Genomic DNA, 127900 nt, shown 5'->3' with positions numbered 1-127900 from the left:
TACACCGGGATGCTCCTGTCCTTTAAACAAGGTGGGAAAATTCTGGACTGGCTAAGAAAGAGACTATGTCATTGAGGTATGAATTAAATAAAAGAGGTGCTAACATGCATCCCTGATGTACTCCTTTATTTGCAGTAATAGGATCTGAAAGGTTTCCACTCGAAGTGACTCTCACACACAGACTAGAATTTTCATACAACCCCTGTATTCTGAGCAATTTGCTATCCACATTTAATAATGCCAATTTGTGCCAAAGGCAGGGTCTGGATATGGAATCAAAAGCTACTAGAAGCTCTACAAATGCAGCAAAAAAAAAAAAAAAGAGTGATGAGGGGGAGATGTATATTTCCCCACCAAGTGTTGTAATAAAAAATCAGTGGTTGGCTCTAGATCTGCCACACGGGAAGGCTGCTTGTTTCTCAGCTAGGATATTCTCCTCAAACATGCAATTTTCTAACTTATCTAAAAGATGTCTTGCATATAATTTGCTGATAACATCCAGGAGACTTATAGGGTGGTAGTTCTTAGGATCTGACCGATTGCCCCTTCTTATAGATGGGCACTACAATGGCCAATGCCCACTCTGGAGGGAATTTCCCAGTTCTATCAATAGATGTAAATAAGGCAGCTAATATCGGGATCCACCAATGGGGATAATCAATCAGAAAGTCCAGTCACATGCCATTCCTTCCAGGGGCCTTCAACTTTTGTGTCAGCGTTTCTATTTCCTCACAAGAGACTGGTGCCCAACTGGGTAACTCTAGATCATCCTCCTGCAGTGATGGCAAACAGACTGCCTTATCATAAAAGAGGGAATGAAAATATAGTTCCCACTCATGTGAGACAATAACATTATCAATATATGAATCACCAGGACATCTTAAAGCTGAGATAAAGTGCCAAAATCTAGGTCTATCATTACTTTCAAGTGCTAATACCAACTCAGACCATTGCAGCCTGACATACTCTAATTCCTTTTCTTTGATTAACTTTTTATAGGATTTATGCAGTGCCAGATACAAATGTGGAAGAGAGACTATATCCCTCTCCCTTAAAAAATTATGTTGTCTTTTAATTTCCTTTTTAAGTTTCCTGCAATCCTCATCAAACCTCAGATTCCCCTCTTTTGGCCTCTGATTTTTTGGGCAGCCTTCCCAAAATAAAAAAAGTTCCATTGCTGATATGATCTGGGCATAGCAATCTAATACCATTTCCATCTCTTTTGGACAGGGTGTTTCTCAAGGTATATAGGTTCTCAGAATGCCATAAGCATTCCAGAGCACTTCAATTCGTATTTGCCCTCTTGTGACGATATGTTGTCCCACGTAAATTTGAGTTAGATTACTCTTGTTTGAAAAAGTACGGGCAAGTCAAAAAATTCCAACTGGAAAATCAGTGGTTGATGATCACTGCATGGATATGAATCCACTTTAAAGAGCATAATCAACCCTAACATGGCTGAAGAGACTGCAACATAATCAGGCTGGCACTGAGGTGGTTAATAAACATACATTCTCCTGTTAAATCCTTGGACAAGGAGCCATTCAAAATGGAAAGTCCAATATGGAAAATCATTTGGATAAACAGCTTTCCTTGGATGTTTATTATATAGTCTTTAGATTGTCTATCCTCTAACAGTGGAAAGTCATGCAGGGGATCTCTACACCTCAAGTTTATTGCGCATTCATGGTTGCTTACTCACTGAATTGTGCGTGTCCATTACATGACGTTGTTGTTGTCCAGTCATTATTTCACTATTTCCTCCCACCTATCCTGTGTTTTCCCCAAACGGAAAAAATGCGGTATTTTTCCAGATATGCGCAAATGGAGCACCATGTCCTCCCTGTGTATTTCTCCCCTAGTGTGAATGAAGCTCTGAGTGTGGTTGATGGAGGTGTAGTCATGATGTCAAAGGTGGTGACGAAGGTCTGATGGGCATTCAGCCTTCCCGCTCCTACGCCATTTTGGCTACTCGCCATTTTTAGCCTGCCTGTTCAAAACAGAGCAGCAGAGCAGCAGAACAGCAGAGTGGCAGCGGGGGGTGTGTGGCAGAGCGGCAGGGACTGGCCAAAAGCATGGAAGAAGGAGGCGGGGCCTGGGGAGATCAGTGGGCAGGCTGTCAGAGTGTCATTCCCCATCCACCAGTAATGTGCAAGGTGTCAGGGTTGGATCGGAGCCCAGAGAGCCCCAAAGCAGTTCTGATTCTGAGGAAGAGATAGAAACCATGGGAGAGGAACCTGCGTGCTGTTCAGAGGCACAGCTGGAGGGAGAGCCCCTCCTGGTACACATTCCTGAGAGTGATAGTGACTCTGGCAGGGAGAGGGAGGTGCAACAGCAGTTTCTGAACGCTAGGAGCTGGCGCAGCGTCAAGTGGGAGATGGCGGGCGCTGAGATGAGGCACTCAGCCCGCTTGGCACAACAGCAACAGCGGCACCTCGATGCCCCACAGGAAAGGGGTGGGCTCTCTCCTCCTAGCCCATAAGTTCAAAGGTTTCCCGCCTTCCCCTCCAAACGGAGATCAACTGATTCCTAAGGCTAGAACCCCCAGTAGGCAGCTCTCTTAAGTCTCACTCATAGGATCAAGCAATTAGCATCTGTAAGCATCATTAGCTTGAATGGAAATAAAGCCTTGGAAAAGAGCCCTATTGTCTGCGTGTTGATTCTGGCTACCTGAGGATTTCAGAAGGCAGCAGGGGTGACCTCCTGACACAAGGGGAGGGAAAGGGGCAGGAATCCAGGAGCAAGTATTGCTGAACCTGAAGCGTGTGTAATGCCTCATAACATAACGCTATGGGAATGGCCATCTACAGAGAAGGAAGCGCATCTAAAGGGAATCAGTTGTGATCCTGCATTTAAAATGGAAGCGGAAAGCCCTGTTTTAAATGTAGGATTTTAGGCTGGTGTAGAAATTCCCCCAGAGAGAATATAATATATTCTCTCTGGGAATACCATAATATATGATATTAAATTAACTTTTAAAAATACAGCCAAAGCCCAGGATTGTAAATTGCTAATTAAATAACTTTCCCCTTTCAACGAGGTTGATATATAGCAGGCTAAACCACCCCAAGGGCACCCCATACCTCTAGGAGAATTTGCAGGAAACACATAAGTGTTATAGTCACTCAAAAGAACATCCCCAGTACACCACGTTTCCTGGAGAAATATAATAGCGTAAGATTCAAGGTACCTTCTAAATGAGCCATCTGTCTTTTTGTTGGATCAATCTGAGATATTCCAGGAGACACACTTAAGTGAACTCTCTGAGGCCTTGTTTTGTCAAAAGGAACAATGTAACACAATTTGATCTATCAAGGGGTCAGTGTACACAGCACCATTTAGGCATGAGGTGGTTTTCTTGGTCAGGCTATCCACTTGGGGATTGCTAGATCTTCGAACCCATTGTAGTATTAATTTCAGCCACCACTATTTTCTGATTCTTTTGTGATTTGAGCTAGAAATTATCAATATTATAATTAATCATAGTATTGATTAAAGAACTTTCAAGGCCTGAAGAGAGATCTTGTTTGGGTAGAGAGGTAAACAAAGCTGGTACCCTAAGATTTATTCTCTGTGGGACCCAGTCACTAGTCTCCATATCCGTAGTCCTAATATCCATCCACCACCTCAGATGTAAAATCGATAATAATTTCAGCGTTAGACCGTTCTGAAACATTGTGTGACCTGTTCAGTGTTAAAGAATACTGGTCTGTAGATTTCCTTCTGGGTGCCTGGTTAAGTAATGGTGTGAATAGCGATGTTCTAAAAACAGTTCTAAGTCTAACTCCATATTTATTGATACCTAGTGGCAAAAATTTATTTAGCCAAAGCAGATAAATCAGAAGTTATTACACATCTCTTTAAATATAGAGACTCTATATTTAGTCTATGTACAGTTTTAAGTTTCTTGGGCAAATCCTGAAGTTCAACAAGTCATTCAGATTATACACAGTTCTCCCCCCACCAACTTCGCAACACTCTGTACAGTGCTGGGGATATTTCAAAAGCTACCTGGTCTGGGATTAAAATTAAACTCCCCTTATAGTCCAAATCCTTTGGTTCAACTGGTTCTCTGCAACCAGCAGTGCTCAGAGGTTTCAAGAGCTGAGGTGCAATAGGAGGGGCCTGAGCAGTAATAAATCTAAACGCAGAAGTATCTTGTCTTCCTGATTTACTTATTGATTTGCTCCAGCTCACATATCCTTAAGGAGCTGTAAGATCTCATCAAGTTGTTTTATACATCCAACAATAGGAGTTAGTTTATCATTTATGGCACCAAGAGTCTCAAAAATATCGGTTAAAGTTAAAGAAATTAACAAGCACTGGTCTGCCATAGAATCAATCATTGCTGTATTCACATGATCACGCTGCAGTTCAATGGCCTACTATCTCTCTTGGTTCTTTCTCTCCTGGCACTCTTCATTTTCCATCAGGGGAGGTAAAGGTAAAGGTGTCCCCAACCAGTCGTGTCCGACTCTAGGGTGCGGTGGTCATCCCCGTTTCTAAGCCGAAGAGCCAGCGCTGTCCGAAGACGCTTCCGTGGTCATGTGGCCGGCATGACTGAACACCGAGGTGCACGGAACACTGTCACCTTTCCCGCCAAAGCGGTGCCTATTTATCTACTTGCAATTTCTTGCTTTCAAACTGCTAGGTTGGCAGGAGCTGGGACTGAAGACGAGAGCTCACTCCATCACGCAGCACTCGGGTCTCGAACTGCTGTCCTGCCGACCTTCCGGTCTGCAGTTCAGCGTCTTAACCACTAAGCCACATAATGGTTGGAGATAGGGACAGAGATCTCTCCATCTCTTTTTCTTGCTATGCATTCATAGGGTGTGATAAAATGCTAAACAGCACTGCTTTGTGGCCTCTTTCACTTGATAAGAACTGATAAACTCAGAAGAACAGTGAGGAGGAAATTTGCAGAAATTCTACAGCTTATGCCTATAAAGTCATAAGCTGTAATAGATTTGGATTCTGGGACCACGGACTATACTTCCTGGAAGATGGACGGTTGGCGAGGGATGAGTTGCACCTCACAAAGGATGGGAAGAATGTGTTTGGCCACAGCATGAAGAACTTCATCAGGAGGGCTTTAAACTGAATCCTATGGGGAAGGGAGATGTAAAGTTGGGGGTAACAATGGACGTAGGCTCATGCACTACAACGGAGAGAACAGCTCTGATAGTGCCCAATAATAGTCTTCAGACATATGAAGGAAGAAAGCCAGACTATGACGCACATGGTCTTCGATGTCTATATACTAATGCCCAGAGTATGGGAAACAAACAGAACGAACTTGAACTCTTAATACAAGAGGGAAATTATAACTTGATAGGTATAACTGAGACTTGGTGGGATGACTTTCATGACTGGAATACAGCAATTGAAGGATATAACTTGTTCAAAAAGAACAGGAGGAACAGAAAGGGAGGTGGGGTTGCACTGTATGTGAAAAATACATATCTCTGCACAGAAATACAGGAGGAGGAGCTTGGTAGCCCCATCGAGAGCATCTGGATCAAAATAAATAGAGCAAAGAATAAAAGGAACCTGGTGGTCGGAGTCTACTACTAGCCACCCAATCAAGGAGAAGATGAGGATGAAACTTTTGAAAAGCAAATAGCCAATGTTTTAAGGAAGCACAATGTATTAGTAATGGGGGACTTCAATTTCCCCGATATTTGTTGGGAGACAAATTCTGCAAAACATGGCCCCTCCAGGAAATTCCTGACTTGTGTGGCGGATAACTTCCTCCTACAGAAAGTAGAGGAAGGAACTAGAGGATCGGCTATCCTTGACTTGATTCTAACCAACAGAGATGACTTAGTGGATAAAGTAGCAGTTACAGGAACTCTGGGGGAAAGCGACCATGTTGTACTTGAGTTCTTGGTTCAAAGGGAAGCAAAAGCTGACTGTAGTCAAACGTGTACCTTGGATTTTAGGAAAGCTGATTTTCATAAACTCAGAACAATGATCAGTAAGGTCCCATGGAAAGCGACGCTAACAAGAAAAGGAGTCCAAGATGGGTGGGAGCTTTTAAAAAAGGAAATTCTCAAGGCACAATTACAAACAATTCCAACAAGAAGAAAAGGTGGAAGACAACAGAAGAGGCCAATGTGGCTTCACAAAAAGCTTAGAGATGACCTGAAAACAAAAAAGGACACATATAGGAAGTGGAAAGAAGGCCAAGCAACAAAGGAAGAGTACAGGCAGATAGCACAGAATTGCAGGGATGGCGTCAGGAAGGCTGCAGCTGAGAATGAGCTGAGGTTAGCGAGGGATGCTAAAAGCAACAAAAAGGCTTTCTTCAGATACGTGCATAGTAAAAGGCAGAGGAAAGAAATGGTTGTTCAGCTATTAAATAAGGATGGCAAAACGATAACAGATGACAAAGAAAAGGCAGAGGTGCTCAATTCCTACTTTGGCTCCGTCTTCTCCCAAAAGAGGGTCTATGACCCCCCTGGCAAAGGCGAAGTACAGGCTGAAGGGGCAGAATTGCAGCTTGAGACTGATAGGCATATGGTCAAGGAACACCTAATTACTTTGAATGTGTTCATATCTCCAGGGCCAGATGAACTGCATCCTAGAGTAATAAAGGAACTGGCAGAAGAACTCTCAGAACCACTGTCTATTCTCTTTGAGAAATCATGGAAGACGGGTGAAGTGCCAGTTGACTGGAGGAGGGCTAATGTGGTCCCTATCTTCAAAAAGGGTAAAAAGGAGGAACCTGGGAACTGCAGACCAGTCAGTCTGACATCAATCCCTGGGAAAATTCTGGAGCAGATTATAAAACAATCCATCTGTAAGCACCTTGAAATCAATGCAGTGATTACTCGAAGCCAACATGGATTTGTCAAGAACAAGTCCTGCCAGATGAATCTGATCTCATTTTTTTTATCAAGTCACCTCCCTTGTGGACCATGGGAATGCTGTAGACATAATATATCTCGACTTCAGCAAAGCTTTTGACAAAGTGCCCCATGATATCCCAATGAGCAAACTAGCTCAAAGTGGGCTAGATGAAACAACGATCCGGTGGATCCACAGTTGGCTACAGAATCGGACTCAAAGAGTGCTTATCAATGGGATCTTCTCAAACTGGGGAGACGTGACGAGCGGGGTACCGCAGGGCTCAGTCCTGGGCTCAGGCTCTTCAACATTTTTATTAATGACTCGGAGGAGGAAGTGCAGGGAATGCTGATCAAATTTGCAGATGACACAAAATTGGGCGGGATAGCTAATACTTTGGAAGACAGAAACAAAATTCAAAGTGATCTTTATAGACTGGAGCACTGGGCAGAAAACAACATAATGACATTTCATAGGGATAAATGCCAAGTTCTGCACCTAGGAAAAAGAAACCAAATGCACAGTTACAAGATGGGGAATACGTGGCTCAACAACACAACAAGCAAGAACGATCTTGGAATTTTTGTCGATCACAAGCTGAATATGAGACAACAATGTGATGTCGCTACAAAAAAGGCAAATGCTATTTTGGGCTGCATTAATGGAAGCATAGCTTCCAAATCCTGGAAAGTACTAGTTCTCCTCTACTCAGCACTGGTTAGGTCTCATCTGGAGTACTGTGTCCAGTTCTGGTCACCGCACTTTAAGAAGGATGCAGACAAACTGGAGAGGGTTCAGAGGAGGGCAAAAAAGATGATCAGGGGACTGGAAACAAAGCCCTATGAAGAGAGACTGAAAGAACTGGGCATGTTTAGCCTTGAGAAGAGAAGACTGAGGGGAGATATGATAGCGCTCTTCAAGTACTTGCAAGGTTGTCACAGAGAGGAAGGCCAGGATCTCTTCTTGATCATCCCAGAGTGTAGGACACGGAATAATGGGCTCAAGTTATAGGAAGCCAGATTCTGGCTGAACGTCAGGAAGAGCAATACGACAATGGAACCAATCACCTAGGGAGGTAGTGGGCTGTCCCACACTGGAGGCGTTCAAGGCGAGACTGGACAGCCATCTGTCAGGGATGCTCTGACTTGGATTCCTGCATTGCGTAGGGGGTTGGACTCGATGGCCTTTTAGGCCCCTTCCAACCCTACTATTCTATGATTCTATGATTCTAAGTCTGTTGAAAGCCTTCAAAACACAGTGCAAACTCAAGGAGCTCTGGCTGATAGTGACTGAGTAAATTAAACCTTGGAGCAACCAAAACACATGAGGCTCTTCTGGCACAAACTTAAAAAAAAAATAAGAATTATGCTAAACAACTTAAAAACGCCACCCACTTTGTATCCATTTAAAAACAATTAGGAATTTAAAACTAAAACAAACCTCAGAGCCAAAAGAAAGGCTGCTACTCATATCCCAATTAAAAGATGCACCTTAAACCAATGACTGATGGCATTAGAAAGTACATATTCTCATTGTGTATTATGTGACAGCTTAAATTCTGTGAAACTATTAATGACAGTTGTAAAACAGGCTAGGTTGTAGCTAGGATGTCCTTCAGCTAGTAGACTTCCTTCACCGTGTGGTGGTATCATAACCATGCCGAAACCCTGCAGAATGAAGCATCACCCTCTGTGGAAGTTTTGGAGCTTACACCATTCCCATCTAGTAATCTGTGACTGGTGAGTTTGGTTAATTTGGCTCACTTGGAAGTTGCCGTTCCAGCCTATTTTGCGTAATACGGACTATGGCCCAGAACAACTATTGAAACGTGGTTTCTGTGGAAGTTTTGGAGCTTATTACATCTGTCCCATCTAGAAGCGTGTGACTAGTGAGTTTGGTTGATTTGGCTCACTCAGAAGTTGCTCTTCCGGCCTGTTTTGCACAGTACGGACTATGACCCAGAACAGCTATTGAAATGTGGTTTCTGTGGACGTTTTGGAGCTTATTACATCTGTCCCATCTAGCAGTGTGTGACTAGCAAGTTTGGTTGAATTGGCTCATTCGGAAGTGTCCCTTCCAGGCCATTCCGTTCTGTTCTGGATGTGTTTTGGGCATTATGGGGTTAATAATAATACAATATTGCAAGGGTTTAGTCCTAAAATATTGTTCTCAAGTGTTTCTAACACATGCCGCTATTTTTGGCATCCTTTTTTTTTTAATTTAAAGGGGCTGTTCCAGCCCGTTCCATTCCACCTTTTACACCATCCCCAAATGAAAGTGGGGGGCAGGATGCTTCAGGGCATGATGAAAAAGTCCCAGAGCCTGAATTTGTAACTTGGAATGAAAGAAGTGTTATGCTGCAGACTTAATTAGGTTAGCTCCTGCTTGGTGCAGAAAAAGACAGATGTGCTAGTTCTTATATTAGCAAAATAGGAGTTGCACTAGGCAAAGAACCAATAGAAGCTGAAGTGGGTAGTATATCTAGTAGTTGGAGGGCATGTAGTGTGCATCCCCATCCCCCAACCCAATTTCCATCAGATGGTGGATCGTCAACCTGCTCCAATTCTAGGGTCCCCTTCCTGGACACCTAAATCTGGTATTTTCTAAAACAAACAAAATTTGCCTGTTGCCATTTTGATCCATAACATAGCATAGTTGGGTTGGAGCTCCCTCTCCATTTTCAGTTCTTTTAGTAAACCTTTTAAAGCTATTTCTAGTGTTTAAGAGTATAGAACTTCACCCAAGGCAAGTGAGTTTATGGCTAAGTAAGGGGGTTTCTCGACAACAATGGAAGGAGAAGCAAATGGAGGATTACCCGGATTTTTTCAAGGGATCGGCTTTGGTGCGCTTTGGTCTGCGCAGGGCTCTATGAGTGAGTGCACTGCACCAGTATAAGTCACTTCACAGAACATACTTCTGGGTGGGGTGGGGGGTTGGAGTGAACATCATCTGACTGGCAGAGGCTGTTCAACCAATAAGAGAGTGTTCCCCCAATCCAGGCTCTCCCCCCTTTCTCCTTTGATAACATCACTCTCTTTCTCTCCCCACCCTTTCTCCTTTGATAAAGTCATTCTCCCCCCCCCACATTACTTACTCTCTTGAAGCAACAATCATTACAAGAACAAAGTGTTCTCTTTGCCTTGAACCTACCAAAGCTCAAACAATCTCCTTCTCTCCCCTGCCCCTACTTACTTTCTTAAAGCAACAAAGAACACAGTGTTCTCCCTGCCATGTTGCGATCAATTGAAGCTTTGAAGCTTTGACATTAAGGGAGCAATCCTATGGCCACTAGACGCTGTCTAGAGGGCCATAGGATATGTTCATTTCCGGGAACCGACCTTGGAGCCCGCACTCTGAGGTCGGTTCCTGGAAAACCAATCTCCCCCCTCATCCACGCTGCCTCTGAGGCAGCACGGAGAAGCCCTGTCCTCCACGCTCTCAAGAGGAGTGCGGAGTGCCTGAAAAGGGGTGGGGCTGGGGGGCGTTCTGGGGCAGGGCAAGCAGAGCTGCTCATACGACACATCCAATGTGTTGTATGGGAGCTTCCTCTCCCGATCGGCCCCCCTGCTGCTAGACAGCTGAAAAATAGCAAGGCAGGAGAGGTGCGGAGGGAACGATCCCGTCTGTGCCTCTCCTGCCTTGCATAGGATAGATGGTCGCCTCCAAGTTTGGAGGCGGCCACCTATCTTGATAGGATTGTGCCCTAAGGCTCCTAAATGTGTTATTTTGATTAATTGGAACCCCAGGAAATTCAGGAGTACACATTTCGGAAACAAGCTTCATTGACCACAATGGGAGTTACTTCTGAATAGACACACTTATGTTTGTGCCGGGAAAGGCAGGGCTGAGAAACAAAGGGATGGGAAACCAGCCCCCTTTCTAACCCAATGCTGCGCAGGATCAGATGATCGAAGGTGGAAGTAGTTACTTCCGAATGGCAATAAACCAAACAATGGAGAATCACGGGTTTGAGAAAGAGCTTTACAACGTTTAGGAAATTAGTGCTTTAAAATGTGCAATTTCAGTTACGGTGATCTCTGTAAATTCTGAGGTGTGCATTCAAGGGACAAGCCTTGTTGACCACAATGGGAGTTACTTCTGAGTAGACACTAATTGGTTTGTGCTGGGAAACACGGACAGGAAACACCCCTTGTCAGGGTGGACACTGAGCCCATAGAATCCCAGAGTAGTTCTGATTCTGAGGAAGAGGAGTCGCTCCTGGGAGAGGAGCGCGCTCATCTTTCCCAGGGCCAACAGCTGATGGAGTTTCCTCCCACCGGCATTCCTAGCTTAGATAGCAGTCCTGGGAGTGACAGAGCGCGGGAAGCAGACTTGATGGATGCGCGACGCCGACACAGAGAGCGGCACCAAATGGAGGGCGCAGAAAGGAGGCGTAGTGCCCGGTTGGCGCGCAAACAACGGTTGCGCCCAGAGGATCCAAGGGAAAAGGGGAGGAACTCTCCCTAGCCCTTAAGTTCAGGGTCTGCCAGTGATTCCCTTTCAAACGGGGACCAACTGTTCCAACTTAGGGCATAGGTACTCTGCTGCTCATATCTAGTTGCTAACAGTAGAGTTGTTAGGTTGTAAAAGAGGAATAAAGCTTTGAAAAGAATCCCTTTGTCTCTGTCTGGACTTGGCTACTGGATTAGACTGAGAGAGGCCTCCAAGGAGCCCTTGACACCCCATGACTGGGGTCATGGTGAAAAGCACACCCTGGGGCAGGGCTAGCATACTTGAGGTAAATGCCGGGGCTGGGGCACACAACAACTATACCACAGAGAACCTGACTTAAGGAAAAGAATTGGACTTTAAGCAGTCTCAGGAAATCCGGGTTTTCTGTGATAAGCTCCGGGATGGCTGCTAGATAGCCATGACGTCATATATCCCTAAGGCCCTCCAAATGCAGCCAGCTCAGAGTAAATTGCTCATGGAGACACACACACACACACACGATCTCCTGGGTTCAAGGCTGTTGGACCATTCTTTGATTCTCCAAACTACATTTTATTGTAGATATGGAGTAGCATTAATTTCTATAGCATTAATTTCAGTGTACAAACCATTTCATAATTTTTATGCCATTACATTGTGAAAGACTTGTGGATTGAACTTCACTGTAACCCAACATTTGAAATATCTGAATAAAAGAAAGACTGGCATTTACTGGAAGACTATCCCGATCATGTGTTGTATCAAGGTGCTACCTAGTTGTTTAAAGCACTCTAAAGATGTCAAGCAGTCTTGTGATTTAATCCAGAGGTAAGATCAAAAGATACATTTTGTTCCAAAGGTTTTAGATATTGACCTCGTTAATAATCCCCCATTCCACTAAAGTTCAAAAAGAAAGTATGGTGAAGTAGGCTTTCTGGGGATGGGGAAGGACGAGGTTTGTTCTCGACTGAAATTAGCTGTAACCAAAATTATGAATACAGGAACATGCCGACAAAACATAGTTATCATTCTAATTGCCCTGTTGTGACTTCACATGTGGGCCAGGAGATCATTCCTTTAAGACACACATTAGATGCTGGACATGCCCAGAGCAGATTTTATGTAGGACATGTGGGAAGAGGAATGCAGTCTGTTATAGATATTATCCATGGGAAGTGTTGATGTTCCCTTGTTATTCTAGGTCCCACAGATAAACAGTTTATCCTCCAATTATCCCCCTTGCCTCTTTGTGAGAAACGGTGGGATATAAATCAAATAAATAAATAACTGTTTCACCATAAACAAAAACATATTTCAGCTATAAATGTGCTTTTATTAAATGACAAAGTGATTTTTCATATTCTGCACTTCTCTGTAGTCTGGGTTCTTGTCTAGAAAGAAATAGCTTTTTAGATGAGCTATTATATTGTAATATAAGTCTAGGATGAATGAATGCACATGAAAAAATCTCATCACACTTTAAGCTACTGATAAGAAGCAACAGTAAGAACCGGACATGAAACAACAGATTGGTTCAAAATTGGGAAAGGAGTACGACAAGGCTGTATATTGTCGCCCTGCTTATTTAATTTATATGCAGAGTACATCATTGCTGTGGCAAATTTTTAAAGAGATGGGAGTACCAGACCACCTTACTTGTCTCCTGAGAAACCTGTATGAGGGCCAAGAAGCAACAGTAATAACCAATTGGCTCAAAATTGGGAAAGGAGTACGACAAGGCTGCATATCGTTGCCGTGCTTATTTAATTTATATGCAGAGTACATCATGAGAAACGCCGGGTTGGATGAGTCACAGGTCGGAATTAAGATTGCTGGGAGAATTATCAACAACCTCAGATACGCAGACGATACCACCCTAATGGCAGAAAGCGAAGAAGATCTAAAGAGCCTCTTGTTGAGGGTGAAAGTGGAGAGTGCAAAAGTTGATTTGAAACTCAACATTAAAAAAACTAAGATCATGGCATCTGGCCCCATCACTTCCTGGCATATAGAAGGGGAAGAAATGGAAGCAGTGACAGATTTTATTTTCTTGGGCTCCAAGATCACCGCAGATGGTGACTGTAGCCATGAAATTAAAAGACGCTTGCTCCTTGGGAGGAAAGCTATGGCAAACCTAGACAGCATAGTAAGAAACAGAGACATCACCTTGCCGACAAAGGTCTGTCTAATCAAAGCAATGGTTTTCCCAGTAGCAACGTATGGCTGTGAGAGCTGGACTATAAGGAAGGCTGAGCTCTGAAGAATTGACGCTTTCGAACTGTGGTGCTGGAGAAGACTCTTACGAGTCCCCTGGACTGCAAAGAGGTCAAATCAGTCCATCCTAAAGGAAATCAACCGTGAGTGCTCATTGGAAGGACAGATACTGAAGCTGAAGCTGAAATATTTTGGCCACCTAATGCGAAGAGAAAACTCCCTGGAAAAGACCCTGATGCTGGGAAAGATTGAAGGCAAAAGGAGAAGGGGACGGCAGAGGATGAGGTGGCTAGATAGCATCACCGATGCAATGACTATGAACTTGAGCACACTCTGGGAGAGAGGGGAGGACAGGAAGGCCTGGCGTGCTATGGTCCATGGGGTCACGAAGAGTTGGACACGACTTAACGACTGAACAACAACAACAACAGAATGGAGCTAAGGGATGTCTTCAGTTTAACTGCTTTTTGCTCTCACTTATTTGTTCCATGGCCCTTCTTGCTAGTGTTATATAGGATTATTGAAAGACACTGAAAATGTAATTCAATATATGCTTACACAGAAGTAAGTACCATTGAATAAGGCTTAGGCTGCAATCCTATACCCACTTTCCTGGAAATATGCCCCACTGAACTCAGGGCCCTGGTTCATATGTCACGGCAGCAATTCCTAGGTTGTTTAACTATGGGCAAGAGCTCCTGGGTTGTTAATTAAAAGTTGAAATGACGAGGGTGCAGCTCACATGCTCTGCTCACAATTCCTGGGTTAAACAACCCAGGAATTGTGGGAATGAAAAGAGCATGTGAGCCATACCCTCATCATTTCTACAACCCAGGAATTCTTGCCCATGATTTGTTGTTGGGTAAATTCTGGTTTGTTTAACCCATAAACAACCCTGTATTTCCAGGTTCACACATCACAAAACAATCCAGGAATGTGGGATTTCTGGGTTATTAATTAAAAGCCAAAACAACAAGAGCACAGCTCACATGCTCTGCGCATCCCCACAATTCCTGGGTTAAACAGCCCAGGGGCCTATCTACATGGAGTATTTATACCAGTCCTGTTGAGCCTGAAGACAATTGTGGTACATGATATATGCCCATCTTCATAGCAAGCGTGCTGTTTCTTGCTGTAAAACCAGGTTTGAGGAAACTGGTTTTCTGACAGATTTTCCCATCGTGGCGGCTTCAGTGCAGTTTGGGAGTCTGCATGACCTGAATCGCCCTTGGTGCAGGCTGCTGGGAGCAGCACTGATTGGCAGAAGGGAAAGTTGCATGGGGGGCGGGGTGGAGCAGAGGGCTAAACATGTCTACCTGGAAGCAACTTCAATTTCACTTTGCCAAGTACAGGAGCAGAGGGGTCAGGATAATTCCTTTGCCTGTTGTTTTAAATATTCACTGAGTGCAGGAGTGGGGAGGGGGCAGGCAGCCAGCCCTGTTGCTTTGAAACTGCGCTGTTGGCCTGTTGCAAATGTGCGCTGGATAAACATGCTTATTCGGAAGTAATTCTCTCCAATTGCATTTCACTGACCGGGGGAGTGGGGAGGGGGAGTGGCAGAGAGCAATCCTCAAGCCTGTTGTTTTAAAACTACGCTGTTATGGAAGTGTGAAGGTACACTCTTATGGAGATGCGCAGGTACACAGAGCCTTACTGATTTTAAAAGCTGATGGCCCCCAAATAACCCCTAATCCCATAGAGAAGGGCTGAACATGGAGAAGTGGTGTCTGCTAAACATGCCTGCTTGGAAGTAACTCATCCTCCATTGCACCTCACTGAGCGGATAGCATGTCTCCATTCATTCGCTGCCCTGCACCTAGGCAGTTGATGACTTTCAGTTCTATTCGCAGGACTCCGCCCACCCAACCCCACCCAAGCAGTTTTAGGTGCTGTTTGCCCCATGTAAGCAGGGTGGGGTTTTTTTAGGTATACACCATGTTACTGGCTACAGTTTGCCCCGGGAGGAGCTAACCTGATTTCATGAAAATCTGGATTTAAATGGAACCGTCTCAAAAAACATCTCTGTGTAGATCCAGCCCAGGAATTGCTGCCATGATATGTGAACCAGGTCAATGGGACTTGCTTCTGAGTAGATAGGATTGCACCGTCTAAAAAGCTATTTTCTGGTCTTAGCATGTTTACACACAGAAGATTCAAATGGGTTGTGATTTAAATTGGTCTGTAATGTGACTTGTAAAACTGTAAACTGACTAAAATGTATATGTGATTTTAAAATGGCTTTCTTCCATGTTAACAAAAATGATACAGGGCACAAATTGGGAAAGGATCAAATGTTCTTTTGAAGATATGAAAATAATTTTAGTTTTTATATATTTTGTTTTAGCTATATAATGGTGTTTTAAGATACTCTGTTTGGGTGTATGGAATCTATGGCCAAGGTAATTTTCAAGTGGGTGGTAATCACGGTAGTGGGGTCACGAAAATGGGGAAGCTAAATGGAAACTATATTTGTTATTTCTTTCCATTTCATAATGGATTGGGAAGTGAGAAACCAAGCAAGTTCCTAATATTCCTCATTTTATTTTATTTTTAAAAAAGAACTACATTTCAAATGCAGTAGGTAAATGAGCACATAAGCTTTTTTCAATGGCTTGCCAATATGTTACTTAGGTCTTTTATGAAAATATAAATGCTATATGTGAATGATATTTTTTGGAAATGAATTGTACATTGTCAGCTTGCATTGAATCCTTCACCACTTGAAATATTTAAATCAAGAGTGGATGTCTTTTCAAAAAGATATATTCTACTTGAATTACAGATGTTACTGAATTCAAGGGTCTCTTGTTCTTACAACACTTAAATATGTCTTGCCAAGTAGCACAAATTACTGGGTTTAAAGCAGAAATTATTCTGATAGTGATAGTCCATGTCAAGAGTGTACATCCATGATACAAGGAAACAGTAGGACCCAATTCCAAGTATTGTTTAAAATTAGGCTGTAAATATTCTAATTATCCATAATTATAGTTATGGATTTAAAATATATGAATCTACAGTTATACAAATGGGCAGGAAATGTAGATATATGACATATCGAGGTATGAGGGTTCATTAACAATTACAGTACTTGGAATCTTCAGGATGGTTGTGTTGCCCTTTTCAAAATTGTTATTAAAAGTTAATACTACAAACTTGGAAAGACATGTCCTTTCCAAAACTTGAACATTGAACTAAGATGTCTACACTGGCTATTTGTAGTCATGTAAATTACAGAATGAAATCAGATATACCTTTACATCTGGATTAAATTTGAAGTTACATAATCAAGATCTTCCAGACGTGAATAATTGTTTACAACATATAAAGAAAATATTTAAGTATAAAGTTCCAGTATTTTTGGGAAAACAATCCAAAAATTGTGGATATTTTGTGGAATATCCACAAAATATTCAGTGGATTCATTATTCTAATTTCATGGCCCTCCCTCTTGTCTTTCCCCCCTTCTTTGTCTCTCCTCACTTCCCCCTTTTTTTCAAACTACTTTTTTACCCTATTTTTTCAAGAGCTATTTTTTCCATTTCCCCAGTTGTAGAGCAGGTTGTTCTGTAACTTAAGCCAAAAGATGTAGTGAAATATTTTTAAGAGGAGCATGGCAGGAACTGCAATATTTTAACAAGAGCAGAATGCACCATACTACATCCTTACTAAGATGGGTCACTGCAAGAATATTATGCCAGTGTTCTAGTGCATATCCTGTCTTTTAATAGCATCTGGGGATAAATGGCAGCACCCAGTGGAGGTTACTGCCATTTTGTTTTCTCAGAATGCCCCAGAACAATGCAGCTTCCTTGGCATTCTGGGGAAATAAAACAGCAGCCACCTGGAGGCAGCTGATGAGAGGACCTCCACTGTCAGCGCCACTGAGGAATAAAAATGAATGTGATCATAACAAATTAACAAAATTAATGTGGCTTTAACAACTGAATAATGAAATGAATTAAGTTTTTAATAATTAAAATGAATGGAATGAAACATTTAAAAATTCTTGCACATTCCTATTAATGGTCTTCCTCATATATCTGGTTTCCCCTTCAAATATGGCATAGTGCCATTGGCTTCCGGTCAAGCCAATATCGCCCTGCGGCGTTCTGTGGAGCCTCCATGGGACGCTATCTCAAACAGCTTTTAAAAGGTTGAAAAACCTTTTAATCTTCCCCTGGAATGAAAAGGGGAGGCAATAGCAGCATCTGGATGAAGTCTTGGAAGAGTAGCCCTTTCTGTGAAGCAGCAGAAGGGCTGGGCTCCGAGGCTAGTCTGCCAGAGCTTAGACACCGCTCAAAGTTGTTTTGAAACTCCTGTCTAATTAGGAGAACTCAGGGCTGATGTGCTCCAATGTAGTTTTTAGTGTTTATGGACTAAGGAATACCAGCAATATTTGAGGACCTACAAGATTTGTTTAAAGAGAAGGATGGCAACACCAAGGAGGAGAAAAGGAGTAGGAGTACCGCTGACCCCCCCCCCCCTTGGCAAAGGCTTCAAGAAGTGATGAAAATACAGAGGAGTTACTTGCTTTGATAAAAACTTTGTCTTCGCAATTTGCTGAACAGGCTAAGAGACTGGATACAATTCAAAATTCCATCACAGCAAGGGGCTGTGGACTTAATTAACAACTCTTGGCAAAAAATGGAGGCGAAGGTTAACGAGCTGCAAGATCAAGTGGCAGCACAGGAGATTGCCTCGCAAGCTTTTTACAACAAATTTTCTGCAAGAATCTCCCTACTGGAGGCTTTCACACGCAGAGCAAATGTGCGTATTATTGGTATCAAAGATCTAACTACTGAAGTACATTTGTTTACTTTTGTAGATAAGCTCCTGCATGAGATACTTCCTTTGTCATCTGATTATTTACTTGACATTGAGCATACATTCCATGTGCCAAATGCTAAAGGGACTGACTATACGATTATAGTTCAATTTGCAAGAATCTCCCAAGAAAAAATCATATCCTGCATTTGGCAAGACAGGGGGGAAATCTTTTGGGGGGATCAAAACAAGATAAAAAAGGTAAAGGTGTCCCCAACCAGTCGTGTGTCCGACTCTAGGGTGTGGTGCTCATCTCCATTTCTAAGCCGAAGAGCCAGCACTGTCCGAAGATGCTTCCGTGTCATGTGGCCGGCATGACTGAACACCGAGGTGCACAGAATGCTGTTACCTTTCCCACTGAAGCAATACCTATTTATCTACTTGCAATTTCTTGCTTTCGAACTGCTAGGTTGGCAGAAGCTGGAACTGAAGACGGGAGCTCACTCCATTACGCAGCACTCAGGTCTCGAATTGCTGTCCTGTCGACCTTCCGGTCTGCAGTTCAGCGTCTTAAACAAGATAGAGTTATGTTATTTCCGGATTACACCAAAGAAGTTGCTGATAAAAGAAGGCAATTTACCAAGGTGAGAAACTTGGCAAAACAAATTAATTTACAATATCATCTAAAATATTCTGCTATGTTTTGCATTTTTTCTGAAGGTCAGATGAAGACGTTTCTAAATCACAAAATGGCGGAGGTGTGGCTAATCAGAAAAACATGCGAGACTTCTGCTCCAGCCCCATGAACTGGAATTTATAAACATGTTTTGGCAATTGGCTATGTTTAGTCTGTAAGATCCAGGCTAGGCCAGAGATAGCTGATATATATATATATATATATATATATTCTTTTTCTTTCATCCTTTTCTTTCTTCTTCTTCTTCTCCTCCTCCTCCTCCTCCTCTTAAAATGGATATGATAGACTGTATTTAAATCTCCTGTGTGAGGGTATACAGAAATGTGCACACTCATTTATATATTTAGAAATGATACTATCTAAAATATAGATAGTATAAAATATATTTCAAACAAAATTCAAAGTGATCTGGATAGACTGGAGCGCTGGGCAGAAAACAACAGAATGACATTTAATAGGGATAAATGCCAAGTTCTGCACCTAGGAAAAAGAAACCAAATGCACAGTTACAAGATGGGGGATATGTGGCTCAACAACACTACAAGCGAGAAAGATCTTGGAATTGTTGTCCATCACAAGCTGAATATGAGCCAACAATGTGATGTGGCTGCAAAAAAGGCAAATGCTCTTTTGGGCTGCGTTAATAGAAGCATAGCTTCCAAATCCCGGGAAGTACTAGTTCCCCTCTACTCAGCACTGGTTAGGCCTCATCTGGAGTACTGTGTCCAGTTCTGGGCACCACACCTTAAGAAGGATGCAGACAAACTGGAGAGAGTTCAGAGGAGGGCAACAAAGATGATCAGCGGACTGGAAACAAAGCCCTATGAAGACAGACCAAAAGAACTGGGCATGTTTAGCCTTGAGAAGAGAAGACTTAGGGGAGATATGATAGCACTCTTCAAGTACTTGAAAGGTTGTCACGGAGAAGAAGGCCAGGATCTCTTCTCGATCATCCCAGAGTGCAGGACACGGAATAATGGGCTCAAGTAACAGGAAGCCAGATTCCGGGTGAACATCAGGAAAAACTTCCTGACTGTTAGAGCAATACGACAATGGAACCAATCACCTAGGGAGGTGGTGGGCTCTCCCACACTGGAGGCGTTCAAGACGAGGCTGGACAGCCATCTGTCAGGGATGCTCTGACTTGGATTCCTGCATTGAGCAGGGGGTTGGACTCGATGGCCTTGTAGGCCCTTTCCAACCCTACTATTCTATGATTCTATGATTCTATTAGTGATTGTTCTATTTTTTATCCTTTATAATCTCTTTTCTTTTTAATTATTATTATCAATATTACCAATATTATGATACTAGGAATTATCTAAATTTACTAAATACTAGTAAATTTACTAAATACTAGTAAATATTTCTGACTGGTTGATCTTAAGCTTTATCATTATATAGTAGCTAAAAGGCATTATATGGCCAATGGTAATTAATTGTAAGCTTGCTTCTTTGTTATAAACCTGAAGATACAATCTTGAAATTGTTTACTTATGCTGTATTGATCTGTAAGATTGGTATAATTTCTAAGTAGAGTGATATTTGAAATTTATGTGTAATGTAGTTTAAATTTAAGTTTGTTATGTAAACGTCTGTTTATATTTTGCTTTGTTTTCCTCTGTTTTTGTGTTTTTTCTCCTTTTTTGCTGTTTCTTTCCCGTTGCCTTTCTCTCTCCTTTTTATATTATCTCCTTTCCTTCTCTCTTTTTTTTCTATTTCATTATTGATGAGTCCTCTTAAGGATACTATAATGTTAGAAACTGTAGAAGATGATTATGTTGTTGGTGTTCTTTGGTTCATTTATAAAGATAAAAGTAGAATAAAAAGTATTAGGGAAAAAAACCAATATGGCATAGTGCAGTTTTCCTCCATTGTTTACAATGGGGGGAATGTTTTGGGTTTTTTTTTAAATCCCTGCTTCACTGAGGGGACAAGTAGAAAAAACACTCACTCCACCTTCTGCCCTTGCTGGTACAAGCCAGCAGATCTGTGGATGAGGCAGTAGGCCCACCTTGCTGCTTCTCCCTCACCCCCTAAACCCCACTTAGGTATGCTCTGCCTGTTAGCAAATTTTTTAAATTCTCTGGAGAAAAAGAAAGCATGCTGGATTTTGTAACAAGAAGTAAGACTGCTGCCTCAGTCAAACATTACTGCAGTAGTCAGTAGTCATTACTGCATTTCTACACCAGCTTAAAATCCTGCATTTAAAACGGGGCTTTCTGCTTCCGTTTTAAATGCAGGATCACCACTGACTCCCACCACTGGCTCCCCCCCCCCCATTATCTTTCATTGATCTTGCTCCTCTTCTTGCTGCTTTAACTCTTTTCATGGAGGGAACTCAAGTGGAAGACAACAGGGTCATTTGATAGCTCATTATCTGCAATCTATTTAAAAACGGAACAAAGCGCATTTAGTGCAGGAGACGCCCTGGAGGGTCACGGCGTCATGTAAAGAGCCTGCAAACTTCCATGAAGGAGCAATCTCAATTGCAGGATAAATGCTCTGTGTGATGAAGCCCTTACTCTGTGTAGCAGAAGCAACATATCACTTGAAACTTTAGACTCTCTAGAGCCCTTCTAATCCAGTGTGAAAATGATCTGGTTTTGTATTTCAAGTAAATAAATACAAAAAGCAATTTGAAAAAACTATTTTGAAGGCTATTTACTGACCACGTACACTGTTTAAGGGCACAATCCTATATTAAAATTATACTCGATGGAGAGCTTTTGGATCTGGTATATTCCTATGTGCAGGCATACCATTGCTGAGGACTCTACACTTGTGTGTAATGTCAAGGATACTCCAGAGTAATATTATGACTTTGTCTCTCGACTACTAGCATAATACTGCCAGTGGAGGGGCCAAAATGGGCAGCATAGGGGGCATGTTGGAAGGGCAACAGGCTTCATCTGTATCCTAAACTCCCCCAGACCACACTCCTGCTCCCTATATCAGCATAGCATTATGGCAAGAACAGATGTGATGTAAGTTAAAACTCTCCCATTGAACCCAATGGAGAGACAAAACACACTGCCCTCCTCCCTCTCTGTCCAAACTGTGGCAAGGGAGCATAGAATTCAGACTCACCCTGCAGCCAATCACAGTACACCCACAGTATTTAAAATCTTGAGAAAGAGAGCTTATTATTACTCAGATTTTAGGGTGTGTGGTATGTGGCTATATCTCTCTTTGTGTTGTGCACTTGGAGCACACAAGGAAGAACTTTGGTGATGGGAAATACGGAAACTATGCACAAATAGTCTGGCTGCAGGACAATTACATGAAGAAGAGACCACTAACACTTTTGTTCTCAGAACTCTCTGGGGACTCTGCTTCAAATCTCCACACACAGACACCTTACAGTTTCAGTCCTCCAACTGGAGATGCAAGAACATAACACCTGACACAGCTAAACAAAGTAAGGGGGGATTCATGCTTCAAGGTATGACTGCTGCAAACATCTCTCATGTCTCTCTGCCCCTTCACCACCACTTGCAATATATGAAAACTGTTTTGGCTACAAAGGCTGGGCGAAGTGTGGCCCTCCAGATGTTTGGGCCTACAATTCCCATCAGTCCTAACCAGCATAGCCAATGGTGAGGGATCATGGGAATTGTAGGCCAAAATATCTGGAGGGCCACAAATTGCCCGGCCCTGGGCTAAACTGTTCTGGCTAAGTAAACAGTCCTTCCTTTAATAGCTGGTAGTTAGGTCAGTGTGTCCACAGGAGATACATGAGAAACTATGCACTGTACAAAAAAGGGGGGCTAAATGCCAATCCCTTCCTCATCGAGCATTGCTACTGCTAGTCAAGCACTCATAATCCGTTTTGCCTTGCAGGTACACAACATGGCCACACGAAGCAGAAAAAACACCTGCTATACAAAAAAATCCACTTCAGCTACACACGGGAGCAGGATGAGGTACTGTTTTAGTCACTGACTACAGACTGACTCTATTTGGGTGACATGACAGCCCACCGTGAGTTAATTAACCCTCAGGGTGCCACAGCGCATGCCATCCACCATTATGTGTATGCAAGCCCTGTTGCTGTGCCTTGTCATATTGTCTGAACCTGGGCTGCAGGGGTTATTTGAGGGTTATACAACCCTCGCATAACCCACGGTCTGTTTTAGGGCCCATTGTCTCCCCCCTACAAGGGGAATGTGGGAGAGGTCACTGGAAGAGCACCAGGTGGCAGTATTCTCTCTCAGTCACTAACTCATGGGGTAGTATCCAATGTTAGTCCTACGTAGAGTAGATTGATTGAAATGAATGAGACGTAGTCACAACTAATTCAAGTCCCATTCATTTCAACAGTTCTACTCTAAGAAAGACTCTAACATTGGATACTACCCATGATCACCTACTGTGCTTCTAGGTCCAGAGACTGTGGTGTTTCCAGAGGGACAGCTGCTACCACTACCAGTGAGGAAACACTGCATCTATCCTGTCTTTCCTTCTTTTTAAGCTGTAAATAGAAAGACGCAGCAACAGTTAGGTCTACACCAATAGCTTTAATGAAAATGAAAGCTGTGTCCAGAATGAAGTTGGGAGCTGTTTGCTTGGTAACAATTTCCCACCAGGGAGGCTGCTGTCCTTAATTTCAGTTGCATTGATCGTGTTAACATATATTTTTGTGGAAAGAAAAAATATGGAAGAAGCTGTAGGAAAACACAGAAGGGTTACGAATGGAAGATGATAATTTCTGGAATGCCTGTAAAATTCCATGAATGAGACAGAGCAATTGCACAATAAAAGCTTCATCTGGAAGCAAGCAACCCTCTTGGCCTAGGAGGGCTCCTGTGTCTTTGCAAGCTCCATGGCAGACAGTTATGTAACAGATGAAGCCGTGGGGATGGAGCAGTGGGGTGAATAAGACCTGTCTGTTGTGCTGCTTTTGAAGGCACAGTAGCCATGCTGGCAAACAAATGTTGGCAACACTGTTAATCTGTCTTGCTTCCACAACCTACTCCATCTCTGCCATTCTTCAACAAAAACTTTCACTCAATTGTAGCTGTTTGTTCTTAGTTGATGGAGATCAGCAGTTAGGAATCCCTTCCTCTAGCCCTGGTTCTTACTCTGCATGGGCCCAAGGGCCTACATGCTATCAGAGTTCAGGACCTGCCACTTCACCTGAGCTCAGGATACCTGAGCCCCAGGAGGGCTAAGGGGTCTGGCCCCTGATGACTACTGCTGTGATGAATCATGCAGTCAGGTGTCAGAGAGGGCTATTAAGGGCAAAGTCTGCTGGGGCAATAACCAGTAGGCCTAGGCAAGCAAGTAAATGATGGTTGTTTGTGTGTAGATGGGATGGCAGGGACTGGGTAATGCAGAAGGCAACCTGGGTCATGTGAAGAGCAGATGTTTGGTCCATGCACAGGTAACTCTGATTGGCTCTGATACTGCAGATACCTCCAGGTGTGACTCTGTGTGGGGACTGCATCCAGCCTTTTCTGGAGTGGGATCAACATCCAGGGTTTGAATCTGTGGCCTCATGCATAAGAAACTTGTGCTGTTCGATGGAGCTAGTGCTCCTCATGCAAACGGGCATGTATAGTTGGGTCTGTGGGGCAGAGACATGCCTTCTCTCTGTTTCTGTGCTGGCATGGGTAGGGAGTGTGGCCACATGGGTTCTAGTTCTCCCTGCTTCCCTCTTGCCACTGGCATGATTGTTGCTGGCCAGGGATGAAAACATAAGTTTGGCCCTAATTCTGCTATTCCCTTGGCTGGGTGCGAACCTGCCTTACCAGTTTTCCATCCCAGCACTCTGATGAACTACCTGCATTTGTTCCTGTAAGCATACTGTTATGTGTTTGGGGTCAGGCTATATTACCTCTAGAGGTCCCTTACCATTCAGTGCTGCTGAGTACAAAGAGACTAAAGATTTTCCCCAATGCAAGTTACCCAAAGGTTTGTTCTGCAAGGCCTGAGGGGGTAGGAGGAAATGGATCTCGGGGAAGGGTGAATCTAAGGCAAAAGGAGAGCAGTTTCTGTCTTGCAGAAGAAGATCACTGGGCAGTGGAGAGGAAGCAGGGGATTGCTTGGAGTGGTGATATTTTAGGCCTTCATCCTGAGCACAGTATAAATAAACCTTTTTAAAAGAATCACCACAAGTCTCCAGTGTCCTCCTTCCAGGAAACTAAGTCTGCGTAAGCGCTGAAGCTCCTGCAAGTTCTCCCCTCTCAGGACTGGGGTGCAGGAACGTAATACTATAGTTGTGGTTTTCCTTGGTGCTTGTTCTAGTTTTTTCTCCTCCCTTCTTTGGCAAAGGGTCCCTCAAGTGGATATTGCTTTTGTCCTAGGACAGCATGTGTGGTTGTTGTACATGCCTCCTTCCAAGGGAGTTTCCTAGAAGTTGTACCGCTTGTCTTTTCTTCCTCCGTTGTGTGTTGGTCATTCAAAGGAGTGGTTGTCTGGGGTCTTTGTGTGTAGGTGGTATAAAATCTCTGTATGGTTGCTGTCATGGTGTCCATCCTTATGTCTGGTGGGCTATGCTTTGTGTGTTTGGTAGGGGAGGGTGATGTCATGGGGATGTCCATCCATCATCATGTGTGGATTGGCTTGATCTGTGTATGACTTGGTGGGCTGCGGTGGCTTAGTGGTTAAGACACTGAACTGCAGACCGGAAGGTCGGCAGGACAGCAGTTCAAGACCCGAGTGCCGCGTGACGGAGTGAGCTCCCGTCTTCAGTCCCAGCTCCTGCCAACCTAGCAGTTTGAAAGCAAGAAATTGCAAGTAGATAAATAGGCACCGCTTCGGCGGGAAAGGTGACAGCGTTCCGTGCACCTCGGTGTTCAGTCATGCCGGCCACATGACCACAGAAGCGTCTTCGGACAGCGCTGGCTCTTCGGCTTAGAAACGGGGATGAGCACCACACCCTAGAGTCGGACACGACTGGTTGGGGACACCTTTACCTTACCTTTTACCTTATGTATGACTCACATGGCAGCATCGTCTGCATCCTGCTCTATGATGGGTGTGTGTCAGGACTGTTGCCATGGTCACTTACAGAGGTGGGGGTCTGGCAGAGTTGCTTTGTTCTCTGTGTTTTGGAGTGCTGTTGTTTTCTTCTCAGGTTTGCCGCTGGAGTACATAGGATCCTGACTACTGTATACTGTCATTGACCAGTGTAACCTGGCTGCTACCTTGCCAGAACTTTATGATTGCCCAGCCCTACATGATTTAATGGGAGAATATCAGTATAAATAACTGGTGTAATATTTTCCTTTTACAAAGTGGACAAAGAGAATTTATTGTCACAAATAAGTAGCCAGCTCATATAAAAATTAAGTAGTGTTCATTTGCTAAATGTTATACAGAGGTGATATGCAACTTTGAAGATTAATTTAAGAATGATTTTCCCCAGCCATCCTATTATTTTATTTATTTGCAGCATTTCTATGCCACTTTTCTTCCACTTAAGTGGCCCTCAAACCATAATTAATAAAATTATACAATAAAAATAAATATGTCATCCATCAATTAAAAAAAAGTATTACTCTACACCTATAATAAGGTGGCAACCACAACCTATAATCCAAATATGGAAACATTAAACATTAAAACAAGTTTTTAAAGGGTGAGAAAGAGGAAACCAAATGGACCTCCCAGGGAAGGGACCAAACCTTCTGCAAAGATCTGACTGGCAGTCTCATCTTGGAGCAGACAGTCCTTTAATTACCCTGGACCCAAACCATTAGGGCTTTAAAGGCCATAACGAGCACTTGAATTAGACCCAGAAACAAATCAGAAGCCAGTGATGAATGATTGAACATTTCCAAATAAGCACATCAAATAAACTGTGACACATCAAGATCTTAGGTGATGAAAATGAGTACCAGACCAACACATTTTAAGTAACAGACAAAATATTTTAGACTGTTTCTGTAATAAGAGATGGGTACTTACATTAAAAAAAACCCCACCTAAACATGACAGAAAGGCTTAGGTTAAAAATACATCTGTCTTTAGTCTCTAAAGAAGCAAACAACAACAGTTTCAAGCAGCACATTCAATGTTTGCTTGCTTTCCTGCTTATTTATTCACATCCTATATGTTCAGAATGGCTTATAACAGATGTGTGGGAAGAGTGTCTGCTTTGCTCTCTTCCTACACTCCTATATTAGTCCACAAGCACCAAGCTGGATGTGAAGGGAGCTGCCAGATGGACACCCTCTTTCTTTGTCCTCTCCCTATTCCAGCAAGCAGTGCATCGGTGAAGCCTCCAAGAAGCATCATCTTGCATTGAATTATTTTTGTTTTGCTAATGCGGCAAAGGGAATGCTCTTTCCACAGATTATTAACTACACATTACACTCAAAGAAAGGATCAAGTCTCTCTCCGCAACCAACCTGTGTTCTGCTGTACTGCAAATATGTGGAGCGTGTGTGTAAAATCTATTTTATATTCAGTTCTAACATCCTGGGATTTTTGAATCATGCTCTTTATCCAGTTTACAGGTAAGTGCTGGGGCTTTCTGTAGTAGCCAATTGCAGATATTCCAGAGTGCCTTTGCGGTAACTAGCCACGCGTGAAATCCCTCGCACCTGGAATTCTTCTATTGGTCTTTTCTGCAGAGAGTCTGTTATCATCTCAGCAAAATCAGCCTGCAAACGCTGTTGATTCTCCCTAGAAACAGCAGGAGAGAAAAAATTTCAGTGACTCAGAAGAGTTTCAACAATTCTTTCCTCCTACTATGATTCTTAATCATAAGCCCTTTTAAATTTATTCCATTTAATTTACCATGCTTTTTAAATCCATAATCTAATACTAAGGCACAGCTATACATTACACTGGAGTACCATGCTTGGAGCTTCCTGTGGAAAATGTGCAGATCAGGAGCATTGCTGCATTTCCTTCAGCACTGCAAGATGAATCCATCCTATCCTCCCTTGTGTTATGTTTATGCATAAAAGAGCAGTCTTAGCACATGGGAGGGAGTTTCTCCTGAGCTTATTTTGAAAGATTGATTTGGGATCAGATAGGAGCAAAAACTGGGGGGTGGGGAGAGCAGACAAACAGCATCACATTAAAAAGATAGTTTCTAACTAACAGGTACGGCAATCCTATCATTGGGTCAGAGTGCTCCCAGATTTCCAAAGCCCTGCTGGGCAACTATGACCAGGCAGAAGTAAGGGAGGAATGGTGTTTGCCACTCTTCCTGTGGGTTTTGTTTTGCTATTTCCCTTCCTCCCATTGCTCACTATGGGAGGGAAATCATTTAGACCAGTGCCAGGTCTGGCCTAAATGTTCCCCTATGTTGCTGTCATGGTTGGATGCTGGGAGAGCTTTGGATCCAGAGCCTCCCCTGCTCCGCCCACACTCTGCCCCCAATCCTCTTTTCCCCCTTAGATATTGGAGCTCCAGCGTTGGATAGATGAGGGGTGCAGATCTTTCTGCAGGGGCAGGGGAGTGATCGGAGACTGCATCTCCTCCTCTGAGGTCAGAACTCTGTCTGACCTTGGAGGGGGATTTCCAATCTATCTGATGGTCTCTAGGATGTTTCCCAGGAACCACAGGATAGACAAGTTGCTACCTGTAACTGTAGTTCTTTGAATGGTCATCTATGCATTCAGACATATGGGCTCTGCACCTGCATGGAGCTTCAATTCGAGAAATCTCTATAGCTGAGGATCATTTTGGCGGGAACCCTCCCCCATCATCCCAGTCTACATGTCCCTGGTGAGTTTCTGCCTATTCCTTCAGTTGTAGCCTCGGAACCAAGAGGGAAAGCAATACTTTCAGTACCCAACATCAAACTCAAGCATGATGCTGAAAAGGGGACAGTGGGTGGGTTTTGTGAATGTATAGATGACCACTCGAAGAACTACAGTTACAGGTAGCAGTTACCTGTCTTTCTTCTTCGTGGTCTCTATGTGTCACACATATGGGTGAGTAGCAAGCTAACTTACATGGAGGTGTGTTGGTGTTCAGCTACAACATAGACAAGAGGACAGCATGACCAAAAGTACAGTCAGCTCTAACCTAGACATCCAGTCTACAGTGCTTCACAAAGGTAGACAGTGTCGACGAGGTTGCAGCATGGCACAGTTCAGGGATGGTGATCCCTCTGTTGAATGTGACCAATGTCACTACCACACAAGTTGAATGACCTTGGACTGGGGCAGACAGTTCAAGTGCAGCCAGCTCACACGATAGTTCAATCATCTTTACAACCCAGGATGTGAAGCACTGCGACAAGAGACACTGATTTTTGTGCTTCCCACCATGGTAGGCATACAGTTGGGGAGAGAGTCTAAATGGCTTAGTCCTGGACCTGTAGAAGGCCAGTGCTCGACAGACATCCAACGTGTGAGGAGTCGATTCTAACGGCGAAGCTGGGGACATAAAGTAGGCCTGATTCAAATGGAAATCTGACACAACTTTTGGTGGAAAGGAAGGTTCAGGCCTAAGAACTACTTTCTCTTTGTGGAAGGTTAATAAGTCAGGTCCAGCCTGAGTGCACAGAGTTCACCAGCCCGTCATGCAGCTGTAACTGTAACCAAGAATGCCACCTTCCACAAAAGAAGGCATAAGTCGGTCATCGCCAGTGGCTGAAAGGGCTTAGATGAAAGTGCTTTAAGCACAATCGAGAGACTCCAGCTCGGTACCATAGGGTGAACTGGTGGTGCCAGATTCCTGATCCCTTTAAGGAACCTCTTTGTTATCAGGTGCGAGAAAACAGAACAGCCCTTAACGGGAGAGTGGTATGCACAAATAGCAGACAAATAAACTCATAATGATGACAACTTTAACCCTTTGTCAAACAGTGACAGAAAAAACTGCATTATCTGTGACAAAGAGCATCAGTGAGAATGGAATTCTTGGGTATGAGCAAAGGTGACAAAAACTGTCCATTTCCTCATGTACAAATGCTGTGTTGATGGCTTACGACCAGCATCAAGGATTCTCTGTACAGATGTGGGAACAACTTCGACTCCTGTCACCCGATCCTCTGTGGTGTCAATTGGAGGGTTGTCAAATCCATGTGATGGATCTGGCCCTTCTCCCTAGTGAAATGGGATGGGTGAGATGGATGGCGATAGTCCCAGCAGAACAAACCATGGCTGGTGAGGCCACTAACATGTTATTAAGATGCATTTGGTGCCCTCCTTTCCACAGTTGCCAGGATCCTGATGATAACAGGTAATGGTGGAAAAATGTAGAATAATGTTCCCATCCAGTCAAGGAGAAAACCATCCCCCAGCAAGTCTCAACCTCAGCCTGCTCTGTTGCAAAATTTGCCGCAGACCGATCATGGAACAGTGTTCTCAGAACTGACCTGACTAATTGTCTGTTTTAAACTGGGCCCTGGCTCTTTGCTAGCCATTGCAGGGCTATAGACAAGAGAGTGGCCAATTAAGCAGGCAAAGGGTCAAAACACAGACAGTCAGTGCTAAGCATATAGCGTCAGGCAAAGCAGAAGTGGTCAAACAGGCAGCGGTCAATCACAGTTAGGTGATCAGATATGTTACTCAGTCAAGAAGGAGTCCAAGGGTCAGTAACACAGAGCATCAGTCACAGGGCAAAGTACAGGAAGCAAGGTACAAGGCAGTAGAGTGGCTGGAACAGTATTGTTTCCATACATTGAAAGCTTTTAATAGCAGAGCCTGTTGCCCCACCCAGGGCTCAGCTGCAGCACATTACAGCTCTCTGGTCAAAGCCCTGCTCATGAGAAGCCCCTTTCCTCTCAAGTAGACCTCCATTGCAGCCTGGCACTTCATTGAGGTTCCCTGAGGTAGGCCTGCCTGCTCTGGTACCATCACTCCCTGGGACTTGGGGGCTACTCAGCTGCCCCTTCTGAGGCAAAGCCCCCCTATTCCTGAGTGGCTGGGACCTCAGCAGGTTCCTCCATGGACTCAGGCCCTTGTTGCAGTGTGGGCCCTGGCAAGAACTGAGCATCTTCCTCTGTTGGGGCCTCTAACTCTTCCTCGGAGGAGGAGTTCAATGGGGACATGACTTGTAGGAGGTTGATGCAGTCCAACTGAGTTGATCTGCTAAAACATTGTCCACGCCTGCCAAGTGCATCACCACTAATCCAATCCAATGAGGTAGGCACCAATGGAAAATCTCCAACGTTAGAGCCAAAAGAGGGAGCAATCTCGTGCCCCCTTCCTTGTTCAAGTATGCAACGATGGTTGTGTTGTCCAATATGACCTGGACTAGTCTGCCCACTCCAGCTTGAATGCCTGGAGGGCTTTCTGTACTGCTCTGAGCTCTAACAGATTGAGGTGGTGCTTCACCTCTGTGTCTGACTACTATCCATAGAACATAAGATCCAAGCAGTGAGCTCCCCATCCCAAGGGTTAGGTGTCCATAGTCACTACTCATGATGATGAGGGCTGCAGGAATGGCATCCCTCTGACAGATTGCTTGGAAGTGTCCACCACTGTAGAGCATCTTTTATGTTGCTTGGGAGATGGAACTTGGTCCAGCGAACGTCTTGCTCGGTACTGAAGTTGCATATGAACCAGTTTTTAAGAGGTCTCATATGCAACCAGACATACTGCACCACCGATGTCATTGTGCCCATTAGGCCTAGCAGGCACTGCACCTCTGATGCCGAGATGTGTGACTGCTTCTCTCCAACACCATTGAAGTCAGTACCTCCAATTGGTCATGAGGGAGGAATGCTCTGCCTCACCACAAGTCTAGCTTTGCCCCAATAAGCTGCAAATTCTGAGTTGGCTGTAGATGGGACTTTTCGATGCTGATACAAGTCCCAGATTTTTTAGAAGATTACAGGTCACCTCTATCAACCACAAAGGACGGGTTTGTGTTGATGCCACCAGCAACTAATCATCGATTTAAGGGTATACCTCAACTCCTTGTAGTCTGAGATGAGAGCAGACCACTGCCATGCATTTCGTGAATAACCTTGGCGCAGTAGAGAGGCCAAATGAGAGTACCCGAAACTGGTAAGTGTCTGGACTGATGGTAAAATCAATGAAGATAACACTGGTGTGGTACCGCTATAGTGAAATGAGTGTCTTCTCTCCTTGGGTGAGAAGGGGCAGAATTGAAGCCATGTGGAACTTCCTGGGCAAGATGTACAGATTGAGTTCTGGAAGGCCCAGGATCGATCAAAGCCCTCCATCCTTTTTCGGTACCATGAAGTATCTGGAATAGAAACCATCCTGTAGATGCATCCTCAGTACCAGCACGATGGCTCCCTTCCCGAGCAGTGTTTTGGCATCTTGGTGGAGAATGGGAGCCAGGGCTGTAAATTGCATAGTACTGAGAAGAGGAAGGGTATCAAACTCTATCCTGTAGCCCTCCTATATGATGGAGAGCCCTCAAGAGTCTGTTGTGATTTGGAGCCAGGTTGGAAAGAATAAGGCCGGATTAATACCAAAAGTGGGGAGATGACTGGAGGGCTGAGGAAGAAGGACGTTCAAGTAAAAAATGCTGTTTGCTTTTCGAGTCTGGTTTGCGACTATAGTTGCCCAGCTTTGATGGCTGGAATAATCTTCTGGAGCCCAATTGTTGCAAAAAGTGCTGTTAAGATGAGGCTGGCTGCTGTTGCTGATACCTGGTGTAGGAGCTCTGGTACCAATGCTTCTGTTTAGGATGATGTTGAGGCAAGAAACCCATATGTCGCGCCATGGTCTGGGCCTTCTGTACCGAATCCAGCATGTTGTTGGTTTTAGCATTAAATAAGCCTAGTCCATCAAAGGCCAAGTCTTCGATACGGGCCCTCATTTCTTGTGGGAGTCTGGTTGATCTTAGCCCGGCTTGAAGATGTAGGGCGATGGATCTGACTAATGCTTTGTGTCACAACCGTCCTGGTGACGTGATGTATTAATGTGTTGCCTCGACAGTTTCAAAGCCTCCACTTGGAACAGATGCCCCAGTTCTTTTTTCTCCTCAGGGAGATGCTCCAGGAGATGACCAATTTTGTCCCAATGTAGCAGCTGATATCCAGACATCACTGCTTGATAATTGGATATTTTGAGACCCATTGCTGCAGATGAGTACACCCTTCTTCCTAGTAGGTCTAGTTGTCTACCCTCTTTGTCAGTAGGTGATGAATGAGCCCTGCAGGCCTTGCCTTGAGCTGTCTCCACGACTATCAAATTCAGCTTCAGGTGCTTGAAAAGATATTCAGCAGATGATTCTTGGAGGAGATATCCCTTCCAAGCATTTAGATATTGGAGGCATTGTAGATGGACACTTCCAGGACTGTTTTATTATCTCTTCCAGCATGGAGAACAGAGGGATGGCCCCAGGATGGAAAGAATCGGTATTTACTAAATTAAACACTGGGGCTCTCTTCACACCTTGGTTTTTTAGCAGGATTGTTCTTCTTTAATCACTGGTTTTCACGGGAGATTTAAATGATGCTGCTGCACTCCTGATGCTGTCTTACAACTTCCCCGCCCTCTTCCTGTGTTATCTGAGAATGGGGAAAACCTGGCATTTTCTGTGCTTGCGATTGAAATCGCCATTTCCCCTCTGTGTATTTCCCTTTTAGTACTTTGTCCCACTTTGTGTGGGACTGTGCTAGGGGGTATTACTAGACAGTGTTGAATAACGTTGTCATGACAACAAATTGGTGGAAGGGTGGGGACAGGTCACTGACCATGTTTCTAGTGACTGTTTCTGCCTCTCTCTCATTCCACTACAGTGCTTGAATTGTAAAGTGATTAACCGTCCCAAATGGTTAATCTTACAATTCTTACATTCCAGGTTCCTAAACAATATTGTTCTTTACAACATCGGACTTTCTTTTCACCACCAGACACATCCACAGCTGAGTGGCCTTTCGGCTTTGGCCCAGCCGCTTCACTCTTTCTGGTGCTACTTGGAAATTCCCTCTGCTCTTCCCCAGTAGTATATTGGACACCTTCTGACCTGAGGGGCTCATCTTCCGGCGTCATATCTTTTAGCCTTGTGATACGTTCCATGGGGTTTTCTTGGCAAGAATACTGGAGTGGGTTGCCATTTCCTTCTCCAGTGGACCACATTTTGTCAGAACTCTCTGCCATGACCTGTCCGTCTTGGGTGGCCCTGCACGGCATAGCTTATGGCTTCACTGTGTTACACAAGCCCCTTTGCCACAACAAGGCAGTGATCCATGAAGGGGTTTATATCTCTAGCCTTTCTATAAAAGCATTATTATTACATAGTTTTTAGAAATCATTTTGCAGGGAGTAAAGGCTTGGTAACAATGTATAAATACTTTGTCTTAAATTCTAAAAGAAAATATTTCATAATCAAAGCTGTTCAACTTTTCCAATTTTTCGGAAAAAAACAAAAATGTTCTTCAGAAAAAAAAGGGGGGGGATTTAAAAAAACAATCCATTCTTTCCCGGCCTTCACATCTCTAGGCCTTCCCCAAGGCAGAACAGGCAGAGAAAATCCCTGTCCAAGGGTGGCAACTTTGCCCCAGAGCAGGAGCACTTTCTGAATGGGGCCTAAAGGGGCCATAAGTCCGTGAGGGCGATCGCAGGATCACGAAAAATAAAAGGAAAATAATATAAATGCAGATATAAAGACAGAATGATGATAGAGAGAGAAAGAGGAAAGAATGAAACCTCTGCTTTTTAATAAAAAAACACTATCAGAACAGAGTCTGACCGCAGAAGTTCCCAAACAAGATCACCACAATGGCAGTCGAAAGAAAACTGAGGGAATAGGCGGCAACCCACTGGGGACATGCACACTGGGATGGTGTGGGAGGGTGAATGATCCTCACCAAAATGATTCTCAGTTATAGAAGTTTCCTGAACTGAAGCTCCAAACAGGCACAGAGTACATATGTGTGATGCATAGAGACAATGAAGAAGAATGCACCTTTAGACATGCAGTAAACTAAGCTGCATCTAGATTCCAATCATATTCACATCAGGCATGTGTGAGTCAACTGGAATGTTTAAAGGATGGCAAGTTTCATAGAACACTATTAAATGTAAGAATTCTGTGGACCAGGACAGGAAAGGGAGTATTGGGGGAGTTGGATCCTCTAATTAGGCATGACCATGTTGGCCTGGACATATCTCTGGGGCACAGCCTGGTTACTAAGGTTGTTTTGACACCTCCACAAGGTGTAGGAGACAAGACTGTAGGTGAGAAGTGAATGAGCATCACCCATCTCTGCTGCTAGATAGAACAATTACAGGCAATTGCCTGGCAGGGATAAATGTGGGATGCCCTGTATATGAGATGGGAGCAAGGGGGAAATGGCATAATTGAATCATTTTGAGAGCTACAGTTCAATAGGGCTTACTCCCAGGTAAGTGGATATAGAATTGCAGCCTTAAACATGGTAGATTGTGAATGAGATTTGTAAGAGTGCCACTGTAATTAATTTTCCTAGTTGGCATCTTGAACAAACAAAGATGTAGTGATGTTAATACTGACATGATGGTAATACTGACTTAAATGTGCTCTTATTCCCAGTTTTTCAGGAAATTTTTCTTGTTCTCTTACTCTCATGAGTAATGTACAACCTGTACAACCACTACCAACTCCCGCTGCCACTGTTACTTCCAGGCAATATTGTTGTACCCTCTTTACTTAAACTCTACAAAGATCAAGGTCCCCCTGACATTTCTATCTTGGCGAGCAAAGGCAGTACGCTTCTGCTAGCCAGCAGACCTAATTCAAAGCCATTCATGGCTAACAATGGTGAGTTGTCCCAGCCTTTTGTCATTTCAGCTGTCTAGCTGTGGGACCTTGGAGCATGGGAAGCAGCAGCTGGACAACACAGAGGATGTGTCGTACCAGCATTTCCGACTTCCCCGCCCTGATGCACACTCAGGAACACTCCGTTTTTGCCTCTCTGCACTCTTCTTCTGAACGCAGAGCATGGGGCTGTTCCGCGCTGCCTTGTAGGCAGCGCGGGAAGGGGTAGAGATCGGTTCTCAGGGAACCAACCTATCCTATGGCCATTTAGCTGCTGACTAGCGGCCATAGGATTGTGCCCTTAATGTTTTTAAATGGTGAGCTCACTTGTGCTCTGATGATCTTCTAGATGCTATCATTTCAGAATTAGAATAAAGGGTCTAGCAACATTTTTCCAAATTCTTATTAAATAGTATGTAGTGAACTTGTTTCTGATAGATATTTAAATATTCACTAACATGATTTTAGCTTTACTCCTACAAAATCTAACCTTGTACTGAACAGTTTTTGTACTGTAAGTGGCTGGTCCTGTTGCATATGGAGAGTTGAGGCCAGAAATCAGCAAACAGCTGTTACTTAATATTAGTTTCAAAGAGAAGGATGGCTTTATTTGTTGTTTGCAATCATTAAATACTCAGCTTTGTCCATATGTTCCTGTACAATGAAGGCAGGATGGGCTCCTGTCTCCTGTCTGCCTTTGCTAGGGAAGTGAATCATAGTCTATTTTCTATTTTATGAGCATGAAACCTGACAGCTACTCCTCACAAGATCTGGCGAATACATTTTGGTTGGGCTTGGTTTGATATGGAAAGATGGACTGACCAAAGCAAGTCCAGTTGAGCCTCTGACATAGCTTGTGAGAAGAAGTGGGAAGTTCATTCCACAAGATGAAGGCAACATGGAGAAGTGTCAGTCATAACTTTTTTCTCTGAACACCACCCTATAGCCACTATAGGATGGTGTTAGGAGAAAACGTTCTCCAAGATGACCACACTGTCTACAAGCCCAGTAGCTGTCTGTTTTTCCAGGCCTGGGGCCCAACTTTAACTCTAATGTAACAGGACCTACTTTAATCCATTTTTAAAAAATTAGATACCTGTCTTTCTCCTCTCTTTCTCTCTCTTATTCTCCTCCTCTCTTTTATGCTTTTCCTTCACTTAAAAAAACAAAACAAACCTTAAAAACAAAATGGTGGTGATGCTACTGGTGTCAATTCACCTTAGGTCAAGGTGTTTCCCACCTGTAGGTCCCAACGCGCACCAATGCTCAAGCCTGTGAGGAGGAGCAGGATGTTCACACCAGAAGTTTAAAGTGACTAAGCAATGGAAGTGCCAAGCTGTCTATATATGTAAACAAGTGACTGACAAAACAGAGGTAGGCTTAAAATTATTTAGTTAAACATTTCATCTTCCGCTTTCATCAGTAACACAGCTGGATTTCAAACTAGGGAAGCTGCCACCTTCAAAAGCAGAATGACTGGCAAGACGTATTATATTAAACAGAATATTACCTGCAAGTCCAGGTATGTAATCTATGTTATAGAATGCAAACACCCTGGATGCCACATAGAGTATGTTGGGAAAACAACTATAGCCCTTCATACCCATTTCAGAAATCACAAGTCAGCATTCACAACAAAAAAGCTTGATCAACCTGTTAGATGACTACAGCCTTTCAGACTTTGGAATATTTCCAATAGAAAAACTGTCCAATCCTGGGACACTTGAAGCAAGATTGAACACCCTAACCACTCCATGGCCTTACCTTGGAGGATAATCCTTAACTGTTTACCTATATTTGTATTGATTGATTGATTGATTGAAATGTTTATAGGTCTTTCAGATACCCTGGCCACAAGCTGTTTAGGGATTTATAAGTAAGAACCAACACCTTGAATTGGGCCCAGAAACAAATTGGAAGCCAATGCTACTGATGTAGGACCAATGTAATATATAGCCTAAAGTGTAGACTAGAAAGCAATCTGGTTGCAGCATTTTGCACTAGCTGCATTTTCCAAACACTCTTCAGTGGCTGCCCCACACAGAGCGCATTGCAGTAGTCTGAACAGGAAATGACTAAGGCATGCATCACTGTGGCCAGATCTGTCTTCTCCAAGAAGGAACACAACTGGCACACCAGTCAAAGCTGAGCAAAAGCACTCCTGGCCATAGCTACCACCTCAGCATCCAAGAGCGAAGCTAGATCCAGGAACACTCCCAAGTTGAGTACCTGACCCTTCAGAGGAAGTCCAACCCCATACAGCACAGGTTGTATTTCCAACCCCAGGTCAGACCTACTGCCTATCAAGACTTCTGTCTTCTTAGGACAGTGCCTCAGCTTTTTAGCCCACATCCAATCCATTACTACATCCAGGCAACTGGTCAAGATTTCCACAGCTGCCTTGGCATTAGTTAAAAAAGAGAGATAGAGCTGGGCATCATCAGCACAGTGATTAGACTTAATCCCACACCCTTGAATGACCCCTCTCTCTGCAGCTTTATGTAGATACTAATGAGCAAAGGGGATGAAATAGAACCCTGAGGAACCCCACAGGCCAAGCAATAATCCTCTAGCACCACCTTCTGGGAATGTTCACCCACATAGGACAAGATCCACCGCAAAGCAATTCCTCCAAATCCCTTACTAGCTAAACATCCCAGAAGGATATCATGGTCGATGGTATCAAATGCCTCTGAGAGCTTCAAATAGGGATGTTGGAGAAATCCTCCACCAACCCCAATGAGGCCAGATTCAATAGAACCCTGAAGTCCGTGGAGGATCAGATCTCCTACCTGCACCTCCAGGAGGAATCCTCACCAGCCGGATCCTCCCTGCTGGCCAGCTCTGGAGCGCCAGCGATACAGCTGCCATTGCCATATCGCTGGCTGGGCGGATTGACTGAGGACACAAATGGCGTCTGGAATGCCATTTGCGGCCGTAAAGGTCTTAGTTTAAGGTAAATGCAGCTATAAATGGCTGCATTTACCTTAAACTAAGGCCTTTACAGCCGCAAATGGCATCCTGGATGCCATTTGTGTCTGCAGGCAGTAGTCCCCTTCAGCTAGCGATATGGCATGGCAACCATATCGCTGGCACTTCGGAGCCAGCCGGCGGCTCCGCGGAAACATCACGGAGCGGAGCCAGCCAAAGAGGATTCCAGGGGGAGGAACAGATCGCCTCCCCACCCATGGACCCCGCTCTGGAATGGCAGGTAAGTGTTCCGCCCATCCCTAGCTCCAAAAGAACCAACAGGGATGCATTACAAAAGACGTAAATAATTAGTTTCATCCAAGAAAACTTGGAGCTGTGTTGCCACCACCTGCTCTACGACCTTACTCAAAAGATGAAGATTGGAGACTGGCTGATAATTATTCAGGATAGTGGGATCTAAGTATAGCTTCTTCAATAATGTTCTCGCAACCGCCTCTTTCAGAAATGGAAACAAAGCCCTCCCTCAAACAAAGCATGTACAACTTCCACGTCCAAGCTGGCCAGTTTCCTTCTGGCAGCTTTTATAAATAAGCAGGTACTAGGGTTCACCACTCTAAGTAATGTGTCTGCACCCTCAATAAACAAGATGAAACTCATTTGTTAAAATGGACAAACAATGTCTCAGTCACTACCACAAAGCCTGCTCTCAATGTGGAATCCAGTTCAGAGCAGATGCGAGCGATTTTATCAGTGAAGTATTTTGCAAATTTGTCACAGCAAATCACCAAAGGTTCCCCCTTACTTCTTTGGAGTTTGGAATGTAACTGCCCCTTCACCACCTGCAACAACTCTGCTGGACAACACTGTGCTGACATAATGGTGTCAGAGAACTACAATCTCTTTGCTGCCATCACCAACACAGAGTAGGCCCTAACTTGCCTACTCATGCTCGACTGGATTCATCCAGAGTCTTCCTCCACCATCACTCCAGCCATCTACTCAAATGTTTCATTGCTCTGAGCTCCTCAGAAAACCAAGGAACACAGGCTCTATGCGATGAGAAAGGGCGCTAAGGAGTGATCATGTCAATTGGCTGGGTCATCTCATTCCAGAGATCAACCAGAGCTTCAAAGGGATCACCAGCTCTAGCAACAAGGAAATCCCCTAGAGCATTCAGGAGTCTTTCTGGATCTGGGAGTGGGGGGCATTTTAATAGGCACCCATCACTGCAGAGGTTATGAGTCTGAGCGAATCTAAATGCTATCATTTCTAAACCTCTCTGTAGCAGCTGGCACCTGATAATTCTCTCTATCCTCGGTGTGTTTAAAACTGTCATCAGGCTTGAAATCCAACTATGCAAATTAGTAATGAAGGCAGAAGCTGAAATATTTAACTAGATAATTGTGTTATTATTTCTGTTTCCTCAGTCACTTAGGGCGCAATCCTATTCAGATAGGCGGCCACCTCCGAACTCGGAGGCGACCGCCTATCCAAAGCAGGGCAGGAGAAGCACAAAGGGGATAGTTCCCTCCGCGCTCCTCCTACCCTGCATTTTTGGCTAGACAGCCAATAGTGGCTGTCTAGCCACGGGAGGGTGGAGCGGGGGAAGAGGCTGCTGTATGACACATTGGGTGTGTTGTACAGGCATTTCCACCCTCCCTGCCCCAGAACGCCTCCAGCCACACCCCTTTTTGGGTGCTCCATGCTCCTCTTGCGAGCATGGAGCATGGGGCTGTTCTGCGCTGCCTCGGAGGTCGGTTCTCCAGGAACCAACCTCAGACTGCGAGCTCCGAGGTCAGTTCCCGGATAACACGATATCCTATGGCCATCTAGTCTCTGTTCAGGCGGCCATAGGATTGCTTCCTTATTTACATATACATTTTTTATGATAACCACAAAATTCTTCTAGAATTCAGCGCCTATTTGGATGCAAGACTATTTAGTTCTAGCACAGAGAACTCTGCCCCTACCCAGCTACCCAATCAGTGGGCAGTCTTTCTCCAGCTCCCCACTACTACCACCACCCATCTCTGATATAAGCTGTGGTCCATCTCTTTCTTTCCCCCCACCTCCTCTCCCATCTCTCTTGCTGTCACCTGTGTCTTTCTTTATCCCTCTTCTGCTTCTCTCCCATCTCTTTCTATGTGTATATATGTGGGGATGACTAAGAGCATCTCTATACCAGCCTAAAATCCCACATTTGAAGTGGGGCTTTCTGCTTCCGTTTCAAATGCAGGTTCCCCATGGACTCCCTTTACACACACTTCCTCCCCCCTCTTTTCTGCTCCTTTCCCTCCTCATCTGAGTCTTCCATATGTTTCATTATACAGCTGTTAGATGGCGCTGTGGTCTAGCTCCTCTTATTGTGACTTTTCCTCTTTTCATGGAGTGAACTCGAGTGGAATTCAAGCACTGTAATTTGATAGCTCATTATCTCCGATCTATTTAAAAATGGAATAAAGGTCAGGGGATATCCTGGAGGTTGACAACGTCAACTACAGGACCCGCAAACTTCCATGAGTACCCAATCTCAATAGCAGGATAAAAGCTCCATGTGAAAAATCCCACAGATCTCCATCTGAGCAGGAGGGAGTAGCAGGCTAGGCTGTCCAATTGGTGGCTGTATGGGCAAGCCAAGAGGACCTGCCACAGGACAATGAGATGAGGAGCATTGGTTTAGTTGCTACAGTGACTGGGACACACTCCTATGTCACAGCTAGTGCCAGCTGGGTGGGGATTGTCTCCTCAGTTGCCCTGGCCACCAGGACATGCTTGCCTGTTCCTGCAGGGCTCAAGAGCCTCTCTTCACTCCCACTCACCTTCCTCCCTGAAATTTGTGCTGTTCATGGCAAGGCTTCCCTGACAGAAGCAAAATATAGCAGAAAATATATTTTACAGCTGCATTCCCTTTTGTAGAGAATATATGTGCTTTTTTTTTACCTTGCTTCCAAAGGCAAAGGTAAATGTAAAAAAAGATTACTTAAGCTGGGATTCAAGAGACCCAAGATACATGCATGTGTGCCCATGTGTGTATGCATGGATGCAGTGTTCATCTCTGCCAGGAGCATGCCCAGTAATATAATTACAGAAAAATACTCTAAAGGTTGAATGCTGGCATGAATATTCTGTGTATACCCCAGCCCTCAGTTAAAAAACCTCTTACACAGAAGGTGGCGTTGGAAGATTATATTTCTGGTCCTTCACGCCTGTCAGCCAGTAAGTAATTTCAGTTCCTTTGCCCTAATATGAAACAACAAAATAATAAATCTAAGATAAGAACAGTGACTATATTGATATTTTATATATATATATATATATATATGATTTATCTTCTTCATATATTGCAGCATTGTATTGTCTTTATATGATTTTATGTAATCAGTATATAGAGCATAAGGTGTATGCCTAGCAGCTTTTCTAAACAGCTATTAATATATACATAAATATATCAGAAACCAGGATTAGCAAACTGAGACTAGAGTCCTGTCCAGTGAAATTGACAAGACTTTCCATTCATCACTATTATTTATTTATTTAGCTCCATCAATGCACACGGCACTGTACAGAAAAAAAAAATCCCTGCCTCAGAGGCTTATATTCTAATAAAACCACAAAATAAAAAATACAAATACATTTAGATTAGATTTAAAAAGCCGGCGCGGTGGTTAGAATGCTGTAGTTAGATGTAAAAATTAGAAAACCCAAGTTCAAGTCCTTGCCCGGCCATGAAATTCACTGGCTCACCTTGGCAAGTTCTTTTGTCCTCAACTAGTAATTTAAAATGTATTAACTTCCTAGACTGTAATAGCTCTAGAGAGATTTTCTTACATTTTGAATATCTGAATGCATGGTGTGGGTGTCTGTTACCTTCAGATATGTCTCTCCTCGTTCTTCATACTGGAATTGGCAGTCTGTCCTCTTGAGAATAGCAATAGTGGAACCACTTACATGAATTCGTAGAGCTAAAAGCATGATAACAACAAACAGACATAAAGTTTTAATTTAGAATTGTTTGATTTTTGGTTTTGTCTTGTGCCAGTCTGTACTATAGTTGATGTTTAGCTGATATTATTGAGTGTCCTGTAGTGAAAATGCTAGGACTCAAATGTGTCAAATATATTTATCTTATAAATAATATTTCAAAATAGAACATAACTACTGACATAATTCTTAAGTCACTCAAGTTATCTTGGAGTGGTCTTAGTGACTTCAGTGAGAGTCCTGAAGTAATTCTTGAGGTGACTTTAATCTGAAAATGTATAGCCAGAAGGAAGGTTAGATGTATAACCAAGGGGGGGGGGGATGATGGGGGGCGACTAAGCAAACCATGCACAAAACAGCAAATAACACTTTAAAAAAGTATAATGTAGCTGTCCTTTAAGAAAATATCACAAGGGTGCAATTATTTATTAATTACATTTTTATCCTACCCTTCCTTCTAAGGAACTCAGGGCACCTCCTCCCTATTTATGTTCACAATAACTACATGGTGTTGTTGTTGTTCAGTCGTTAAGTCGTGTCCAACTCTTCGTGACCCCATGGACCATAGCACGCCAGGCCTTCCTGTCCTCCGCTCTCTCCCAGAGTGTGCTCAAGTCCATATTCATTGCATCAGTGATGCTATATAGCCATCTCATCCTCTGCCATCCCCTTCTCCTTTTGCCTTCAGTCTTTCCCAGCATCAGGGTCTTTTCCAGTGACTTTTCTCTTCACATTAGGTGGCCAAAATATTTCAGCTTCAGCTTCAGTATCTGTCCTTCCAATGAGCACTCACGGTTGATTTCCTTTAGGATGGACTGATTTGACTTCCTTGCAGTCCAGGGGACTCATAAGAGTCTTCTCCAGCACCACAGTTCGAAAGCATCAATTCTTCGGCACTCAGCCTTCCTTATAGTCCAGCTCTCACAGCCCTACATTACTACTGGGAAAACCATAGCTTTGACTATATGAACCTTTGTCGGCAAGGTAATGTCTCTGCTTCTTACTATGCTGTCTAGGTTCACCATAGCTTTCCTCCCAAGGAGCAAGCGTCTTTTAATTTCATGGCTACAGTCACCGTCTGTGGTGATCTTGGAGCCCAAGAAAGTAAAATCTGTCACTGCTTCCATTTTTTCCCCTTCTATATGCCAGGAAGTGATGGGGCCAGATGCCATGATCTTAGTTTTTTTAATGCTGAGTTTCAAACCAGCTTTTGCACTCTCCACTTTCACCCTCAACAAGAGGCTCTTTTGATCCTCTTCGCTTTCTGCCATTAGGGTGGCATCGTCTGCGTATCTGAGGTTGTTGATAATTCTCCCAGCAATCTTAATTCCGACCTGTGATTCATCCAAGCTGGCGTTTCTCATGATGTACTCTGCATATAAGTTAAATAAGCAGGGTGACAATATGCAGCCTTGTCATACTCTTTTCCCAATTTTGAACCACTCGGTTGTTCCATGTCTGGTTCTTACTGTTGCTTCTTGACCCTCGTACAGGTTTCTCAGGAGACAGGTAAGGTGGCCTGGTACTCCCATCACTTTAAGAATTTACCACAGTTTGTTGTGATCCACACAATCAAAGGCTTTAGCGTAGTCAATGAAGCAGAAAGAGACGTTTTTCTGGAATTCTCTTGCTTTCTCCATGATCCAGCGAATGTTGGCGATTTGATCTCTAGTTCCTCTGCCTCTTCGAAACCCAGCTTGTACTTCCGGTAGCTCTCGGTTCACATACTGCTTAAGCCTAGCCTGTAGGATTTTGAGCATCACCTTGCTGGCATGTGAAATGAGCGCAATTGTACAGTAGTTTGAACACTCTTTGGCATTGCCCTTCTTTGGAATTGGAATGTAAACTGACCTTTTCCAGTCTTGTGGTCACTGTTGAGTGTTCCAAATTTGTAGCCACAAGCAAAGCTAGTCATAAGAAAAACATCCATAGTAATAATAGAGTAATATCTTTATTAGGCCAACCCCAAAGTCACAAAATAGTGTACAAGCTTTGAGGTCTCCAGAACTCTTCATCCAGCAAGATGTTACAAAAAGCAGGTGGGGGAGGGGAAGAAAAGGGGAAATAAGTCTGATGTGACATTAAAATCATTTTATTGTATTTATTGTATTTATTATATTTGTAATTTGCCCAATAACAAAAGTTCTTTGGGTGGATTACATAAAGCTAAAAGAATACAATGCAATACAATTAAAAAAGCACAAGAAAAACTGTCAGATAAATAAAAATAGTCATAAAATCTAAAATGCTTTGGAGAAAATAAAGGTCTTTTTCTGGCACTGAAAAGATAACAGTGTTGGCTCCAAGTGAGCATCTTTGGGGAGCTTATTCCACAAATGGGGTGCCACATTTGAGAATACCCTCTCTCTTTTAGCTACATGCCTAACGTCCTTTGGCAGAGGCACCCAGAGGAGAGCCTCCAAAGATAACCTGTCATGAAATTTGGATGGTCAGAGTCTTAAGATAGAATGTGGGAGGAGGTTGCAAATGTCTGCTGAGAGAGAGTGGCTGGCCCCAGTCAACTTCTAATTTATGATGATAAAATAGTTCCTTTTGTGGATAAGGAGGTCTGAAGTTGATCGTACAAAATACTGTATAGTGCAGAAATAAACCTGTCCTTACGTAAACCTGTAGATTCCATCCTTGAAGCTGTGTTTACTGTATCTCCAAACAAGCAGTAACGAGGCATTTTAATCCCAACCACACCAGCAGCACATGGACCTGGGCAAAAGAAACAGAGTATGAATTAAGAGGAAGAGGGAGCACTTACATATGAAAAGTTGAATCCACACCATCTCCACAAGGAGCTCTTGCTACAATCCCCACCACGTGTGTATGTGTGCGTGTGTGCGCACGTACGTGTGTATATGTGTGTGTGAGTGTGTGTGTAACTCAGGATAACACTTCATGAATCTGATGATGTCTCCCGGGAGGACAGGTTACAGACGTGACTGAAGGGTTGCCTGCACTCATAAAGCCCACTGACAGGTATCCCTTTCTTCTCATCCATGTGGAAACAAATGATACTGCCAAGCAGAGCTACAAAGAAATCATGTCAGACTTTGAAGCTTTGGGAAGGAAACTCAAGAACTTTGGGGCCCAGATAGTTTTCTCATCCATCCTTCCAGTAGTTAGAAGAGGGAAAGAAAGGGAAAGAAATACTTCATACCCTACGAAGGGGGTGCCGACGAGACAGATTTGGATTCTGGGACCACAGGCTATACTTCCTGGAAGATGGACTGTTGGCAAGGGATGGGTTGCACCTCACAAAGGCTGGGAAGAATTGGCCACAGCATGAAGAACTTAATCAGGAGGGCTTTAAACTGAATCCTATGGGGAAGGGGGACGTAAAGTTGGGAGTAACAATGGATGAAGGCTCATGCACCGCAACAGAGAGAACAGCTCTAATAGTGCCCAATAATAGTCTTCAGACACATGTAGAAAGAAAGCCATACTATGAAGCACATGGTCTTCGATGTCTGTATACTAATGCCCAGACTATGGGAAACAAAGAGAATAAACTTGAACTCTTAATACAAGAGGGAAATTATGACTTGATACGTAAAACAGACTTGGTGGGATGACTCTCATGTCTGGAATAGAGCAATTGAAGGATATAACTTATTCAAAAAGAACAGGAGGAACAGAAAGGGAGGTGGGGTTGCACTATATGTTGAAAATACATATCTCTGCACAGAAATACAGGAGGATGAACTTGGTAGCGCCACTGAGAGCATCTGGGTTAAAATAAATGGAGCAAAGAATAAAAGGAACCTGGTGGTCAGAGTCGACTACCGGCCACCCAATCAAGAACACGAGGATGAAACTTTTGAAAAGCAAATAGCCAATGTTTCAAGGAAGCATGATGTAGTAGTAATGGGGGACTTCAATTTCCCCAATATTTGTTGGGAGGCAAATTCTGCAAAACATGGCACCTCCAAGAAATTCTTGACTTGTGTTGCGGATAAATTCCTCCTACAGAAAGTAGAGGAAGGAACTAGAGTATCAGCTATCCTTGACTTAATCCTAACCAACAGAGATGACTTAGTGGATAAAGTAGCAGTTACAGGAACTCTGGGGGAAAGCGACCATGTTATACTTGAGTTCTTGGTTCTAAAGGAAGCAAAAGCCGAGTGTAGCCAAATGCATACCTTGGATTTTAGGAACGCTGATTTTAATAAACTCAGAACAGTTATAAGTAAGGTCCCATGGCAAGTGACTCTAATGAGAAAAGGAGTCCAAGATGGGTGGGAGTTTTTAAAAAAGGAAATTCTCAAGGCACAATTACAAACAATTCCAACAAGAAGAAAAGGTGGAAGACAACAGAAGAAGCCGATGTGGCTTCACAAAAAGCTTAGAGATGACCTGAAAACAAAAAAGCATACATATAGGAAGTGGAAGGAAGGACAAGCAACAAAGGAAGAGTACAGGCAGGTAGCACAGAATTGCAGGGATGGCATCAGGAAGGCTAAAGCTGAGAATGAGCTGAGGTTAGCAAGGGATGCTAAAAGCAACAAAAAAGCTTTCTTCAGCTATATGCAAGGTAAAAGACAGAGGAAAGGAATGGTGGTTCAGCTATTAGATAAGGATGGCAAAATGATAACGGATGACAAAGAAAAGGCAGAAGTGCTCAATTCCTACTTTGGCTCAGTCTTCTCCCAAAAGAGGGTCTATGACCTCCCTGGCAAAGGCGAAGTATAGGCTGAAGGGGCAGGATTGCAGCTTGAGATCGATAGGCATACGGTCAAGGAACACCTAGAGTAATAAAGGAACTGGCAGAAGAGCTCTCAGAACCACTGTTTATTATCTTTGAGCAATCATGGAGGACGGGTGAAGTGCCAGATGACTGGAGGAGGGCTAATGTGGTCCCTGTCTTCAAAAAGGGTAAAAAGGAGGAACCTGGGAACTACCGACCAGTCAGTCTGACATCAATCCCGGGGAAAATTCTGGAACAGATGATAAAGCAATCCATCTGGAAGCACCTTGAAAACAATGCAGTGATTACTCGACGCCAACATGGATTTGTCAAGAACAAATCCTGCCAGACTAATCTGATCTCATTTTTTGACCAGGTAACCTCCCTTGTGGACGTGGGAATGCTGTGGACATAATATAGCTTGACTTCAATAAAGCGTTCAACAAAGTGCCCCATGATATCCTGATTAGCAAACTAGCTCAAAGTAGGCTAGATGAAACAACTATCAGGTGGATCCACAGTTGGCTACAGAATCAGACTCAAAGGATGGTAATCAATGGGATCTTCTCAAACTGGAGAGAGGTAACGAGCGGGGTACCGCAGGGCTCAGTCCTGGGCCAGGTGCTCTTCAACATCTTTATTAATGACTTGGATGAGGAGGCGCAGGGAATGCTGATCAGATCTGCAGATGACACAAAATTGGGTGGGATAGCTAATAGCTTGGAAGACAGAAACAAAATTCAAAGTGATCTTGATAGACTGGAACACTGGGCAGAAAACAACAGGATGAAATTTAATAGGGATAAATGCCAAGTTCTGCACCTAGGAAATGCACAGTTACAAGATGGGGGATACTTGGCTCAACAATACTACAAGCGAGAAGGATCTTGGAATTGTTGTAGATCACAAGCTGAATATGAGACAACAATGTGATGTGGCTGCAAAAAAGGGCATTCCTATTTGGGGCTGCATTAATAGAAGCATAGCTTCCAAATCCCGGGAAGTACTAGTTCCCCTCTACTCAGCACTGGTGAGGCCTCATCTGGAGTACTGTGTCCTGTTCTGGGCACCACACTTTAAGAAGGATGCAGACAAGCTGGAGAGGGTTCAGAGGAGGGCAACAAAAGATGATCAGGGGACTGGAAACAAAGCCCTATGAAGACAGACAGAAGTAGTGGGCATGCTTAGCCTTGAGAAGAGAAGACTGCAGGGAGATACGATAGCGCTCTTCAAGTACTGGAAAGGTTGTCACAGAGAGGAAGGCCAGGATCTCTTCTCGATCATCCCAGAATGCAGGACACGGAATAATGGGCTCAAGTTACAGGAAGCCAGATTCTGGCTGAAAATCAGGAAAAACATTCTGACTGTTAGAGCAATACGACAATGGAACCAATTGCCTAGGGAGGTAGTGGGCTCTCCCATACTGGAGGCATTCAAGATGAGGCTGGACAGCCATCTGTCAGGGATGCTCTGTCTTGGATTCCTGCATTACGCAGGGGGTTGGACTTGATGGTCTTACAGGCCCCTTCCAACCCTACTATTCTATGATTCTATGAAGTGGACTGTAGTCCACAAAAGCCTATGCCACAATGAATATGTTAGTATTTTAAGGTTCCACAAGACTCTTTGCTGTTTTGCTGCAATAGACGAATACAGCCATCCCTCTAAAAAAGTAGATTAACATTAAACAACGCAAGAATTAATATGACTCATTACTGCTTATTGAAAGGCTTTCTCTGTTCAGTTTGTAGGCATGGGGATGCTTACAGGTGTTCATGGCAGATTGTTATTTATGATTTCAAAACAGGTATAATCCATCCAATCACCACCCTACGCCCCTGTCCTCCTCTTCTACAGCCATGTTGAGTAGGTCCAGTAGTGGACATTTCAGGAGCCCAGACAAGAGATCTCTAGAGACTTGCCACCTAGCATACCCACACAGATTCTGACATTCACTTCTGACTTTGTCTTTCTCCTCTCCCACACATCCCCAGATAATATCACTGCTGACCTCTTCATCTTTCTTTCACCTGGCAGGGAGGGTGAGGAACAACTTGGCAAATCATGTGAATGAATAATACCAGAAGTAGCAGGGGAGTGCAGGGAGTTGCTAGGCACATGAACTTCACAGATTTTCCTAGTGAAAAATCTCACCCCAGAACAGGCTTGCAGCTATTAACTCCAGGGGCTTACAAGTTAAGATTTTGGTAGAGGTTACTCTGGGAGGGTGGGAGCTCCTCTGCAACGGGCCAAAGACATTTGCTGAATCACCTGGCCAATTGCACCAGGCCAGTGTTCAGTTTCCCTCATTCTTGTATTCTCTCCCTATCCTCTCCTATATATGTGTCTTCCAGAGGGGTAGACATGTTAGAGCTTTTTTTAATAGCTGTATCTGCTTTGAGTTTCATCACAGAATTGAGATCCAAGCTCTACACAAAGAACTTTTCTCTTCCTGATTTTCTGCTACATAGCCCTCTATATAGAGGGTTAGAATTTTTTGGAGTTTCTGTTTAAAAGGAACTATTCAATCTTGAATGGCTCCTATCCAATTAGATGTTACCTCAGCAAACACTGTACCTCTGTATCAACATATAACAAGTATTTTAAAGCCTAATTTGATCAGAGGCAAATGTAGAGCTTTCTGCAATCAATACCAAGAAAGCTGGTTTGACCTGGATTGCAGAAAGGCTCGATCAGCAGTAAGAAGCTATGCTAGGAAAATAAAGTCTAACCATTCCCCTAAAATAATTGAGACATTTGTGAATAAGAAAAAAAGAATATAGGGAATTAATAAGAAATAAGAAAATCACATTTCAAAGACATCTCTGGCATAGCTTGGATACTGCTTTGAAGACAAAAGATATGTCAGCCTTTTGGAAGATCATAAACAACAGCTTAAATGGTGATATATCAAATGTAAATCCACAGATATCAAAGACAGATTGGGAGAAACACTTCAGTGTTTTATTTAATGTCGATAGCACGCAATTACATCTGCCTTTATGCTCCATCCTTGGCACTACAGATCCATGGCCCCCTGTATCTCATAAAGATATAGAGTTATTAATTAATACAATGCCAGATAAAAAAGCCCCAGGAGAAGACTATGTCCCAGCAGAGGTAATCAAACATAACATCAAGTGGTGGCTGCCTATTTTGGCCAAATTGTTCAATCATATAAACCTACCTGGGGAATTCCCAAAGGGTTGGAATACTTCTATTGTAATTCCAATCTTCAAAAAAGGAGACCATAATCTCCCTTCAAATTATAGGCCAATTCGTCTTATTGATATTGCAGCCAAATTATATGCTAGACACCTGCTGAACAAACTAGAGGATTGGGCCTTCATAAATAACATCCTTATAGAAGAACAAGCTGGTTTTCGAGCAGGTTATTCAACAATGGACCATTGTTTTGTACTAGACCACTTGGTTAATAAGTACAAAAATCTAAAAAAATCAAAATTGTATGTGGCATTTGTTGAATTCAAAGCAGCTTTTGACTCAATTAATAGGAACAGGTTATGGGCAAAACTGGCAAACTTAAATTTAGATCGACGTCTCTTGATTCTATTACAACTGTTGCATGAAAACTCAGACATTCCGGTGAGATTTTCTACTGCTAGACACATGACAGATAATATCGCAGTATCTCGAGGAGTTAAACGGGTGTGTCCTGACCCCTCTTCAATCTATTCGTAAATGATATAGCTTTTGATTTGACTGGTGATTTCTATTTCCCAGTAAAATTAGAAGAAAGGAAATTGTCCTTTCTTCTTTATGCTGATGATCTGATTCTCATTTCATATACCCAGATAGGTTTACGGAGATTACTATCAGCATTGGCTGAATATTCCCATAAACACCTACTATCTATAAATTATGGGAAAACCAAAGTCATGGTCTTTGGACATAGATCCCCATTACACAAATGGAGAATAAACACCCACCCTATTGAGCAAGTATCCTCGTATCGCTATCTGGGTGTTCTTTTTTCAGCTTCAGGAGGCTGGGACGCTCATTTCAAATCCTTGAAATTAAAGATAAACCAACAACTAAACGGTTTACTGAAGTTTTGGCATACAAGGGGAGGTTACCAAATCCACCCAATGTTAATTTTGTTGAAATCAAAACTTATCCCTTAGTTTGTATATGGAGGAGAGTTATGGGCTTTGAAGTCTCCCTATAATATGGAAATGTTTCAAAACAAATTGCTGAGAACAATTCTAGGTTTGACAAGGTGTATTCCTGCTTCACTTTTACGTTCAGAAACTGGTGTAATACCAGTCAAATCTATCATGGTCCTCAGGGCCTTTAATTATTGGCTCAAGATTTTTTTTCTTTCCTTCAACTAGATTTCCTAAATTGTGCCTTTTAGAATAAATGAGAGTTAACCCATCAAACACATTATCCTGGTTTCAGAAATTAATTTATTACATTCATTACTATGGTTTTTCCTTTAAATATTTTACCACTTTGAACGTTGCCCATAGGAAAGAGGATTTAAAGGAGAGGGTTTACAGTGTTTCTATCCAAACAGATCTCTGTTCAGTGTCTAGTAATAAGATAGCACCTTGGTTTGCAAAGACCAAGCTTAAATTTGAATGTGAACACTATCAGACTTTAATTACAAACCCTTGTCTTAGATCCGCTCTCACACGATTGAAGATGGAGCAAATAAAACCAGCAGTTTTAGAAGGGCGTTTTAACAAGACTCCCTATGCCTCGAGACTCTGCCCCTGCCGTACTGGCAAAGTGGAAGATCTGCCTCATTACTTATTGTATTGCCCTATTTATTCCCAAAGTTGTTCTAAATATTTGCATCATTTTTTTGAAAAAAAGTCCAGCTGGTCCGATTTAGACAGAATACACTTTTTGTTTACTTCCAAAAGAAAGACAGTCTTATTGGCATTGGCCAATTTTGCTCTCACAGCCCAATCGCATAGAGCTAATTTTATGACCTTGTAGGAAATTAAAAATTAATATGATTTGTTTGATTTCTTTTATGTATGTTTTATCTTTGTTATTATTTTGCTTGTTGTAACCTCTGGTTGAAACAATAAAAACTTTGATTGATTGATTTCCCCTTTTATCCCCACTTTCAAAAAGATCAGAAATAAGCTAGTTATAAAAGTTAACGGTGCCGTATCGGCAGTGTGTAATGCCAGCATAGTGCTATGAACTTGCCGAGGAAGGAATTTCCTCGATTCAAACCACATGTCTGTCATGTGAATGCTTGAGCACATTTCTCGATTACAGGCCAGTCAGAAGGAGAAGAGGGTAAAATGCCTCCCTGCAATGAAGGGAGGCAGATCTGATCCCCGTCCCCATCAAGCTCAGGATCAACGTCCTCTGTTGATTCAAAGAACCCCATTAAGTTCAATGGGGCCTACTTCCAATTAAGTGTGCCGGGGGTTGCAGACTTACAGCGCGATCTTATGTCTACTCAAAAGTAAGTCCCATTGAGTTCAATGGGGCTTACTTTCAAGTAAGTGGGCCTAGGATTGCAGACTTACAGCACAATCTTACATCTACTCAGAAGTAAGTTGTAGCTTTCCTGGGGGCTGTGAGGAAACAATACAGCACAAGTTAAGTGATGAAAACAAGACTCACCCCACCTGCTCCTTTGCGCACATGCCAGGGAGGGAGGGAGGCACTCCCTCAATTCAGACCACGTATCTGCCATGTAAAGGAGCCCATCCTAATTCCACAAAGAAACCGAAAGCAGAAAACCCCAGTAAGGATGCGAGGGGTGGGGTGGGGGGTTACTTAATATAGAGAAACCCAAATTGGAGAAAAGGAGGCTTCCAGGTTTGAGAAGAGCTTCCACAGGGGCAATAGGTTGAGCAAGTTACAAAATCTTGGCTATGATCTGTAAGACTGCTTTTGCACAGTTTATCAGCCCTTACAAAATCCAAAAAGAAGAGGCTAAAAATGATTTTAAATACTGTCTTGAGAACAGAAAATAATTATATATACATAAAGCATTCATTCACAGTCATAAGCCATACTTCAATCTTTGACCTTTAGATTTGCTTTTTTACTTCAAAGCACTACTATAAAGCAACCATTAGTCAAAAGTATACAAGGCTCTTCATTGTTTTTTCTTTCTTTTTTCAAGGTGTTGGCAGCATATTTTGTGCAAGCAGCCATGAGAGATAGCAGACAGTGAAGAGCAGCTTTGGTTCAATAGCTGCATTAAAAAACAGAAGTACAACATTAACGGGACCTGAAGGTAAGAACTGGGATCAGAAAATGGGAGGAAAGAAGGAAGAACTGCCTTACAGAAAAGCTTGTGACAGACTCTCTGCAAACTTCCTGCTCTTAAGGTTAATTAAAAATTATTATATTCCTTCTGTGCGGAGCCAATTACTGAAACAAGCGAAAGCAAAAAAGATAAAAATTTCCTTAAATGCTTGGCTTGGGTGTGGGAAATCTGTTTTAATAATGAATTAAACAGGTTCTCCAAGGGGCTTTCCAGAAATAGGTTTTTAGTGTGACAAACAGTTGTTATTTATTGTATGCAGTTCAGATGCCTTCCCTTGAGGCTGCATTCTTTCTGTTGCAAGAATATCATATTTTCCAAGCACTGGATGCTCTGCATTTTGTATCTAGTAAAATGCAATTTGTTTCCTGTATAATGTACCCACTGTTATTGCAATTGCAGTATAAAATGTGATTATAATTGGTAGCTATTAAATATTGCACATGAAGTGACACAACATTCTCCCCCATCCTATTTCATTACTTCTGTAGCTATTTTAAAATCTTTTTCTTGCTTATTTCCAGTGTGCTTTTAGAGCTTGAGTGCACTATCTATTGCATCTTTCCAGCATAAATGTGATAATTAGCTTTAAAAATAAAAAGGGGCAAATATTAGCAAAGGCACCCGCTCCCGGGCTGTTATGCCCCTAATTTTTTTGACTATTTTTCTTTTAATCTATTTTTAGTTTATTTTTTCCAGTTCTCTGAAATCTTGCATGGGTCAAACTACACAACTACTCTTAAGTTTTGTTCTTTTAATATAAGGCTGAACGGTAGCATGCTATCCTTCACCACCATCCCATCAAGGCTGTTCCTAAATCCATTATATATGGACTAGAAATCACCATATTATAATTGAGTAGGGATCTGTGGTACCATCCTTTGAAGACAAAATGCACCTGGGACACATGCTCATTGGTTGTTTGGATATATTTTAAATCTTTCAAAGGACTCACCAACCAGAGCACTATTGGATACATAAAGGTGAACATCCACTGGTACCAACCCTAGCCAGGAATGTTATTAATATTAGATAACCTTAAAAAAAAAAGTCTGCTATATTCTTCTACCAACAATTTGTTACAACTGATAGTTCCAAAAAGATAACATTCCAAAATGCCTGACAAAATATGTGTAATGTCATGCTATTACCCATTTCTATGAGCAATTTATGGAAAATTAAATGTGAGATTGAGAGTTATTGGTTGTTTACTTTCAGCCAGATATTTCATATCTCACTCCATACCAGAGTGAATTCCTATACGAATCCATATAGGAAGGTCTGGAAGATGTCGGAGTTCAAAGGAGCCCATGAAGCTGAGTATATCCAGAGCCATCATGGAAATGTCCACTGCATGAGAGTTGCCATTCCTCTTTGGTAAACCACTCACTACCATATAGGCATCTCCAATGGTCTCCACCTGTTGAAACATGACCCAAGGTTACTGTCTTTACCTGATAGAAGAGTCATTTTGATCAGATGTTGGGAAGGCCTGACACATCATCCTGTTCTCTTTTGCTCAGGCAGGGAGGAATGCCATGCACCTTTCTATTAGCAAACATCTTATAAAGGTATTTGGAGTTCTAAATAGAGCTCCGTATAGCTAGTGTGATGGTGCTTTTCTTTAAGATGAAGAACTTCCTTATAAGTTTCAAAATATTAGGACAAGTAACCCTACTTTACTTCCCTATTTTGCACAATAGTTTTAGCAGAGAATGCCTCAGGGAAAACAAATTATTTCCTTTTGTCTTTTTTTATTATTATTATTATTATTATTATTATTATTATTATTAAATTTATTAATCGCCCATCTGGCTGGTCACCCAGCCACTCTGGGCAATGTACAACATACAATAAAACAGTTTAAAACAATAAAATTCTACAGTAAAAACATTTTCTAAAATACCCTAACCCACCCCAAATGCCTGCCTGAACAACCACATTTTTAATGCACGACGGAAGCTCATTAAAGAGGGGGCATGGCGGAATTCCCTAGGGAGGGAGTTCCACAGAGTGGGGGCCACCACAGAAAAGGCCCTCTCCCTCGTCCCCACCAGGCTAGCTGTCCTGGCTGATGGGACAGAGAGAAGGCCATCCGAGGCTGATCTTGTTAAGCGGCCTGTCTGGTGCTGCTTGAGGCGCTCCTTAAGGTAGGCTGGGCCGGAACCATATAGGGTTTTAAAGGTCAAAACCAACACCTTGAATTTGGCCCGGAAAACAACTGGTAACCAGTGCAACTCCTTCAGCACTGGAGTGATGTGATCTCTCCTTTCATCAAGGATTGGTGGCAACACCCTGCTCCTTTCACCTCAGTCATCCTATCTAGCCTTATGGGCTATCTTCTCAAATCAAGTCACCTTGTAAACATCATGATGGTCAAGAATGTGATCAAAGTTCTTGTAGATGTCATTGAGCATGTCCACCACTTCCATAGGGGTGCTGTATTTACAGATGGTAGTGAAACCCACAATGTCACTGAAGTAGATGGTGACTTCTTCAAAGAGTTCTGGCTCTACCCGTCCAGTTTCCTTCAAAGACTTCACCACGGGCCTGTCAAAAGCAGAAATAAAAGCATGTGGAAGGAAGCTTCTCAGTTTCAGATAATATCTTTAAAAGCTTTGTGACTGTTGCTTGGTGGTCATTGTTTGCTGAGAAAGAATATAGTAACATAGTCCATTCATATTGGTAATGATAAAGCACAATATTATTGTTTAAAATACTAATGCTGTGGACAATCAGTCTCCTTTCAAAACATGTTGTAGGCAACTGGATAGATGAGGGGTAGGTAACCTTATTGGGGTCATGGGCACAACTGGTAATTTTGAAACTGTCCTGGGCACCTGGGTGCCACAGGAGGTGTGGCAAAGAAAAAGTAACCTCCACAAAAGACTGAGCACAAGCCAGAAGTGGTGTCTAAGCCCCAACACACTAAACAACTCATTTGAACCCACAGTTTTCAGCACCAACAAATACCTATTTTACAGCAATCCCAGCTGCTGGTAAGAAAATGTGTCATTTTTTTAAAAAAGTGGGAAGAGTAGGGCACCTTGGCTAGTACAAAGAAAGTTGTCCAGGGGGCACATTGGAGTTTGCAGGCACCCCTGGGGCAGATCATGTTCTGCAGTCATGGATTGGACAGGTTGGCCTATTATCCATGCTACCTTCTTTATGGCTTTAAGATCCTGTACTCTTCAATTGCAGGGAAGGGTGGGGGAGGGAGGGAGAGGGGGGAGAGAGAGAGGGAGAGGGGGGAGAGAGAGAGAAAGAGATAGTATTCATGGTTTGTTATAGGCGAGAAGTTGTTTGGTTTTTTGCTTGTTGTGGCAAAGGGGCTTGCGTAACTCAGTGAAGCCATAAGCTATGCCGTGCAGGGCCACCCAAAACGGACAGGTCATGGCAGAGAGTTCTGACAAAATGTGGTCCACTGGAGAAGGAAATGGCAACCCACTCCAGTATTCTTGCCAAGAAAACCCTATGGAATGTATCACAAGGCTAAAAGAGATGACGCCGGAAAATGAGCCCCTCAGGTCGGAAGGTGTCCAATATACTACTGGGGAAGAGCAGAAAGAGCTCCAGAAAGAGTGAAGCGGCTGGGCCAAAGCCGAAAGGACACTCAGCTGTGGATGTGTCTGGTGGTGAAAAGAAAATCTGATGCTGTAAAGAACAATATTGTTTAGGAACCTGGAATGTCAGATCAATGAATCAAGGTTAGCTGGAGGTGGTCAAACGTGAGATGGCAAGATTGAACATCGACATCTTGGGAATCAGCGAACTAAAATGGACAGGCATGGGCGAATTTAATTCAGGTGACCATTATATCTACGACTGTGGGCATGAATCCCTTAGAAGAAATGGAGTAGCACTCATAGTCAATAAAAGGGTGGGAAAAGCAGTACTGGGGTACAATCTCAAAAACGATAGAATGACCTCAGTACGAATCCAAGGCAAACCATTCAACATCACAGGAATTCAAGTCTATGCCCCAATCACTGAGGCCGAAGAAGCTGAGGTTGATCGGTTCTATGAAGACCTACAACACCTTCTAGAACTAACACCAAAAAAAGATGTCCTCTTCATCATAGGGGATTGGAATGCTAAAGTAGGAAGTCAAGAAATCACCGGGATAACAGGCAAGCATGGCCTTGGTGTACAAAATAAAGCAGGACAAAGGCTAATAGAGTTTTGCCAAGAGAACACGCTTATCATAGCAAACACTTTTTTCCAACAGCACAAGAGGCGACTGTACACATGGACATCACCAGATGGTCAATATCGAAATCAGATTGATTATGTCCTTTGCAGCCAAAGATGGAGAAGCTCTATACAGTCAGTAAAAACAAGACCTGGAGCTGACTGTGGCTCACATCATGAGCTTCTTGTTGCAAAATTTCGGCTTAAATTGAAGAACGTAGGGAAAACCACTAAACCATTCAGGTATGACCTAACTCACATCCCTTATAAATATACAGTGGAGGTGAAGAATAGATTTAAGGGATTAGACCTTAAATAGACAGAGTGCTTGAGGAACTACGGATGGAGGTCCGTAACATTGTTCAGGAGGCAGCAACTCAATCCATCCCAAAGAAAAAGAAATGCAAGAAAGCAAAGTGGCTGTCTGATGAGGCTTTACAAGTCGCTGAGGAAAGAAGGGAAGCAAAAAGCAAGGGAGAAAGGGGAAGATATATCCAACTGAATGCAGAGTTCCAGAGAATGAAAAGAAATAGAGGAAAACAACAGAATGGGAAAGACGAGAGATCTTTTCAAGAAAATCGGAGATCTCAAGGGAACGTTTTGTGCAAAGACGGGCATGATAAAGGACAAAGAAGGCAGAGACCTAACAGAAGCAGATGAGATTAAGAATAGGTGGAAAGAATACACAGAAGAACTATACAGGAAAGATCTGAATGTCCCTGATAGCCATGGTAGTGCGGTCACTGAACTTGAGCCGGACATCCTCGAGAGTGAAGTCAAGTGGGCCTTAGGAAGCATTACTAACAACAAAGCTAGCAGAGATGACAGTATTCCAGCTGAACTATTTAAAATCCTAAAAGATGATGCTGTTAAAGTGCTGCACTCAATATGCCAACACATTTGGAACACTCAACAGTGTCCACAAGACTGGAAAAGGTCAGTTTACATTCCAAATCCAAAGAAGGGCAACGCCAAAGACTGTCCAAACTACCGCACAACTGCGCTCATTTCACCTGCCAGCAAGGTTATGCTCAAAATCCTACAAGCTAGGCTTCAGCAGTATATGAACCAAGAACTACCGGAAATACAAGCTGGGTTTCGAAGAGGCAGAGGAACTAGAGATCAAATCGCCAACCATGGAGAAAGCAAGAGAATTCCAGAAAAACGTCTATTTCTGCTTCATTGACTACGCTAAAGCCTTTGATTGTGTGGATCACAACAAACTGTGGCACATTCTTAAAGAGATGGGAGTACCAGACCACCTTACCTGTCTCCTGAGAAACCTGTACGGGGGTCAAGAAGCAACAGTAAGAACCGGACATGGAACAACCGATTGGTTCAAAATTGGGAAAGGAGTATGACAAGGCTGCATATTGTCACCCTCCTTATTTAACTTATATGCAGAGTACATCATGAGAAATGCCAGCTTGGATGAATCACAGGTCGGAATTAAGAATGCTGGGAGAGTTATCAACAACCTCAGATATGCAGACGATACCACCCAAATGGCAGAAAGCGAAGAGGATCTAAAGAGCCTCTTGTTGAGGGTGAAAGAGGAGAGTGCAAAAGCTGGTTTAAAACTCAACATTAAAAAAACTAAGATCATGGCATCTGGCCCCATCACTTCCTGGCATATAGAAGGGGAAGAAATGGAAGCAGTGACAGATTTTATTTTCTTGGGCTCCAAGATCACCGCAGATGGTGACTGTAGCCATGAAATTAAAAGATGCTTGCTCCTTGGGAGGAAAGCTATGGCAAACCTAGACAGCATAGTAAGAAGCAGAGACATCACCTTGCTGACAAAGGTCCGTCTAATCAAAGCTATGGTTTTCCCAGTAGTAATGTATAGCTGTGAGAGCTGTAGGGAAGGCTGAGCGCCAAAGAATTGATGCTTTCGAACTGTGGTGCTGCAGAAGACTCTTACGTGTCCCCTGGACTGCAAGGAGGTCAAATCAGTCAATCCTAAAGGAAATCAACCCTGAGTGCTCATTGGAAGGACAGATACTGAAGCTGAAGCTGAAATATTTGGCCACCTAATGTGAAGAGAAAAGTCACTGGAAAAGACGTGACGCTGGGAAAGATTGAAGGCAAAAGGAGAAGGGGACGGCAGAGGATGAGATGGCTAGATAGCATCACCGATGCAATGAATATGAACTTGAGCACACTCCGGGAGAGAGCGGAAGACAGGAAGACCTGGCGTGCTATGGTCCATGGGGTCAAGAAGAGTCGGACACGACTGAACGACTGAACAACAACAATCTGCTTGATCAGAACTGGAAGCTGGGGCTGGCAATGCTTATTTGCATACTCAACCACACCATTTTTTTTCTCTTGTCAAGGATCTTCCATTTCCTGGCAGAATTCCAGCTTGGGTACTTATATTCTGCCTTATTAAATTTTGACATTTACTACAACATGGCAGCTGGTGCCTGGAGCATGCAAAACCTCCTCTGGAGGCATGTAGATGCCTACGTCCCATAACTGCTGGGACTAGTGCTTCCTTGTGGGTTTAGCACTCCAAAGTGCACTAAGTCCCATCATGTCCCTTCCAGCTGTATGATTCAAACCCACACTCAAAGCCACATCAGGAAGTACATAAAAAGTCTAGCTTGGAACAAACCTTGAAATAGCTTCATGTTCATATATATTATTTATATTTGCTCCTAGTTATTTATCAGCCTTTGAAGCCTCTCTCTCTCTCATACATGCACACACACAATACTGCCTAAAGTCATGGATACTGAATCTCACAAAGAATATCAGAGGAACTAGAGATCAAATCGCCAACATTTGCTGGATCATGGAGAAAGCAAGAGAATTCCAGAAAAACGTCTATTTCTGCTTCATTGACTACACTAAAGCCTTTGATTGTGTGGCTCACAACAAACTGTGGTAAATTCTTAAAGTGATGGGAGTACCAGACCACCTTACCTGTCTCCTGAGAAACCTGTACGAGGGTCAAGAAGCAACAGTAAGAACCAGACATGGAACAACCGAGTGGTTCAAAATTGGGAAAAGAGTATGACAAGGCTGCATATTGTCACCCTGCTTATTTAACTTATATGCAGAGTACATCATGAGAAACGCCAGCTTGGATGAATCACAGGTCGGAATTAAGACTGCCAGGAGAGTTATCAACAACCTCAGATATGCAGACGATACCACCCAAATGGCAGAAAGCGAAAAGGATCTAAAGAGCCTCTTGTTGAGGGTGAAAGAGGAGAGTGCAAAAGCTGGTCTGAAACTCAACATTAAAAAAACTAAGATCATGGCATTTGGCTCCATCACTTCCTGGCATATAGAAGGGGAAGAAATGGAAGCAGTGACAGATTTTATTTTCTTGGGCTCCAAAATCACCGCAGATGGTGACTGTAGCCATGAAATTAAAAGACGCTTGCTCCTTGGGAGGAAAGCTATGGCAAATCTAGACAGCATAGTAAGAAGCAGAGACATCACCTTGCCGACAAAGGTCCGTCTAATCAAAGCTATGGTTTTCCCAGTAGTAATGTATAGCTGTGAAAGCTGGACTATAGGGAAGGCTGAGCGCCAAAGAATTGATGCTTTCGAACTGTGGTGCTGGAGAAGACTCTTACGTGTCCCCTGGACTGCAAGGAGGTCAAATCAGTCAATCCTAAAGGAAATCAACCCTGAGTGCTCATTGGAAGGACAGATACTGAAACTGAAGCTGAAATATTTGGCCACCTAATGCGAAGAGAAAAGTCACTGGAAAAGACGTGACGCTGGGAAAGATTGAAGGCAAAAGGAGAAGGGGACGGCAGAGATGGCTAGATAGCATCACCAATGCAATGAATATGAACTTGAGCACACTCCGGGAGAGAGCAGAAGACAGGAAGGCCTGGCGTGCTATGGTCCATGGGGTCAAGAAGAGTCGGACACGACTGAACGACTGAACAACAACAATCTGCTTGATCAGAACTGGAAGCTGGGGCTGGCAATGCTTATTTGCATACTCAACCACACCATTTTTTTTCTCTTGTCAAGGATCTTCCATTTCCTGGCAGAATTCCAGCTTGGGTACTTATATTCTGCCTTATTAAATTTTGACATTTACTACAACATGGCAGCTGGTGCCTGGAGCATGCAAAACCTCCTCTGGAGGCATGTAGATGCCTACGTCCCATAACTGCTGGGACTAGTGCTTCCTTGTGGGTTTAGCACTCCAAAGTGCACTAAGTCCCATCATGTCCCTTCCAGCTGTATGATTCAAACCCACACTCAAAGCCACATCAGGAAGTACATAAAAAGTCTAGCTTGGAACAAACCTTGAAATAGCTTCATGTTCATATATATTATTTATATTTGCTCCTAGTTATTTATCAGCCTTTGAAGCCTCTCTCTCTCTCATACATGCACACACACAATACTGCCTAAAGTCATGGATACTGAATCTCACAAAGAATATCAGAGGAACTAGAGATCAAATCGCCAACATTTGCTGGATCATGGAGAAAGCAAGAGAATTCCAGAAAAACGTCTATTTCTGCTTCATTGACTACACTAAAGCCTTTGATTGTGTGGCTCACAACAAACTGTGGCAAATTCTTACAGTGATGGGAGTACCAGACCACCTTACCTGTCTCCTGAGAAACCTGTACAAGGGTCAAGAAGCAACAGTAAGAACCAGACATGGAACAACCGAGTGGTTCAAAATTGGGAAAGGAGTACGACAAGGCTGCATATTGTCACCCTCCTTATTTAACTTATATGCAGAGTACATCATGAGAAACGCTGGGTTGGATGAATCTCAGCTCGGAATTAAGATTGCTGGGAGAATTATCAACACCCTCCAATATGCAGACGATACCACCCTAATGGCAGAAAGCGAAGAGGATCTAAAGAGCCTCTTGTTGAGGGTGAAAGAGGAGAGTGCAAAAGCTGATTTGAAACTCAACATTAAAAAAACTAAGATCATGGCATCTGGCCCCATCACTTCCTGGCATATAGAAGGGGAAGAAATGGAAGCAGTGACAGATTTTACTTTCTTGGGCTCCAAGATCACCGCAGATGGTGACTGTAGCCATGAAATTAAAAGACACTTGCTCCTTGGGAGGAAAGCTATGGCAAACCTGGACAGCATAGTAAGAAGCAGAGACATCACCTTGCCGACAAAGGTCCGTCTAATCAAAGCTATGGTTTTCCCAGTAGTAATGTATGGCTGTGAGAGCTGGACTTTAAGGAAGGCTGAGCGCCGAAGAATTGATGCTTTTGAACTGTGGTGCTGGAGAAGACTCTTACGAGTCCCCTGGACTGCAAGGAGGTAAAATCAGTCCATCCTAAAGGAAATCAACCCTGAGTGCTCACTGGAAGGACAGATACTGAAGCTGAAGCTCCAATATTTTGGCTACCTAATGCGAAGAGAAAACTCTCTGGAAAAGACCCTGATGCTGGGAAAGACTGAAAGCAAAAGGAGAAGGGGACAGCAGAGGATGAGATGGCTAGATAGCATCACCGATGCAATGAAAATGAACTTGAGCACACTCCGGGAGAGAGCGCAGGACAGGAGGACCTGGCGTGCTATGGTCCATGGGGTCACGAAGAGTCGGACACGACTGAACGACTGAACAACAACAAAGCAGGTTATCTAGAAAATATCAGTACAAATGACCAAAGACTGGAGCATCTTCCCTACAAAAAATGCTTAAGTTTTTTTGGACATTTTGGTTTAGAAAAGGAAAACTAAGGTAAAACATGACTGGTGTGGATGCACAAATTATACAGAGTCATTGCCACAAGATGTGGTAATAGCTGTGAGCTTTGGCGACTTTAAAAAGTGTTAGATACATTCACATAAGTGAGGTCTATCAAAAGCTTATAGCTAAACACATGATAGCTAAACACATATTGGCTCAAATAAGAGGAAGGACCATCACTGTTTTGTCTTGCTTCTGAGCTTCCCGTGGGCATCTCTGTGACCTGGTTCACACATCACAGTGGCAAATTGTGGGCTATTTAACCCATTATTTGTGAGGATGTGTGCTGCATGTGAGCCACTTCTACGTTCTGTAAACAATGTCTGATCAGCTGGATCGGAGGTTGTGAGTGTGACATGTGAAACTGGACTGCTGGGTTGTTTAGGGGCTAAATAACCCAGCAATTAACCCATGGTTTGTTGTTGGGTTAACTGCTGGGCTGTTTAGCCCATAAACAACCAGGTTCATATGTCATGCTCACAACATATGTTTACGGTTGTTTACAGAAAGTAGAAGCTGCTCACATGCAACATGCATCCCAGCAAATTGTAGGTTAATTAATTAACCCATGATTTGCTGCTGTGATGCGCAAACTGGCTTTGTGTGATGAAGACAGTGCTGGGCTAGATGGATTTTTGATTTAATCCACCAGGGCAATTCTTTTCTACTTGTGGACTAACACACATCACTCTAATAGGCAGCCTACCCCACCCTGCCCCCACACACATACATATACACACATGTGCCATATTAACAGGCAGCTACCACACAGCCACTTGCCCTTGAGAATAAACAAGCTTGCTCACCCCACTCCTTGGGACCTCTGGAGGAAGGATGGAGCAGAGGAAAACCCTATGTGATGGTGGAAGTGGAAGGGAGGGGGTGTAAGGAAAGCGATATGGAGAAGTAGGGAGAAACACTGCGGGAAGAGAAAGTGGCAAAGGCTTGGCAAAGGGGAGGTGATGAAGACTGTTGTGGAAGCAACATGGGAAGAAAAATCTGCTGAGAGGAGAGATAACTTCAGGGCTTCCCAACAGGTGGAGTAAGGGACATAACAGCAGCCACTGAGGAGTGTGGACTCAACTGGGGGCTGCTGAGGAGGCAGGGGGCTCCATCACACCGGCGGAGAATTCCACATCAATGTCGGTTCTTTCCCCACCTGGTATCAATGCAAGACTGGGTCGTTCTCTTTAGATGGCTGTCCCCCCTCGTGTTATTTTCCCTTATTTTTCATTTCTTTCCTTCTCACGGGGGTGGTGATGCCACTCAGGGTGTAGCGATAATTCCTCCCTGGTTCCTGCCCCTTTCCCTCCCCTTGCACATTACTGGTGGATGGGGACTGACACGCTGTAAGTCTGCAACCCTCAGCACACTTACTTGGGAGTAAGCCCCATTGAACTCAGTGGGGTGCTCTGAATCAACAGAGGACATTGATTCTGAGCTTGGTGGGGTCGGGGTTCAGATCTGTCTCCCTTTGCCACAGGGAGGCATTCTACCCTCTTCTCCCTCCAATCGAGAAATGTGCTCAAGCATTTACATGGCAGCCACGTGGTTGGAGAGCAAGCTACTTCTTTGGCACTGTCTGGTGCTGCTGTTGCTGAGCGGGCTGCGTGCTGTGCTGAGACCAGGATTTGGGCAGTTTGGCAGGGGGTCGCGTTGAAGCAAAGGGGAAAATCGCCAGCGGGGGGGAGGGTTGGGCGCAGATCTTTCCTTCCTCAGCAGGACTTGAGCAGAGGCAGGAGTCGCTCTCAAATTGTGCGCCCTCCTCTCCTTGCAAGGAAGGGAGAGAGCACAAGCCCTCGCACCTGTCAAATCTGCTTGGTCTCCTTCCGTGCAACCCCACTCAGGATCTCCCAAGTGTGACACGCCCCACAGCCCATTCTCAATGCCTTGTCATCCTGACCGCAGCCCCAACAACTGAACACAAACACCCACAGCCTGTTTCTTCCACTATTGGAGAATTTCACAGGGAGGTCAAGGTGCTCCTGTTCTGTGGGCGGAAAAAATACCACATTTTTTCCATTTGGGGAGAACATGGGATTTGTTGTTGTTGTTGTTCAGTCGTTCAGTCGTGTCCGACTCTTCGTGACCCCATGGACCATAGCATGCCAGGCCTTCCTGTCCTGCGCTCTCTCCCGGAGTGTGCTCAAGTTCATATTCATTGCATCGGTGATGCTATCTAGCCATCTCATCCTCTGTCGTCCCCTTCTCCTTTTGCCTTCAGTCTTTCCCAGCATCAGGATCTTTTCCAGGGAGTTTTCTCTTCACATTAGGTGGCCAAAATATTTCAGCTTCAGTTTCAGTATCTGTCCTTTCAATGAGCACTCAGGGTTGATTTCCTTTAGGATGGACTGATTTGACCTCCTTGCAGTCCAGGGGACTCGTAAGAGACTTCTCCAGCACCACACCCTTCATGGATCACTGCCTTGTTGTGGCGAAGGGGCTTGCGTAACTCAGTGAAGCCATAAGCTATGCCGTGCAGGGCCACCCAAGACGGACAGGTCATGGCAGAGAGTTCTGACAAAATGTGGTCCACTGGAGAAGGAAATGGCAACCCACTCCAGTATTCTTGCCAAGAAAACCCCATGGAACGAACATGGGATAGGGGAAATGGTGGGAGACACCCTGGAGGGTAACAGCGTCATCTAAAGAGCCTGCAAACGTCTGCGACAGAGCCATCTCAATAGGAGGATAAAAACTCCATGTGAAGAAGCCCAGGATGGACTTCACAAAGGAATTAAATTCTTGCCTGAAAATGGTGTGCCTTTGTTTCCTACCTGCCTATCCCCAATCTTGCCATTGCTGAGGGTGCAGCTGCTCTATGTTTTCTTCTTTGTCATCTCGCAACACCTATAATTTGCAGGAGAAGGTTGTGTTCTGACTCCATTCTTCCTTTCTACACTCCTCAATCTGAATGCTTTTTCCTTCTCTGTTCTATGAACAGTACTGTATTGTACTACACAGGGCCCAAAGTGGGAGAGAAAAAAGGAAATGGGATGGTTAGGCCAGGCCCAATTAGGATCACCTGAAAAGAAGTGGAATGGCATCGCACCTCATTTCAAGCACTGATATTACAGATATTTCTCCCTCTGACATCACTGAGTGACATGCAACCACAGAGAGGGATCTCAGCACTGACTACCTAGCTGTGCACTCTCTGGCACCTTTACAGACAATGTGTAGCCTTCAGGTTGTGCATGACTCTTTTCCACTTGTCATATTTTGGATGCTGCTTTAGCTACAATGGTAAAAACAGATGTTTGAGCTACTAGAGCTGAAATAGGCACAGGATCGAGTTGCCCATTGGGCAAAGCAGCTATATCCAGGTAGCTTGTAGTCTTCACATGTAGCGCACCTACATGTTCTTCAGTGGCATACACCTGTGTGATTTAGAGGAGAAGAAGAAGGCCGATTTCACAAGTTCTAGGCAATCAAGTCTTTTAAATATTAGTAGTTTGAACAGGTCAGGCCATCAGATGGGTCTGTATGATATATACAGATGTGTAAAAAGTGATAAACTGTTGCAAGAGAAATTTAAGTATTAGAAATTAAACATGAAACACAGCTGGGACATTTAGTGAGAGAGCAGAACTTTTTTAATTTATTGATTTTTAGAGAATATAAAAAATGGGTGCACATCTGCATACCTACCTATGTGTTTGTGTAGGCCTTTTTAAAAAGTACGAAGTTTCCTTGAGGGGTGAACCTGAGTAGCTGCTTGAAATTTGAACAAGTAAATTTACTGGTCCCTGCTGGACAGCACTCACCCTGGGAGTAGCATGAAATTAAGCCTGTCAGCTCTGTCTCGCTCTGCTTTGTACAGCTCTGTCCTCTCTTCTACTAAGTGCTCCAGGTTTCGTGAATACAGCTGCAGACGTCGAATTAAGGTGTCCATGTAGCTTTCATTGGTTTGGCTGTGGTAGTTGCTGGAAATATTTTAAGGATAAAGATGAATCTCAGGACATGTGGCAAAAAGAAGTTAGTGATAACTCCAAGGTATGGATGTCATATGGCCAAACTGGAAATCCCCCAAACTTCTCCCTCTGAGTCTGAACTATGATCTTGGTTTGGCAGAACTGGCTTGCTAAGTAAGGCTGTAGGTGTTGTAGCTGAGTCTTAAAAGGAAAGTAATCGTAACCCCATTGTTTGAGGAAGGGAATAATAGAAGCTCCTCTGTGTTCCAACACAATTTTTGCATCCTTAATATTTGTATTTCAGTGGCACCTACCTTCGCTGTCTTTAACCTAATTTTTCTGTTCATCTTGCCTGTATTATCAAAATTTGTGTGTGTGTTTTAAACTTTCCATTCTTTCAAGGAGCTCATACATGCTCCCCTCCATATTTTGGTTTAATAACTACTTTACTTTTTCCTCCCCTTCATATATATATATATATATATCCACACACACACACACACTTCTTATCAAATTATGATAAAAGGTCTCAGTTTTCCATGTGCTGAACCATTTTGACATGAAGACACATACATACTTGTTTTCAACCAAAGTCATTCAATTACTTACCTAAATATCTTAGCTAGGGTAGCTTCAATTTTCTTAAAATCTGGCCTCTTTTCTGGGTCTTCCTCCCAACAACTTTTTACAAGAAAATATACCTAGAAATGCACAACATGCAAAAATACGCTTCAGAATCTCAGATACCTATTTATTTATTAAATTTCTTTAACCTTTCCCAAAATCTTCAAGATATATCCTCTTATCTATATATATATATATATAGTTCCATCACTTTATGTGTAAAGAGTCAGCATCTTTTGCATTTTATAGATTTATAGAATTAATGCCATTTATTGGGGCACAGTACCACTGATATCATACTTTCACAACGAGGTCTTTAAAATGATTAAAATATAAATTTAGATTTAATTTCCCCCTTCTTGGGTTGACAAGTTCACTCCCTTTCCCACCTGCCCAGACACCACATGGATATTTAGAGATCAACCCTAAACTATAAAAATAACCAGGAGGTAAATTAGGAGCTACACTAGTGTATATATTATAGAATGAACACAGTTTAAATACATTTCACTGCAGCGCACTGGCATTGTTAATGGGAGACCTTTAAATGGTGCAAATCCAAAACACTGGAACAAGAACATTGTTACACTTCTCTCTGTCAGACTTGCTAGTCTAGGCCTGGGCACAAGTGTTATTGCTCTGTATTGACAATGACTTTATTTCAATATAGCCTTACTTCTTGTTCTTTCTCGCCTTCTGTCTCCAATAAAAGATCTGGACGGAATGGTTTTGCTCCTTCACTGCTTTCTACTCTGTAAAGTTTCTCTGAAGTAGGAGATAAAAAGTTCAACATTCAAATATCTCAGCGCATAAAGACAACAAAGCATGAGAAACAGAGCTTCCCTTGGGAAGTAGAATGTGTCAAGGCAGTATTTTATAAGTAGAGATGGGCTCAAACCAATGTCCTGGATCTGAAAGAACACATACATTCTTTGATAAAGATCTGTATGTTGTGTTTTTTTCTGTGTGTGAGGCACACCAAAATAGTGTGCCTACGGAGGTGAAGAGAGAGACTGAGGAAACTATATCGATGACATATTGAATTTGGCACAGAGATACATGATCCCAATGGTCCCAATGCTACCTGACAGCATTTTCACTGAGCACAGTATAAAATTTATGTAAATTGTTACAAGAAAACATTTGGGCATACCTGTATTTTGGGTTTTGCCTGTATTTACCGTGGCTTTGCCTGTATTTACCTGTAGAGCTAACAGCAGCTTCAGGAGGGGTGATTTAAACTGGGTAAACATCATAGGGGGAAGATTAATCACCCCTCCACAGCACCATGGCTTTGATCAAATTTTGAGGCCCTCAGCTGCATTTAAGTACAAGCAAAAATGTTGGAGGAACCAATCATAGCTCTCCTGCAAAATATTTGGTTTGGTCTTCAGAATATTGTGTCTTGACTTACAAGCACAGAGCATCCACAAATCTAGCAGAGTATTTTGGAGGAGCCACAAGTCTGCATCCTTTTTGTACAACATATAAACAAAATAAAAGCCTTCAAAGTGATGACACAGCAATTTAACACCTTGGGCCGATCTACATTGCGCCCGCCATTGCAATGAAGCTTCACAACTTCGAATCTTTGAAGATCATGCCTGAATTAGAAAAAAAACATCCGGAGTGGGGGATAGGAGGGGGTAAAACTTAATCTCATTTGAAGGGATAGAATAACCCCCTGCTCAGTGCAGGAAACCTGATCCCCAGGCGGTCGCCCATCCAACTACTGACCGGGGTCAACCCTGCTTAGCTTCCGAGATCAGACAAGCACACGCACATCCAGCCCTTTGCTTGTTGCTGAGTAAAAGGGGGCTGCTGAGGAAGCTATGCAATCAGTATCCGGAAGAAGACATGGGGCCATCGAGAGCTGTGATTGGACAGGAGGGAAATACAAACACCGCAATATATGGACAGGCGGGGGAGGGGACTACGACTGGATATGGTAGTGAAGGCGGAAAATCAGAGCACATTAAGGGGAAATACCGGGATATTAGGGCATTGAAAGCGGGAGCACAGAAGTGAGAAATTCTGGTTCCAATTTGAGGCGGGTACTGTGTAGTGTGAAAGGCGAGCAGTGAAACTTCATTGGAAGCGAAAAAAGGCGGTAAGTGTAGATCCAGCCCAGCATAGCTGCTTGTTTCTCCTTTTGCACCTATAGACTTTCCTATTCAGAATACCTTTTAGAAATTCTGTGTCACCAACAAAGCATTAGGTCCTGACTATCTTGGAAAACTGACTTTTATTTTACCCAAACCAAGTACATTGCTTCAGCAGGAGACATGATTTGCAAATAAGGGTTCATAGCTAAAAGAGGACTGTTTCTACATGCCTAGTCTATATCTGCGCCCAAGGTCTTGCTGCTGTGTTTTAGAGGCAATCAGGTGGTTGTTTAAATACTGGAGCTAGCAACATATTTCATCCATATTATAAATGGGATTAGTCATGTTTTTGAAAGACCTTTGTAATTCTGAAACAAATAGCCTACTTTCATTCTTAAAGAAATTTGATGAAATCTTCTTTCCCTGAGGTTTCAAAATGTGAAGTTTTAAATTTTATTTAGACAAACAAGAAGAATATGCAAAACTATTATATCCTCCCTGTGCCCCTTATAGTAATAGACCAGGGTCCCCAGGCATTGGGGCGGGGGGCATGGGCATATTTAGAATTTTGAAAGACTGTCCTGTGTACCAACACAAAATGGCTGCTGCGGGGAAGGCCAGTCACGAAATGGGAGCACATGAACATCTTTCTGTGACTGCTTTCTGCCTTTCTGCTTTCTCTGTGGCTGTTCTCTCTCTCCCACACACTCTCTCTCTCAATCTCTTTGTGGCTGCTTTCTCTCTGGCATGGTAAGCCCAAGCTGGATCAGGACAGTTGTGTGGGGAAGGGCAGCTTTAACCCTTTGCCCCCACCATAGTTCCAGTGGAATACCCTGCAGCTCCACCCCCTCACCTTCTATTTGCTTTTCTCCCATTGAAAATAGCAGATACAGGGCAGGTTTGTACATCACACTAAGCCACCCTGTGAATAAGCCACAGTGGGTTGATTGTTCGATGAACAACCCACGGTATGCCCAACAGACAATCAAGCTTGCTATGCCTTGTTCTCTTCCTCCTTCCCCCTTGGTTCTCCAGCTGGCTCCAGCATGTATCCCAGGCACCTTTGCAGTGGGGGGGGGCAGTGATTCCAACCAGGACTGTGGCAGAGGAAAAGGTAAAATCCCATTCCCATCCACCTCACATGCAATGGTCCCGATCCAGCTTAGTCCCTTAGTGCTGACTTAAAAAAAAAAAAAATCAGGTACACAATGGCTAAATACGTGAATAACATTACACCTACTCTGGCCCTTAGTTTAAATTCAGTTACATGGGAACTGAAAGCACCAGAGTGATCTTATTATGTTTGGAGAAAAAGAAACTAGGATTTACCTGGCTGTTTGGTCACATAAGTAAAAGTAGCAGTAAAAGTAGCAGTAAAACACAATACAGAGCGGGAAATGTCTGACATAAAAGCATGCTAGGTCCAGTTCCCTATACCATCCTGCTCTTTCCCCAAATGGGACTTCAAAAAGATAAATTTAGATTGTAAACCCGAAGGCAGGGACTGTCCTACTTCTGATCTTTGTAAGCCACTCTGGGAGCCTTGGCTGAAGAGTGGGCTAAAAATGCTTTGGATAAATAAATAAACAAACAAACAAAATAACTAGCTCTGGCTTTGGTATGTGATAATATTATACTCTGATACCTGACACTCTGCAATTCATATTCACATCAATGGGCAATTTATTTCATATTCATAAGGATGGCTACCCAAACATTTTACAGCTATTGGATCCTTCATATAAAGTCCAACAATAGCACGGAAATGTTTTATTATACTAAATTATGTGGAAAACTGTACAGCCACCCTCCTCCTCTTCCTCCATCTCTCTGCTCTTGCCATTGCTTGCAAACTTGGAGAAGGCAGGTGAACAACCAGCAACAGGAAGGAGGAGGAGGAAGAGGAGGAGGGTGGCTGGATGGCTTTGGGGGGCTCAGCAGTAAGCTTTCTGTTGGGGTATGGAGCATGGCAGATGCTTAGTGATGCCAACCCCTGACATCAACCCTATTGCCTAGAACACTTTTTGTAAGCCACCCTGGGAATCTGTTGAAGGGCAGGTTATAAATACCTTCAATTAATCAGTCAATCCATTTCAACATGTAGGCAGCCCTTACCTTATGCACAATGTTTACCTTTATGATCTCGACAGTCGTTAATGTAGAAGGTCTCTTTACGGAGAATTATCTCTTGTGCTATAATCCCATAGCTGTACACATCACCTTTCTGTGATATACCACCATGGCGGAGGTGTTCAGGAGCAGTCCAGAGATCTGAAGAACAGGGAGGGAATGTGTGTGTGTGTGTGTGTGTGTGTGTGTGTGACAGCTGTGCCCTTTCTTCAGAGGTTCATGTAGTCCCATAATGGTTCAATTTCCAGTACTTCTCTTATGGTTTGTTTCAGATATTTCTCTGCCAAAATACCATGATATTCTAAAAACTTCTTCACGGCGGATGAGACTGCTAGTCGTGATGGCTATATATCATTCAGTATCAAGGGCAATATGCCTGTGATTACCAATTGTTGGGGAATAACAGGAGCAGGCTGTTGCCCTCCTATTCTGCTTGTGGGCTTCCCATAGGCATCTGGGTGGCCATTATGGGAACAGAATGTTGGACTGCATAGCCTTTCGTCTGATCCAGCATGCCTCCTATGTTGTCTTATGCAGTGCCGGCTCCAGGTTTCTGAGGGCCCTTGAGCAATACACCCTCAATGGGCCCCCACTTTCAGTGAGTCTACCTTCTCATCTCCATTGTCACCAGATACTATTGCTCCTCATCCTCTTTTGCATCATTGCTACCATTTGTTTGTTTGACAGGCAGAGAGCCAGTGAGCAAACAGACAGTACTATTCCTCCTTCTCACTACCACCACCGTTGTCTGAGCCAGAGCAAGAGACAGGTAAACAAGCAGGTTTCAATGGTGAAGAACAGGAGCATATCCAGGGGGCTCTTGTCAGTGGGCCCCTGCTGGAGCGTGAGCCCTTGACAGGTGCCCAACTATGCCTACCCTTGATGCTGCCCTGCTTTTATGATAGGTTATGTTCTTATGTTAGGATGCTCTTATGTTAGATGGGTACAAGGAACACTTGGGGAAAATTATCTATACTCTGAATAGTACATTCTGGTCTTAACATGTATCAAAATCCTATTTCAAACTAAATGTTTGTAATTTACGGCAAGAAAGAGACTATAATTTTTAAATGAAAGTGATGTGATACAAAACCATAGTTGCCCTAGTGTGCACACTTTCGGTTTCTCAACACCAGGGTTTTATCCCGCAGCTTTACCGGGGCTTCTGCTTCCAGATTCTTTGTGGGATTACGATTGGCTCCTTTACACAGGCTGAGATGTTCTGTTTTTTGGGCGTTTTCTTTCTTTAAATTCTATATGTTTCATTATACAGTCACTAGATGATGCTGTGGTATAGCACAATTACGGAACTTCACACAGCCTTAAAGCACTTCTAGAGAAAATGCCTCTGTTTCCTCAATCTTAAAAAAGCCACGATAAAGGTCATAAAGCATGGGAGAGGTCCTGGAGGCTGATGACTTCGTGTAAAGGGCCAGCAAATGTCCATGAGTGACTAGTCACAAGTGCACAATAAAAGCCTCATGTAGAAAAACCCTAATTTATTTTGCTGGACTATCATCTTTGATCAAATAGGCTTTGCAAACCTACAAAACCTCTTTGATCAAATATTTTAAAAATGAATGTATACAAACAACACTCTATCCTACTACTTCCAATTATGCGGGCAGGGTGGGTGGGATGATTGTCTGCTTCCAACCATCACAGTTGAGAAGCAAGGAAAAATTAGCTGTGTTTGCTCATGGAAGATCATGCTGCCTAACCATCAATTGATAGTGTTGTGTCAACCCTATTTCCAAACATGCATGAAAGGAAACTTATTTATTTATTACATTTCTATACTGCCTAATAGCTGAAGCTCTCTTAGAATTGTAGGATGTATGTCTCCTTCAGATGAGTATCTTCCAGAGTTTTGGAAGAGTTTAAGAAATGAGGCTGAACTGCTTTGAATAGGGTTATGTTGAAGCTGCACTAAGGAGAAGGAGGAGGCCTGGTGAAGTAGCATGATTTGGCTGCCCAAAGTGAGAGGTCTGAGCAGAGAAGCTAGTCATTGTTCAGAGCAGAACCACCACTTATTGTTCATGAGGGTAACAGCAGCTGATTAGTAGCAACTAAGTTCAAAGTGGCATAACTGCGGGGAAAGGGATATTTATTTTGGGCATCAGTTCTGGATCCATTAGCAGAAACAGCAAAAAAGGTGATCGATACAATTTTAAGGATACCAAGATACAATTAATATTAAAGGAATAAAAGTATAAAAACTGATTCAATTAACACATAGCCATTATAGAGGCATTAATGTCTGAATGACATAATAGAACATGATATAGCAAGCTAATACAATATCTGCCATAATTTGGTCTTGACTATATTGTATAACCAATTGCATGCTATCTCCACTGTTCTTGTTTGTAAGCAGAATAGCAGAACCATTTTCTGTGGTTTCTGCTACCTCCTCACCATTTTGGTGTCTTCCTGGTTGCCCTTTTCACATTTCAGATGAAATTTCAGTCAAAATAGTACCGGGGGTGGGGGTGGGGCTTTTTTCATGTCATTCTTCCTCAGCCTATACTGTATTATTAAAATTTGTTAGGTGGTTTTTAAAATATACTTGTATGGAAGATGCAAGCTGTATCAGATATTGTACCCTCCCCCTTTCTCTTTTTGCTATATACCTCATAGTTAATGCACACATGATCTCATGTAATCTAACATTCCATATGTTATGAAAGTCAACAGAAGCTAGACAAACCAGTAAGAGCACTATCACACTTACTACATCTGCAACCACTTAATCAAGACAAGAAACTGAAGTGCATGGAAGGTACTTTATATCTTATCAAGAAAAAAAACACCATCATAGGAATACCCTCCACTTGGGATGGTTCTGATCCTCATGTACGTAGCATCAGGGATCACATCAAACTGGTTCCCCCTGCTACAGTACTGACTTCAAGCTGTGATGCTATATGTGTTAGTGGAGGCAGTTGTAAAAATTATTTATAGTCACAGAAGAAATATGGCATCATATAGAAGCAACTTAAACTGAACAGAATATTAGTTTCACACTTATAACTGTTCTCCTATAAGATACAGTCAGCTTAAAAATATTTGGGGGGGGGATTCCAGAGGTGGGGAGGAGAATGAATGGCTTCATTCATATCTCTTATGTACCTTTTTTTGGTAGCAGAATAGAATTGCAGCCAAAATCAGTTATCTTCACTACCATGCGGTTATCTACAACACAGTTTGTAGATTTCAGGCGCCCATGGACCTCTGTTTTGCTTGAATGCAGATAGGACATTCCCTATGATATGAAGACAGTGATAAAAAGTGTCTGCCTGATTTCACTGTTAATACCACTAGCAGGAGTCTGGTGGTTCAGCATGAACCAATACATGAGCAATGCGATGCACATGACACTTCACTCCAAACCACAATAAATGATCAGCAATCGTGCATCCAGTTTATAATTTTTAAAAAATAATCTTTAAAATAAACAAAACAGATTTTAAAATGTGAAGTGTTTCAGCATAAAATACCAGTTTTAGTCACAAATAAGAGTACACAGCAATATACATCAATGTTCCTTCACTTTCCATTGACTTAAATGGAAAAAAATTTAAAAGTTTTTAAAAATTTTAAAATTTTTCTGATTTAAAAGTTGCACTGATAGAATGACTGACACCGAAAAGGCAAACTGGATGAATACCTTGCTGTATTAGAAGTGAAGTGGCTCCCATGTAGTTTGGGTCAGTTTTAAGCCTAGCAGCAAAACTCATATTTAGGACAGTTTGCCTTTGCCAGTGGCAATCATCTGCCAGCCTACAATTTGAATTGGTCCTGAGAGCACTTTTTCTATGACTTCAGTGTCTAAAAACGTAATGCGAGCTCAGGCCCAAGCTCCAGTCCCCACATAAAGACAATTTCCCACACTTTCATTGTCCCAAACATGTTTCTAAAATATATACTCTGTAACTGATTGACTTTTCATAGACACAGGGTAAGTTTATGCAATTTAATTTTAATGGGAAAACATCACCATCAGGTAGTATTTATCATAATTCTTCCACACCTACTTGTCTTTTAAGTGTAGTCTCCCATTGACATGGATTCAGACATGTCACATAAGGATATGTTAAAATTAGTGCTATTTTTTGAGATGACCGAATTTAGCATTTGCGGTGTGTTTATAAGAAAGAAGAAAGGATGGAGAAATGTAACCTTATGATTAGGTTTTCTCATCAAAATTAATCAAACTCTCCTGCAGATTTCCAGTTGCACATGGTGCATACAATATTACGTAACGCACAAAGTTATTTCTATTATTCCTTTATTGTTACCTATGAGCCACCAAGACTCAAGATCTGTGATAAATATGGGCATTGAATGCATTTTAACCTTCTAACAGTCTACCAAAGTATCCCCATACTGCTGACAGGAAACAGCACTATTGAGAGAGTAAAGACCTGCCCAAGCTCTATTATGTGGTGGTTGCATTAAAGCCACATTTCTGGAGCCTGCAGTCTTAATGGCAAACAACCCAGAGGAACTGTCCAAATATTCTTAGAACAATGACCCCCAAGGTAGGTGATCAGGCCACTTCACACATTACTGGTTGGATTCTCCAATGCTATCACCCGAGCAGGAAGGAAATGCATTTCTAAGATGCCCAGAAATTCAGATGCTATCAAGAAGAACACTGGATTCTCAGGAAATGCTAATTGGGAGAAGGCAAGTTTTTGTGGTTAGGAATCTGGCATGGGACTCTAGAAATTCAGGTTCAGTACCAAGATCTGCCAAATATGTTCCATTCAATGGGTAATCTGCTATATCAGTGCTGAAATATCACTATCAGTGAAATGCAAACATTATTACTTTGTTATCTCACTATATATTACCAGTCCGTCTGGCCAAATCATCCACCCCAATTGTTCCCACCTGCCTCCCACATCACTCTTTTGCCTCCACATCTTTCCTTCTACCCATAGAATATCCAGCCATAGCATCCAGCTTTTTCCTCTTCTCTCCCTGCCTCCACAGTTGCTCCCTGATCCTGCTCTCATTGCTTTCCATCTCAAAGAGTCAGTAGGTGGGGTGTTCCCCTTTCCTCTGAACCCCTCATGCCTCCATCCCTTTTTGTCCTCCATTTACACACTTCCCTGACTTGAAGCAACAGTCAGAATGCTGCATGGTCCTCTTTTATGTCTTTCTAAAGGAGCAGCTCCAACTGTTATTGGCCAAGTACGTCATCGGGCAGATCTATTTCAATTATATACCAAATCAATTTTACACCAAATTAACTGCCATGGCTTCCCCTAAAGATTTTTGTGAATTGTAGTTTGGGAGGGTGCTGAGAATCCCCTATTAGAGAATCCTAGCCCCCTCACAGAACTATGATTCCCAAAGTTTCCTATGTAGAGAGAATGGCTATTTTATAAGGCTGCAGCAGGAGAGATGGGAAGCAGGGCTACTTTGTCAGCTCTGCTGAGACTCAGGTCAGCTCCTTTTGGCCCTGCCTGTCCCTGAACTGTATCCATCCCACCTGGCCATCATAAGAACTACTATGTAACTTCCCGAATTGGTGCCTGTTTTTCGTTTCTTTCCTCAGCCCTTTTTCCTTTTGTGTTGTGTCTTTTGGATTCTAAGAGCATTTCTACACGAGGCTTTTATTGCATGCTCCTGATTGGTCATTCATGGAAGTTTGCAAGTCCTTTACATGACGTCGTCAACCTCCAGGGTGTCTTCTGCCCTTTCTGCCCTTTAATCGCTTTTAAAAGATCGGAGATACCCCGATAAGGAACGTTAATCCAATATATCGGCTGTGTGTAATTGTGTAGTTCCACTATAACAGCGCCATCTAGTGACCGTAAAATGAAACAGAAAGAACTTGCTGAGAAAAGGATTCCCTGATTCAAAGCACATGTCCAACCGTGTAAAGGAACCAATCTTAATCCCACAACCAATCTGGAAGCAGAAGCCCGGTAAGGATGTGGGATTTTAGCCTTGTGTAGTGAAGCTCTTAGAGCTTCTCCACACAGGCTTTTTATCCTGCAATTTACCAGGGCTCCTGCTTCCAGATTCTTTGAGGAATTAAGATCAACTCTTTACATGTGCTTCCCCTTCACCCCCCCATTATGTGCGAGTTCTACATGTTTCATTATGCAGCCACTACATGGCAGTGTGGTGTAGCTCCAATTATTGCTTGACTTCCTCTTTTCACGGAGAAATTCAATGCGCTGTGTTTTATTGGCTCATTATCTCTGATCTTTAAAAAAAAAACTGGGATAAAGGTCAGAAGACACAGGAGAAGCCCTCAAGGCTGATGATGTCATGTAAAAGACCTGCAAACTTCCATGAGTAACCAATCTCAATCACAGGATAAAAGCCCCATGTGGAGAAGCCCTAAGCCTGTGGGCAGGGATCATAAGATGCTCTGGGAGCCTTTTTGGCTGAAGAGCAGGATAAAATGCTTTAAACAAACAAACAAACCATAAGCAATGGGGAGAGCAATCCTATGGCTCCTAGACAGTGTCTACATGGCCATAGGATTTTTCAGTTTGGGGGAACTGCGCTCCCCACCCTTCCTCCGCTGCCTTGTAGGCAGCACTGTTCTTCCCCATCTCTGTGCTCGAGGGCATCCCCAGGGGCAGGGAGGGGAGGAGACCATGGAAGTGATGTTACGACACTTCCTATGCACGGTCCAGCTCCAATGACCCCAGCTAGACAGCCAAAATCAGGTGTAGCCACAAATGCAGGGCTGCTGGAGTGTGGAGGAGAGGATCCTCTCCATGATCCTCCCACCCTGCATTGGACAGTCATCCGCCTCTGATAGGATTGTGCCCTTAAATATGTGCCCAGTGAAGCTGTTCTAAAGTAGAAGGCTAGCAGAAGAAGACTAACCAGACATTATCAGGAGTACCCTAACTTTCTATCAAGGGAAGGAGGAAGGGAAAGAACCTCAAACATACAGGCAGCCATTCCTCCACAGGGACAACTACCTAACTACCTCTCCTTTTCTTTCATCACCCTATCCTTTTCCATATATTTTCATATATGAAGGCTGTACATTCTCCAGTGGGGAAAAGGCCCTTAAGGGAAATGAAAGTGGTAAAGAAAATTATGCCAATAGGCCAAAAAAAAGAGGGACAGCAAGCAGAACACCTGATATTTAGGTGAAAATTAAAATAGGGGCAAGATGCTTTGATTTGCATTCTTGTTTTTCCTGACACACCCTCTCTTCTGGCACTGCAAACATGCTGAGAAAGCTAAACGCTGTGGATTACACCATCCACCCACACAGACATCTGAGACAGGAGCTGACTTGAGAGAAAGCTGTCTTCTAGATTAGGTGTGGAGGATTCTTCATTTATTTGGTAGGCTGACAGCAAACAATAAAACAGTTTACCTCTGTCCATAGTCTGTGCTGGAATTATGGAAGGCACTCAAATCAGAGCTTTTACACAGGTTTTCTTTAGTCACTTTGTAATGCAAATATATAACCTGCACTGATCAGAATGCCATTTGAATTACAGAAGCCTCTCTTCCACAAGGGAACTTCAAAACCAATTTAAACTGTAGGCACATATGGATGAAAAAAGAGAGGTTTTTGTGCTCACCATCATGTACTGTGTGTCTGATAACATTTCTTCCAGGCAATACTGCCAGGCTTCAAGAAACGTCTGGGACATCCAGCTGGTTGACCTCAAATTGAGATGTGTGAAGAAATGCTTGTATATAACTGTTGTTGTTCGGTACTCTTTACTTTATGTAGCATCTCAGAGGCTATAATGTATCTGAGTAGGCCTGAGGCCTTGCTTTGCTACTGTCAAAAGCCTGCGTAGTAGTTGCTTAGTGATGTTCTGAAGTGAGGGAGAGAGAGAATCACTTTGAATATTTATAGATGGGGCCTGGATCAGGTATATTCAATTTTGATTGGCTGGGGATTCTAGCTAGGTGAAAAAGAGTGGTTGGGAAATGACAGTTAGGAGTTTAGTCAGTCTGTGGGTAGTCTGAGAGAGAGGGAGAAAATCTGCTGGTTGATGGGTGGTGTTATAGAAGGACTAGGAGAATGCTGAGGAGAAAGTGAATAGCTAAGGCCTGAATATTAAGCTATTCCTTCTCTGTATGGAATAACCATATGTGGCTGGAGAAGATCAGGTGTACGGAGCAAGTGACTGTGTTATGCCAGAAGGCTGCCTTAAGATCTTGCCAGAAGAAGGTGACACAAGCAGCCAGTAAAAACCCAGATAAACTGTCCAAGCAGCCAGAAATACAACAGGAGCTTTGGGAGTCAGAGGAAGACTCCTTCCTTCCCTGCCATTCCCCCTTCCAAATCCCTACACACACGTGCGCTCATACACACACACACACACACACACACACACCATGGGGAGTATAAAAAGAGAAGAACCCTCCATTGGTGCCAATGGAGGGTTTTTTCCCTCTCTTTTAGTAACCATTGTGGTGTGAGTGTGTGTGTGTGTGTAATTCTTTTCATGTGTGTGTGTATGGGGGGGGCAGAAGTAGCTGGGTGGGAAGGTTTAAATCTCCCATACCCAAGCATGATGGTCCTGATCCAGATCAGGGCCATGGGTGCTTACACTAAAGTAAACAAACCAATGAAGATCATCCACCCACTATATATTTAAAATAGTTTCGCCCTGGCAGTAGTAACAAAAGTGTAATCTTCACTGTATCCCAGCCTGAGAGAAAGAAAAAGAAAGGGAGAGATCCCTCCACATAGAAAGCTAAAGGTCAGGGAGAAGGATTCTAACCTTAGCCTTATCTCTGACATAGGAGGTTTCACTGATTTACCACCTGAGTGAGAATTAGGGGTGTCATCACACAAGGCAGAAATCCTGCACCCTACTGGGCTTTCTTCTTCCAGAGTCTTTCAGGCATCATGATTGGCACAATACATGTACCTCCCCCTTTTGTTTTTGGGGAGACATTTTCCTTGTGCGGAAGTTCCCTATGTTGTTTATACAGCCACTAGATGGCGCTGTGAGATTACAGCGATATTGTGCATTCCCGGAATTACACGTCCTCTTTAATGACGATGTAATTTATTACTACATTATTGGCGAGTTAAATCCTTGTGGGATAAATCTAAAAAACTTCAGGAGAGACACTGGAGGATGATGATGTCATGAAAAGGACCCACAAATTTCCGTGAGTGACCCACCATGAGTGCATGATAAACACCTCATGTGATGGCACCCTAGGTCTAGGAAAGTGGGAGGTGGTCCATTGCAAATCAATAAATGGATGAGATCAGGAGTACAGAGGAAAAGGGTGCGCAAAGAGATGAATAAAGCAAGCCTATGTTTGAAACTCACAATCCCCATCTCGACTGAATTTAAAAGGAAAAAAAGTAAAGATAAAACCAACTTTTATCTCCAGTTCCCAGCATTGTGGATATACACTGAGGCCTACTTAATTTGTGTTCAGATTCAATTTCTTACCATCTTCACTGAAAAATATTTTCCTGGAGAGTAGCTTATTTTACAATTCTAAACAGATATGGTAACCACAATCTCAATTTGTTAAATAAGCTTCATTCTGTTGGTTAGGGACAGGATTATGTTGTTCTTCCACTTCAGCAAAATGCCAAAATGTAACAAGCTTACCATAGCCCAGCTCTCAACAAAATCCAGAATTTCAGATTTCCTATTTCAGACTGAAGGGCATAGTTTAGCACAGGGGTGGGCAGAAAGAAGATCTCCAGATGTTTGGGGCTTCAACTCCCACATATCACTGCCAGCATGGCCAATGGTCAAGAATGCTGGGAATTGAAATCCAAAACATCTGGAGATCTACTCTCTGCCCACCTCTGGTTTAGCAAACTATCTTAAGCCCAACTTTGTTTTTATAGATATTGGCCTAGTCAAAGTTGAGTATGAGTTGAGTGTGGGTTGTTGTCAACCATGGGTTGTTGTTGAAATGTGGGTTGTTGTGCTGTATGAACCCAGCCGTACTAACAAACCATGGTTTGTTAACCACAAACAACCCACAGTTCACAACCAACAAGAAACCATAGGTTTTCTTTGTGGATTGTTTGCAGTTAACAAGCTATAGTTTGTTAGCACGGCTGAGTTCACACAACAACCCACAATTCAAAAACAACTGATGATTCAAAAACAACCCACACTCAACCCATACTCAACTTTGAGTATGGGTTGTTATGTTGTTTGAACCCAGTCACTGGATGCTTCCAGATAGAGGACTCCTCACGCTACTAATCAAAAGACAGTGTGCAGCTACTCCATCTTTCTTTTCTGGTAAGAAAAAGATGGAAGAAGCAATGGGGAAAAACAGGAGAGTTATAATTTGAAGACAACATCATCTGGACCCCCAAGTAAAATATTGTGAATGAGGCAGTGCAAATGCAAAATAAAAGCCTCATCTGGAAGCACCTATTCAATAATTAGAATTTATAGTACAAATGCAAGCGAATTCTCCACTAGTTCACCACTGCCATTCATCTGCTTACCTTTGCAATATCATACATGACAGAAATTTTAAATTCCCAGTCCATGAAGGTGCCATCAGGGTAGGAGATTTTATCATTTAAGACATCCTGAGATGGAAAGAAGACAAATAAGCTGTGGTAAGAACATGTGCTAAAGTTATCACAAAACGAAGGAAGTTGTGTTGGTCCATAGGAAAAAATCTAAAATCCATGTCTGGGGCCACATCTTTATTAGAACCAAACAAAATGTCACAAAATTGTGAACAAATATTTGAGTTCTTCAGAACTCTTCATCAGGCTGCATATTAAGCCAAGTGAATGGGGATCGGAGGTGGAGTAAATGGGAGCTTTTTTCCAATACAAATAGCACTTGTGGAGGGTCGGCCTGATCTGGATTGCGACCACAATGGGGACAAACAATTAAAGCTCTGCTACCTGCCACACCAAGTTCCGATCCATATTCCCCCCCACCCGCAATTTACTCTTAAAAAGTGATTAACACAATTGCTAATTGCATGAATGACATCTTGTCTAGTCTGGCTGTCATCAATTTGGGATGCTTCCAAATGGAGGGCTCCTAGTATTACCAATCAAAAGGGATTGTGCAGCTATTCCATCTTTCCCTCCTGAATGGATTTTTTTCTGGTAAGAAAAAAAGACAGAAAAAAGTAGTAGAAAAGCACAGGAGGGTTACAAATTGAGGATGGCATTTTCTAGAGTACCTCAGTCTAACAGCAAATTCATTGGACAAGTCAAGAGATAAAGAAACGAAGATTATCACTGGCAAGGGCTACAGGACAATTAGTGCTTATCCAGACAAACAAGTTTTCAAGTGCTGAGTGCAACTGTTTCTCAGATTACCAGGTATCTAGATGTCCTCCCTCAGGGAAGTGCTGCTATTTATCTGAAACCTATTTTCCCAGCTCTCAGAAATATCAATTTGTTGCTGGGAAAACATGATGTTTGTTTGCTTTTTTCCTTCCAGCTCCAATGTTCATTGTAATGAAAACAACAAAGACAAACATTTTTTATGGCATAAGTTTTCATGAACACTGTCCACTTCATCATTGCAATGAGTGCTACGTGGATATCACATATGACAAAGAAACCCAGGTTCTGCCCATACCATTCCATTCTGTGCACTTTTAAATGTGTATTTATCATTGTATATCTCAACAGGATAAGGAAACTGCTTTAAACCCCTTAGTTCCCTCAATGAGCCCCCCCCCATCAGCTGACCAAATCGTCTTAAGATATGAAACAAAAACCAGCACAGAGGACAGAAAGCACTGGACTGTATGCTCCAAAGTAAAATCATTGCCACGTTAAATATTTCCCAGGTTAACACTTGGGTCTTGGATCCAAAAGCAAGCCTCCCAACCGCACTGGTATATCATGTCTCAAGTCTGGTTCTGACTTTGCTGGAACAACATCTCTAGCTTGGGCACCTGGAACTACCTTACTTTCTATGGCTAGTATCTACTTTGTTTGCTTTTGTCTGAGAGGCTGGGCCAGTGTCAAAGGTAGGCATGGTTGGGCACCTGCCAAGGGCCCATATGGCAACAGGGGCCCAATGACAAGAGCTACCTGTTCCTCCTCTTCACCATTCAACCGGTTTGTTCACCTGCCTTTTGCTGTGGCCCAGACAACAGTGCTGGTAAGACGGAGGAGCAGAAGTTGCCACTGCCTACTTGCTCACTGGCTGTCTGCCTGTCAAGCAAATAAGTGGTAGCAATGTGGACAAAGAAGATGAGGAGCAATAGCCGCTGGTAACAATGGCAATGAGAAGGTAGTCTCACTGAGGGAGGGGACCCATTGAGGGTGTCTTGCCCAAGGGTCTTCTAAAACCTGGAGCCAGCACTCCTGAAAGGCTTTGAACCAATACCTGCAGTATTGTCTTATAACTGAGTCACACGGTGTACTGTGTGGTTTACAAGAACCCCAGCTGCTATCCGGAATATTCCCTAGTCTATCTGTGCCTCAGACCAAAGAGGAGTGAATCCTTTTGATTTCTGTTACTGACCCCAGTAAAGGTCACATAACCTGCTTCTTAATATCAACTTGAAATAAGAAAAATTATTCTGCTGATTTCAGTGAGTTTGCATTAAGTCAACGGGAGACAATTGCCCTCTGTTGGTTTCAATTCAGTTACTGATGGTGGTACTGAGAATCTTACAAGTCAAATGACATCACAGACTACCCTTCTCCCCCACTCTGTACTTCTGGCCCCAACTAGAACTTGTCTTTAGAGGTGATGGGTTATCATCTGTCTTTGTACAAATTGATGAGCAATCTACAAAGCTATTTACCCTCAGTGAGCCTCTTTCACAGTACTCAATCACTCCATAGATCATCATGTCCATCTTGACTGTTCCATAGAATTTAGTCAGGTTGTAATAATCAATCTGAAGGAGCTAGAGCAAAAACAGTGTATATTTTAGAAGCAGAAGAACAGAGACCTGTAATAATTAGGTGTAATGCTATGGATGAGAGGTGCAGGGACTGTCAGTCCTTCCCCCAGGTCTGGGGATCCTGTGTCTTGTGCTGGGCGGGAGAATATTTTTGAGCCAATGTCAGCCAATGCTTTCCAATTCAAAAGTGATTCAAAATGTGTCTGGAAGTATACAGCAATAATTGCAGGGTTACATAGGATAATTTCTGGAAACTGAGCTAACGTGCCACATTATTGCCTCTAGACTGTGTTCTGTAATATTGTAGAAAGCTCATGGGATTAAAATCTGTCATCAGATGACTAAAGAAAGAAAGGCTCCTGGACTTGTGTATCAGTTACTGGTTTTGCTGTGTGTTTTTAGGTGGCTGTAAGCTGTAGGTCTAATGTTTACCTTGTTTAGGTCTATTTTCTGTCTCTCTGTAAAATTCCCATCATTGTGTTTCAAATCCTTTAGGATAATCACCTAGAAAACAAAAGTAATTGGAAGGAAACAATAGCAGAATCACAGTAATTCATATGCAACATCCTGAGAGGTTTGGGTAAGTAGATTATATTTTAGACATAAATTTTCATTCATTTATATTTAGCCCAATAAATAATGAGGAAATGACCACTGTTATCTTTTATATGTGTTGTGATATTAGCTGTACAAAGGGGGAATTGCAATGAAAATCTCTACATATGTTAGCAGGTGACAACAGAAGAACTAAATTTATGGGAATAAAACACATAGTTAATCAGCTACATTCAGTCTTCATCCCACACCCAGTCAGACTGTTGGCCCTCCAGACTGTATCTTTTGCTCACCAGAGTACATCAGTGGTTCACTGTGTTCATTACTCAATACTGAGAAGTTGCCAAAGGAAGATGCTTCAAAAGAAAACAAGATTCCCACTCTATTCTTAATCTATTTAGGTTTACTGGGAATAGGTATGAGATGACACCTTGAGATTTGTTTTGCATAAGTTCATTTCTAGAGAGGAGGAGAAAAGCAAAGAGGATGGAGTAATATACCTTCTTGTCATATTTGCCTTGACGCAGCCTCTGGGTAGTGTCACGCCTTTTGTCTTCATCAATCTGAGAAACAAAGAAGGCTCATTTAGCTGGCTTCAGTAATATGCTCCACCCCAAATGTGTGCCAGAAAACAAAACGCAACACCTATGCATTCCACAATTAGTGAGGGCATCAGACTCAAACCTGTCCAAACATGGCTATCATGGTCCTTTGCATAGGAACAGATTTTAAACAATAAATGCACCCTAGTCTCCATTTATTACTCACTGTGCATAATCTTCTCTTTAGGCAGCCCTTGTCTTGTGACGAAGAATATTTATTGCTTTTCCAAACAACACTTAATACCTGTGAAAAGCCAATACCTTCTCAAACACTACATCAATTGCTATCATGATTGCTGTGTGTAATATGGTCACGTAAGGTCACCAACATCTATTAGATATTATTTTGGAGGTCGTAATTGGGGTGCAATAATTCCTGGTCCTTTGGAGCTGATGTAATTTTGGTTTTAGAGGTTCCCCACCACCACCAGGTTTGAAGGCTGTGCATATCCCTGCTGTCCAATTCCTATGTGGGAGTACGCAAGGACAAGGAGGGAGATTTACTTCTGAGGGGGGAAAGGTTGAAAAGGGCTCCCCCTGCTGTACAATTTTGGTGCAAAAGCACAAGTCTCACCCAATTTTGCCTTTTAAAAGGAGAGCACCAGCAGCATGGCTGTTCTTCTGACAATCTATTACATGCAGATAGAATATTATGCTGCTGCTCCTTAAAAGCAGTGTTGTAGTGGAGCCAGGGCTCACAGGGTCAAAGTGCCAGGACTTTTTAATTAGCAGGGAAGATGACATAGTCTGCCACCCCCCTCAAACTTCCCTGTTCCCTCTGAGCTTAGCTGCAATCCTCACAGTAGCTGGGGGAAATAGATTTCCCCAGCAACAGTATCACACACACACGTACATAAAATATGCTAGATAGATAGATAGATAGATAGATAGATAGATAGATAGATAGGAAGAGTTATGGATCAATCAATCAATTGATAGATATGGATCAACACAGCTGCCTGAATTTTTGCACTCTCCTGAGGTGGGTGGCTACGGTCATGAGTGCTTGCGCTTGAACATTTACCACTGCACCACTGCTTAAAAGCCATTTAAAAGCAAAGACAAGCGTGTGCTTGTGGTGTGCTTTCACAGACTGTGTGAAAGGGCCTTGTGACATTTGCCCCAGAAGCCTTTGCATCTTGCAAGGCACCTGCATCAGCCTACATAATAGGCTACCTTGCAAATATTTATCTGAAACGGAGTTATTTGGTCTTTCACATTTTTCCCATAAGCTTAACTCTCTCATAAGCTTATACTTTTCACAGAGAAACCAATGAGATATTAAGATATATTCCTGTATTAAGGCTGAATCAGTTTGATCCTAAGGGCGCAATCCTTTGGGGATAGTTGGCCACCTCCAAACTCAGCAGCGGCCACCTATCCACAGTGGGGCAGGCGGAGCACAGCCGTGTTCTTCTCCTCTGTGCTCCAGCTGCCCTGCATTTGCAGTTAGGTGGCCAGTTTTGGCTGTCTACCTGGGGCACCTTGAAGCGGGGGGGGGGAGGCCAGGCAGCACATGGGAAGCGTCATACCAGCACTTCCGTGGTCACCTCCCCACCCCCAGGACACCCCCTTTTCAGCCTACGAGGGGGAGGGAGGGGGAGCGGGGAGTTGGATTTCTGGGAACCAAGCAGCTCTGAGCTCGCTTCCCATAAATAAAAAAATCATATGGCCATCTAGATGCTGTCTAGTGGCCACAGGATTGTGCCCTAACTGAGGCATTCAAACAGGAGCATTTGTGCTGACATGCTGTGACTTTTGACTGAACTTCTCACTGACCTCTAAGCATGAGAAAAGCAAGGTAGAATATTTTCCCAGCTAAACTTAAGAAAAGCAAGGTTTCCTACCTAAAGTCAGGAAAATATGCATCAGATAAGGAAACTGGGCTATTGTCCACATGTCCTACTTATGACGCAAATGACATGAAGTAGTGTGAGAGGTAAATAAAACTAAGAAACACTTAAGATTTAAAACAGGACCTATGAAACAAAGGCAGTTGTTATCCTGTTGTGAAGGGAAGTGTAGCTCAGTGATGTTGACAAGCAATGAAGTGAATACAATAATTTCGAAAAAGCATAGCTGAGAACTTTGGGAAAAATAATTGTTAAAGAAATTCCATTTTGCGGAAGGGAAGCATATGTCAGCAGTTCATAAGAAATCATTTAAACATGAAAGGTAAATACAGAAACTCCAGGACATTCCACCTGTCCTCACAGTACCCAGCACTGGTTCTTACAGCATGCTACATCTGTCCTCAGGAGGATAATGGCACCAGTCCTCATTGACTTCTCCGCTTCATTTTGCTACTGTCTAAGAAATGTTATTAGGTAAGATGCTTCAATCTGTAAAGGCAATGCTCCTAAATAATTCTTAGAATGTTTTAAATTGTGTTTTGTTTGCAGCCACTTTGTATTTTTGTGTGTTAATGCTCTTCTATCATGACATATAAAAACTGCTTGAGATTTTGAAACAAAAGATAAAAACGCACACCTGATCTCAGGTCCTCTATCTATCTAAAATTCTGTGTGTCGATACCAGGAATATTGTAAACTAACAAATTTCTAGGTGACACTTTGTATCTAGAATATAGCATAGGATATGTTCCTGCTGATCCCTGATCACTAAATACAAAAATCCTATGTATATCAAAATATCCCTAGAGAAGGACACATCTGTCACAGCCTGCTTTTCACCCACACAATTTGAAGATCTTGGGATTGATTAGTAATATTATCACAAGAACGCATGGCACAGAAGCCTAGTGGGAAAGGATGAAACATAATCCTCCGCTTGCTTCACCACAATCTTGAAAAGACTGTTAATGGGCATATATTAAACTGGATAATTTGCTTTAATACAGATCAGAAGAGATTAGGATAACACAGAGAGGTTTTACAGATATCATCTATGGTGCAATCATCACAGCCCACACTAGTGTGCAGAAGACTCTTAGCATCTTATGTGCTGCGAAAGACAATGGCTGCTGACTCCTACCTTCAGGCTGACATAACTTGTCTCATTGGTCTCCAAAGGCAGTATCTTCTCAGGTGGAATGTGGGACCATCTCTTCTGCCGGAGTTTATAAGCTCGTCTGTACTTGCTGTACATTAAAAAAAAAAACCCAACTTATATGACTGTAGCAATTCTTGGAGCACTAGAATCTGGAACTGGAACTAGTAATGGACATATAGGACAAGTTAAGAACTTCAGAAGTTGGCTATAACGTAACAAATGAATAGAAAGATAGTCCTCCTTTTATGGGTCAGTTTGACTCAAGCTGAAAACACACCTTTTGGAATGACTTTAAAGTCTGCATTGACCTGAAACAAATCCTAATCATGCTTCAGTGTAACCAACATGAAAACTCCCAGTGACAAGTGGAATTCCTCAAAGATGGGGTGCCAAGAATCATTACTGAAGTATATCTGCCAGAGTGTGAGGGAAGGGCAAAAGGAAAGAGTGAAAAGGAACCTTTACTCCCAGGTAGATGAAATATGCCAGACCTGGTTTGGATTGGCCAGCAAATCTACCACAGGAAACTTGATCAGTTGGCAGAGTATGCTGGAGCTTATGTAATCTAATTTATTTGTGCTCAGTAGCCTTTGCGGAGGGAAGGCTTCAGAAGTGCAAATTTCAGAAAGGATTTGTGGACAAATGCCCAGAAAAGGCAGAGGAAGAGGAAAAGAGGATTGTACCTCAGAACCAGCAGAGCGATGATCAGAACCAGCACCACTGTCGCAGTAAGTGTGAAAACAGCTATAGTCAGAATGTGTGGGCCTGCAAAAATGAGAAATGGGCCATCACGCAACTTTAAGAATATTTAGAAACACAGGAAGCTGCCTTGAACCAAGTCAGACCGTTGGTCCATCAAGCCCAGTATTGTCAACATGGACTGGCAGCGGCTCTCTATGATTTCAGGCAGGAGTTTTTCCTTCTCTACCTGGAGATGCTGGGCATTGAACCTGAGACATTCTTCAGGCCAAGCATGTGCTCTACCAAAGTGCAACGGCCCCTCCTTTAAAAGAAGCATTGAATTACAATAGAATAATCTAGTACATAAAGTGACAGGCACTAAGCAATAGATGTTTCAAGGTCGCCATTTAGTGGAGAATGCAGTCCAACCCTCAAAAAAGTTAATGTCTGTCTACATCCTGCTATCAGGGTTGCAAGGACACAACCCCCCAAGACAGAGAAACACTTGTCATATCACCAGCCAAAGGAGTTTGATCTGTCCAAGGTTCACAGATGAAGGAAACAGATTAGAAGGATGCGCATTCATATACACATTCCGTATTAAATTGCTTTAGAGCCAGCTCAGAAATTAAATTCATCTAAACACTGTGGATGCTTCCAGATGGAGGACTCCTATCGCTAACAATAAAAAGGCATTGTGCAGCTATTCCATCTTTTCCTCCTTAAGGGTTTTTTTCTGGTAAGAAAAAAGATGTAAGTAGCAGTGGGAAAACATGGGAAGGCTACAAATTGGAGGTGACATTGTCTGAACCCCCTGCAAAATTCTGTGAATGAGGCAGTGTGATAGCACTGTTAAAGCATTCTGAAAGCACTCTGGGGCTCCTTTTAGAAGATCAGTCCGAATGGACACAATGACCGGCATACCTGCCTGTTAGACACTGTACCTATTAACAGCAGTGTGAGTTATAAGTACATTCTAGGGAGTAATCTACGAAGGCTAGCAATAGTTCCACAGTGCATGTCTATTCAGAAATACACCCCAATGAGTTCAGTGAGACTTAATTCCAGTTAAGCGTGTATAGGTTTACAGCCTTTGGCTGCAATCCTAAATCTTGTTTGTTAGGAGTAAACCCCATTGACAATTGGACACCTCTGTCAACAGTTCTTGCACCAGCTACCTTGAAAACTCTTAACCTTTGTTTTGTTTTGTTTCATGCTCTCCATCTATCTCTTCATACAACAGCTAATCTTATTTTCTTCTTAATTCTCTGACAACAAGGTCATCCTTGTCAGAACATCCAAACTGGCTAATCCAACTAGGAAGGCAGGACACTGGGTCACTAATAAATAAATCAGTTAGCAAGCAAATGTATTTGGCAATTTACAAGATGCTTTCCTGCCCTATACCTTGAGCTGAGTGACAGGAGGCTAAATAGCTCTAAGCACACTTTAAACAAAATTACAAGAAGATTATGTCTGGAATACAGAAGTGTAATAAATAACATATTTATTTTCCTGAGATTCTGCTGCCCTCTAGTGGTTGCAGTCATTCTGCCATGAAAGAGACTGCTCACACTTTCTCTCCCCCACCCGTCTTGGTTCCCTGCAATCCTCAGCAGGGGGTACACGTAATAGCAGTCACTATAGTATAATGACATTACATTTCTGATTTCAGATCAAATGGGGGAAAGGACACTTAATAACCTCTGAGCGATACAAGGTGCTGAGGAATAGAAACACTCTTAATCTTTGCAGCATGCACAGGTTTTTGTTGTTGTTCTTTTGCATTGCATCTTACAATTCATTTTAATTGAACATCTAGTCCTGGGGGCGGGGGGAATGCAATGAGTTTTGCAACCAGAAACAGAGCAAGCACCTAGAGAGCCAAGGTATTTCCTTTTGCAATTTGATTTGGATATAGATAGAAAAATTGTCTAGGTAAATTAAGGAATCATTTTATTTATTTATTTTGGAAATATAAACAAGAAGTTTCATTTAAAGAGGAGGGGGAAATAAATTACCAGACTAGAACTAGCTGGAACTTGGAAACTTTGCATTCTAGCTATTGGGCAGGATATTCACCCCCTGCTCTGGCACTAGGTAAGTAGCTTTCTCCTTATCGAGTCTTGAACATTAGCAGTCTAGTGCTATAGTTCAATTGTCAACAGCACTGATTGCTACCGTTTGGGGTTAGGTGGGTAGGAAGTCGCTCATTTACTCCCAAACCTGAGCAGTACAGTAGGGGGGGGTATGGTTAACCCTCCCTATGGTGTATGGGAGAGTTTGGGGGTGGGATTTGGGTCAGTGGGTGTGTGCCACAGGGTTGGCCCTATCATCAGGCAAAGTGAGGGAGCCAGTTCAGGTGGCAGATGCTGGGGAGAGACAACCACCCAACCCATTCTTCCTGAGCCGCCACAACATGAATCAGATCAGGTTAGACAAGCAATTCCTCATGGGTACATGTAGCAAAAGCAGGAAGGGGGGGCATGCATAAACTCATAGGATATATTGTACTTTATAACAAATATTTATCTCTGGCCCAGTCCACTTCTTTAGGTTTGGGGGGGCCCCAAAGCTTCAGCCCTATGGGAAGAAGAGGCTGGAAGAATAGTAGTGTGTGGATTATGTTTGCTGTAACTACTGATCTAAATAAAATGTTCCTTTAAAGCCAATTCTGTGCACGTTCACTACTGCTGTGCACTTGGGGGAGGGGGGGGAATTGCTGCTCCATTTCATTCAGCAAAATGTCTTTGGCTGGCCCTGGTATGCCTCCTAGCATGCATTTGTAGACCCTATTTTTGTTCCTTGTTCCAGGATACTTTAAGCCAGGGGTGCAGAATCTCAGGCCCAAGGGCCAAATCCGGCCCCCCAGGGTTCCCCAGAAGGCTCTGCCCCCTTTCTACAACCGTTGATTGTCTGGTTGTTTCCTGGCTTTTGTGCAAGTTTCCTCCACTCTAAAAGGTTGAAATGCTTCTCCTAAGGCTTAGTTACCGGCAGTAAGAGCTTTAAGCTAAAATATGCTGGTACCTTTTATATTTTTGGCTCCACCCCATTTGCCTTTGGGCCTGTGCACCATTGGAATACAGTCCCTGAAAGCTTCTCTGAAATGGAATTTGACCTTTAAGCTGAAAGAGGCTCTGCACTCTTGCTTTAAGCTGTTAGGGGCTCCCCCCACCCCATCACAGCTTAAAGACTCCTTGGAAGAGTGATTGAGTAGAACAGGAGAAAGCACTTTTCTTATGATATTAAATAATCCCCCTCCCAGACTCTTAGCAAAACAGTTCCAAACATGATCCAGGCACGGGGAACTGAACACGTGTTAGTTGCCATAGGCACTATCCTATAGGTGTCCCAGATATTCACACCAAAATGTCTCTGTTGCATTGCAGCAACATTGGTCATGTTTCTCTCAACTAGTTTTCCAGATCAGAGTTTCAGGTGTTACAAAACCCTAAAACTGGTCTGACAAGAGACCATGGCAGGTCAGAAAAAAACGTGTGTGGGTGCTACAGGAAAAATTGGCACTACAATACCTGTTCCAAGCCTCTGAAAAGCTATAATATATACACAGCTAGAGAACCCAAAGCCATTTACAAACTAATTTCCCTTGAGCAGTAGCCTTATCTGGACATCTTTGATTATCTTGAGCATCTTAAACGTAATTTTAAACCTAAAGAGCTGTTTCTAGGCCTCATGGGAGGGGATAATATTTGGTCATGTAACCCCTCTAACCTGCCAAAGGATATTTCTCAAGTGCCATCATCCTTGTTTCATACAGGCAACCACAGAGTGTTACTATAGCAACAATTGTCCATACAGCAATCACTCTATGCTTCCTGCTCAGCCTGGGAGGATAAGGAAGGGATTGGTGAAAATGGGTAAATTATTACACTGTGCAAGAATAATAAGCAACCTATGTCAAATTCTTCATAATGGAGGATGGGGACACTAGGAATCTTATAAATCAATAAAGCTCAGTATCAGCATTGTCATTTTTATTTGGAAACATTGCAGCACTTTAACCCTTCAGATATTTTGAACAGTGTGACCTCTGAAAATGTGCTGCATACATGGTTACCTCTCTGATTGGTTGCCCTCAGAAGAGTTATTTCCCCCTCCCTAGATGGAAGTCCACTATTGTATTTTGTTGTTGTATTTAGTTTGTATTGTATCAGCAGGAATGTCTCAAAGTCTTTTAGCGCCCTAGGCAAGGTACAGTCCCCCCACCCCAGCAACACACATTACCATTATTAGTTCCTGAACAGCATGAAATGGGTTCAAGGGTGGGAGGGACCATGAGTTTCCTGGGATATTGATATTTTTTATTTTTATTTTCTTACTTTAATGTTGCAACATTGCATCATTGATCATTGTCACTGTACTTTAAGGTGCTTTGAACATTTGTTTTGAACACATTATATGCATCCTTTAAACCAGCCTGTCCAGACCCAAGACCCACCTCTGATTCCCAACGTGCAACATGGGACCCATTTTCACATTTTCATCTTTTGTTTATATGGAGGGGTGAGAATCCATGCAACCACACAAAAGCACTTCTTTAGACTCACATTCTCCTGTTCCACAAACAACTTCCATTGCACTCCAGTGCCCCCATTGGCTGCACATCTCACAAAGTTCAACTCACTACCGCTCACATATGACTGCAGCCTGGACAGTCCAGTGTGGCATTTTCCTTTACTGCATGCCAAGCCTTGCTCGGTCATGATTGCTGCCGCCTGCCTGGCAGTTGTTTGGCGTCCTGGATCTCTTAGCACCCTAGGTGACTGCCCACTTTACCTCACCCTAAAAATAGCCCTGTGTATAAGAAGCCAAGCTGATTTGGAATTGAGCTAGGCACTGAAAAGGAAAAAAAAGTGAGACAGAATTCAATTTTAGAGAAAACTAAATTACCAAGATTTACTACCGCCCAAATGGCTGCTGAGGTAAAATTGTATGCATGCATCTCATCGATTTGGTGCACATCCCTTTCCCAAGAAACACATTGTCTCACCAGTGCTAGGAGTATCATTAGGCAACATGTGGTTACTCCAGGTGAAAAATGGCTTCTTCACCTCCTCTACTGTCTTATTCCGATGTGTGTCATACTGTAGGAGGGTCCTATACTGGAGTGAGAAAATGGAGGAAGGTTTCACTCTGATACTCCTTTCCCCCAGATAACTAGGAACTATAATTTAAATTAAGACTAATTACCTCAGCTATTTCCCCCACATGTTTCATTTTTCAATCCTTCATCCCCTGTATCTCACATTGAGTCACTTCATCTGATCACATCTCAGCTCAATAAGCCAAGATACACACAAGCCTTTTGCTCCTGCATGGAGCCCCTTCTCTCCTCCTTTTGTGCAAGCCACAGTTAAACTAGGAAGCTTCTAATTAACCATTATTTCCCATTTGGTCGAAACCAGGAAACTGGTTACCAGCCATAGCAAGGATGTTAAACTGACTTCAAATCATGTTTTGTTTTTTGTTTTTTAAATTCTGGCTTGTTCTGAAGATGGTAATAATATCTTTCTATTTCAAATGAAATGGGAAACTATGGTTAATTAGAGGTTGCCTAGTGTAATTAGAGGTCACATGAAAGGAGGAGCAAAGTGACTCTGTGACTGAGCAAAAACTTATGCATATCTTGGCTTTATAAGCCAGATATGATTGTCCAGACACAGCCATTCTGTCTGGCTTTCCTACCCTTCCCAAATGAGACAGCACAGATAACCCAGTTTTCTAATATTCTAAAATATGGCCCTCTATTAAGTCACCTGGTGAGATTCCCCAACATTTCATTCATATCTTTATTTCTCACATTGTTTTCCTTCATTTGTGGTATATTGCTTACATTGGCTATCACTTTACGTATGCTAGCTAATAATAGCAATATCCTACTATGTGGGCCAAACTAGGCATGATCTTATTCATGCAATTAGTAATTACGTTAATGATTTTTAGAATTAAATAGTTGCCATAAGGCTGAGAGTGGTGATCAGGATGAGGACCATGGCATGGAGGAGGGAGATTTAGCTTGCTGCCCCTATTGCAGTCCTAATTTGGCTGTCCCATCTCTGCAGCTGCTTTTTGCATCAGGAGGAAAACTCCCTGGATGGCGATAGGAGCTTCTTTCCCAATGCAAATACCAGTAGTGGGAGGCTCCGGTTTGGATTAGGAGCATGGTGAGAACAATGGGTTAAAGTCCCCTGCACACGCCATGGTCCCAGTCTGGATTGGGGGCCCTGTGGCTGTTACGTGCTTTTTAAAAACCATTCATGCAATTACTAATTATGAATGGTATGAATTATGGAGGGCCTAGTTTGCCCCACAAAATTATGGAGGGCCTAGTTTGCCCCACAGAATTATGGAGGGACTAGTTTGCCTCACAGAATTTCCGAATTTCCATCCAGCTATGGCTGGAAGGCAGACATAGCCTCCAAATAATTCTTTGAATGTAAATATTGGACAAACGCTTTTTGGAATGGTGGTGCGGGGGAATAAAAAATGGTGTAGTTAGGCTGGAGAAGGGCTTCTGCAGTGATGTCAGGGGCACCATCCATCCAATAGCTGCCTTTGATGCTAGCCAGCCACGATCCCCACACCCAAAACCTGAACCTGTCCTTTGGGGCAGAAATTGTTTATTTGCAACTCCACCTAGAGGAGCAGTTTGGCCTTATGATTGTGCTTACTTCAAGCGTATCTTTTGATGTGTACAGAATGGTGAAATTAACATCAATATCCCCATATTTATCCAGGGTTACAGGACCAAGTATACCTGGAACGGAAAAAAAAAGTGTCACTGGTAAACAGCCTTGTCATCTCCCCTGAAAGTGAGGTAAGGCTATGTGAACAACCAGCAGGCTAATTTGCATATGGTTCTATCTAAGGGGAGGGGCTGACAGGTAGAATATTTGAGCTGGGGTGACAGTTGAAGTGACAGTTGAAGGTTTTTCCTGAGGGCTCAGGCTGCGTACATGATGGTCTTTTACCTGAGTATCTCTGAAGACTGAGGGTCAAACCATGTGTTACTTTAATTGCATGGTTTTGCTCTTCCCTCCCAGTACAATCCATATGAAACCTGACCCCTCCCTACAACAATTTGCCTAAGAAAGAACCTCCAATTGACGCTTTTTTCCTTCCCCATTGTCAAAACTTGACTAGAGCATTCTTTCCCCTCCTCTATGACTGGTTACCTTCAGAAGATTTATTTCCCCCTCCCCTATTTGTGTCAAGTTCCCTCCTGCATCTAGGCAACAGGAAAACTGGGGCTACATCTGTCTACTCAGAAAGAAGTCCCATTCACTGGAGGCTGGTGGCTCTGATTTCGGTGGGGCTGTAAATCCATCCTGGGTTTCAGTCAGAACCAGCCAGAACTCCAAAGGAGCTATCCAAGGTACTGAACCCATTTTGGAGGTCCCACTGAGTTCAGTGAGGCTTACTTCCAGGTAAGTAGGTATAAGGTTACAGCCAACAGCCTAAATGGCTTGGGACTGGGGTGCCTAAATGACAGTGTCCACCTGCATAAATCGGTCCAAACAGTATGATTGTCATCGTAGGCCTTTCTTGAGTCCCCACTCTCTCCCAGCCCAAGGTGGGTGGGGACAGTGGCACCCTGCCATTGGAATTCTCTGTCCAGAGAGTTTTGTGTGGCATTGTCCTTGCTCTTTTTTTTTTTTTGGCACCTGCTGCAAATAAAGTCATTATTTATGACTTTATAAAGTCATAAATTTATGACTTTATTTATTGCCCAGGTCTTTTAGATCTGTTGGTTTTATATGTATGTTCATGCTGGAATGTTATTGCTCCTCTGTTTCCAATTTTAGGGGATTTTAAAAACTGTTTTAGTTTTAAACTTTTCTTAAGCTGCTCTGAGAGCAGGTCAATTTATTAAATAAATAATATAATATATTATCTATGAAAATATATTGTTTCATAGTTTATATTGTTAGTGCAGGATTTTGCAATTCATCTACATTCAGGAAAAAAAACCTACAAAAATGAGAGGGAAGAACATTTATTGCAACATTTGGTCCACATAATCTCTGAGGGTCTTTTAATTGAAATCCTTCTAGATCAGGGGCGAGCAACTTGTGGCCTTCCACATGTTTTGGCCTACAACTCACATTATCCCTCATTGGCTAGGGCTGATGGGAATTTCAGGCCAAAATATTGGTGAGGCATAAGTTGCCCACCTCTGCTCTGGACACGGTTTTTGCTCCCAGTTAGTCTACTGAAGCCTTCCCCAACCTGGTTCTCTCTAGATGTGTTGGACTGCAACTCCTATAATTCCCAGTGTGACTGGTGTACCCTATAGTATACTCCATTAATGACAGTTTAAGAGAAGCACATATGTAATTACCTTGAAAAGTGACATTTCGGAATTGATCAATGAAATCAGTAGGAGTAATTAATTCTTGTCTGAAATAAAGATTTTTCAAGGCATGTCCAAAGAGCAAGACTGCATCCATGTAACCAACAAGGAAGTCATCTTTCAGCTACAAGAGATGGTAGAAGTATTATCCTGTATTATATATGCATTTTACTGTAAACTACATAGAAATTCTATTATACTAACTGATACACACACACGGAGAGAGCTTAATCCAATGATTCTCAAACAGTGGGTCCCAACCCACAGGTGAGCCCCAACATATTCCTGGGTCAGTAGCACAATATGCAGGTTTTGAATTCATTTCCAGGTGTGTGTTTTGTTTCACTGGGCTGACAGCTTCACAGCTCCTTTAAGAGACAGGTCCACTTGCTTCCTCTCTCTATGTCATGCTTAAATTTTATTCAAATACATGCTGCCTATAGATATAAAATGAAAAATAAATTATCAACATATTTAACATTCATTATTGATTCTTGCATTTCTGTTGTAGAGGGAGAAATTAGGGCTCAAAAGGCTGAATAAGTTTACAAGTGGATCCCAAAATGTTAAATAAGTTTATAAGTGCATCCCACTTCAAAATGTTTGAGTAGCAATGGCTTAAGAGACAGGAAATAATTTACAGTAGAAATGGAGAACTTCCATTTCTTTCAGTAAATTCCCTGAAGTCTAGCATATGGCTAAAACCCTGAGCTTTTCTACACAAGGCATTTATTGTGTGCTCGTCATTCCCTGCTTATGGTTCTTTAGACAACATTGTGACCCTTTGTGTCTAAAAAGCACTTTTGGTGAGTTTTTTTTAAGAGCAGGGAAAATGGGGTATTATTTGTAAAAGTGAAAGAAAATACTTTTTTCACTAGTGTATTTGGGCTATTTCACTATACCACAATGCCACCTAGAGGTTATGTAGCAGAAAAGCAGGAAAGGAAACGCTGTTCGTGTAGCACTCATATCTCAGTTCTGCAACGAAACTGAAAGTAGATATGTGCATTAACAGCCTCATGTAGAAAAGCCCTCTTGCTTCTACAAAAGATAGCAGAAGATTGCATCCTGTATTTTTTCATGTGGCAGAGCCAGGGGGCAATTACAAATTTTAAAGAACAAAGTACATACAGCGAAGACACTCAAAGAGATATATGTGCTTCCACTATCTGTACACAGCACTCTTCAAAGAACCATACAGCTTTCCATTTTTTCCACAGTTCAAATATCATAGCCTTGACCTTCCTTCTGAACAATCACATTTCCCTGTTCTACCAAGCCATAGCCCTACAAATTCATCCATCCCTACAATTATATACTGCCTGCCAATGTACTAGACAGTTCACAGAATTTAAAACATGGCTTACAATTTAATAAGACACAATCCAAAATGAAAAGTGGACAGAGCAAATTCAGGTACCATGGCCACTGCATGAGGCAGTTCTGGGAGAGTAGGAGCCAAATGATAGTTGGTTCCAGCTAGGCAATAGAAGGGCCTCACTCTCTCACCTCTTCCTCTGAAACAACCGGGTCATACTAGCTAAGGGCTTATCAGTATTACAGGATCTCCTTTCATTGTCTCTGTGTGGGCTTCTGTTGGCAGTGGGATCCTAATCACTCTGGCTTCCATTTCACTGATCTGACATCATAGAGACGCTTGGGGCCAGGGAACTATATACTTAAGTCGGCCTATGAAGACCTTAGAGCCTGAATTCAGAGATGCATGAGCAACTTATGTTCAACTGAAGATAGTTCATCTATGTCAGGAGTGGGGAACCTGTGGCCCTCCAGGTGTTGTTGGACTTCAATTCCCATCAGCCCCAGACAGAATGTAAATGTGTCATGGGCTTTGAAATGCTATATCTTTCTGGTGCAGAGAGAGACATACCACACTTGCTATCCATTGATGTAATAGCTATCTTATCCCATCCTATGCCTGTTTGAAAAGTCACTGGTAAATGAAATATTTAAACAGACTAACAGGACTCCATAATATGCTTTGCCAGCTTTCCAGAAAATCATATGGACCACTGTTTAAATCTCACAAAAGGAGGAAACAAAAAATATATAAACAAACCCATCCAAATTTCTTAATTTTAAAAATGTCCAGTAAAACTGTTCAGTAAAAATAGATGAGGCACCCTTCAGGGCCACTCTCTCACAAAGCCACGCTACAACCAACACTACAACTGGCCTGAAACTTTAATTCTATTCCACAGTGTAAGTTAAGTCTGCAGCATGTCAACTGGAATGTGATATTTTATACAAGCATTCATATGAGGCACTTGAATGCAGCCTTGTACAGCATGCTAAAGTACTGCATAGGATAGATGATTTAGGGGAGGGACTCGTACAGAATTGGGATGTGTAAAAGTCAACGTTAGTCTGGGAGAAAAGTGGCGGGCTGGGGAGAGCTGGGGAAGAAAAGTGGCAGGTGGAGATGCAGTTCAGCACCCCCACTCCACTTGGCACATCTGCTGAAAAAATCACCCCCACCCCACTGCTTCATTGTTGTTTAGTGATGGCCAGCATTCAAACATACTGAACTGCTGGTGTTCCAGGTAGCTCTGCCTTTAGATCTGTGGAACAATGGTAAACAGAAAAGGCTCTTGTATCTAGGGCAGTGTTACAAGAACACAGTATGAGCGAGTAAAGGAGAGATGATGAAATAAAGTTACCAAATCGAATGTTTCAGGATCCACAGGAACCCCACCATAGTTTGAAACCGCACTATAATTTGTTGGTGCCAGGGTCAGGACAAGAACGTTCTTCATGTGCTTGTCAGAAGTAGAATTTTCATAGTATGCATTACTGAAAAGGAAAGCACAAATGCCCCAAATGTTGTGAGAAGCAAGGGCAATAGGAACTACAAGTTATTCAGTCCACAGAGTGACGCTTTCTTAAGCAAATGTTGATTAACCGGTTACAATACTAGAATCACAAACTGGCCTTTTGGTTAGGCTGAGGACCTCTTCTCACTGGGAATACTTCCCTTCCTAGAATCCACATCCTTCCTTTTGTAGCACAGTGCTTAACTTCATAGAAACATAACACTAGGATGGTACCTGAGGCAGTGAAGCTGTCAGAGGACAATGATTTAGGCATGGCAATGTTCCTTCAGTGTTCTGAATTGCAAGTGGCAAGATGGCCACTCTTCAGTGGCAATTGTATATATGTCTAGTCAGAGGTAAGTCTCATTGAGTTCAATGGGGCATACTCCCAAGTAAGGCTACTCGCAGGCACAGCTTCAGTGTATCTTCCCAGCTGTTCATCTGTAACTTCCCCCAAAGAGTATTTGTATGACTCTATGGGTTTCGTTTCTCAGTGTTTGACCTACCCTGGTTTATAGGACTCTGCAATTATGGAGTCTGCATGTTTGAATGAGGATAGGCTTCTGTCTTAGCTGCTACATTTGTGAGGGAGGGAGAGGGAGGCACACTGCAGTCAAATCACTGTGAGGCCTCCTCTATTGGAGACCCACTGTCTTCCATGCACTGAAGGGAAGGATCTGAAGTGGGGAGGCTGCTGCACGTGCATAGCCTCCCTGCACAATTTAGAAACCTGCACAGTCAGGTTTCCCCACTTCAGATTTTCTCCTCCAACACATCATCGAGGACAGCTGTGCTACACAATGGGGATGTGACAGAAGCAGTGGGGCCAACGTGCACAGCCCTGCTCTTTCCCTCATGCAAGTCTGATTATGTGAGGCCTGAATAGGGAAAAGTGCTGAAGAAATTCGGTCTTCAGACAAAGAAATTATCAGCTGAGTACTTTCAGTGTTTATAATTAGTGCCACAACAGTGGTATGTCTAATCTGATTACCTTGAAGGAATTCATTTTACAAAGGTTACAGAGAGGAGGTTGCAGATGGTTTGCTTATGTAAGAGAACTACTACATTCCTTGAACAATGTCATTTTTTAACATGCACCTACCAGGAAAGAAGAGTCCACAGCCTTCTGACTGTGGAATATCACAATGTCCACTTGCCCGTGTTCAGAGGAAGTAATAATTGTCCATGTATGGGACTTTTGTTATTTGCTTCTGTTTGTTTTTGTTTAAAATTCTGCTTTTCAACCTGGTATCTTCTGTCCCCTACCCTTAGTATCTTTCCCCAGAGTTCCATTTTTTCATGTGTTTTTTTTTTAATGTAAGGTTTTAATGGAATTATTGTATTTTGTACTATTGTATCAAATGGACAGTGAAGATGACATTCCATTTAGTCCTGGGAAGGGTAACTGGTTACAACCCAAACAATGCCCCTGTTATAAGCTGGGGGTATGGTGTGTAAGATTACTCCATATGAGCGGTGAGGTAATCTGGGTGTGAAGTGTGCTGCTAAACCAGTTTGTTGGGTTTTTGAAAACTCACATTCCTGGGATGAGTATTAATCACATTCTATATGTTGAAATTTTAATAGAATTTTTGGCTTGACTCTATACATTCTATAAATTATTAAAATATTACTGAAATATTGGTAATATGTTTTGAAATGCATTGTTATGTTATTGATATTGTTACTGAAATGCTGATTGAAGTTTGTATTGTTGTTCTTGCTGTTTTTTTCATTCTGTCTATTGTGGTAGGGTTGTATGGATTTTGTAAAATCTGTTCTATCTGTATTTCAGGGGTTGTCAGGCACCTTTCATTCCGTCGTTTGCCAATCAATGGAACTGAATTTTTTGTTTCCGAATTTGCACAAATTCGCATGTGTGAAAATGTGCAAATCCCCCCCAAAATGCATATTTTCACACTTTAGCCAGTAGGGGAAATGCACATTTTCAGCCTTTTAAAAAATGCATATTTTTTCTACAAAATTTGTGCAAAATTCCCAAAGGTTAGAAAAACAGTCCGTAAGTCTTCAGAATCTACCTAACAGGGAAAAGCCGGTTTGCTGTGGAATATGTGGGTCAGATTCATAAAAATCTGAACTCATTTGGTTCCATTGCAGATTTCTCCAACACCCCTATATTGTGGAAGCATCCTTGACCACTATTTTGTGGGAAGGCAGCATAATAAATAAATCATAATAAATAAGTCAAATATAGCTCATCAGGCAAGTGCTTGACAATCCTGCTGTTTTTGCATCCCAAGCCAGGCAGCAAAAGCAAAACCAGGAAGTATATTGAGCCTCTAGTCATCCATATATATGGCTGGTCAGTCAAATGTTTTGCAGGCATAGTTTAAAAGAATGAGCTATGAGCCCAAATGTTCCTGGTTCAAACCTGTAGACAAGTCGCTATATATCAGCCTCAGCTTCCCCATCTGTCATAAGATACTGGCCTACAGATATACTGGCCTAAGTTCTAGGGAAGTTGTAAAGATTACTTCAAAGATACATGTATTGTGAACTCTTTGAGCTCAAAACAAATATAAATCAGCAGCAGCAGCAGGAGAATCTCTGTTGTTTTTGAGGCTAATTAATCTTTCATCTCTCAGAACAGGCTTGGTTCGAGAAGCTGGATGTATTCAAGGGCAAAGCCTTTTTTTTTTTTTTTTAGCAGACAATCGTAGGGTTAGAATTTTAGATCATTAGATAGAGCATTGCAAGTTTTTCACCTCTGTTGGTCAGATTTCCCAAATTTTTAACTACTTTTTCCACTGCACTTTTCATCCTAAAGGTCCTCAAATATCATTGCGAGCAAAAGGTGTCCAGTCTCCTGTGTCAACCAATGGAATACTGAGCAGGACAATATATAACTCAAAAAGGCTTCTCCAGTCTGAGTTCCTTAGTTCTAGCAACTGAACTAAGGGTCAGACTAAATGTTCTGTCTAGCACGCATGATGGTTATGCATGCTAGTTTTCTTTACTTCCATGTAAGTGAGCACAGCCCCAATTTGGATTAGGACTCCGGTGGTCTGGAAGGGGGGGTTACACTCCCCCCTATATTTCATGAAATTCCACCCCCCAATGGAAGTTTTTTTTTCTTTTTTTTTACTTCCATGTGTGTGTGTGTGTGTGTAATTTCATGAAAAAACAGGTGGCATCACCGAAGCACCACCATCCCAATCCCAATCAAGGCCATGCACACTTACACAGAGGTAAAGAGAACTAGGATGCATAACTTCACCATGGCCACATCTATATGGCACCGCTTTGACCCCCCACCCCGTCGCAACTGTGCAGCAATTCAGCGTCGAGTCGGCATGCCCCGCAATACACTCGCGATATACTGGGCGCTTCCCTTACAGACTCACTGTGCCCTTTTGGGGGGGGGCATTTTACTGCAATGTGCGGCTCTGTAGTCCTGTGAGTGTGGGGGTGCGACACCTCAGTGGCTGTTTTATATTTGAGGGGCTCTGCTGTGTCTTTCCATCCCTTTTTAGGTAAAAAGTGAGTATTTTGTGTTCCTTCATTTTCACACCATCAGTTTTGTCAGTTCTCCAGCCCAAGACTCTCACAATGGTTCACACTCACAAGTGTGAGCCCTACCTGCCAAGCCATACCTCCTAAATGGTGGCCGGAGCGATGTTGGTCCTTCCTAAAACCCCTCCCCCCGGCCCTTGGGTACTGAGTCCACAACTGTTGCGAAGATACGAAGCTGCAAAACTGTGCAAAAGTGTGATTAAATAGATGAAAACGCCCCTCTGTGCCTCTGTAACTGCACAGCTGCTAAGGGATGGGGGAGTAAAGGGGCATCACAGAGTGACGCAGGCACTACACATGCCTACAACACAGCCACTGTAAAATGCAAAGTCAGTTCAGAGAAGGAACAGATGGCCCGCAACCATGCGGGAACTCACAGCAAACCCCCAAAATGCAGTAAAATGACTCCTTGGAACTCCGCATTTTCCAGGCAAAAACCACGGATGGCTGCGAAGTCACGACTGTGTCATCTATCATGAGGGACGTCGACTCGCACCTGCCCCAGAGTAAAAGCCCAGTGTAGATGGGACCCATGCATGCTAGAAGAATGTTTTGTTTCACCCAAATCAAACCATAATTCTAAGGTTCCATCATATATTAAGGTTGTATTTTATTGATAATAAGATCTCAACTAAATGGCAAATGCTTTATCAAACCAAATGTGCAGGAAAATAAACAATGTGGGTGGAGGGTGGATACTCATTTGGATTTCCCCAAATACTTGGACAAATGGAAGAAAATATTATGAGTTTCATTAAAAGCATATACATAGGGATGTCCCCAGGGCTGTGTGTATTCTACAACTCTGCACGTCACACTACCCAAGGGTGGAAATTGGTGTTAGGTACAGAACTGATCATCCTAAGAAGTTCAGCTTTTGTTAAAAACAAACAGACAGACAAAAGACCACACATGTCTAGCCCTAATGACTGCAAAGTTGCCAGTGACTAGGTTTGCATGATCACTGCAGTCCATCGTGGTGTTTTTAAGCCATAGTGGATTGTGGTGCACACTGGATGCCATTTTGAGTATGCAAGCTGGGGCAGGCACACACAATGGCTTATCATGTCATATGATCCCGAGCGGCATGTAGGTAATGCAAGGGTTAAACAATCCTCGCATAACCCTAGGACCTCCCCCACACACACACACACCATTGGTTGTTTAACCCTCACATAACCCATGTTGCCTGGTTTCACACAATAAGGCAAACCACAACATGCACTCACCACGGTTTGCATATTCAAAGTGGCGGCTGGCATGCACCTTGAAGTTCCGTGGGTTAATTAATCCATGGTGGTTTAGTGTTACCAGCAAACTGCTGCAATGGGGGTGGGAATGCTTTGTCCCTTTCTACTTTTCTAGTAGAAGTAGAAGCAATGACTGAAATGCAAATATATACCAATTGGTTTTATTTGCACAAGTTTTACAGGTCCCAGAATTAAGCTTCTTTCTTTCTTTTTTTCTTTCTTGTACAGAATTTGGGTTACATTGACACAGGATATTGATTATTTTTTAAAGTGAAAATATTTAAACAATGTTGGTTATGACTCTTGGGAGAAAAACGTTCCAGTGTTAAGAGGTCTCCTTTATTCATTTGATTTTTTTCTGTCTTGTAAGGTTTTTTTTACCTGTGAAGATCTATCAGGATAATAACTATGTCCTCATCCACCTTTCTGTCCCCTAGAGCAAATCTGATGTCATCTGGGGTACCACACGTGATGATCACTGCAAGCCAGAGCAACACAGAGGGAAAGACAAAAGGTAACAAACCATTTTTCTTCCTCTTTGAGAACAGCAGAAGATGCAATAGCATTAAAGCAGATATTCACTAGTAGACATGTGGGAACCTAGAAAACATCAGTAGAAGCTAGAGGTCAGGACTGCAAGTTGAACCATACAATGATGTGATGATTATCAGAACTATGAGAATAGCCTTCCTCTAGTTAACATTTAATGAACTTGAGCACGCTCCGAGAGAGAGCAGAGGACGGGAAGGCCTGGCGTGCTATGGTCCATGGGGTCACAAAGAGTCGGACACGACTTAACAACTGAACAACAACAACAAGTTAACATTTTATTTTTAAAGGTCTTCCTGAGAGCAGAGCAGGAAAATAGTCAGCTGGTAACTGGAGAAGAAGAAGGGGAAAGGGAAGGGGGAGGAGAACTTGTGAAAAGCAAAATAATGCTTTTTAAAATGCCAAAAACTAAGAGAGCATGGAGGAAAGGGACTGTATCTTTTGTCATCAATGATGTTACAGCACTGGAGCTGCTATTCTAGATTTACCAAAAGAATTGGCCTGAAGCAGAACAGCACCCAATCCCTCTGCTTTGAAAGCCACTTGGGGCTATAAAGTGGAAAATAAGTTTCTAAAATTAGATATAAGTTTTTATCAGGCTTCTAGTGCTTCTTTCCATCATTATGGCAGCCACCTGCCATCTCTTCAAATCTCTCTCCTATGTGTTGCCTCCCCAGTCTCTGTTTCCCAAACAGAGGTGTACATCATGCAGCCTTCTATGTCCACACACACACACACACACCCTGGTGATCCTGATTGCTCTTTTTCTGTTTTCCACTGCTGCTTGCAGGGAGGAAAGAGTGATCTGTATCAGTATAGCTGGGGGAGGGGGGTGAGATAAGGCTCTCCACTACATCCCCCGCAGTCCTCCAACAGATTACTCTTTCTCCACTGCTATTAGCAGCAAGGAAAGCATGATCTGTATCAGGATTGCTGGGATGTGTGCGCATGTGCAGATGTGCGTGTGCACGTGTGTGCGCGCGCACGCACTGGACCCTTGAGCAGCATCACATGCAGCCCCCAGGGCCAAAAATGTTGTGCACCCCTGCCTTACACCAACAATCCCAATGGCAAAGAAGGTGCAAACTGAGAGGAGAATTATATTTTATCAGCAACACTTCAGAATACTGTGTTCCCATCCTGCAGTGGAGAGGCTGCATGGATGAAAGTTGGCTTTCCTGACTTTCTAACAGCATTTTGTCCATCAGGTCCACACATTACTACAGTTCCTATGAGGTTGTGCCAGGGCCCACCATGAGCATGAGAGGGGTACTAGTATATCTTCATCAATTAAATTACATTTTAAAATTTCCCCTCATGCCGGCACTGATACTCTTAAATCTAGTACAGCACCTCAAAGGACCAGGTAAGTGATACATATTTCTTTTGTCTTAAAATGAAAATACACAAAAATAATTGCATTTTGTATTATATGCCAATTGCATATCCTAGGAATATGCACACATATCTTTCCAGACAGCAGATTGATTAAGCTCATTTCCTCCAGTGGAATGCCAGATGATTCTCACAGAGGAGAAAGAGAAGGAGACGAAGAATGTTGTTACACAAAATCATGAAAAGGGCCTTTGCTGGATCAGACCAAACTTATGATTCCAGCAGTAGCCAGCCAGATGCTTCTGTGAAACCCACAAGTGGGACATGATGACAACAGTTTGCTATTTCTATCCTGACTCCTAACTGAGCAGAGCAGAGGAAGCTGCCCCAGCTGGTCTAGGGGCTATACAAGTAAGCAAGTTCCCAGAGAGCGATCGATCAGAGTGAGTGAACAGGAGTTTAGGTGGGGGAGTTGCAGTGGAAGAGGAAACAAAGGCAAAAAGGTGAGTGGGCTGGAGGGACTTTCTATTCTGAGTCGTCATGTGTTCACCATGTGCTCCTGAGAGCTGCACTGGAAGGGGTGTGTCCTGAGAGCTGGGACTGAAGGGGCATGGCCTGATTACTCTCAGCAGCTCTGTGGGCAGGGAGTTTCAATCAGTTTCCTGACTCCTAACTGAGCAGAGCAGAGGAAACTGCCACAGCTGGCCTAGGGGCTGTACAAGCAAGCAAGCTCCCACAGAGTGAGCGATCAGAGCAAGTGAACAGGGAACACAAACAGGAGTTCAGTAGGAGAGGTCAAGGGGGAGGTCCCTGACAATTTTTTTAAATTTCTTTTTCTTGTAACACACACTTCTATGCCAATGGGATTCTGTTGTCAACCTCCAATGAATAGAGGATAAAGCACAGGCTATTCCAGTACAATCAGAAGGCTAGAAACAAAAAGGGAATAGAGACTATGGAAGGAAAAGACTCTCCACTGGTGGTGACCTGCAAGGTGTATGCAATGCTTGTTTTCTTGTCTGAGATCAACATGGGCTACGCATGCAACAAGTGTAAGTTGATTACACTGTTGGAAGAAAAAATAAGAGGACTGCAGCAGCGAGTGCAACCCTCAAGGGATAAGAAAAGATGAAGAGTTCTTAGTCAGAATGGTGGAACTACAGCAGCAAAGTGAAGTACAGGAGCTAGAAGAGCAACAGCAAGCTGAGGCAGAAGAAAATGCTGAGGTGAGGAAAAGTGAAGTAGAGGATACTCCTTGGAAAAGGGTGACAGTTAGGAGCAGAAGAACTAGAAGCCACTCTGCACCAGTGGAAGCAGTGGAATTATGGAACCATTTTCAGGTTCTTGAGGATGAGACTGGAGGACAGCCTGCAGAGAAAGAATTATAGGGGACCCTGCATGAGAGCAAGAAAGAGGCTGAAGGTCAGACAAGCAAAGGCAATGAAACCAAGGACTACAACAATGAGAAGAGTAGTAGTTGTGGAGACTCCTTGCTGCATGGGATTGAAATCCAAGTATGTCAGGAAGACCCATGGACTCGCCAGGTATGCTGTCTCCCAGGAGGATGGATTAGAGATGTGACTGAAGGGTTGTCTACACTCATAAATCCCACTGACATGTATCCCTTCCTTCTCATCCACATGGGAACAAATGATACAGAAGAATGTGTTTGGCCACAGCATGTAGAACTTCATCAGGAGGGCTTTAAATTCAATCCTATGGGGGAGGGGGACATAAAGTTGGGGTAACAATAGACAAAGGCTTATGCACCGCAACGGAGAGAACAGCTCAAACAGAGCACAAGAATAATCTTCAAAAAATGTAGGAAGAAAGCCAGACTATAAAGCACATCTTCTTTGATGTCTACCGATGTCTTGTTCAAAAAGAACAGAAGGAACAGAAAGGGAGGTGGAGCCACACCATATGTTAAAAATACATATCTCTGCACAGAAATACAGGAGGATGAGCTTAGTAACCCCCCTGAGAGCATCTGGGTTAAAATAAATGGAGCAAAGAATAAAAGAAACATGGTAGTTGGAGTCTGCTACCGACCAGTCAATCAAGCAGAAGACGAGGATGAAAATTTGCTTTTGAAAAGCAAATTGCCAATGTTTCAAGGAAGCATGATGTAGTAGTAATGGGGGACCTCAATTTGATGGGAGACAAATTCTGCAAAACATAGCCCCTCCAAGAAATTCCTGACTTGTGTTGCTAATAACTTCCTCCTACAGAAAGTAGAGGAAGGAACTAGAGGATCGGCTATCCTTGACTTGATCCTAAATGACAGAGATGACTTAGTGGATAAAGTAGTAGTTACAGGAACTCTGGAAAAAGTGACCATGTTATACTTCAGTTCTTGGTTTTAAAGGAAGCAAAAGCTGAGTGTAGACAAACACGCACTCTGGATTTTGGGAAAGCCAATTTTAATAAACTCAGAAAAATGATAAGTAAGGTCCCGTGGCAAACAACTCTAATGAGAAAAGGAGTCCAAGATGCGTGGGAGTTTGTAAAAAAGGAAAATCGAAAGGCACAGTTACAAACAATTCCAACAAGAAGAAAAGGTGGAAGACAACAGAAGAAGCCAATGTGGCTTCACAAAAACCTTAGAGATGACCTGAAAATGAAAAAAGACAAATATAGGAAGTGGAAGGAAGGCCAAGTTACAAAGGAAGAGTACAGGCAGGTAGCACAGAATTGCAGGGATGGCATCAGGAAGGCTAAAGCTGAGAACGAGCTGAGGTTAGCGGGGGATTCTAAAAGCAACAAAAAGGCTTTCTTCAGATACGTGCATAGTAAAAGACAGAGGAAAGAAATGGTGTTCCAGCTATAAAATAAGGATGGCAAAATGATAGCAGATGACAAAGAAAAGGCAGAAGTGCTCAATTCCTACTGTGGCTCAGTCTTCTCCCAAAAGAGGGTCTATGACCCCCCTGGCAAAGGCGAAGTACAGGCTGAAGGGGCAGGATTGCAGCTTGAGATCGATAGGCATATGGTCAAGGAACACCTAGAGTAATAAAGGAACTGGCAGAAGTGCTCTCAGAACCACTGTTTATTATCTTTGAGCAATCATGGAGGACGGGTGAAGTGCCAGATGACTGGAGGAGGGCTAATGTGGTCCCTGTCTTCAAAAAGGGTAAAAAGGAGGAACCTGGGAACTACAGACCAGTCAGTCTGACATCAATCCCTGGGAAAATTCTGGAGCAGATTATAGAGCAATCCATCTGTAAGCACCTTGAAAACAATGCAGTGATTACTTGACGCCAACATGGATTTGTCAAGAACAAATCCTGCCAGACTAATCTGATCTCATTTTTTGATCAGGTAACCTCCCTTGTGGACTGTGGGAATGCTATGGACATAATACACCTTGACTTTAGCAAAGTTTTCAACAAAGTGCCCCATGATATCCTGATTAGCAAACTAGCTAAAAGTGGGCTAGATGAAACCACTATCAGGTGGATCCACACTTGGCTACAGAATCGGACTCAAAGAGTGCTTATCAATGTGATCTTCTCAAACTGGAGAGAGGTAACGAGTGGGGTACTGCAGGGCTCAGTGCTCTTCAACCTTTTTATTAATGACTTGGAGGAGGAGGCACAGGGAATGCTTATCAGATGTGCAGATGACACAAAATTGGGTGGGATAGCGAATACCCTGGAAAACACAAACAATATTCAAAGTGATCTTGATAGGCTGGAGCGCTGGGCAGAAAACAGAATGAAGTTTAATAGGGATAAATGCCAAGTTTTGCACCTAGGAAAAAGAAACCAAATGCACAGTTACAAGACGGGGGATACTTAGCTCAACAATCCTACAAGCAAGAAGGATCTTGGAATTGTTGTAGATCACAAGCTAATAGTTGTTTAATGTGATGTGGCTGCAAAAAAGGCAAATGCTGTTTTGGGCTGCATTAATAGAAGTATAGCTTCCAAATCACTTGAAGCACTATTTCCCCTCTACTCAGCACTGGTTAGGCCTCATCTTGAGGACTGTGTCCTGTTCTAGGCACCACACATTAAGAAGGATGTGGACAAACTGGAAAAGGTTCACAGGTGGGCAACAAAGATGATCAGGGGACTGGAAACAAAGCCCTATGAGGAGAGACTGAAAGAACTGGGCATGTTTAGCCTTGAGAAGAGAAGAGAAGAGAAGAGAAGAGAAGAGAAGAGAAGAGAAGAGAAGAGAAGAGAAAAGAGAAGACTGAGAGGAGATATGATAGCACTCTTCAAGTACTTGAAAGGTTGTCAAAGAGAGGGAGGCCAGGATCTCTTCTCGATCATCCCAGAGTGCAGGACACGGAATAAGTTACAGGAAGCCAGATTCCGGCTGAACATCAGGAAACACTTCCTGACTGTCAGAGCAATATGGCAATGGAACCAATTACCTAGGGAGGTAGCAGGCTCTCCCACAATGGAGGCATTCCAGACGAGGCTGGACAGTCATCTGCCAGGGATGCTTTCACTTGGATTCCTGCATTGCGCAGGGGGTTGGACTCGATGGTCTTGTAGGCCCCTTCCAGCCCTACTATTCTATGATTCTATTGTCTTCTCCCACTGTTTGAGCCCTCTAGAAACTGGTGTTCAGAGGCTTCCAGATGAGGCTTTTATCCCACCATCGCCCTGCCTCATTCATGGAAATTTGAAGGATGGGGGAAGGGGAATCCAGATATTGTCATCTTTCACTTGTAACCCTCCCATGTTTTCCCACTCTTTCTTCTGTCTTCTTTCTTACTGAAAAATCCATTAAGGCAAAAAAGATGGAATAAACCGTACAATGCCTTCTAATGATTAGCAATAGGACTCCCCCATCTGGAAGCACTGTGATCCTGGGGCTGCATATAGCCATCATGACTAGTAGCCATTGATAGCCTTATCTTCCATTAATTTGTCTGCTCTCCTGTTAAAACCTTCTCAATTAGTGTCCATCATCACAACTTGTGGCAGTGAATTCTGTAGTTTAACTATGTGCTGTACAAAGTACTTCCTTTTATCTATCCTGAATCTGTGAAAATAACATTGTATCTTCAGAAACTATTCAAGAAGGTCTTTAGGAAGTGAGTCCTTAACGTCTTCTGGATAGTACCCTGAGCACTGGTGCCCAGTTTATTGACAGTGGAACAGTCAAGTGTTCAGGTAATACTGTTCAGTCTCAAATTTAGAAAAAAAAATCAGTATATTAATTTCCCTCTCTCCTTCCTTCCTTCCCCACTAATAGAATTCTTTCTCTGAGGTCCAGGTTATAGTTAATTCCCAGGACATGCAGCCTAGCCACATGGACATCAGAGATGAAGCGCTCCCCTTCTCTCCTTACCATTACTTTTTCGACTGGAATTCCTCACAATGTTCTGCAGCTGTTCTGGGCTCCTTAGGATCTCCCTGAATTTCATTCTTTCAGAGAAGTATGTAGTTGGAGCATCAAAGGCATTCATATACCTGGAATTGGGATAGGAAGTGCATGTTACAAATTGTGACAGTGGCATCAATTTGGGCTAAATGTTTGGTGTGGGGGGCAGGGACGCGGGGTGGGGAGTTTGCCAGTACTCTGGCAAACAGAAACGGCCTCAAGTGCCTCTTAAAGAGGAAGATACTTCACACACATCGGCACCAACGTTATTAGAAGAATGAAATGTTGTACAAACTAATGGAGATATGTATTTATTACATAAGCTTGAGTTCTTTTTCTTTTAATCAGTAGAATCAGAGGGGTAGGGGTGACTCCCCCCACCAACCTGGCAGCCATTAAAAAAAAACAAATAATGCAGTTGTTGTGGCAAGCTGCCAGGTATTTTTCCAGGTAAATTTAGTGAATCCATGGTAATTGTGGTCTTCCTATAACGATTGGCAGTGAACTAATAATATCAGTCCCACTTCTAAAGTCGGAAGAATTTTTCTCCTTCTCATCCTGTAATTATACCCATTACTTCTGAATATTAGGACTTTTGTTCTTAATCATGCATTTTTCAAAAGTACACTACATAGTGATCACCTTTACTTAATGTAGCGTAAGAATGTTCTTGTAGAAGCCATCAGAGCAATTACAGTATTATTTCACCTTAAAGCATCAGCTGATGCAAACAATCCCCTCCTCAAATCTTTCATTTTAGAAATAGCAGTAACGAAAGTCCCCAATTTGGATAGTAACTGGTGTATTTGGGAAAGGCTTGATTATTATTTGATACATATAGACCCTGAGTTTTAGCTATGGGGTGGTATAGAAATAATAATAATAATAATAATAATAATAATAATAATAATAATAATAATAATAGCAGCCCTGCTAGAAAACAACCTAGCAACCTTGGTTGCCCACCATTCCCTCTTTTCACCTGGCTCTGGCTCTTTGCCGCTAAGCATTCCAGTACTTGTTGTATCTAATAAGCGAGGCAGAGTAAAATACAAAACTCTTTATTTAAAAGGATAGGTAACAAGGACAGCAGAACTAGCAACTATGCCTAGCACTAAGCAGATCCTCTATTGCTGCTCCCATTTCCTTTTATAGGCTGCCTTCCTTCAATTGGGTATAATCCCAGCTGTCTAAAAGTACAATGCCTACACAATCACTTCAGTACTACACTTGAATAATGGGAGAAACTCACAGATAGCAAATAATTTGTTGAATTAAAAATGTTTACCAAATAGCATGGGCATGGGGGAGGTGTTGCTGTCACAAGTAATTCCATAGATAATATCCAATAAATGCCTGTAGTAAAGATTTGCATAACTGTATTCCACACAGAAATCACAGCAGCATTAAATATTTCATCTAGAAGAAGAATCAGCAGAAACATCCAGAGTACAGGACAGGAGACTAAACACCACCACCCTTGTATCCATTGGAGCCTTGAGAACTGCGCCAGCATGAGAGAATGGAGCATGGCGTGTTGATTTGGGGTCCTGATTCTGTCAGGGCCCAGTCAACAATAGTTTCTTTTAGATTACCAAGATGAAACAAAGCCAGTTGCACAAAAAGATGATAGTTTATTGATAGAAAATGGATACAGAATGTATACAAAAAGAAAGTTCACAGTGGACAAAGCAGGCACCCTTGTCAAAACCTGATATGTCTATCTGAGTCCCCAAGACAGACAGGGAAGCCGTTCCTGGGGCCAAGGGTTCTCCAAGCTGGTAACGTGTATTTATTTATTTATTTATTTATTTATTATTAAATTTATTAATCGCCCATCTGACTGGTCACCCAGCCACTCTAGGCGATGTACAACCCACCATAAACAATTTAAAACAATAAAATTTTACCAAATTTTTTTTTTTTAAAAAAAAATACCCTAACCCACCCCAAATGCCTGCCTGAACAACCACGTTTTTAATGCACGACGGAAGCTCATTAAAGAGGGGGCATGACGGAGTTCCCTAGGGAGGGAGTTCCACAGAGTGGGGGCCACCACAGAGAAGGCCCTCTCCCTCGTCCCCACCAGTCTAGCTGTCCTGGCTGATGGGACAGAGAGAAGGCCATCCGAGGCTGATCTTGTTAAGCGGCCTGTCTGGTGTTGCTGGAGGCGCTCCTTAAGATAGGCTGGGCCGGAACCATATAGGGTTTTAAAGGTCAAAACCAACACCTTGAATTTGGCCCGGAAAACAACTGGTAACCAGTGCAACTCCTTCAGCACTGGAGTGATGTGATCTCGCCGGTGGCTGCCTTTAATCAGGCGAGCCGCCGCGTTCTGTACCAGCTGCAGTTTCCGAACCGTCTTCAAGGGTAACCCCACGTAGAGCGCATTACAGTAGTCTAAATGAGAGGAGACCAGGGCATGTACTACCGATGGGAGCAGATGGTCGGGAAGGTAGGGGCGCAGCTGCCGTATCAGATGGAGTTGATACAGCGCTGTCTGGCTCACGGCTGACACCTGAGCCTCCATGGACAGCTGGGAGCCCAAAATGACCCCCAGGCTGCGGACCTGGTCTTTCAAGGGTAGCTGTACCCCATTCAACACCAGGTCAACATCCCCCAGCCTCCTCTTGTCTCCCACCAAAAGTACCTCGGTCTTGTCAGGGTTGAGCTTCAGCTTATTCCTCCCCATCCAGCCACTCACCGTCTCCAGACATTTGGACAGGGATTCTACGGCCAACCTTGGTGAAGATTTGAATGAGAGGTAGAGCTGAGTGTCATCCGCATATTGATGACACTGCACCCCAAACCTCCTGATGATAGCCCCCAGTGGCTTCACATAGATGTTAAATAGCATCGGGGAGAGGATGGAACCCTGTGGCACCCCACAAGTAAGTGGCCACGGGTCCGAAACCTCCTCTCCCAGTGCTACCCTCTGGTACCTGCCAGAGAGGAAGGACTGGAACCACCGCAATACAGTGTTTCCAATGCCCAACCCCTCCAGGCGGTCCAGGAGGATACCGTGGTCAACGGTATCAAAAGCCGCTGAGAGGTCGAGGAGAACAAGGAAGGAGCATTCACCCCTATCCAGAGCCCTCCTCATATCATCCACCAAGGCGACCAAGGCCGTTTCTGTCCCATGCCCAGGCCTGAAGCCCGACTGAAATGGGTCTAGATAATCAGTTTCTTCCAAGTGTGCCTTCAACTGCACCGCCACCACCCGCTCAATCACCTTGCCCAAAAATGGCAGATTTGAGACTGGGCAAAAGTTGTTCAGAACTTGAGGATCCAAGGAGGGCTTCTTTAAGAGCGGTCTTATCACTGCCTCCTTGAGGGCTGATGGCATCACTCCCTCCTCAAGGGAGGCGTTCACCACCGCCTTGATCCCCTCACCCAGTCTCTCTCTGCAGCTCATAATGAGCCAAGATGGGCAAGGATCAAGTAAGCAGGTGGTTGGCCTTACAGATGAAAGCACCTTGTCCACTTCATCAGGAGGAAGAAGCTGGAACCGATCCCACAAAACCGGTTTGCCACAGGCCGCCTCTTGCTCACTAACTGTATCCACAGTGTGCAGAGTAACACACCTAATCTGATCAATTTTATCTGCAAAGTGCCTTGCCAAAGCCTCACAGGAGGCCTTAGAATGCTCCAGTGGTTCCGGAGCCACAGGACCGACCAGGCTCCGGACCACTTGGAACAGCCTCCTGGGGCAACACTCTGCAGACGCGATGGAGGCAGCATAATATTCCTTTTTTGCTGCCTTCACCGCCACGTGATAGGCTGAAGATATAGCTCTAGCCCGTGTCTGATCGTCTTTGGAGCGAGACTTCCGCCACCGGCGCTCTAGCCGTCTCACCTCCTGTTTCAGAGCTCGTAACTGCGGATTGAACCATGGTGCAGTCCCCCCCAACAAAATAAAACAAACAAACAAAACAATTAAAATCCCCTTAAAAATGCCAGGCAGGAGTCCACAGGGAAGGCCTGGTGGCGGTGGTAGTGGCGACGGCAGCAGCAGGCCCAGCGGCGGCAAGCACGCCTCTTCCCCGGTGGTGGTGGTGGTGGTGGCTTCTCCTGCAGGCCCTGGCTCTCCCAGGCCACCTCAGCCAGCCAGCTTATGTAGCCCCTCCAGGGAGGGGCAGGTGGAGCAGCACAGCTGGCTCGGTACCTGGGGGCCTGGTCCTGCAGGGACTGGCGGTCTGCCAGGCAGAAGTCCACAAGGAAGGCCTGGTGGTGGTGGCAGCGGCGGCGGCAGCAGGCCCAGCGGCGGCAAGCACGCCTCTTCCCCGGTGGTGGTGGTGGTGGTGGCTTCTCCTGCAGGCCCTGGCTCTCCCAGGCCACCTCAGCCAGCCAGCTTATGTAGCCCCTCCAGGGAGGGGCAGGTGGAGCAGCACAGCTGGCTCGGTACCTGGGGGCCTGGTCCTGCAGGGACTGGCGGTCTGCCAGGCAGAAGTCCACAAGGAAGGCCTGGTGGTGGTGGCAGCGGTGGCGGCAGCAGGCCCAGCGGCAGCAGCAGCAGGCCCAGCAGCGGCAAGCACACCTCTTCCCCGGTGGTGGTGGTGGTGGTGGTGGCTTCTCCTGCAGGCCCTGGCTCTCTGGTATGTCCCCCTTCTGCTCTTAGCACAAGCTTATATGGGTTTCTCTCTGTCTGTGCTCAGGAACTGACAGACAGTGCCTCTTTCTCCTCTTAGAAGAACTAGGGGGACTCCCCCACCCCCAAGATGCTCAAAGCATCCTAGCTTGGGAAACTAATTGCCTTTCTAAAAGAGAGAGGCCCAACGTTCTAACTGTTGGGAGGGGGGAGTCTCCCGCTCCCCTGTGAGAACCAAGGTAGCAAAGTCTTATATCTTTAATTGGGCAAAGGCCTGGCAATGTCCAAATGCTGACATATTGAGCTGTACTTACTTGGAACCAATTAAGGCCTGGTGTAGAAGTCCTGCTTACTTAACCATAAAACTTCTGGTTAAGCTAAATTACATAGGTCTACTACCAGCATCCAAGAACTCTGTGAAGTCCACTTTTTTGCTTATTAATCAACTCACTATGCATGGTGAATTCTGCCTTGGGAAAACTGAAAACATCTGGTTTCCAGAGTGGCTGGGTATATATCTACAGCCACCACAGGCTCTCCAGAAGCAGCAGAAACATCCAGAGAACAGAGGAAGAGACAAAACACCACCACCCTTGTCTCTGTTGGAACTCTGAGAACTTCACCAGAATGAGAGAGTGAAGCATGGGAGAGTTCAGCTGCTACAGGCTATAAGAAATCTGGTCGCTATTTTCTACACTCCATTCTCCTGGGGTAGCTGTTTGCAGTTTGTATTGTTTATTAATGCCTCTATGCATAGGAAAGGTTTAGTGTATTTGGCTCTGACTTACACATTACTGATAAATAATAATTAATATTGTGTTGTAATAGTTGATTTTTCCTATTTTGTAATTAATTTCAAATATTGTATTGTTAGTATTAGTAAAATTAACTCTTTGAGTTGTTATTGTAATGATGTACTATTGTAATTGATGTATTGGTATGCTTCCTTGTTTTTGTATTGCTGTTGTGTTGTTAGTTGCTTTGGGCACTTTTATGGAAAAGTGGCATATAAATTAAATGTGATGATGAGAATCATATTTCCTCAAATAGAAAGTGTAAGGAATCCAGTGCTCAGGAGAGTCGATATTCCCACCAAGGAAAACACAATCTTCTTGAAGGAAGATGTGCGGATCACGAAAACCAGCACCAGCATCGCCAACAGTAACAATAGTGCATATTTAGTGCAAAAGAACAAATTGTACAGATACGCTCTTCAATCCTTAAGGAACACCTAATAAAGTGCTTTGGCAGAAACTGGATTTCTTCTTAAAATCATCTTAAAGTGTTCAAGTTGCTAGTGTTCTTAGAGACAAACATGAGGATAAACTTAGACATTCCTGCACTCTCTGAGTAAAAATCTACCCTGACCTTGCTTCAGTAATTGTGGGGAAATGACAATTCTAACATTCTAGAACACTGAATTTCCTTATACTAGGAAAGTTTCCTACCAGTAGCAGTCTTCAGTGTTTTCACTCTTCTTATAAATGTAAGCAGTTTCCCAAATGACGTTTTTGAATCGCAATCTATTATCTCTCCAGAAATCAATCAAGAAATAAGACACCTTTCTGGCTGGAGTCAACATCCTGGTTAGGTTTTCTTTGAAGTCACAAGATGTTCCAAAAGTCCCAGCAGAGATCAGAGGGAGGTCCAACATTGTTTCTACTCTAAGAAAAATTAGAAATAAATTATTCCAGTATGGCCGTACATCTACTGATATTTCATCAAAGTAATGCTATTGTGTGTTTCATATTTGCAATACTCGTTCTTTGGTGTGCCTTAATTTCAAAATAAATATGAAGCCCAAAAATCCTGATGAGCAGTCCAAGTTCTTTCAGAAGAAGCATTAGTAAATTGTACAAGTGTGAGCTATAACAAAATGTTGCAGTGTGGATTGCTTCTGTTGACTGTTCCAGTCAGTCATGCCAGCTACAATTATCAGTTCCATTCTCCCTCTCCTCTCATATTCTGTTTTTTCCCACTACTGTCAGTCAGCATTCTACCACTGAGCACACTCAGTCCTCACTGGGCTATTTTGGGGGTCCCCATCCTTAGGGTTTTCTCCTAAAACTTTTTAAATATTTCTACAAATTTCAGGGTCCCCCTGAGTCTGCTGATACCTCCCTCTTGGGTAGGGGTGGGGAAGCAGTTTGAGGGGGGGATTTTCCTGGTTCCCCATGAGCTGGATGACCCAACCTATTTTGCCCTTCTCCATAGAGAAAGGGACTCGGGCAGTGCTGGTGTCTCAGCATGGAGAAAGGGACTCAGTGCTGGGAGGAATAACTACTCCTCCCAGTGCCTAACAAGTCCTCACCTTCAAGCAGTGCACATTGTCCCCATAGGGGCAGTGTGTGCCACATGAACAAACTTGGCTGGTGCTGGGAAGAACAGCTGCTCCTCCCAGCACCACCTGAGTCCCCAGCTTTGTGTGGCATTCATCATTCTCATGAGAGCAGTGCATGTTGAGTGAAAGGACTTGACCATGAGTTCACATGGTGTGCCTATTCCCCATAGGGCCAGTGCACTCTGAGCAAACAGACTCAGCCAGTGCTGCTGCTCCTAGCACCAAGCAAACAGAGAGTGGCAGCATGCACTGAGCAAAAGGACTCAGAGGGAGCTGGGAAGAGTGGAAGAGTCTTCAAGGATCAGGCTCACAGGCCAGAGAGTCTCCATTCCTGCTCTTGGATATGGGTGGTGCCATTTTTGCTACAAAAGCAATGTCACTCATGTCTGAATATTGGAAATGGAGGGTATGATTGGGCAAATAGTTCTAAAAGTTAAACTCCTGTGTGCCTGAGAATAAACACTGAACCAACACTCCACCAGCATCAGTCTACTACAGAGCCAGCCCTCCCATGAGGCGGGGTGAAGACCCTGCTTCAGGCAGCGGAGTGGTGAATTGTACCATGGTGGGCTTTTGTGAGAGCTGTGCCGGCCACTTCTTCCAGCTGCACAGCTGTCCAGACAGCAGACACCACGATGGTGGTAAGGGTAAGGGGTGGGGCGTGATGCAGTATGGGGAAGGAGGGGGCCAAAGCAGTGAAGGGAAGGGGTATGGGTGCAATGAAGCAGCAGCAGTGCATGTGTTCTCATGCCTCAGGCAGTAGGACAGCTTGCACCTGGCATGGTCTACTGTCAGTATCCATCACTTTGAACCCAAATGCCATCCTGTGAAGATGATGTACTAATTAGATTATTGACAGAGGCCAGTTGATGGTGCTGAAACCAGTTGATGGTTTCAGCACCATCTTCATTGATGGTGCTGAAACAAGACTCTGTGGAGCATCATTACATGTCCTTACTCATGCTTTAATAACTCTGCACGGGAGTGGCCAGAAAATAGTGAAGATATCAGAAATGTCATGCATGATTATAAGATGCTTACATTTACAAAAGGTCCAAGAGAAGTCACTGATACATGTGAAAGATCAGCCTTTCCAGCTTTACAAAGCTGCATCCCTTCAAGCATTTTTGAGGTATTTAAAAAACTATGACTAAGGAAATGTAATGTGAGAAGTGACCCTGAATCATATTCTACACATGAGTTGGCAAGGTTCTTAACTAGGTATCTAGTTTATTCAATACTAGCAAACAGTCCTGGCTTTGCATGGGTTGGAAAGAGCCCTTAGTTTGATACAACAAAGCTTTACACACCTGCCAGAGTTGGAGACATTGTGTCTTCCCCATCTGAGTGAAGCCACACTCACTGGCACTCCCCCAGATGACATTCACTTATAGCATTAGCAGAGAAGAAAAGAAAAGAAACAAACTTGTATAGAAAGCTCTAAATGGAACAACTCAATCAAGAAAGAGAAAGAGACCGAGGCAAAAGGATGAAATGTGCTGGTGGCAGGGGGCAGAATGGAATAATGGGTAGAGTAGAGTCAGTTGGGAAAGTCAGTTAGTGAGTAGGAGCTGAGGCAGTTGTTTAGACAGGAGAGAGAGAGAGAGAGAGAGAGAAGTCGTTGAGTTGCCCCTAGGCACAACCCCTGCCATGGTGACCCCCATAACCCCTTGAGGGAGGGGTTCACTTCATTTCTCTTAGCGGGGGGGGGGGCTGCCCAGCAGAAGAGGGGGGGCAGTCATATAACTCTTTTCCTCAGATTACTTCTTCCTGGCTTCAAATTGTCTGAACTACAGAACTACATCCTGGTTAAGAAAGTCTGCCATGTACTGCCTGAATATGGTACTACAGGCTTCAACCTCATGGACACATTTAAATTAATTAGAAGTAATGCATTTTAAGAAACAAATAATCCCAAGGTGTACATCTGTAAGGTCCCCTTAGTCTGCATGGCAAGTTTCAGTTGACTGGATTTCATGGTCTTGGAGCTTCAGGTGTCTAGGTTTCACGGTCTTGGAGGACATACAAACAGTTACACTTACAAAGCAGTACATTTTTAAATATTGGCCACCATTTTGTTTCAAGATGGTGGGCAAAATTTTCACTATGCCTAAAACCATCCCAGATAGAGAGGTAAAACAAACCCTGAAAGTTTCATAACAATCAGATGCACAGTTTTCGAGTCCATCGAGGATATACAGACAAACACTTCCATTTATATATATAGATTTTTACCTTATTTGAATATAATATTTTCCGTTAATACTTACGAGACTATCTGATATGTGGCAAAGGTGCATGTGGGACCTAGGACAGTACACCCAAGCTTCTTATCAACCTGTAGCAGAAAAGACCAACTTCAGCAAGGTGTAGGGATGCTGGAGTGTAAAAAAACTGTCATTCAGATGCAAACTGGTACTATGGTGATGGAACAAGTGGCTTGAAGATGCTAAGAAGTTGTCGCTGGACAAAGAAGTTGATTATTGGATAAGTGAGCAGAGACCACCCATGGAGATGATCAAGTAAGAGAAAGAGGCATGGTCTACAAAGGCATGAGTCAAATCTATGTAGCTGCCTGGTTGAGGAATAATCGGGACTTTCACATGTCAGTGGTAGTATCAGCACAGCTACAGCTATATATGCTGATATATAACTCAACTGGAATGTAGCACTTTTGTAAATTGTGCATGATGATGAGATGCCTTTTCAACATAAGAGAAGCAAATGCTTTGCCACTGCTTGCTATGTTTGGTTTCCAAACAGAATGCTTGGTCTTTGTTTACGTGAACCTAAAAGAATGAATTCCTACAGAAGTGCCTTAATACTCACAAAGAGTTGCCTGATGAGATCCACACCTTCACAAGTGCTAGTGCGGCAGCCTTGTGAGAGATAGAGGGATGTGTTGAAGCCATCATATGTGGCATCGACACTGACATCCACATTGTTGCCTGTAACAAAAATGCAGGAATATTAGTTATTGAATTATAAGATCGTTTTAAATAAAATGGATGGGAATTATTTTTAAGAATACTTTTTAGCTGTTGTTATAATATTGCTTTACATGTTATATGATGTTTTATCGCTTTCGAATTTTGTAAGCCACCTTGTAAGGAGTTATCCTAAAAAGCAGGGTATAAATAAAAATAGATAATAAATATTAAGGGATTGATAATTACCTGAATATGCATTGAACATATAATTGGCTGATCAAATATATATGTAGATCTTTTATCTTTAGAAGAGATGTTAATGGAATATGGAATTTTAAACCTGGGATAACCTTTACCAATTTTCCTCTGTGGAAGGCAAGTTGACTACTGCATCTTCCTATCTAAACCTTTCTATTGTGTTCCCTGTTTCTTTGTAAAGTAGAGAGCTGCAGATAGGGAAGTGTGTTTTAAATAACTTAACACAATGTAAAACTAAATGTTCATGGAATTATGAGATTTTCCTTGGAGAGGGAGTAGCCTTGCACAGGTTTGTCATGTGCTGAAGGGACAGGCAAGCACTTGAGTCGTATATGAGGTTAAGTACTCAGCCTCTAAAGAATTAATCTGACCAATTTTAAATGCTTTGCTGTTCGTGACTAATATTACCATGGGCACTGTGCAACAAGCACCTTATGCGGACACATTCCACCCGGTAATTGCAAAAGCAATGTACGCACTCTGTGAGAGAAGAATGGCAAGAACAGCATTCACAATAGAAGTGTGACTTTGAGGAAAGGAGTGAACAGCTGCACATTTGTTGTAACGTAATCTGATAGTCTGGAAAGATTCTTGGAACCATTATTAAGAGGAGGTGTCGTGCCGTAAAACATCTTGTATTATGTAATATTGTATCTACCAGATTAGATAGGACACTACTTTTCTATGGTAAAGAAGAGATGGGAAGGAGGTCTACCCAGTGCCTTTATTTGGATTAGACGTCCTTTGTACCAGTCAAACAAGTTCAGAAATTAAGCACAGTCATAGACACTAAACCAATGTGTGTTCAAAAAACAGTAGTAGATCTTTCTGGAAGACCCAGCAGACTTGAAAAACGAGAATAATTGTGGCTGTTGCTTGGCTTATATGGTGAAGAAATGTGATACACAAACAAGGTCAGGAAGAGAATAAGACAGGCTGCAGAAGTATTCAGTTGGGTAGGTTCAGGGCTTGAATTTTGACCCTCAAAGGGTACTGAAATGCTGTGACAAAATGCCCTTACCTTCCAGGATGTATTTCACCAGTTTCAGACCCAGTTGTACAGCTGGTACAATGTTTGCTTCAGTCACTGGATACTCAGAGTTATTCAGCACCAGTACGTTGATCACATAGTTGTTATTCTGGAAACATTGTCCCTCACCAGCATGCCACAGCAGCTGGGACAAGAGGAGCAGTGCCCAAAAAGTATGATCCAAAGTTTGTTGCCCCATTATGCCTTGTGGTCCTGGTCAGAGTTGCTTCTTGCATATGCTACATACTTGATATTTTAGGCTGAAGCAAGAGTGTTTGTCATATAACCACCACTCAGTCAAACTTTGCTTCTCTCATTTGGGTCCTTCTGTTCCCTTTCTGAGCTCCCTTTCCACTCCCACGCCCACCTGCCCCAGCTGGTACATCCGCTTGTGAACAATTAACAGCAGCCGAACTTGTGAAATGGGAAGGGGCCAAAGGTTGTTTCTCATGTTTGCTGTTGAGAAGTTTGAGCTATAAAACTGAGGCATTAGCCGCACCTCTCTAGATAAGGACACAATGTGACGGGTACGGAAAAGAAAAGAGGAAGGGCCAATAACAGTATAAAAGAAAATCAGTTAAAATGGAACTAAATAAAAAAAAATTAATGCAGAAAAACACACCCCGAGATGCTGCTTGTTTATTTTGCCTCTCTAAGTAACTCCTGATGGCTGTAAAATGGAGGACAAGAAGGAAGTTCCCATGTGTACTAAAGAAAGATGATTATTTACTTTGAGTTTCTATTTTTCATTTCTTTGTGTTTTGCTGTCTGCTGCCAGCAAAAGATGCTTGGTTATAGCATTCTCCGGCTTTCCCCCCTCTCTTTTCATCAGATGGCATTTCTAAAGAACCAGTCAGTAAGAAATCCTCTTGTTAGTCCTTTTGCCAATGTGCCCCAGTTCACATGAATTAGCTCAATGGATTACAAATAAATGCAGTTTCCCAGCTTCCCTTTGCTGTGTGTATAGAAAGGCTGAGTGCCAGGGGCATTGCTGTGCCTGGGCCTCAGCCCTGAATCTATTTCCCAAGGCCCCAGATCTATTCCCCAGAGTCCTAAGTGTCCATTGATGCCAATGGGAGATTTCCTTCTTAGGTTAATTGCCATGCAATGGGGTGATTTTCAAGGGAAATTGTTGCTGGGTGGGAAGGGTTAACTCTCCTCTCCCCACATTCTGGAGCACCCCCACCCCCAACCTGGCAATTAAGTTTACAAAAACACACCACCTTCCATTGGTGTGAATGGAATATTCTTAGATTAATTGCTTGAGGTAGGGGCCCCTCCCTGTGTGCTGTGGTCCCAACACTTGGTATTAATTTTTTAAAAAACACATAGTTGCATGCTGCATATATAACATAACATGTAGGTTGACCCTAAATTGAAGTTTCTTTGAGCTAGCCACCATGACTCCAAGATCTCTTTCCTGCTCAGTCATAAGCAGTTCAGAAGCCATCAATGTAGATTTGAAATAAGGATGTTAAATCCCACACCCCAATGTGCATTGTTTTACATGTATTTAAATCAGGGCCAGACCAAAACATGTTGCTGCTTAAGGCAAAAATGTGCTCCCCCTTCCCATCAAATCAAGGTGCATAGTACCCAAGGCAGGTGAAGGTATTTTGGCACCTAAGGCAGAAAATCCTACACACAGCTCTCCCTGGGAGTAAAGATATAGTAATAATGGATTTAATAAGTTACAGTCAGTTTTCCTTTTAACAACACCCAAAATCAGCTGCCTGGGGTGGCTGCCTCTACCTAATGGTAGGGGTGGCCCTGACCTAAACTGATTGTCACTTTATCTTGAGACAGATTCAGATAAAAGTTTAGTCTCATTTAGTCATCTATTCAAATTGAATTTTACTAAATTTGGTAATTTAAAGGGGAAACGTCCATAGAAGTACAGATAGCAAAATCACTGTTAACACATTGTACACATAGTAGTGATTTCATCCATCAGGGATGTTCTGACTTGGATTCCTACACTGAGCAGGGGGTTGGACTCAATGGTCTTATAGGCCCCCTTCCAACCCTACTATTCTATGATTCTCTTTTTTCTCTTCAAAGAGAAGCTGTACTTACTTTCACATATACAATATGATTGATTGCACCATTAAATTATCTTTTAAAACAGATAATTAAGCTATGGGATCACTCACAGTTAGCCTGAACAAACAATATAACTTTTATAACCTTCCAGAGATTATTTTTGAACAAACAGGAAATTTAACACCAATTGTGCAAACAACCCAAGCATTCAAAGTATAGGAAGCCACCCCGGTTTTCCATGATCTAGAGCTAGATTCTAGCTCATAAATGTGTACAAGTATTGTCTACAGCTATATCACCTCAGATTAATCTTTTCCCAAGCCCAAATTACAAGTTTTAAAGTATTATTCAATATATTTCCTAGCATGCAAGAGCTAACCTAAATTAAAAGGACAATGCAAGCTTGATTAGGATTTTACCGATTTAATTGTAGTTTTAAAGGGGTACATGCATCAATGGAGCCACAAAGTGGTGATTCACAAGGCTGGAAATTGAGAGCGGAGCTTTTAATATTATTATGCATTTCCTGTCTGTTTGTTCTAAATAAGAGTGCTTTCAGACTAGGTTTGTATTGTGCAGTTGCACTACCTCATTCACAAAATTTTAGGGGGGTGGGCAGGGGTGCTTCCAGACAAGGTTTTTATCCCACCATTGCCCTGCCTCATTCACAGAATTTTATGGGAGGTCCACATTATATTGGCGAGGTTTGGATGATCACCAGCATGGGTTGTTGCGTCATCTGAGGTGCGAGGCAGGGGTAGCTTCTAAACTATCACACAAACCATGGCTTGTTTTATGGGTTGTGGGGTGGTTTAGAAGCCAACCCCACTGCTCACCTTGCTGGGCTTGGATGACATGACAACCTGCACCGTGGGTAATTATGCAAATGGCGGGTACGGAAGCGGCCACAGTGGCTTCTTTTTCCTGGTGACTGTCCAAACCTGGTCAGAGTCTTTAACTTGTCACCCTTCCGTGTTTTCCCACTTTTTCTTCTGTCTTTTCTTATCATCAAAAATCCATTAAGGAAAAAAGACAGAATAGCGATGCAATGCCTTGTGACCACTAGTACTAGGACCCCTTCATCTGGAAATACCCCAGAGGACGCTGTCTTCAGTTTATAGCCCTCCTATACTTCCCCAATGCTTCTTATGTCTTTTTTCTTATGAGAAAAAAATATATCTTCCAGGAAGAAAATATATAATAGCTGCACAACGACTTTTAATTGTTAGCATCAGAACCCATTATCTGGAAGCACCCTGAACCTGGGGTTGGGCAAAAGAATGAGCTAGGAATTTCTCTTTATGGGAACTAATTGCTAGAGGATGGTTTCTTGATCATCCCTGGAATATGAAGGCTATATGGCAAAGGTTATCTAGCAATCTCTCTGCCCTCACCCATTAAGGGTGGGTCCAAGCTGTGTGTGTGAAGGAAACTGTAATTTGAGACAGAAGGGGAGTGAGCAGGTTGAGAACTATCTACAAGCTCTGAAGGCAACATGGGGTGCAACTATCTCTCTCTGGGGATCTGAGGCGGAATAGCGAGCATGCTGACCTGCTAGAAGAGTTTATGCTGTTTGCTCTACTTGTACATTTGTAAGTTGGGGGTAGGCAACCTTTTTATTTCTGAGGGCCACATGAGATGGTGGGTTGGGAGCACATGCTGA

General features: G+C 43.0%; 1 protein-coding gene across 2 annotated transcripts; it reads right to left on the bottom strand.

Annotated features, from left to right (window-relative positions):
- Positions 1-26194: 26194 nt before the first annotated feature.
- On the bottom strand, positions 26195-124509 carry GUCY2C (guanylate cyclase 2C). 2 transcript variants are annotated; one of them, XM_084811766.1, is made up of 27 exons: positions 124186-124509; positions 122806-122924; positions 122247-122314; positions 119084-119299; positions 113015-113136; positions 106202-106298; positions 100884-101016; positions 98194-98329; positions 96524-96609; positions 94843-94954; positions 89834-89915; positions 89133-89238; positions 86037-86099; positions 85414-85485; positions 84880-84984; positions 82592-82678; positions 75271-75403; positions 72142-72279; positions 68580-68668; positions 67889-67980; positions 67133-67291; positions 55821-56013; positions 54709-54883; positions 45125-45223; positions 42389-42483; positions 41685-41761; positions 26195-27592 (listed from the first exon to the last, which is right to left on the bottom strand). In XM_084811766.1, the coding sequence occupies exons 1-27, from the start codon at positions 124391-124393 to the stop codon at positions 27418-27420; spliced, it is 3237 nt and encodes a 1078-aa protein (XP_084667892.1). In that variant the 5' UTR covers positions 124394-124509; the 3' UTR covers positions 26195-27417. The 2 variants fall into 2 exon arrangements, with proteins under 2 accessions (XP_084667892.1, XP_084667894.1); XM_084811768.1 differs by lacking the exon at positions 41685-41761.
- Positions 124510-127900: the final 3391 nt, after the last annotated feature.

Source organism: Heloderma suspectum, chromosome 7 (assembly GCF_057233095.1).
Source record: "Heloderma suspectum isolate Gila_16-S chromosome 7, 16-S_ref, whole genome shotgun sequence".
In the NCBI taxonomy this organism is placed as follows: domain Eukaryota; kingdom Metazoa; phylum Chordata; class Lepidosauria; order Squamata; family Helodermatidae; genus Heloderma; species Heloderma suspectum.
Note: the sequence above shows the minus strand (reverse complement) of the source record. Positions and strands in the feature narration are given on the sequence as shown.

What these genes read in the sequence shown, in the direction of transcription:
- GUCY2C (XM_084811766.1), bottom strand. Translation starts at nt 124,393, where the DNA reads ATGGGGCAACAAACTTTGGATCATACTTTTTGGGCACTGCTCCTCTTG. An exon ending in GTGAAAGAGGCTCACTGAGG is followed by an intron (nt 82,679 to 84,879) that starts GTAAATAGCTTT and finishes TTTCCATCTCAG; the next exon opens with GATGTCTTAAATGATAAAAT. An exon ending in CTTCCAACGCCACCTTCTGT is followed by an intron (nt 27,593 to 41,684) that starts GTAAGAGGTTTT and finishes TGCTGTTTCTAG; the next exon opens with GGAGAATCAACAGCGTTTGC.